This window comes from Hirundo rustica, chromosome 3 (assembly GCF_015227805.2).
Source record: "Hirundo rustica isolate bHirRus1 chromosome 3, bHirRus1.pri.v3, whole genome shotgun sequence".
NCBI lineage: Eukaryota > Metazoa > Chordata > Aves > Passeriformes > Hirundinidae > Hirundo > Hirundo rustica.
Window position 1 is genome coordinate 42,985,025 of NC_053452.1, and position 135,455 is coordinate 43,120,479.

The window sequence follows — 135,455 nt, forward strand, 5'->3', positions numbered from 1 at the left end:
AGGGGCGGGAAGAGCCCTTTCCAGCAAATAAAGTGGTCGCTCTCTCTACGGCTGGGAAAGGCTAAAACATTTTTTTAAAGGATCTCTACACGGCGATGTCTTCATATCTTTAAATAAAGCCATTGTTTGGGTAGCGGATTGAACGCGGGCGGGGTTTCGTTACCTCCGGTAGCCCTCTGAGCTCCCGTCCCCGAATTAAAGGAGGATGCTCACCAACGAGCTAAGCCCATGCCTCTCCTTCACGCGGCTCTCACCAGGCTGGAGCACGAGCAAGAGGCACAAAATGTCAGGCACTGACAGAGGCAGGGATGAGAAAGGGGTTAAAAGGGAAGCGCGAACCCCAGCTACGAACACTGTGGCTGGCAGGGGCGGCCGAGCGCAGCGAGCGGGGGACGTGCCACATCGCCCCAGCTCCAAGCTCCGTGACCCCGACGGGAATCTGCTGCGAAGATAAATCAGGGATGACAGCTGAGAGTTTATGAACTGAAAATAACCATCCTTAGAAGAGAGGAACCAGCAGTGGGAAATCCCTCGTCTGTTTTGTTTACATACACTAAGCGTGGATGTAGCGGCGGTTTATTTCACAGTGAAGAGATTATATGTAAGAGTGATTTCACTGATTTGTATTATTGTTATTCGTCTATCTTGTTTAGCAGCCACTACCATATTAAGCTCAATTCCATAAACAGATCCTGATTTTTTTGTTGGTTTTAAAATGCAAACTGGTCTTTTCAGAACAGCTATTTTAAAAAATGAGGAACTAAGTGGTATTGAATGAAAATAAAAAAAGAAAAAAGACAAGAAGAGATAATGTACTAAAACCACTGAGTCTCACCATAACATTTCTCAGTAAATGACAAGGGTTTTTGTGACACTGGTTAGGAAAGGGTTTTCTAGTTTCAGGGTTTGCTTTTGCTAGATTATTAAAACTGTTGATGCACAGAAAAGGAGGAATGGGGTCAGAGAGTAGTAGGAATATATTAAAGCTTCAATTTTTTTCAGTCTTTCCTCTCTGCAGTTCCTTTTTTTATCTCGCCCGGCCGCTCTCATGACAAGCTGAGGGGGAAAAATCCGCCAGGGGTTTAAAGCTTTACAGCTCCCCATTCCAGGGTGAAGTGCAGCAGGTTTGGCCTCTGGCACATAGCAGAAACAGCCGTGACCCACATAAACCTGCCTGTCATCTGGCTAGGTATCTTCTACTTTCATGTGACCTCTGTGTTGAGATTGAGGGTTTCTAGACTGATTGTGTGTTTGGGCTACCTCCAGCCAGAAACCTCTGTAGCACAAGAAGTGTTCTGAAACACCACCGATTTCACAGCTACCTTATGCTACTACATAGTAAGAAAAACCCGTGGGTGCAATAGTGTTATCTTCATAGTCGCTATTCTCTGCTCCACCATCTGTCAGCAGCGGGAGTGGATGTACTCTAAAGATTTCCTGCAGACCTACAGGGGAATCCTATAGGGAAATTTCAAGCCTATGTTGGAAGTCATAATCCTAAATGCAACTATGAAGGCATGGTAGCTTTTTCATGAACTTTAGCCTTCTTTCTTTTACCTGTCCTGTGTGGAAGGTGACAGTGATCATAACATGCATAATAGTAGCATCAGTCTGAGACATCAGAGAAAAAAATGAACAGACAGGTAAATGGTGGAAATGTGAAGGTATGAACACCAAACCTGGCCAAGTACCTTTTACAGCCGCTTTTTAGCTGGGGCTTGCAACTCTCAGAGTTCTAATACACTGAATTTTACATGTCCATTTCCAATCCTCCTCTAGAGTTTATGTAAAATCCTAGAATTGTTGGCACTTCACATGGGAAATGGCAAGAAAGAAACCATCTGAGAAGCACATTCTCTTCCAAACAAAACTTTTCTTCTCTCAGCAAACCTGATTTGACCTGAGAACATACCACTATAGTAGATGACAATTGAAATGGAGATTTAAAAGGCGGTCTGTTCTTCTCTGTTCTGTGGTGTGACTTTTACATCACTCAGGGTCTTTTTTAACCTGCTGAGTGAGTCTGAAATGTTAATGCCCAAGAGGCTTTGAGAGCAGGGAGAAGAAATACTTGTTTACCTGTCCCACTGGCCCCAGAACAGCCCTTGCTGCTAAGGAGTTGTAGCATTTCAATGCAGAAATCTTCACCCCCATGGCACCAGAGACTGCTGCTGGAATTAGCACCTACTTTAACAATATTCAATGCTCTGATGAGTTTAGGTTGCAGGGCACAGATTCCTCTTATGAAAAGTATTCCTCTATATAACTGCGCTGCTGCTGATGGAAGTGAACAGTCAAAACATCACTATAGCTCTTACTACTCCAGGGGTCAGAGTGGAAATTGGTCTAAGAGTTGAAAAATGTCACTGAGTTTGAGCAGATCGACCTTGGAAAATCTTACTCTTGATGAGGAACAGATGATTCCATTAATTTTAATGGGACTATCCATAAAGAACAATTTGGTCTGAGCCTGAAAGGAAGGTTTATTTATATATTTACATTAAAAAAAAACATAAGGCAAGTTGTGGTACAACCCTGCAGTAAGGAGAGATTTGACTTATCTTTTTGCCTCTCTTGCTTTATTGCTTATGCCTTCTCATTCTGCTTGTTGTGACATTTTTGTTGACTTCTCATTCCTTTTCTTGCACTTTTTTTATATTTTATACTCATTAACCCATTTCCAGATAGTTTTCCTTCTTTCCCTCTTTCTTTTCTTATTTTTTTTTTTTTCCTTCAGTGGCCATCCTTCACTTCACTTTATTCAGTTTTCTCCTTTTACCACTGCTGTTTCTCCATGGGGAATGTTCTGATTCCAGCATTCCAACATCACTTTCGCTAATGGGCATCACTCCAAGCGCACATCCTCTCATCTGAAGGGCAACAGGGAAGAAAAAGGATCTTATCTCCACAGGTTCTTTTTCCATTGCTAGAAGGAGAACAGAGGAATAGTTCACAAGAGCAGAGAAGATAAAATGCGCTTGGGCTAAAGCCAGCAGCTTGTGTGGTGGTGTGAGCTGGAGAGTTGCACTGCCTCGTTAAACGTGCAGGGTGCTCAGTTATTAGCAGAGGATGCCCTCAGCAATCACAGTGGACAACACAGCTGCACCTGCTGCTCATCTCTGAATCTGAGGCTGGATTCTAACCAGGGTCTGCACACCCCACACACCTCGGCATTGCTCCTGTGCATGATAAAAAAAAACACAACACAGTGTAATCTCTCCTGTCCACTTATTCTTCATCACGTTCTTTACCCAGAGTCGTCTCACTGGCTCCAGTTGAAGCTGGCACTGCATGTTCTGTTTGAGGGGTGATGTGGCAAAGAGGCATAGGAAGGTAGGCTTCCACTGTGGCTTAGAGGAAAAGCTGATATATATGGTCCATGGGAGCTTTGGAAGTGGCAGCTGCCCTCTTTGGTTTTGCAGATTTGCATTAAGTACATTATGTAGGTGTAAGAGTTTTGAAATTGATTTTGTTTTGTGCTGTTTTGGTTGGGGTTTTGGGGTTTTTTTTCTTCGAGCATGCATTCAAGTAGCTATTAAGCTATTATATTATTTAGGGTTTTCAAATATTTGCACATTGATCTGCCCATGAAAGGAAGGACAGCAAAGCTTGGCAGCAGCCCAGAAGAGTGGCCCAGAAGCATGGCTGCTGATAAAAAGCTTATCTGTTGGCTAACAGAAGACTGTATCTGTAATAGAAATGCAGCTACACATTGAATTTTCTCTGTCAGAGGAGTAAATCTGCCGTGAAAAATATAATTCACAGCTGAGGACAGTTCCATACAATGGAATTTTATTCAGAATGTCTGCTGAGTATATGCTTGTTGTGATGGTTAAACAGCAAAAAAACAATGCTTGATCCTAAATGTTGCTCAACAAATACTCACAGTTCTAAATCTATTTCAGCCACCTAAGAATAAAATTCAATACAGAGAAAAATAGTGCTTTAAACACATATGCCAACAAAAAGTGATAGGTTGGCACAGATGAATTTCAGTAAGAGGTCAGTTTCAATACTTCTTAACAAATTCATATCTAAAAGAAAGCGCAAAGGAAGCACAAAAGGCACTAACCTATAATCAGGACTCTTGAAAAATAAGATCTCATGTTTCTGTGGTGCTGTAAAAATACATCAGCCTGCAAGACTTTGGAATTACTCCAGGGACATCTTGGTTTTCCCGCTGCGCCAGGAATCTTCTCTTTCTTGCTGTTTTTGTGCAGCGGAGTGAGATACTTTTCCTTCAGTGCTACAGTTCAACTTGCAAGCAGCATCCTCAGGGGTGCTTGCTCTTTTGAGAGGCGAGAGGATGAGAGTGCTGGACCCTGAGCAGCTGCATGTGAGGGACAGCAGGGAATGGGGCCCGGCTTTGGACACATTTCGAAGCACAAAGGGTTAACATCCTCACAGTATGATTGCTACAGAACACTTGTGTCATGTTTGCTGCCTTTTTTTAAAGTAATTCTGTAAACTTCTCATAGAGATGATTTGGTTTGGATGGTATGACAGCAGACACTGGGTTAGGGCTCCTCATTTGTTCCCTGGGCCAGCTCGAGGAGAGAGGGTCGTAGGAAGCTGTTCTGAGCACGGGCTTCCAGTCTGCCTCAACCTTCTGCACCTGTCCTGACATGGTTCCCTGCTTCCATTCATGCCTGTAAAGAAAAGTCTACATGGCTTTTTAAAGAAAGTAGTCAAGGATCACATAAAATCCAAACCTGTCCCAATATCTTCTTTTGGTAGGAAGACTGGATGGAGGAAGGAAAAAGCAACAGCATCCTAAGCTCCGTGGAGTGGGAGAGAAGAGACAAGAGGGACAAACACCCCCCCAAAACCAAACAAGGAGTGAGTAATCTCAACATTGAAGCACCAGTGTTTCCTATGAGCAAAGGAAGGGCTGAAGGAAAACATATTTGGGAAAAAATCCAGACTGGGTTAGGCACTTGTATATACAACTGTAAAGTGGAGGTAAATTGCCACCACGTGGCAATCTCTTCCCATGTAAAGAAAATACTTAAAGGGGGTAGTGAAGTTTTGTCCCTGAAAGGCTGGGCAGTGTTCTGTGAACAGGGCTAGGAGCTGATCCAAGGGTGACTCGCTGAGAGGGCCTCTCATCAAGAAGGGAGGCCCAAGGAGCTTTTCTACGTTCCTGTATGTAAGAAAAGACAAAAAGTGCAGTCCTGGCTTAGCAAGAGACAACTAGTGGGGAAATCTCCCTGAGCAATGAAGGATCTATAAATACCCTGAGAGATGGGCTTTGCTCTTCTCTTCTGCAAGTAGCTCAAGTGAGCCCTGAAGGTGTATTGGAAAGACCAAGAGACTCATGAAACTTGTCTTCACTGTAGGTACTGGGACAAAATTTACATGGAATTGTAGAGGGTTTGACCAAAGCCTCCTCTATGTACTGCAATGCTATACAGGATCATCAAAAATGAGGAGCTTTGGAAGCTGCATAGAGAAATAAGTGGTAGGAGCCAAGAAAAATGTAGGAGATTGTAACTGTGAGTGGGGCCAGATTGACAGGTTGCAGAAACAGAGGCTGCCTTGAGCTTCCCCTTCTCTTTTCAGCTTTGTTTCTGATAAGTAAACAAGAACTCCCACATTGCTATGCACCAGAGAATCAAGACAGGAGATTCCATCCTCTTATGTGGTGGAGAATCATGTCCTGCCAACTGTTGATGAGATGAGCACTGTAATCCGGCATAAATCTGTGTCACCGCTGTACAGGAAGGTTCTTTCCGACACCACCCCCAGCTGCCCATTCTCATCACGTCCCCTGCACTTACAGCGGCTTTCAGACAGCCACAAGCACTAATCCACACCGGGACAATCAGCTTTCAGCATCAGCATCTCGATTCGGAGATGCCCATGCCTACACGAGGACAGGAGTGGGGAGGAATGGCCCCTTGCAGCATCACTGAGAATTTGTACAAGATCCAAAAAGCGATGTCTGTGGTCTGAGACATCAGCATCAGTCAAGTGCAGAGGCAAGTCTGCAAGGTGCCAAGCTTTTTTCATCAACACACCTCACCTACAGGAGATTTATGCATCCTTCTCTTCAGCAGCCCATTTAACTGCCCAGGAGGAGGGAGCAAACAGACGTCAGCCAAATCAATCACACTCACACCAGCAAGGTATTCTTTTGCTTCATTTAGTATTACATTTCCTGACCTGAAAAACACCTTCATTCTTCTTTTGTCCTCTCTTTCTCTTTGTTACATTTTCATCTATGACAACATCTTTTAACATTCTTATATAAGTACAGAGATTCTGCTTCCCTCTTCCTTATGTTGCTTTCCCTTGCTGCTCTTCACTCCTCCTTGATGCAAACTCCCCTGATTTTTACCTTCCCCTCCTGACTCTTTTTCAGCCTTTCTACTTTTCTCCCACTACTCAGCTCAAAAACAGAGGCCTCTTCCTTCCAAAGCTCTGCTTTTTCCCCACCTCATACCGAATCCAGCTCTAGGTGTACCTTTGTCAGCCCCATGGACAAGAGGGAAGTGTTCTGAAGAACATGAATCCTACAAAGAGGTGAGGTTTACCCCATCAGTCCTCTGTACTGGCTATGACAAGGAGCCCTTATTCAAGAGAAGGAAGATGTGCCTATCTTTCCCTTGGGCACAAAGGATTGTCCTTTTCCTGCCCTCACTGTAGGAGGACAGCCTGCTGATGGGGTATGATGGCTGCTGACCATGAGGTTTTCTTTGTCACGTCACTGTGATATAAGAGGCAGAGGATCCTCCCTGGGGAGAACCCCTTACGTAAGAGATTTTATTTGTCAGTGTGCATTGCCAAGTGCCAGCCCACAACAGAAGCACAGCAGAGAGGTTTGCATAAGGATAAAGAAAGCAGCATCACTCGACTCCTGTGCAGCTCCAGCAATCTGGGTCATGGAGGGATGTAGGAAGCTGTCACCATTTAGCCTGCTGAGAAATACTAATGTAGAAGAAATGCAAGGCCCTCTCTGGTCTGGAATCAAAAAGTACAAAGAGGACTATGAATCCCACAGACACGCCAGCAGTCTGGCCCATCATATTCTAATTCTTATTTACATCAAACTTTGCGCCACTGCAACGACTGATTTCAAGTGCTTGAGCTTCTTTTTCATCGTAGCCTGTACATAACATGAGGCATGCACAGAATCAAGTATAAACACTGCCTAGTTCCTCTATATGCTTCTGCTATGTCCTGAAGAAATGGCTAATTCACTTTCAGGCCTCCTGTTCATTCCTCAGGCTTCATAATTTCCCAGTACACATCACACTGGAAAACAGAATTCCATGAATCACACTCCTCAAAAAAACTCCAGACCATCACCAATCTGATTTCAATTTTCTTCTTGTACTTGCCTTGATACCCACTAAGATAAATAAAATGGCAGTATTTGTGAAATATCCAATCTACTGCATGTGTATTTAAAATCAAATCTGTCAGCACATTACCCCAGCTGTAGAGAGATTAGTCAGAATCTCCCTCCTCAACTTTTCCCTCCTAAGTCTCTTGCTGGGCTCTTGCTTCCTATGAGTTGATTCCACTTTTAATTTTATGTTTCCATCAATAGCAGAGGAGTTAAACAGCTGAAGGGAACAGATAAGGGACTTAGTCCACTCCTGCCACCATCCAACTCCAAATTGGATTGACTGGCTGAGTGCCCCCAAATCCTCCATGGATATGCAATTTAATAGAAAGAAAAAGACTCCACACACAAAGAAAAATATGCAGAAAATAATAAGACCACTTTATGAAACATAACAGTTTCAGCAATGTGCATACGATTAGATCCTTAATTCAAATGAAATGCAACAGACATCCTTTTATGTTACCCACGGAAAAAAAGAACCCCAGCTGATGATTTAATTTGTCCTTTTAATAAATGATTTAATTTTAGCAAGCTGTTATCCAAGGAAGAACATTAAAAAGAGCCATATCGCATCAGCCTAACAATGAACCTGGCCCACCTTATCTTTGACAGCAGCCAATAAAGGGAGCAGGGGGAAGGGCAAAATGGAAGTGCAAAAAAACAGATGGGGAAAAGAATGCTAAGGAGAATTTGAGGAAGATGAAAAATAGGTTAAAGCAGGTGGAGAACTAAAATAATTCCCTTCGTTAGAGTGAGGCTTTATTCCCATGGATGAGCACACATGGATTTCTAGAGGGGCAGCTCCAAGCGGGATCAGTGCTCACAGGGAGCAGCGCTCTGGGCTGTGCATGAGTGCTCCCTTACCTGATGGCAGCAGTGGAGATCAGCTGTCCTGCCTGCACAGGCAGAGCCACAGGGATTTGGCCAAACATTCATTTTTAATTTGTTTTTCCTTTTAACCTGAGATAGTGCCCCTAAGATTCAACCAGTGTTAACTTCAAGCTGAAATTATACATTTTCAAAGTATGTGTTGGTGTCTTCTGTAATTGCTTGGTTAATGGGAAAATTAAGATTATAATAGTCCTACAAACTCCTTTGTCCCAAACCAGGCAGATCTCTGCCCTAGTGGTACCTTGTGCTGTCCTAGTCTCTCCCTCTCACTAGCCTCCTTTAAATTATTCCATTTGGCTTCACGACTTGCCTACCCTTGATCTCTTAATAGGATGGTGAACCCCTGACCTCTTTCCAGGAGCTCTGCCTGAAACCTAACCTTTCCAGACTGCCAAACTTCCATTTGCTCCTCATTTCCCTCCTGCGGTGCCACCAGTCTCCTCTTTCTAGAACTTGGGATTTCAATTTTCTTTCATTATTTTTCTGCTAGGAAAACTCAGCCTATTCACTGCTCAACCACCACAGTAGTTGCTGAGTAACAAAGAATCAGTGGAACATTACAGCGTTTGCAGCGGCTCATTTAACAGCACCACAAATGTTTTGTACAAGGAGAGCGCCGTGATTTCTGCTTGTTACTGACATTTGGAATATCTCCAGCACAAATGTTACAGTGTGGGGTTTGTTTTTGTTTTTGTGGGGTTTTTTGGGGGTTTTTTGGTGTGTTTTTTTTGTTTGTTTGGGGTTTTTTTTGTTTTTGGTTTTTTGGGGTTTTTTTTGTTTTGGTTTGGTTTGGTTTTGTTTTTGGGGGGCTTTTTTTTTTTTTGTTTGGTTGGGGTTTTTTGTTTGTTTTTTTGTTGTTGTTTTTTTGTTTGGTTGGTGGGTTTTTTGTTTGTTTTTGTGGGTTTGTGGTTTTTTTTTTTTCTTCTGATTTGGTAAAAACGGAGTCTCTGTTCATGATCTGTGCACAGCACAGGTCCACAAGCAAGAAATGGAAGGTGGGATTAATTCCACCTGGAGAGCGTGGCTCATCCCTCCACGGGACAGGTGCCTTGGTGGCAGAGGTGTGCTGCCCGCTGCCCTGCTGTGCCAGAGCCCCTCCGGGCAGCTGGCAAGGTTACACCTGACAGCCGCCCCTCAGGTGAGCCGAGCTGGCTTCAGGTGGGAAGCGCTGCCTGCAGGGACTTTGCCTCCTCAGGTGACAGCAGCACCCGTGGTGAGGGGCTGGAGAGGTACTGCAGACGTCAACACTGGAGGAGATGGGGTGGGGGCATCACTCTTCTGGCAAAAGGCCAGGTTGCACAACAGGCCCCCAGCCCCACTTACCGCCCTACCTGCTTCTGGGGGTCGGGTTATTTCCGGCCCTGCTGACGGCCCTGTGCGTCCGTACGACGACTGCGGTAGCGATGTCAGCTCTGACATTCGGTCGTGATTGACCCTCACCCCTCAAGGACACAGGGCAGAACGAAGGATGGCTACGCTATCAATGCACCAAAATAGGCCACACACCCTCGTCTGCAGAGCCCTTCATCTCCCCTGCCACTGTCCTGCCCAGGGGCTCACTGAGGCTGCAGGTTCTCCATGGCGCCTGTCCCGGGCACACGGCCAGGAGCAGCCTTCCCCCTGCACACAGAGGTGCTCCAGCACCGGCCCCCTTGCAGGCACCGGTCCTCTCTGCTGCCTCTTGCACGCTGAGGAACATTCCCCTGGTCTTCCTCATCTTCTCAGTAACTCACTAATACCGGATGGATCACCTTGTGGATTGTTGTGCAGGGCAGGGTGTTCATTTCTTCAGCGGAAGCCACAATTACCAGTATTCCAATCTGAAATTAGAAGTGCCTGTGACAAACATCCCATGCTCAGGCAAAAGACTGGACATTCTAAGCTTAAAATTGGGTGATACACAGATTTGCCTGTATTACTACCTGTGGGAAGCGATGTCATCAGTGAAATCATTATTTGAGACAACAGAGGTCTCAAACTAGGAGTAGAATTTTTTTTATACACATAAATTTCTTGTGTGGGTGTATATACATAAGACATACCTGTTGATCAGCTCTGAGTAATTACAGCCTGCTTTTCTGTATTTCCATCACAACCCAGAGAGGGTGTATGGGATTTAGGGGTGAATGATGTCTGCAGGAATTCTGGAAGAGGCTTCTGAGATGACCTCAGTGAGATGAGAAAGCACTCACTCTCTGCTTGCCTCTTCTTCTTTAATATTAAAAATTTCAAATATTTTTACTAAGCCATTTGTCAATCCACTAATAATAATTACAATGGCAAACACAAGATCATTGTAAGCCTTAAACTGTGGCTTTGTGATCTTCTAAGACACTGCATTAGTTAAATGGTATTATGAAATAAGAAGTTAATTTTTTTTCTGCATTTTTTTAAAAAATTACATCTCTGTGTAAAGAGTAAAGACAGTATGCCTTGAATCTGTAATATAAAAAAGCAGCTGCCTTCACCTTCCAGCAATACAAATACAGCACAACAAACTATATATATACATATATACATATATATATATATATACACACACACACACACACACACACCACACCTTCTGTCTGCACAGATGTTAACAAATATGCATTTTACATTTAGCCAGTAACTGCTGTTCAAGGTTTCTCTCTAGGTGCTCAGGGATGAGCTAAACATCACTTTGATTAGTGAGCGGTGCAGTCCCCATATCAAAAGCTAGCAAAAGTAGTTCCTTTGATAGCAAAAGAAACAGCCAACGGTGATTAAAACAAGCAAATGTCCTGGGGACGTGTTTGAAGTGAACATTAGGCCCTGATCAAAGCACAGGTAACGTAAGCACACAAGGCTAGCAGGAAGAAATCCGGCATTTTATGAGACCAGCACACACTACTGGAGAAAATGGGCAACTTTTCATACAAAAGCTTTTCTTCAGCTCTGTCATTTGGTATAAGAAAAGCTGTTGTGTCCCCCTACCTATGTTGCCTCCCTTCTGTCCACAGACCGCTGCTGAGCCAACACTCCTGCTGCTACAGCAGAGGAAAGTCTTGCTGACAGACATGATTGATGCCACATGGTCCCACACTTTAGGGGCATAATCTCAGAGTTTAATTATTCCAGTGCAGAAATGCAAAGAGAATTTATCTGAAATATTGAAAAAGAGCTCTGTCAGAGGAAGAAGAAACAAGCAGTTGAAAAGCCTATTTATCAAAACCCAACAGTTCCATTGCAACAATAGCAAAAAACTGTTTCTCGACATGATTCAGGTTACCACAGAGCACAGCTATCTAAAGTCTCTGTCTTTTACAAACGCTCTCTGGCTTTGTTCAGCTTTATTCCAGTGCCTTCAGATACTTGTTTTTTCCATCTGTGGCTATGCACCCCTCTGCCCTACCTGACCGTCAGTTTGTCAAACTGAGACAAAAAGAGCTCTTCTGTCAAGAGCTTTCTCTCAAGAGCTGTGAGATTGACAAGAAGCACATCTGAGAGAGAGTAGAAAGCTGAGAAGAGCCCTCTCCAGCCCACATTTGAAAGGGGTTCACTGCTTCTCAGCTCTTCCTCATCTCCCAGCAGTGGCTTTCTCCATCCTGAGCCCTTGTAATCTCTGCAGGGAAGGAGGCTGAGCTGTTGGTAAGAGCCTGAGCCTCATGTGGCACGGCAGAGACACAACAGTGAGACAGGAAGGAAGAAGGGAAAGGTGATTTACCGGGGTGAGAATTTCTGCAAAGGCAGCGTTTGACATCGAGGTGGGCAACAACTTGAAGAAGGACATGCCTCAAGTTCATGTTTTGGCTACAGGAGGACATAAACCAGATTTTGGGATTGGAATTAATTAATCTTGAATGGATAGTTGGATGCCGGGAGAACTGTGGGATGGAGCTAACAGGGGGGAGGCAGGTACTAGTCCTGGGAGGGGTGTGGCTCTTTAGGAAGTAGCTTGTTGAAACTACCTCCCCTTCAGTGGGGTGTGTGTGAGGTTCATCCAGGAGAAAAAGCAAGACAAGGCCAAGAAGGACAAAACGTAAACCCAAGTCTTTATTTTTTGTGCCACTAAACTGAAGTTTTTAGTGAAAGATTTTCATTGAAGGTAATGCTGATACACTCTCCAGCTGTAGATCTGCCGGTTTGCTTCCAAGCCATCTGTGATCAGAGAAACAGTTTCCCCAGCCAGCTCTGCTGCCAAACAGGCAGGCAAGCAGGAGTGGGACAGGGTGGCTGACTAATTTCCAAATGTCAAAGTTTGCCTTTAACTGTCTCCCTCCCCCCCCACAATTTCAGAGAGGTAGAACTACCTGTTTGTGATGGCAGTGCCTTAGGCAAATAGACTGTTATTGCTCTTGGGACACTGGCTACCAGTGCCGACCACTGTTCCTGAAGTCTCATCACACAGTAATCCCCGAGGAATGCATCTTCATCTGTTTCTTCAGGGGATGTTTTTTCCCAGTCCGTGTAATATTTTGTGAGCAGCTACTGTGAAGTCCTGAGTAAATGTCCCTTGTACTTTCCTTGTCAATGAAGAGTGGAGTTCCTACTACAGATTGTGGCTTTGTAGTGTGTATTCCGCTTTATTCCTCTTACAGACAAACACAGCACCTTGCGTACAAGACTCTCTCCAGAGAGCATGTAAATAGTTTAACAATAACACATCAGCAAATGTACTCCCCCTCAGCCCAGAGGCAGAAGAGACACTATTTCCCCAAATAAACACAGCACCCATCTCTCCGATCCTTCCACATTCCTGCAGACAAACACCCGGGGAAAGAGATGAAATTGTAACCTTTCCCCGAAAGCCACTGAAAATCCTTGCCTGTCTAGGACATGGCACAGTGGAGGTCTTCACTGGAAATGTTGCACACCTGCGGCACATTTACATGGTCTGTAAATCCCCAAAAGTTCTTAATGAAAGATTTGACTCTGCAGCAGTCAAAAATGAAATGCTGAGGTAAGTGCTGAAGAAAACAAGAAACCTCTCCAGCAGCTGAGAATCAGAGTGGCAGCAATGCCCATCATCAGCTGACACTGCAAACCGTGAGATGTGTGAGATGCAATGGCATTCTGCTGAGGCTGTGGCTTCTCTGGAAGCTCTCAGAGTGATGTCAAATGGGATAACCCCATCTGTAAGTCACACTACTATATGAGAAATATATTAAGCTATTAGAGAGCATCCAAAGGAAGGCTACAAAGACGGTGAAGGGCCATGAGGGGAAGCCATATGAGGTCACTTGGTCTGTTCTGCCTGGAAGAGAGATCTCATTGCAGTTACAACTTCCTCAGGAGGGGAAGAGGAGGGGCAGGCACTGATCTCTTCTCTGTGGTGACCAGGGACAGGACCTGAGGAAATGGCCTGAAGCTGTGTCAGGTGATGTTTAGGTTGGATATTAGAAAAGATTCACCCAGAGAGTGGTTGGGCACTGGAACAGGCTCCCCAGGGAACTGATCACGGCAGCAGCCTGACAGAGTTCAAGAAGCATTTGGACAATGCTCTCAAGCACATGGTGTGACTCTTGAGGATGCCCTGTGCAGGGCTGGGAGTTAGACTCAATCATCCTCGTGGGTTCCTTCCAACATGGTGTATTCTGTGATATATATCCATAAACACAGAAAAGTTGTGTGGAAAGGTGAAAAGAAACATGTCAATGGAAAAATAAGAGCTCTTCACTACATACATTAATAGATGCTTAAGAAAAAAAAAAAAACAGAGGAAGCAGAGCCCCCTCTCTTCTACATGCATTCCACCATAGATGTTCTTGGTTTTCTCTTTTCCCATTTCGTTTGGCTTCTCCTTTTCACAGTGCTGACAATTTTACTGATTTAAGGGTGTTATTTTTCTCAGCACTGTATCCAGGAAACATTTATTTCCTTTTGCCACATTTTTCTTTTATTTCTTTCTTTATTGTCTCACTGATTACACCCCTCACTATACCACTGGGGCTGTGTCCCCCACAAATTTGACTATTTCTCCTCATTATTTTTGCTCCAGCAAAAGCCCCAATGACCTTTAAACCAAGCCCCTCCTCCCCTGCTGAGAACCTAACCTCAAAAGAGGCTTTTCTTCTCTCTTTATTTTTTTCTCATTTCACTGCTTCTTTTTCAATGTCATTATCTCTCTTTTCCACAACCAAAACAACCCCCTCAAAACCTTCCTCTGCATTTATTGTCTTCCAACATCTCTGACTCTCCTCATTGAACTTCCCATAAGGAACCCTTCAATAATCACAAGACCCATAGAAACCCCTGCCACAGCGATGAAAAATGCATTGGCTCTACCTGTGCTGAGAGTGGGAGCACAATTGAGCCTCTCACGTCAATTGTGAACTCTGCTGCTCACGTGGTCTCCTGCAAAGACAGCAAACTAAGCACAGACTCCTGCAGAGAAAATAAAAGCTGGAAGGGCTCCCCTGGTGCTTCACATTGCACTGAAGCTTCAAAAAGGTAGGGAAAAAAACATTCAACTTTTGCAAGCCAAGGAAGCACAGCAAAATGTTGCAGAATGACTCATTTAAAAGAGTTTGAGAAATGTGAAGGAAATGGACAAGACTGGATTAAGATGCAAGTTTGATACAGAGCGGAGTGGTATAAAACTTAGGAAATTCCAAGGAAAAAAAGGGGAACTGGGAGGAATTGGAGCTGGTGAATTCAAAGTTAACCCAACGGTTGCATATATGGAAAATCAGGACCAAGCTGGCTCAGAAAGGCTTAAATCTGCCTCAGCACCTTGCTGCTCCAGGTTCTCTAACAGTGTTTGTCCCTGGACTATAAAGAATTTGACAACCTAAACTCTCTGCAGCTTTATCAGTTCTTTGGCCCATTTTGATGTCATCCTAAACTAGGTCTAGCACAATTTAAGTTGCAGAGGACGTACATAAGGGAATTCTTGCACACAGGGCTGTAGTCTTTTTGAAAATTGTAAAAGCTTAAAGTAGTTAGCAATTTCCCAGCTACTGACATCAATAAATTATATGAGGAAAGAAGGCTGAAGTGAACTGAATCCTTGGATGAAGTACAAGAAAAAGAGGACAGGCACTTCTGTTGGCTTATCAGAGCAAGGGCAGGAGAAAAGTCTGATCTTTGAGCAGGTTCTGAGGTACAGCTGTGGCTTGCACTTGGGCAGGGTGCTAAACTAAAGATCTGTGCTCTTCCTGCTGCTTGTTCATCAGGCACCATGAATAAGCAGCACCTCTGGTCAGATCATGGGTGTGTCCCTCCCTCGCTGAATAGCTGACCTGGTACTTAAAAACCTGTGACACCACCACTGACATGTATGTATGTAATTAATTTCACATTAACAAATCTTCCAGGTGAAGCTTTTGTTCAAGTTCAAAACCAGTGGATTCTGTTACAACTGTCTTAACAAGGAGCCTATTTTCTCTAATGGTTCATTGAAACAGTCCGTTCTAACTTGATTTTTGCATTGTTTTTTTATAACCATTTGATTCTACACCAGAGAACAGATGATGCCAGCTAAATAAATTCATCACCTCAGTGATTACAGTGAGGTTGAATTAAGTGATCCATTTAGCCTTGCTTAGTAGTGTTCCATTCCTTCTGTTTTTGATAAATTAACCAGTGATGATCATGGAGTTTTAATAAACGGACAAGGTTTACTTTCTTCATAAAGCTGTGAGCTTCCTACCTGATAAGCATTAAAAAAGACTTATTAATACCACTATTTTTAATCACCTTCTAACCTATGTTGTTCTTGCTTATATCTCCCTTATTTTTTTATCTTCTCCCTTTTTTTTTTTTTGCCTAAATACCATTAGAAATGAAGCAATGTGTGATGGCTGAGAAAAATTACCATACAAGAAATATTTAAAAGAGCGTAGTTGTACAGTGCTCCCAGTGTAAACTGGGAGGAGAGGAAGAGCCAGGGGGAATAATTCTTTGTTCAGGCTAGGCTGCCTCTGTCATTCAAGAGGACAAAATCAAGACAGTAGGGCATTGCCAGGCTGCACTTCCACCACCATCTGAAAAGTGCCCAGGGGGAGTTGTGCTATGCTAGCTCAAGATACTTTCCTTCCCATCTGCTCAAGTTGATTTAGAGAAGTGCATTATGCAACCTAACTGCTATACTGAGGTTCAAATGAGTGTGGCAGTGCACTTAACACTTCTAGGAGATGTTTTGAGGAAAAGGAGTGATTACATAAAACCAGGCCTTTAAGTCTGCTATGGTAAAGATATTGCTATATGGCTTTCAGAAGGAAAAAACCAAAAACCTAGCAGGAAACCCCCACAAAACAAATCAGAAAGCCAAAACCAACCCAAAACAAACTCCTGAGAAGATGAAGTTCAAAACTGAGAAAGGCTGAACCACGCTCAAATGAATCAGCAAGATGGAGGAATAGCATAAAAACCAGTGTGGACAAGAGTAAAACCACTTTACCTGCACAACTTGGGCATTTGGCAGGGAAACACTGATGTTATCGTACATCAGTAACCCAGGACACGCCCACCTGCAGTTCCTCAGATCGTCTCATATCACTGCCAGTATCAAAAGTAGCATTTGTCAATCACACATTAAGTTCTTGCCCTCAGCAAAAAAACAAACCAAACCAAAACAACAAACCCACACATTTAGTGTTTGTGAAATGTGATAAAACTTCGCTATTAATACTGCTTAATGAAAGCCTTCTTCAAGTCCCTTACATTTTCTCTTCTAAAACCGATTGTGTCCTTTACACTGGCCGGTATTACAAATAACACCATCTTTCTTCATCCTTGTTTATGTGACTATTATGCACCTCCCAGGTCTATTTGGTAAATCAGTATTGCTCTGAAGACCGAGGTCCCCTGAGGAAAAGTTTGACAGCAAGATTGTTTGTCAGCTCTTCTCTGAAAAACCCAACATTCAAACACCACAGGCCTCCCGTTGTTTCAGACACAGGCTCTAACCTAATTCTCTCCAAGGCTGAAGCCAGTGGGACTGACTGATGCTGAATTCCATGAGATTTGGATCGAGACTCGTGGGGTTATTCTACGAATGCCAGAGATTTCCAGAACATACTAGGAAGCATCTTCTTATGAAAATTTCGGAAAATATCTTAAATTGCACACTTCTTGCAGTTTCAGCTAGCTAAGGCTTTGTTGATATTGCATTAAATGAATGAGAATTAAAAGTAATTCATATTCAGAATCAAGTCTAGAGCAAAGACAGCAAGATATTTCAGTTCTGAAATTATTAAAAAAACATGGTATTTATGAGTTACTGTTTATCTCCTGATCTATGATAGTTCACCAAAGTGATATCAAATTATCATTTTACCTCCTTCTCTCTCAACCTCAAAGCAGTATCAGAGAAAAGCATGACTTGACAAAAATAAAGTTGGTAAATATAAATATCTTCATCAAAAGAGTGAGTAACCTATTTTCAAAGCACTGACAAAATTATGTTCATTCTATTTCAAAAGTTTTCACAATCATTAAAAAATAAAAGAGATGGTTCTTGATATTTTTCTCTTAGAGTTGAAAATCGAAAATAATTGTGAGATATCTAGAAGTTATTCCAGGTCACTGGTATTCCAAAAAGTTCTGAAAACTCATAATTAATTAAAGAGAAATTGCACTCTGAAGGTGATATAAAAACAGTAAGTTGAACTCAAAGCATGCATTCCTTGCACTCCACATCTTATTTCCCATAGTCCAGGGGTTGGTGACCTTGCATAAATTACATTTCGTTCATCCTGTCACAGTTTTTAAAAAGAAGATAAGAGAGAAAGGAGACTAAGAAGGTTGAAGTTGCTTTTGCCTGTCCAACCTGTAATCTCAAAAAGATCTCCACCACTTCAACTCCTTAGCATTCTTTAGAGATGCGAGTGGAAATAAAATGATTGATGCGCCTTAAAACTGACTTTTACTTTCACAGCAAGTGTTGGACTTGATAACAACCCTATTTTTGATGGTGTCTATTCAGGCAGTCTTTGTAGGCTTCCATCTTCCCTGGGCAACTCAACAGAGAAAAGTGAAGAAGACTTGAGATTGCATTTGCCAAATGGAGTAACTCTTATTTTTCCAGACTTGCTAAAAATAGTTCATAAACCCTTGTTTTTCCCTCCAACTCATTTGTTTATCTGTTTGTTCCTGTCAGTGACTGATTAGGGATCAGCTTGATCTGATCTCATTTCCAGCACTGATGTTTGGACTTAGCAGCTTCCCCTCTTTGCGGATATTTGCTGTCGCATTTCCCCCCGCAGGGGTTTTAATCTTTGTTTTACTTTAAGTCTTCGTTTCCTTTTGCATCCTCAACATTTACTGTATATTGCCTTTTTGGGTTAGGCTCTCTCTGTGCCATGCTCCAGATGGCACCAAGTCGTAAAATGACAAAGAATTGACTGGATTATTATATGGTTTGATCCTGTCACATGTGAGTTGTCTCCGGTGTTGCAGCAGGCGCCTAAGGTGTGTGCAGGAATTGTTGCACTGTAGCTCAGTTCCCACCTGGCAATGACAGCTGTTGGCATTACAGTTGTTCCTCAATGTCTCTGCCAATGAAGGTGAGCTGGATGGGTTTCTCTCAGTCCACACGTCAGCCTGGGACAATTATTTCTGTCTGCAATGAACTGAAAAGCAGGATTGTGTTGAGAGGCACATGAGCTCAACACATGCTGATAAGGATCATCCTCCCTCCTGGCAGGCACACAGATTTCTTGGGCAGGAGATAGAGAAACAAACACACAGTTCGCACTGCTTGAGAGGGGCTTTTCTAATGGAGAAGAAGGGGAAAAAAGAGGGCTGGATTGTTTTCACGCCATTTGAAATGTAATCTGCTCTGATACAATTTCTTTGCCAGGTTCACGCCAGGTAAAAATCTGGTATCATGTACTTACACCAAAAAGTTATTTTCAAGCATTATGTTTGCTGCCTAGAATGTATTTAATTTTTAAATACTGACGGTATTTCAAAGATATTCCTTTGTACCATAACAAAAGTAGGTTGCCCATATGAAATAAGGCCCAAACTTGTTGCTGTTCGGGTGCTACATATAAAATGCTACAAGAAGCAATGATCGTAGTTCAGCCAGTGGAACATCTGCCTCTGGGTCAGTAATTGCTGAGTGTCCCTGCACTGAATTTAGGGGTCACTGGGGCTGCTGAATGGGCTGTTCTTGTATGAAATACGAAACAAAAATTCTGGTCACTTGTTGGCCATTAAACAATAGATGACAGCTTTCATCAGAGGCTCATAATAGCTTTGCTCCTCTAACTGTGCCAGGTAATTACAATCTCTCTACCTAAATGAACTTTCAATCACACAGAGTACCTTTCTCCTCTCAACTGTTTAGAAATAATGTCATGCACCGTTAAATGGTTTCCCCTGTTCCACCTCAGCGGTGGCTCCATTTCAGCGCAAGACAAGGAGCTCCAGGTGCACCCCAGGATGCTCCCCTCAAGCGCTGGCCTGGCCCCAGTTCGGCCGGCTGCTGCGCTCTCAGGCATCGCCGTAGCCTCACCCGCCCTGTGCAAGCCCAGCTGCTGCAAGGAGGAGGCCCTGCCGAAATCTGCTCCTCACTCTCCCTTCCGAGAGCCTGCAGAGCAGCGGCAGGCAGAGCTCCAGGCAGGCGGAGAGCAGCGCGGGGCAGCGGCTGGACTGAAGGGTAGGTATGAACTCGGGCTGACGGCGGCCTCAGCTTGGAACTTCAGTATTCAGCGACTCAGTGCAGGCTCAGATCTGTCTGCTCACATTGCAGGAGAGGAAAGGTCATTTTACAAGAACACAGGTACATCTGAATATAAAAGAATGCCCCTCCAGCCAGCATTATAGCCATTTCCAGCTGAAGAGGAAAGTTTATCTCCTGAGAAGTGTAATCTACATCTAGTGAAAACGTTATCTTACAGATTTCCGTATTCAGACGGGAAAAAAAATCTCATATACACATTTGCTAAGGGAGAACACAGAGGAAAGAAGCAAGAAATATGATCTCTTTACTAACATCAGCTGACATAATAGTGCATGGAAACTTCCATGTTTGTTCCAAACGACCATTTTGCAGAGAAATAAAGAATTCTTTTTTAAAAATTACCAATGACCATTCCTCACTCAAAAAAGGCTTTGAGGGAGATACAAACTGCTAGAGAATCTGCAATATACTGGACTCTGCAAGCACAAGTCCTTCCCACTTCTGTGCACCCGCAGCCATTCCTGCTCGGCAGCGTGCTTCCCACTGTGCCATTTCGCCTGCAGATTTAGAACTCCCATCATTTTTACCTCACATGACCTCAGCCCAGCTTAGACAGCATCCTCCAGATCTGACCCCAATGTAGATCTCAATAAAAGAAAGGGTTTGCTCAGTGTCACTGGGATAATAAGACAAATATCCTTAAAGCCCGCCGCTCTGATCCCCTGGCAATTTGCTTTCAGTAATCAGATTCTGGAAAGCTGTTATTGTAAGTCAAGGAGGACTGTTGAGAGCAAGAAGTGAGTTGTTGTGAGGCTAACAAACTGAACCAACCACACAGACTGGTAACAAATGCCCCCTGAAACCATCTTTTGGAAGAGGCAAATGCTTATCAGAACTATACTGAACTCATGGGAAAGAGGAGACACTGCAAAAGGAGATGCAGGGAAGATGTTCAGAGCCACTAAGAGCTTTGGGCATGAGCTTGGTTTATTACACAGTTACCTCACAAACACTGCTGAATTCTTTCATGGCTATAAATTTTCATATAATACTGAAATTATAAATTCCTACAGCCTATCATTATTTCTCATTTCATTTTGGGGGATTTCCTTTTACCAGATGATAAGAATATTAAAGTGGCTTGCTTTCTTAATTACAACAGAAATCCTGAAAACAGGGATAGATTATAGGGTTATGAATTTGGAGTGGTCTAAATTATAACTCTTATTTTTCTAGAGTTCACATAATGGGGAAGAATCTATGAGGCTGAAGGGATAGGGGAAAAAAAAAAAAAAAAAAAAAAAAAGGCTGATACCACTACATATAATTTAATAAAGTGAGAGGACAAAAAAGGAAATTTTAAAACCAATGTTGCAGTGCACTTAGTGCTGTACTGGGGAGAAGATTTATAGCTTGATCTAAGGTTAAACAGAGGTATGAACAAACCATATTTAGGTATCATCAGGAAATCAAACAGTTAGATACCTCAGCTGGAGGTCCCGTCAACTTGACTTTCATATCCAGTCCTTATTTCTCCTTAGCATGATCCTTCCTATGACCTGAACCAGAATTTTTGATATGAAAGCACAGACTTCGAGACTTTTTTCCCCTTCACAACAAAAAACCAGCAGCACTTGGAACTGAATGCAGTGTAAAAAAAATACAGTGAGAGAGAGGTATTAGACCACTCTTCATTGCAGAAATGTAACTATTTGCCATGTGCACGTGCTATTCAGATTTCCATACTGCTTCCCACTGCTTTAACTGGTGGGCATCAATTAGTTCAAAAATCCACACCATCCTCCTTGTGAAAAGGAGAGAGGAAAGAGAGCTCTGCTTTGAGTTGCTGCCACTTAAAAATACCAAACCAAACCCCCAGCAACAACAAACCAAACCTCACAAGGAAAACAAAACCCTACACGTGCATTACTGCTGGCTGGGAGTTGCCATCAGCGATGAAACAGTTACTAACACACACTATTAGATCTCTACAGATCACTCCCTGGAGCCTCTGATTCCTGCTGAATCTACTGCCCTTGCTTTGCCCAGTCCTAACCACCTTTCTGTCACACCTACCCCTCACGCCCTAGACACATTCTCTCTCCTGTTGTCAAAACTTTCTTCTTTTCTTTTGTTTCTCCATGAAAAAGGAAGAATTAGCAGTCTGACTTACTGCAGCAGGCTAAAGGGTAGCATCAGATGTGGCAGAGAAGCGGAGGAAGGCAGCAGCAAGAGTGCTGAAGAATAAAACAAGTTTTCTTATAGAATATTAGAAATGATTTGTGTAAGCATAAGTTTAACTGTAACTTGCTTACAGCTTAGCATGAGTTGGTCCTGCTCAAAAATTAGCATAGGTGAACTCTAAATGGGCTCTGTTTGTTAACATGAATGGCTAAGCAGAGGACGAACAAAGACTGGTTATCTTCAGATAAGGACTGAGACCCTGGAGGGCCCCAAGGCTGGCCCAAGATGTAAGATAAGAGCTGCCCACTTGGGCATGGAGAAAGACTTCAATGAGGTGTTGGTGGACCCCATAAATTGCCAGTGGACCTAGAGGAGCAGGGCAGGTGAAGATCTGGTGCACAGACTGTGAGGGTATAAAGGGCCAGGGATTTCTTGGTCCAAGATCCCTTTCCAGAGACACAGAGATCGAGCATCCATGTGTGACAGCTGAAGCAAGAAAAGACAGAGATAGGAATGATGACACTGGAGACCATAGCTAGGAGACGTTGCTTTGGGAAAAAAAATTCAAAATTAGGACCCAACCACTTTCATTTAAAACTGATGAAAAATGATGCCTAAGAATTGAATGATCTTTAGCTGAAAATCTAATTTCTGTTTGTATAAACCACTATATGGCATCGTATATCAGGTTCCAAATATACCCAGCATATTCTAAATTCTCTTCTGCCAAGTGACTGAGATTTGCATCATTCCCAAAGCACCACAGAACAGTTTGATCTCTGTTCCTCCATATCAGTAATAAAAGCTATAGGCTTCATGAGAAACAGAGTGTGTTCAGGCACTTTAACCGCAGGGGTGAATGGAAGAGTAAAGCATGTGTAACTAATTATTAATTTGTCTTGCTTATGCCCCGTTTGTGGTATCTGGATCCTGACTGGCTCCTGACAAGTAATTCTGACTGCAAGTTAACGCAATGAGAGACATCTTCCCAACACAAAAAGGATACAGACAGATGAGCTCCGGTGCTCCTTGTTTAGCAAGTTTTAAGATATCCCTGATGCACAGCTGACAAACGTGACACGTGCCACATTGCTGCAAACTCTGGAGTATTGCTTTAAATTTCTAATGAAGGTAGCTTTAAGCAAAGGTGCTGCTCTGTGCAGGGTAGCTTGAAGCAGAGGCACATGTCCTTTTGTCAGTTCTGCTGGATGGAAAAACATTCCTGGGAATCACAAACCAGGTATTTAAAATTAGTTGATGCTTTTTTACTACAACCTATTTTCAGCCCCCCATGTCCTCATTCCAGTGTGGATAACAATACTAACTTCTAACATGGGGCTGTCATAATGAGGAATTCCATTAACATCTGTGGATAGCTCAGTTATTAGAGGGGAAAGCATCAGAGAAAAGGCTGTAGGGAACAGTTTTAATGTATCAATTCAAGGTATGCTATAGTGCATATAGATCAAACATCTGGGGAGAGGGTTGTTAGTAAATGATGCACAATGACACACAGGCATTGTGTATCCTCCTAATGAATTGGAAAAGGAAAAACATCACATATAATATGTAAATTAAACCCAGGCTGTAACACATTTCCGTAAGAGATGCTATGGGATACCACTCTTCTGGAACTTCCTAATTCTTTATGACATAGCAACATGTATTTTTAATGTGGGGTTTTTTGAGGTAATGTCCTCAGTTACAGTTACAATCAGTTTTGACAAGTTACATGTTTCTGTAGTTCAGTTCTGGGAACCAACAAAGACCAAGACGTCTATACAGCTAACAAAAGCTTGCTTCATAACCAAAAGACATTAACTGCAAATGACTCCAGCTCCCATTATCACCCTGTTATAACTAGGTCAGAATAAATGAAGCAGTAGATTTAGATTTTAAAGGATAATTATGAATTTAGTATGAATGAAGGCTAGATAAGGTTGCCAGTTGAGAGAAGGGTCACTGAAAATCCAGAATGTGGGGGGTTTATTTCTTTTTTCAGATTAAAAAGCTGAGCAGTAAGACAGCATAAAGATCGCATCATGGCAACAAGGTGCCTAAAGGACACAAACATGAAGAAAATGCACTCAGAATTTACTGAGATCCGGTAAACCAAAAAAATAAAATTAATATAAGGTGGTCTAGATAAAATAATACAAGCTTTTTCAAATAGCTGTCATCTGGGAGAAAAAAAGGGGGGCGGGCAGTGTTTAATGGAGAACAAATAAATGTATTTGCTAATAAGCAGAAAAATAGCACAGTGTGTACTCCCTTAGGAAACCAAAACAAAGTTTTTGTAGTCAGGCACCCTTAGTTGACACTTTTAATCTAAAATACGGATGGTTTATAATGCCTTTAGTTTCATAAAAGCTATGAGCACAATTTTATTTTTCACAATCAACTTAGTCAGAAGCAGCATCAAGCCTAACGGGAAAAAAAAAATAATAATAAAAAAAATCTTCCTCATTCCGGGGCAAAAAGCATCGAAAAGCACATCAAGCTGTGTGAGAAATCAATCCCTAAAGTGGCATGTAAACATGAACAAAGATTGGAAAAATCTTTCTCAATTGTAAGCAGTTTGAAAACAATTGTCACAGAGTCTGATGACATTTAAACTATGAAAAAGCCATGCAAGTCTGGGAACAAAACTGAAAGTATCTAGAGGCTTAACTCAAAATCACCATATCTGGGTATTTTTTGAAGAGAAAACCCCACAAACAAAACAGGGTCATGGGAATAGGAATGCACTTTTGAACAATCTTGCTTTGCAATGGCAGCATATTCCCAGAACTCCAATTTTATACCCTGCTTTGGTCTGGATTTTGAATAATCCAAAACTGCCCAAATTTTCTTCTTCCAAGAGACTCCAGTGATGCAAACGTGTAAAGGAGGAAGGGGGAAAACATAAAAGCACAAAATCAGAGTTGGCACATTGAGGTTGTATTGCTGTGGTACCAGAGCTGTGGTCGTACTGGCAATTTTGGGGGTTCCCGTGCCACATCCCCAGTCCTGGCGCACGGCTCGCTCTGCACAGCCTTCTCAGGAAAGCGCCTGGGTATTTCTGTAAAGTAGAGCAATAACCCTCTCCGTGAATAACGCTGGAAGACAGACAGCGAGCTAACTCAGATTGAGACATTTGACTCACAAAGCAGATACACCTAGATTTGTGTAGTTGCAATGCTTGGAGATTAAACACTTTTGGTACAAAAACTTGTCTGTGGTGATATGAAAGCGTCGTGGATTAAGCCCAGCTGGAAATTAAGCACAACAGCTGCTCAGCCACGCCCCACTCCATCCTCCCCCCCAGTGGAATGGGAAGGAGAATCAAAAGTAAAACGTGTAGGTTGAGATAAGAACAGTTCAATAATTGAAAACAAAGTACAAATAAAAAAGGTGAATAACCCTTTGGCCAGTTTGGGCCACCTGTCACGGCTATGCTCCCTCCCGGTTTCTTCTGTGTACCTTTTCCCCGGTTGAGCTGAGACAGACACAGAGACAAAAAAGAGCCGTTAGGATAAACACGATTTAGCAAAAACCAAAGCATTCGGTATATTATCAACATTATTCTCAATCTGAATCAAAAACACGGCTACTGAAAAAACATTTATCCCAGCCCGGGGTAGAAAGAAACATCTTTATGGAAAGGGAGAGCAGTTGTCGCGTTAACAGGCGACTGATGTAACACCACCGCCACAGAAGATGCGGTCACCCTCCGCCTGTAGCACTTAATCTGCTTTCACGCCTGCTTTCACTGGGCTCCATCCCTCCCCCAGTCCCTGGGCCGAGCCCGGAGGCTCAGCCCCGCTGCCGCAGGGTCCTTCTGCCTGCCGGTGCGCGGTGACCGAGCGCTGCTGCCGCGGGCCGTTCCTGCGGGGCACGGGCTGAGGCCGCGCCCGCGGGCACTCGCACCGGCTCACGCAGAGCGGCCGAGCGGGGACCCCGGGCCTGACCGCGGCACCTGCGGCACGGCCCCTCGGCCGCCCCCGCCCCGCTGCCTCCCTTCCCTCCCTTCCCTCCGCCGGCCCCGCACGGCTCTCCCGCCCCCGCCCGGCCCGGAGGCGGGGCGGGCTCCGGGCGGCGCCTCCCGCGGCGGGGCCGAGGCGGCTCCTTCCGCCGGTGGCCGCGGCTGCAGCATGAGCGGGCCGGGGCTGCCGGGGCCCGGCGGCGGCGCGGGGCTGCCGCCGCTGCCCAAGAGCCTGAGCGGGCTGCTGAACTCCTCGTCCTCGGGCGGCGGCGGCGGCCAGGGCGGGCGCTGGCGGGACCTGGAGCGGCTCTACGCGCAGAAGTCCCGCATCCAAGACGAGCTGAGCGGCGGCGGCCGGGGCTCGCCGCGCCCGCCCAAGCCTCCCAACCTGGACGCGGCGCTGGCCCTGCTCCGCAAGGAGATGGTGAGCGGGGCGGGCCGGGGCGCGGCGGGGGCGGCGGACGTGGCGAGCGGCGGCGCCGCCGCCTCCCGGGGCCGGAACGGCGCCCCGGCTCCGACCCCGGTGGGCGCGGGCGGCCCGGGGCGGTGCGGCCCCCTCGCCCGGCCCAGCCGTCCGTGCCGGCGGCGGGGGAAGGCCGGGGCCGTGGTGGCGGGGCGGATGGGGAGCGGATGGGGAGCCGCTCTCCGCGCCCGGCGGCACCCGCCGGGAGCCGGCACCGAAAGGCTGGCGTTAGACAATGCCGCCGGTGTCGGCACCGAGCCGTGCAGCACAAGTGGCGGTGGTTCGGCGTCGTTTTTTCTCCAGGACTCTGTTTTGATCCTGTAGCGCGGCGTTATTATAGCGAAATTGTTCCGGGCGACCTGGCGCACCTCTTGATTAAACACTAATTGGGTGTTGGTGCTTTGCTGGTGCAAGCTGCGGCTGTAATGACTAATAATAGCCTAAGCCTTGCGCGCTGGGGATTCTGTGGAATCAGTACAAGAAAGACAAGGGGCTGCTGGAGATGGTCCAGCGGAGGGCCACAAAGATAATTGGGGGTCTGGAGCATCTTTCTTATGAAGAGAGGCTGCAGGAGATGGACCTGTTTAGTCTAGAGAAGACTGGGAGGGCATCTCATTTATGTATATAAATATCTGAAAGGTGAGTCTCAAGAGACGGTGCCAGACTCTTTCCGGTGGTGCCCAGCAACAGCATATGAGGAGCTGTGGCCATAAACTGAACCACAAGGAGTTCCACCTCAACATAAAGAAGAACTTCTTTACATTGAGGGTGGTAGAGCGCTGGAACAGGCTGCCCAGGGTGCTCGTGGAGTCTGCCTGGCTACAGACATTCAGAACCCCCCAGGACACATTCATGTGTCACCTGCTCGAGGTGACCCTGCTTTAGCAGGAGGGCTGGACTGGGTGATCTCCAGAGACGTCTTCCAGCTCTAATAACTCTGTGAAGCATATAAAATATGATATTGCTGAAAATCTGCAATCAACACTGTTTTTCTTAGGCTAAAAAGGACAAGAAGCTCCTTTGAAAGGTCCTTCTGTGGATTCAGAAGGACACTATAACGTGCTGAAATCTTAGTCTGCCACCAGTGTTTCAACAGTTAGAGATAACTCTTAAAACTGTGTATTCGAATTGCCAGTTTGCATTAAAGCTCAGGAAGGATGGGTGTCTCTCAACTGCCAGGAGTTTCTTCTGCAATGCTGTACAAGGAAACAAGGACATATGGTCTTAGTCTTCTTAAGCCTTTCCAAAAAAGCAAAGATAACTCATTAGACAAACCTAATCTATTTTTTTCCTAATGAGATACTTCTCAAAGTTTGATAACTAGACTTCCCCTTTAAACTTTCCTTTAATACTTGATGATAATTTGATAAAATACTTCTGAAGAAAAAGATAATTCTAAACACATCAAAGACTTTGAAGCAACAGGCTCCTTGATTCCATATGTACTTTTCTGTGGCCTGTACAAATTAGAGACACTCCTGTGTACTAATAGGCTGCCTTTCATCAAGAAGATAAAAGGACTTTATTACTGATACTGAACACTCTTTCTTGCAGCAAAGATATTTTTATTGAGTAATGGGTTTGCTTTAAATTTTCCATAGTGAGTGAGGAAGAAATGCCCAGAGCATCCTCCCCTGCATGATCAAGCAAAGCACTGTGTATGTAAGTTTTTAAAGCTGAGAAAGTGATGAACTTGGATGCTTTGGAGAGGGAAGGTGGAAAGGAGAGGCCATTTCAGAACTGCGATCTGAGGAATGGAGTTATTACATGGAATTGCGCACTATAGGTTGTCTTATCAAGAGTCAAATGCAGAAATCAGATCTTGGCTGGCATTAAAATCTGCTAATGCTATCAGGGTTGGACATTTCTTCAGGTTTTTCTTACCTCAGGCATCATACTTGAAAGTTTTGAAGCAGCTGCATTTTTCTCAGTAGACTTCCTGTTTGATCATTTGAAATTAGTGGCACCAACAGAAGAATAAGATATTAAATGTTACTATTTGGTTTAAAGACCTGTTACATTAATTCTGCTGAGCAATTTTTCCCTTGAAGTTTGTGCTTGGCAGTCAGTAGAATTGAGCTTCACAGGAAGTACTGAAGTCCTTTATGGAGCTCAAAGAGGAGAGCTGCTGGTGAAAATGCTCCCACTTTCCTTGGGAGACAAAGTTTACCTGTCCCTGTGTTGACTTTTTTTGGCTCAACTCAGTCCTGATTGCTTTTTTGGACAGTTTTGGACTGCAGTCCTTTCCCTCAAACATTAAGCTCTCATGCAGGTCTGCCAGGTGGATCTTATGTTTGTGTGTCATGATGTTAGGTCCAACTTCACAGCATCCTTTCTTACCTGAAGTGAGCAGTTTGTTTAGGTTATAAAGGAAAATGGGTGAGAAAAGGTGGTGGAAAGACTTATCTGTAATATCCTGGTAGCTAACACAGTGTTCTGTGTCTTGTCCTGAAGTCTTCACTTTTAGCCTGTGTATGACCTTATGTTTGGACTTCATGATGTCACCAAGTAATTTGTGTTGTTCTTGAAAGATACTGTATCCTGTTTTTCTCAGTAGCATTCTGGTGTATGATTTTTTTTTCTCTTCACTTTTAGAAAGAGCTGTTGTTAGGATAGCTCAGCAGTGTCAAAGTAAGATCTTCATGCTAGCTTCCTGTGGTTTTCTTGTGTGCTGAGTGTATTGTCCTGAGAATTTACAAGCATAAGGAGAAGTAAGAGTTGTTATTCTGAGTAAAACATAGCCTGGTGTTCAGGTTGCAGTAAAGGTTTTATTTATTTATTTATTTATTTGACATGATGTGGCAAAACCTTTTTATTTGATGAAACTGAGGCTCACTAGGAACAGTCAGTCAGCTTAATGCTTCCTTGAAAATAAGGCTGAAATGGCTGTTTCTCTAAAACCTCTTCGTGGGTAGTGGTTTAAATTTGCTGCAAGACAAAACCTAGTTTTAATTTGATCTGACTTGGATAGGTGACAATGTCAAGTGAACTCTCCATTTTGTTGCCAGAAGGGAGGCTGAATTGAGTTAAATGAGCGCTTTATTTCACTTTGCAGCGCTACATACTGGTTTTGTACCTGACATAAAGATGCAGTCTTTTTTTTTTTTTTTAAACGGTTCTTCAAATCTTTAATTTACTGTGGAACTAGTATTTGAGAAGGACCAAATTATTAGGTGCTTAATTATAATCAAGCCTATACTTGAGTGACACATGAAAATACTCTGAAGATTTGCAAGACAGGACATTTGTCCTTGTGTCACTTCTGCTTTAGTTTTGCTGCCTGAAAGTAGTCTGCTGTATTGTGCTAGACAATCTGGCTTTGTCAGATGCCCACATACATCAATATACAAAAGAAAATTAGAGTAGAAATATACTTAGCTGGGAAGTGGGAAAACCAGAGTCCCATTTGAAATTTTTACTGTTTCAAACAAAAACAGAGCGTGTTGTGATGGTGTGAGAGAAAGATGTGGGAAAGACACACATTGTTTCTGGAAAAATAGCTCCCTTGCATAATGAGGAATATAGACTTTATGGATTTATTCGCCATGGTTCCCATAGCAGTGAACTGCTTATTGAAAGTTAAGCACACCATTGTAATACAGCATTTTGAAGAACACTTTGCATTTGTTCTGTATTATTGCATCACATTGTTCCTTGTTCTTTTGTCCACCTGTCACCTTAGAAAATGAATTTTGCTTCCACATTTCATAACTGTTCAAGGTGGAAAGAAGCTTGAACCTCATGTTTAGCAGCAAAGGATTCATACTGCCATAGAAAGACAATTGTAACAATGATTGTTTGAATTGTTCCCCCTTCAGGTTGGCCTTCGGCAGCTGGATATGTCATTGCTGTGTCAGCTCTACTCCCTGTACGAATCCATTCAAGAATACAAAGGTGCCTGCCAAGCTGACTCTAACGCAGACTGCTCGTACGCCCTGGAAAATGGATTTTTTGATGAAGAGGAGGAATACTTCTAGAAGCAGGAAGATTACCCTCGAGGCTGACTGAACTGAGGTTCTTTTCTCCTTCTCTCCCCGTAACACACCTCAACAAGAACGACTGGAATTTGTATGGATCCCTCTTCCTGGGGAGGAACACCCAGCTACCCCGAGTTGTGTTAAATTCTCTTATTTTAACAGGCTGTCAGTACAAGTTACTCATGCAAATACCACTTGAGCAAAGTGCTGTACTTTAACTTTTGAAGAGTCCTCAGACATGCTTGACAAGAGTTTTCAATTTAATTTGGAAGGTGGGTGTTTTCATCTTACAAACATTGGTAGCTTATAACTGGAATTTTAATAGCAGAAGATGGCAGCGACTTCCTGAGTTGTAATAACTTCATAAGGGGGGAGGGAAGCCTCCGCTGTGGTGTAAATAGCTCTAGGAAATTTTTGGGGAGGGGTCAGTGGCATTGGTAAATGCATTTTGAACAGGCATCTGGATGCACACACATCCTCAGCACTACTAAGCTAGCTCCGCTCTTACCGGCTGCATCCAGTTTTGTACTGGATGAATTGTTTACACAGTTAATTTTTTTTTTCTCCTTAAGCTAATTTATTCCTAGCTTACAAGCTGTACATGTGATAGTGAATATTATCAGCAGGGTTTTTTTTTCTGTTGATCTAATTCACTTTCTTGGTACTGCCACTTGGCATTAACTTTTATACTCTTCTCTGGATTTCTTGCATCGACGTAGCTCTTTGACCTGCTAAACGCTGCTCTGAGATGGTTTGCTTAGCTTTTACTGCACTGCATAGTAAAAGCACATTCTCAAACATTGTCTGTCTGCCACTATGTGGCTTGGAATAACATGAACTCTTGTGCAAGTGTTCTTGGTCGTATGAAGAATAAGGAAACCTCTCATATGACACAATGGGACAAATTGCAATATTTTATACTGGGTGAACTTTGTTGCTGTAAGGTAGATGACAGCTCTTTTTAAAAATGCAAAATAAGTATTTTGAGCACATACTTTGCATATGTTAAAACTTTTTATACTAACTTGCTCTTTGAAATATAACTTATTTTTGTTTTCAGAACTTACTAAAGCACTTGGTTAAGTTTTTATTAATTCATAGTGTGAAATGCTTAATCAGCTGAGAGTTGCCAACTATCTGAGTTTTCACCCTTTCTCTATTTGAAGTAAAATCAACTCCCAATGCGATATTTGTTTCCAAAATTTAATTCTGAAGATTGCTGTAAAGCACAGTGCCTGAATATTGACACAAGGTAATAATTAAGGGCTTAAACCTCAAAGGGTTTTTGCATGGTTCATGTCTGGCATGCATGCAGTTTGCAGGAAGAATTGGAGATCACATTCTGGGGTAGCTCCTCTGTCAGTTTTTAGCAAAGGCTAGGATATTTCAGTGACAGAAGCCAGAAGAGACTTCCAGGGTGCATTCCCTCTAAAACTGGCTTATTTTAGTGGAATTCAAAGGCCACAAGAGTAAAGACTGTGCTGTAATTGTGTATGTGTGTAACTTCTTAATCTAGTCTGTGGCAGTGGTTGGATTTTTTTAAATGTTAATTCTGGTCTAATTGATTCACTCACCCCAAACTAAACTGAATGATAAGGAAAACACAGATAATTCAGATAGCTACATATGTACTTGAAAGTTGTGTGCCTATGTGTGTATACATGTATAAATATATATACACACACATATTTACATGCAACTTTATGCTTTGACTTATGAATGTATAAGCTTTTAGTATAATTTGCTGTGCTTTTAGTATTTACAGGAAGCTTTTTCTAGTCTGTTGAAGTACTGCTATTTTCTTGCTCTTTCCCCCAAAATAAAAAGCATGGTGTTTAGCGTAACTTTTGAATGTTGTGTGTATTTTAATTTACCTTCTCAGTGAATACAAACCCTACCCCCCTTCCCAACGCTCCCATAAGAAAACTAGGACTAGTCGTCACCCTGGACTGAAGAAAGCCATTTTTAAATTACGCTGGAAAAAGTTCCACCTGCCTCTATTTGGAATGGAATTTCCTCCTTCTCTGTCTTAATTGGATTTTACTGTGTTTTGAATTCAGGAGAAAATCCTGTTTCTACTACTAAAACTAATGATTCTGTTTTACAGATCTTTAGACAGTGCCATTTCTTAATAGTCTAGGTGGTGAGAATGGACTTCAGCAAAATTCACAGTACTTCTCTTGCATAAATTAAAAAGCAAAAAGGTTTATGCTTGTAATCATGCTCATGATTTGGGCAACATGGAACGTTTGGCTGGTATTCCCTGTACCAAGGAAAGAGTAAAAGTCCTAAAGCATCACTCCACAAAATTTGGACTGAATACCAGGATGGATTATAAGGACTTGCTAAGTTTTCAGCACCCTGTCCCTTTTAATAACATCATCTTGCTAGGGACAGAAGTTACAGTCTGTATTCCTAGGGAAAACTCAAATGCCATAAGGGCTGGCTAGCTAGATGATGGTTTTAAAACAAGAAGAAATTTGTTATTATGTCAATAAGCAGCTGTTCCAGAGGCTGATTTCTATGCCTGGTGTTGCAGTTGTGAGCTGTATCTCTTTACCACATTACGACAGCATGAAGCAGGGGAATTGCTCCGAAAGAGAGGTGCTTGGTAGCAGAGTGTAACTTAAATGCTGAGTGGTTGCTGCAGGCAGCTTCAAGTCCGAGTTTGGTGTGTGCACAACGGAACGGAGTCACGTTACTACAAAACTTCCTACCCATGGTCCAAACCACATCCCAACACAGCTTTCCCATTTTGACTCCATAACCCCAGGTCATCTTAACTCCCAAGTTTTTAAGGGTATTTTTTAAGGATATCATGAAAGAAACTCTTGGAAAATTCTCTACCCAGTGAACAGTGCGGAACTTCTCCAGTCCCACATAGCACGTGCAATAATGAGCAGGCCCAGGAAAAGACAAGGTTTACAAGGGGAAAAAGAACAGTCAGGCTCCTGCTGCCCAGAGGTGGAAAACTGAGTGCAGCAATTCAGAGGGCAGTCTACCCTGGGTAACTTCACTGACCTTTCTCCAAAGGGCCTATAAATGCGGTAAAGCAGTTAGAAATATTTGATATTTCTCCACTAGCTGTACTTGAAGCTTTATTTTTACTTCAACAGCATATCACCCTCATTCCATTGCTATGACAACTGCAGAGTCATACTGTCATAATTACATTACAGTTTAGTTCTCTGGAAATTTCCTTAGTCTACAAAAGGAGAAGAGTCTGGAAGGAGTGTTCGACTTTGGGGAGAGTGGGTGCCAAAAAGTAATGAGTGGCTGATACCATGGCTAATGTAACAGATGAGCATTTAGGTTCAGCTTCAGCTCCTGGTGAAGTTGCTGTCAGTGCTATTGACTTTAGTGAGGATTGATTTCGAGCAGGGATCTTTTCCTAAAATCAGAATTGCTGTTTGTTATTTCCAAGACTGTGGAGCTATATACTAAGATACAGGACATACTCAAATACACGCTACAAAAGTATTACTAAAAGGTACTGCTTTAAGGCACTGAAATGCAGTAGGCAATTATTAGAATAACTTGTGAGAAACATGAATGTTGCTTCAAAGAAAGAGTTTACCAATAAAGGTGGGGAAAATTGCACTCAGTTTATGCATAGTTTAGATGCTTGCTGAAGTTGAGACTATAGTACTGTATTTGGTGTCATGAAATTGGAATACTAGAAGAATTAGGCAAAAAATATTATAGTATTGTAATTAATTTAGCTCTTAATCATAGATAACCAGATCATTTTTATATGGCTTCTAAAGTAAGTTGATTTTAAAAAATTATGTTTACAATTTCTTGTAAGACAGTTTGCAAAATTTTAAATGCAATGGAGAGAATAGCAAAGCCTCCACAGTGCTTATAATTGATCCACTTAGTACTTATTTACAAGCCTAAGGTTTTGTGTCACATTTAGCCTTCATCCTACGGAAACAAAGCATATGCAGTAAATCTGTCCAGGCATTTTCCATCAGTCTGCTTGCCATAAACTAGATCTGATAGGACAGAAGTTGGAAAATTGCTCTCTCCTTAGAAACCTTGTAGGAATTTGGAGCTGGAGGGAGGAGAGAGACTTAGCTGCTCCTTCCTTAGGCAGGATCACGGGTATAAGTCCCCTTTTGGTTTCTGTTTGGTCACTCTGGCTGCCAGAAAGCAAAAGCTGAGTGGTCATGCAGCTGCTGGCAGCTCTGCAATAGCCGGGACACTGCCAGGGAGGCATGTGTGATGTAGGTGAATCTCAGCACATCTTTTGGAGAGAGGATGAAAACTGCAGATACATCAAGGGGCCCTGGGAAACCCTCAGGTGCTGCCTTCAGCATCAGTGGGATGCTAGAAGGGAAGAGCAGGGGGAGGAATTACAGTTTCTGGAGGTGGGAGCTTGCCATAGTTCGGCAGGAGATGCTGAAGTCCTGGGACACGAGTTCTTTAAAATCCTATATTTCATTAGTTCTGCTGCTGACATCTTGGGGGAGTTTTCATGTCCTTTTTTGACCTGTTTTAGAGAGTGGGGTTACGCTACTTGTTATGTATTTTTAACGTGAGAGTCATTTGTTGCAGGTACATGCTTTTGCTTAACTGGAAAGAACATGTTTTCTTTGACTTTATTTAGCTGCCTAGCTAAAATCATCCATTTTCCTTGAGGAATTAGATTGCTCTGAGGGCAAAGGAAAGTAATTCTCCCACTCTGCTGTTCAGCTGGCTGCTGGGGAGGAATGTGAAATGGAAGGATTAATCAGGTGCATGCCAAAGGGAACCCTAACAACAGGTCTTTTCTCCAACATACAGCTCTGTGACCTTCAGACTCTCTGAAAGAATTTACTGTTTTTGTGATGCCTGCCTGTACAGGATACATTAACACAGCAGTTTGAGGTTCATTTTCCTTTTCATATCTGCATGCATTTTCCCAGAAAACAACTCCACAGAAGTACATTTTTCCATCTATTATCTTTGGTTTATTTGAAGTTACATTTAACTCTGCGCAACGCTGCATGACCTAAGGGAATAATTTGTTCTCTTAGCAAAGTGTTAAAAAGATTTCTCTTATTTGCAAAGTCATCTTCTATTGATTTTAACATTTTCTGTGAGTTTCCAAGCTCCCTATGTGCTCTAAAGCCTCTTAACTGCTTATTCTGTCACCCTGGCTACTCCAACCCTGCAGGTAGCTTTCCAAACAGCCAGGTCTGCTGTGAGGGCTAGGTTCTGCCCTGGCTGAAAGAGCCTGTGGGATCTGTGCACAGGAACACTCTGCTGGGCTGAGGTGGCCCCACAGAACCCAGATGTGCTCTAGGGATTAAAGCCTAGGTGAAGCTGGATGTGTGCCGGATTGGCACCTGCAGTTTGTGGGGCAATTGCCTCTCTAAGGGATGAAGGGGATTAGCAAGGGGTCCTCGCTGAGGTGACTCACTCAGCAGTGAGTTTGGCTATTTGGTTTTAAATGACAGAGGAAATTTGGAGGGGATGAATATTCACTGCAACAGTCTCTTCCCCTTAGTTTTTTGTCCTCCTCTCTTTCATCTGTTCTAGTCACAAAACTTAATTAAATGAATGTGGAAACAACCACCCCTAAATAATGAAGCCCACATCTGATTTCAGAGGAATGTGCTTTTAGCAGTAGAATTTACATTTTTCAGATAAGGTTGGTATGCAAGTTAAAAAGACAAAGCCATCTGCTGCTGAAATACACAGACTTTGTGACTATTTTGGCTCTTTTTAAACTTTTGCCACAGATTTTAAATGCACTTATGCTAAGACTTTATTAAGATAATGTCTTCAAGAGAATGTAATCTTTAGAATCCCTCAGATGGATATGAAAGGAGACATCCCATGCAAATAATGGGTTGTTAGAATTTAGTGGCCGAAGCAGACTGTTTGGAATTGTTAGCGCATAGAGAGTTCAGTTCTGTGTCAAGCCACTGCCTTAAATTCATGCTAGCAGTTCAATCCTCCTTGCAGTGCTAACTGCTCACTTTCAGGAATCACAAGCATTTCTTCCACAGGTCAGAAACGTCCCTGTGATTATCTGGCTAGACACATGAGTTAGAGTTTGTGAGCTCCTTCTGGCTCAGGATACCAGGCGCTGTCACAAACAATAAAGTTGCCTGTCTGAGCCCTACCAGCTCTTGCTTAAACTCTTCTGACTCGTCAAACAGCAGAACCTTTTAAATCATTTACAAGCAGGCAGTGTAATAAGGTTGTTACTTCAGTTATGAAAGCACCTGCATGACAGGGACAGTACATTTTGGTGTGGTTTTTTTTTTCTTTTTTCTCTCAATCTTTTACTGTATCTTTGGTTACCTGAGTCTTGATTTTAACAAAGCACTAATTATTTGTACTGAAAGGCTTATGGGTATTGGAAAATTCAAACATTGCGTGCAGAGGTGAGCTAACAAGCGAAGTTTTGAACAGGTAAAGCACAACCTTAAACAGAACCACATTTTAACCTGTTCCATTTCTCCTAAACAACATCAAAGGCTGTTTGTATTGTGGAATAAAATTACTTCTTATATGCTATGTTGCACTAAAGGTAAACGACTGAAATATTAAAATAGTTTGTTATAGGGGAAAGACATCAAAATCAGCTGAAAAAATTAGTATATCAAATCAGAGAGAAAATTAATTTCTCATAGCATTAGAATATCAAAGTTCTGTTACCATTTGGTTTTTGTCCTGTATGAACACAGCATGTCTACATCCTTTCCAAGGGTCTTGCTATTCCTTTTTCTTCTGTTAGCATTGTACAAATCATACACAATCTTGACTTGTATCTTTAAAATAACCTTGCTCTTTCTGACTGATACTTAGTCATGATGCTCAAACTGGAGAAGCATTTCCTTAATACCTTGCATCATACATGTAACCGGTAGAGAGAATGGAATATATAGCATCTATTCAATGTACAATTTGCGTTCATTTTTAGAAGCAGAAAGACATTTATGAACAGAGTTCTAATGTATTTTTGGAGACCATCATTGCACAGTTGCTTGCATACAGGATTAACCCTTAAGGATAAATAGAGAAGTAGAAATTTGAAGCAATCTCTGTGACGAGGAAAGAATTCTGGGTTTTGCATATCTTTTATCCTGTCTCATGTCCTTTCTTACAGGATTTGCTTGAGGTCTGAGTTCTCATATGTAAATAGGTTTGTCTTGTCTTCAGTGCTTTGTGTGGTTACACAATAGGACTTTTTTTCACTTATCACTAGCCAGTCATTCAAAAAGTCCTTTCTGTTTCTGTTGCAAATGCAGGACTGTTTGAGGCTTTCAATGTTCCTTCTTCTCATAAAGAATAATACTCTTTTCTGTGCTTTCAAATGCAGGTGTGTACAGGCAGAATACATCCGTCAGTGAGAGAAGCCTAGCATACCTCGTTATTACCACACACATTTATTTGTATAAGCATACGCTAAAAAGTATGCCCACTAATGAAAATTTACACTACAATTTCTTTTGCAAATTAGGACGGAGTTTGTGGGATGTATTTATTCTCCAGGAACAGAGATCGCAATGCACCATGCCCATTCTCCCGTTCTCCGAATTACTTTCATTTGTAGGCACTGACTGTATTTTTGTTTCAGATTAATGGTGTGTTACCCAGTGCCCATGTCCTTACAAAAAAGTCTGTAATAGATCTGAAGAGGTGCAGGCTGCCTTGTTCATTTAAAATTAAATCTTTAACGCTTTATGGTCCTGCAGCCAAGGAATTCGATGGATTCTTGTGTCACTGGTCTGGCAAGGCTAAGCAGGGGGTAGCAGAATAGGAAGCATACAACCTAGAGAATAAAACTGAAGGACAGAAACTTTCTAAAAGATCAAGCCACCATCTTCACAATGGATTCCTCAAGTAAAATATTGTATTTTCACAAAATCGTATTGCTTGTATAAATGGTCATAGTTGAAAAACAACTGGGCATCAAACTGCCAGTACACACAGGAGGAGCTGATAGGTCTCCTGATTTAGGAAAGGCAGCTTAGGTTTGGTCTCTGAGAGCCAGAATCTCTGCCTGCCAGGGAGAGTATCTGTCAGGAGTGCCTATCCATCCCAGCGTCTGGCGGAAGGACCAGATGACCTCTGAGATCACTTCTAGCCCTGTCTGGTTCTGTGAAAACAAAACCGTTCCCAAGGGGGAGGCAGAGGCAGCTGCCTGCTCAGGACAAAGAGCTGAGCCTTCAGGAGCAGCTGCTGCAAGGAGTTCAGAGGAGACAGCACTTTCCAATATAATGGCATGAAATGACAGATGGCACCTTCCACCCTGCCATTAGAGTGCGGAAGGATCTGCACACGAGGGCTTCCTGTTTTGCCATCCTCTATTAGGTCTTGCTGGAGAGGATTAAAAACACCTCTCTGAACTTTCAGTCAAAGTGCTTGTGCAGCTGAATTAGATCAGAATCACTGTGCTGGCATTTTGTTACATAAAAGTAGCTGACTAACAATGAGAGGAGGGAGGCGTGATCTTTAACATGCTTCTGATACTGTTTTATCAGAGACATGACTTGACTTTTTTTTTTTTTTTTTTTTTTAACTGATACAATCTGTTCTGTTGCACAACACTCAACCTATTGTGGGAGGAAGGTGCCTTTCTTGCTGGTGGCCTTTTCTTTCAGTGTAGAACCTTTAAACAGACAGAAGCTGCACCGTTTCATACACAGATAAGTCAGAAAACGCACAGGCTGTAGGAACAGGATTGAGTTTCCTTCTATTTACACACACACACACATATCATTTACATAAAACAATTTTAGGGGAAAATCCACTTAAAAAAGTGCAAAATACATTTGAAAAGATGCAATTTTTAGCACAAACTAAGTCTTGTCATGTGGTTGTGGAAAGAAATGAATACCTGCCATTCTGTTTGTCCACAGCAAAGTCAATTTGCTTCTCTAAAGAAAAGGGTTCAAATAATACCCAGCATTCCTGGAAAAAATTCTTCATGAATCATCAGTGTTTTATTTTCATTTTGCTCTCTCCCAGGACAAAATAAGTAAGAGATGGATTGTGCTTTCCTTGCTGTGCATCTGCCATTTTCACACTACTAAGTACAATAAATGTCCTCAGAGTGAAAGAGATTCCCGCTTTGGATAAATCTATAAGGTGTATGCTCAGTGTGATACATTGGTCACTTTCGGTCCCTATCCTGCAAAATCCTTTCTGGTGCTGGTATGTGGCACGTTATTATCCAGTGGAAGTTCTCAATGGGAAGTGCTTTCTTCCTAGTTATTACAACACTTCTGTTGGCTTTTGATTTTCAGTGACCAAAAGAACTCTGTAGCCCTACTGAAAGAAAGACTATCTCTACTGTAGCCAAGACATGATACATATGTGGCTTTGATGGTTATAACCAAAGCTTTATTCTGGAAGTGAAGTGAGAGACCAAAGAAAGGATCAAAGTTAAGGAGTGAAGCATCTATGACAGCATCAGATGGGCTGCAGCTTGCCTGGCAGGGAATCAGTATAAAGGTAACACCCACAGATGCTTACAGAGTGAATAAGCAGTCCTGAGGAAGGAGTGCAAGGTGAGTAGAAGTGCTTCTGTGTTGTTGAGGTTTTGTTTTCTTGTTTAAGTCTGTGCGATGTTATTGAATTTGCTTACTGAAAATGTATCAATGGTTTATAGTATTTTTAAAGAAATACTTTTCTGCAAAATGTACCAGTGCTTTCTACCTCAAAGTCTCCAACTGTCAAATAAACTACCTTAATTTTTATTTTAGATAGGTGAAAGTAAGATCAGCTAATATGCCAGTTCCCTTTGCTCCAAGTTTGTTAACTAATTTCAGATTTATTTTGGCACACAACAGCTGCAATAACTTCAAAATCATAATAAGAGATTAGTGATTTGCTGTATATACCCCTAAACGTCTTCAGATGTGTACATTCCAGAACTGCTTGCCAGCGAGGGTCAGAATTAAAGCTCCCCTTAGTATAACAAAGACTTTAAACATGTCACCTTTAATATTCACATTCTCTGGCTCCTGGCATGTCTGTTTCATATCTGACATTCACGGTGTTGACTGACTCCTAACAACCTGCAGCTGAAAGGACTTAATGCTTTTCATCTTTCTAAGCAGACATGAACAAATTAATCCTCCCCCAATCCTGTGATGTTGGAGATACAATCATTTATGGAGCCACATATATGACTTGCTCAAGGTCACAGCACAGATCAGTCTTAGAGCCAGGATTAGGACGCAGGTCTTAATTCAGGACCCCAGTCCTGTGCTCAGAGATCCATGGCACACACTTCTGTGCAGCAAAACAGTTCTTCTGCCTAAAAAATGTCCTTAGAATTACAGTTAGAGATTGCAAGAAATCAAGGGGATCATCTGAATTTATTTCAGCAGCACCCAGCACATGTGAAAAGTCTTAAATTCACACTCTAATGCTTCTATGTAAAGGAATTTAAACCACATTTTTACCCAGGGTAAAAAACCCAAACAAACCCAAACAATATCTATTATTCTAATGAATAGTGATTAAAACATCATTAACAGTATTCCTTAGTTGCTGCAGACCTGTCATTTGTCTACACAGAGCTCAAAAAAAACTCTACAAATTTAGGACAGCAGATCATGTTATGAAGCTCCTTATGTTCATATCTTCTTTTTTTGCCACCTCAGTAATATAATAAGCGTTACTGGAAAGACTAAGAAGGTCAGAATAGCTAAGAGGCAGGAGAGAAAATGAGAATCTTGTTATATACAGCTTCCTGCAAATTTTAACTGCAGAAGCCTGAGTTTCAAATTAATTCATAAACAAAAATCCTATTGATTTTTAGCAGTGGAGGAATGCATTCATTCTCTCTTGCCACATGAATTTTTGCAGAGCTCGACAAGACTCAGAATAACCCCAGCTTGTGGGACTATTTAGGTTTTTAAGAGATGTCATCCTGGAATAATTTGCATTTTATAGCTTTTGTGGTTGTATCTTGAATTGACCTTGGTACCAAGTCACCAAAACAAATATTTTATGACCTGTTTTTCATCACTAATTTCATTCTCACATTTCTCCAAACTGAAGATGGATGTTCATTCTTAAAAGCTGGGATTTGTCATTTAAAAAAAAAAAAACAAAATTAATCCAAGAACACACATGTGAGAGTGTCTGTGTGTTCCTTCCAGTTTTGAAATCAACAGAGGTTTCCTTATCAAGAGAGGTTTCCTTATCAACTCCAGATGGCACTGCAGTGCTTAACACCACCGGGCTGGGGAGGCTCAAGGAATGCAAAAGCAGGCGAGCCCCTGAGAAACAAGGGCCTGCTTGTTTTATCAGAAATCAGCTAATAGTTTTCCAGTACAGATGTCCTACTTTACTTTCAGTTTGGTGAAGACTGGGGTAACAAATGGCAGCTTATATGCCTCTGAGATAGGACTCAGTGTGGAAGAAAGGGCTCCCTTGTCTGTACGTACAGGAGGTCACAAGGGTAGTAGCCCTTGCACCAGCAAAGCTTAATGCAGCACACACTGAAGCAGAATAAAGGGAGAAGCTAGCTCTGCTGTTGCACAGCTCTTCCTATTTAGTGACTAATTCTATCAGTGTACACTTGGTAATTCTGCCTTATAAAAGTGTATTTTCAAGGCTGTAGTGCAAACCATTGAAGTAATGTGGTTACTGGTATTTTTTCTAGGGAATCTCATAGACTTTACTGGTTGGAAGTCATCTTTTGGTATGTCATGTTGTCACTTAGACTATTACAAAAATGTCTGCAATAAATACTACTCTTTTTTTCATGTTCATAATTTGTAAAATTGGGAGTAGGGTGTTTTTATATTTGCTTGATGATATACAGTATTGATGTTTATGAGTGTATTTTCTAACATATTTTTTCCTTGAGATGCTATCTCCTTTGTTTTTATTGCCACCTTAATTTTGTAGAAGTCTGCCAGACTCCTGCCTTCTCTTTTAACTCTCCTTAGTTTTTATGGTAATTCTCTGATTTTGCATACACTGATTTCTAAATACTTGCTACGTGGCCCATGGACCCACAGAAGTTCCCAGCTCCCCCTGCTCAATCACTGAGCCATTGCTCAATCCATGTCTCAATAACACCCCTGCTTCTCCTGTGTGTTTCATGCAATGGAGCTGTGAATTTGCTCCATAGGCCACAATACCCCGTCTGATTCCAAGCAAAACTCAAAGAGTTTCTAGAGGTTCATGTCCAGGCTGCTGTATTTTAACTCAAATAAATCCTCTCCTGTAAGTTAATGAAACAAATGATGATACATAGAAAGGGCTATTTGCCATCCATCTTCCAGCACAGGTAACTGTTACATTATAGAAAGCTTATGGAAAAAAGATGAGTTCAAAAGACCAAAAGGAGTAAAAGCAAGACAGATGTGACGGTTTTAAACAGGCAGAGCTTTGGTTCTCTCTGCAGAGGTTCTCTCTTTCAAAAGCGTAAAAAATGCACTCATCTGCCCTCCCCCAGTGGGTGTCCTTAAGCTCCCCCTAGATTTATGATATATTAAGTGTATTTGTCAGGTCAGTTTTGGTAAATGAGTAGCTTTAACACCAAACAATGCTGAATGCTCTACATTACTAATAATGCCTCTGAAGACTGAGAACCTGTACCACACCTGCTTTTGTTCCACAGCTCTGGAGCTTTTAATTGTCTTCTCTTGCTTCAGAATTGTGTAAGGGCAGTGGTGACTCCTGGCAGCATTACAGAGTGCATAACTAATACATTATCAGCGTATGTGGCACACCAGGTAAACACTGCTTCTTTCAGAATGTGTTTGTGTTCATTCTCGGTGTTCTGAAAAAAACCTCAAAAAATACCTGAAATCAGTTTTTAAAAATTCAAAATAATGTTTAATTTAAGAAGACTGTCCTCAAATAAAACTAATATACATTGTATTTACAATTTTGCTGTTGACATCATGTTTACATATAAAAACCTGCATCAGTTACACCTAAATGGGCTCCACTCAGCCTCTAGACTGAAACCTGTGCCAGACCAAATATCTGAAAAAAAACCAAACAAAAATTCCCTTTTGTGGGGTGTATAGATAACCATGACACATATGATAAATATAAAAAAAAACCGCCAACAACTATAAGCTAAGAAGAATAAACCAAAGCACTGTTGTGACATTGTTAGACAATCAAAATTGGCATTAGAAATTGTGCACATTTTTCAGAAGAGACATCCAGAGTTGTGGTGGATTGACCCAGTCCAGATGTCAGATGCTCATAAAGCTGCTCTGTCACTCCCCAGGTAGGCGCTGGAGAGAAAATAAAAGGAAAGGCTCACGGGTCGAGATAAGGATGGGGAGAGTTAAGTTACCAGTTACTGTCACGGACAAAACAGACTCAGCTTGGGGAAATTAATTCACTACCAATCAAATAAAGAATCTCACATACTTAAAAATGTTGCAATTTGGGGTTTTTTGCTTTATCTGACATGCTCAGGAAGTTGCAAAGTGTAACACAAACAACAAAAGGGCTGTCAGCCTTTGATTTCATAAAAGAGAATCAGCAACCATTTGCTTTTCTGATCAAGTAACTTGCATTTAGCATGGGCAGTTCCATCAGACAAACAAGTTTGATGTCTTCTGTGGTCATAATCTAGACTTACTCAAAGCCTGTTGGGAATTAACTTGAAGATGTTGCAAAATGCTTTTTGATTCATTCTGGAAAACACAGACATGAGACGACATCTGAGGAAAACAAAGAATGGAAGTAATCCCTATGGACAGTACAGTGTTCCAGCACTCAAGCAGGAGAGTTAAATATTGGATGGGATGAACAGAAACTGGTCTGCGCAAAAGTGGGTTTGTGTCCTTATTACTGTCTTGAGGAAACTGATTCTGTCAGTTCCTTTGCGGGCCACTTAGCTCTCCTTTTGTCTGCTGAGGTGCAGAACTTCTATCAATGTCTCTTCATTAATTTAGGCCTAAACATTTTTGTTTGTTTGTTTTAAAAGTACCGTTCTATTGCTGAATGGCCTCACGTTTCAGTTTTTGCTTCCACTGGATGTACAGCCAGATGAGGACTGGGTGGGGGGGATGTGACTTAAATGCAGGAGAAGCGGTATCCCGAACAACCCTGGAAGTTGGGGACCAGTCCTTTCACTCTCTCTTCAGCTTTCAGAACAAAGCAGCGTTTATGAGATCACATAAAACTTCAAGTATTTATGAGATCACATAAAACTTCAAGTATTTATGACATCACCTAAGATTTCAAGCCAGTATAAACCTATCATTCCTAGAGATTACTCTAGAACTAGATATTTTATTATTTTGGATTGTTATACAAACATTCCAGAGAATGCAGTTTGGTTTTCCCATTGTAGTTTCACTCTGGAATACTTGTCTTTTCCCTAATAAACTATTTGCAAATGTTCACTTCTCTCTTTGAAAATCTGGTTTAGCAGAAATATAAATTTGGGCTTTTACATTTTTGCACTGACTCCCTTCCTCTTAAGGGAACAATTTATCCTCCTCTCTCTGCCAAAATGCACTGATTGGTAGCAGGTTTTTTCTTCTTATAGCCACAGCTATGCAGCCAGATTTATAAAACTGTTAGGATATGAGACATTCGTATTTTTAATGGGAAAATAAACAACCTAAGGCTGAAGTTTTATGGCTCAGAACAGTAAATAGCCAAACTTCTAATTTTTTTTTTTTGTTATCTATTGCCTTCTTTATCCCTACTAAAAGAGTGGTTTTGGAGCCTGCTGGCGGAGATCATTCTTAGAAAATTATCATCATATTGTTGGTATCTCTTCACTGGGCTGACATTTCAAACATCCCATCCCATTTTCTGGAACAAACAGACCACACCATTCTCCAAAATTAATCCAAAGAAGATGGCAAACCAAGGGAGTATTCGGTTCAAGTTCAAGGTAACTGCAAAAGAAAACAGAACAAATTTATCATGTACCATCGAAGAGGATTGAAAAAATCATGTGAGAATTCATATTAATTTGTGTGTGTAAGTAATCACACAAATTTGTTAAAAGTCTGTATTCCAAAGACATGAATGAAATTAATATGAAATTTTCATTTTTCAGAAACTCAAAAGAAGTCTGTTTTATGTTTTGATGATCCATGAGTTGTCCCAGATTGTAACAGATGTATCTGGTGGATATAATACCGTATATACAAAGAGATAATGATAAGAGGCACGTTTTTCCTTCCTTTTTAATTTTTTTATTTGAATCACTTTCTATTCAAGTTTTCCTTTTTAATATTTTATTTCAATCACTTTCTATTAAAGTTTAAAGACCACAGTTTTAAACGAGAGCTATTTCAGTCATGTATCTGATATAGATTAAAAAGATAATAATAATTACTTCTGTAACATCAGCAGTCTCTCACACATATTCTATACACATAATGCAGTAACAAAAAATGCAGAAATGTACCTCTAATTGCCTGAGAGTTTGATATCAAGACAAACACTTTTATAAACGCAAGGCACAGAGGCGTGTAGTCGTGCTCCCAAATAACAGCTGGAATTAGCAGAAGCTTTCCATAGGTGGACAACAGCAGTGCTTTGAGAAGTAAAATGAAGTCAGACTTTCTTTTCAGCATCTCAGGTGTCATCCACCACAAAGTAATAAAAATGCCAATGAAAAATGAAGTTTGTTCTAAAAAGAAATAAGAGGCATTGGAAAGAGAGAATGAAATGCCAAAAATCAAGTCCAGTTCTGAATGAATTTCAGTAAAATGACATCCCAAATGCAACGGAGTCACTTTTTAAAAGCCATAGGCAAATACAAATGTTCTCTATTTCCCTGTGTTCATTTTAATAGCCAAATATTCCTTAAACCAATTCAGTATCATGACATTCAGAATAATTCTATCACAGGATTCTATCTGTAGGATTATCGTATTTATGATTTCTGACTCCACAGAGCAGAGGAAATTAAGCACAAGAACCTTTTCACTTTTACTTTATAGCAACAAGAGAGAGGTTTTTTTCAACTCTCTGTAAGGCTGTAAAACAAAATCAATCCTTGTCCTCTTTGCAAAAGGTCACCAGCAATGAACTCTTTTCATTTAGCATGAGAAAGAACGCCAAGGTGAAAATACCATTGAGCTACCAGACTGTTTTTGACACCACTCCGGTGATATGCTGGCATATGTCAAAGAAACTCCCACAATAACTGTAATAGATGAGTCACTACTGAAAAAGAAGTTCAATATTTTTACTGACATATTATAAAAATCTACTTAAAACAACATTAGACAATAAAGGATTTAAATTAAGCTCTGCAGGTGTAAGAAAAATACTATTAGTGGGCAAGTTTGATTTAAGCACTATCATCTTAGTCTTACAGCACAAAAGTATTTACTCTTTATTATTGATGATACTGATCTGTATTTTTGTGTATTTATTTTAAAAACCAACTCCAAACAGATACAGCTTTTCCCAGTTGTTTACTTTAGTAAGGTGGTATCACCTTAATGAATAATAAACATTGAAGTCAACATGAAACATGGAATAAGGCTGAGCTCACTGATCTTCAAACGATGTCAGTAGGTATCAGGCAAAGATTTCTGAATATTGCCACTTTTCAGTCTCTTCATATCTAATGCTGATCATATCAGTCTGAACTGTAATCAGGATAAATAGGCATTTGCACTAAATGCAGGCAAATTAGAGAATATGTGTGTAATTGTGTAACCATACTGGATTGGACACCACATCCATTCTGTATCAATTTTTGCAGTATGGCCTTGAAGTTCTTCAGTGCCTGAAGAGTATACAATGCATATCACCAATCTTACCTAAAGAAGCTATGCCAAACATTCGATAAAAATCCCATTCTTTGGCATATCTGATTAAGTCATCAGGATCTGTATTTTGGCTTGAATCCTGTAGTTGCAACCACCGGATATAAGCTTCACAGAGCAAACAAAATATGCAGAGCTTCCCATGAATCTGGAAAATGAAAGAATAATGAAAAGATTAGTATTAAATCAGCATAAATCAAAACATTAGTATGAAATCAGTACTTAAAATAGATTTCAACACCTCTACACAAACTCTGTAGGTGTATTTTTTTTTTTAGAATATAAGCAAAATTACTTCTGTTGAGCCACTGGTTTAGCACATCATCTGTTAACATGATAGTCAAATTATAACATGTACAAAACTACATGAACAGTTCTGTACAGAAGAAGGTATCTAACTGTTTTCTAAGCCTCCATACTATTTTAAATTTGGGAAGGCTGTTCACATAGGAAGGAAAAACCAAAATTTGTCCCATAGCTAGTAGAATTATACTATCTAAAATTTCAGTTTAAGGGCAACCACTCCATTCAGAAAACTGGTTTAAGTACACTGATTTCTCTTTTTCCCTGGGACAATCTCTATTAGAAGAAACTGGTAGTGTAGCTATACCGGAATATTTCTTAGTTCATATAAGGGTGAGATGCTAACATTAAAGGGAGCAATATAACCAAACAAAACTATTAAAAATATCTTCTGAAGTAACTGCAAAAATTATGTTGTGAGGGCCAACAGTTAGCATGTTTCCACATTAAGCAGTCTATAAGCTAGTGCATATATGATCACAATATATAAGGTGATTTCTGGTTTTATACAGATTTAAACAAGCCATAACAATTTCTGTGCATGGATTCTACTTTCTCCATTGGAGGCAAGTTATGCCAACTGCACATACATGCACAGCCTTTGCCAGTTTAAAATTCAACTCAATTTATTTGAAGATATGAACTTTTCACAGCCCTTCCAGAAGCTGCACAGAAAACATCATTACCAGTCTCCAGAAGCACAGAATTAATTAAAATGTTTAATGAGATTTATGCTTGAAAGATGAGGCAAGTGTATTTATCTACACTGTTTAAACTGGCTAAGAGGTACCAACATGAACAAAGCATACACTTTTGCTTAGAGATTTTGTTCTAGATTAGCTTCCCTCTCCTGGGAAATCAGACCTTACAGTAAAAATATGCAATACTAAAAAGCTACACCTCTGCACTCCAGCCTGGCCATCCCAACGATGCAATTCTGCATCAACCACGTTTCAAGTGAAAGCCACCATCTTTTGCTCTGTTTTGAGGGCATAGTTAATTACACAGGAAGAAACCTGTGAGAAATTAGTACAGTAGGTTTCACTGGCATAGTATTGATAATTTGGTACGCTATACTCCTATTGCTCATTTCAAAAAGAACTGTTTCCAACAGAAATTTAGTTTGGAAAGTAATCTGCAATTAGATACTTCTCTTACTGTGTAATTTAGCACATCATGCTTTTAGCATCAATTGATGTGATAGGCAGATTAGAGGGTGTAGAAAACTGCATGAACAGTTCTTTGCAGTTCTTTCTCTTTAACATGTAAGATATTTTGCATTTGCTGGTACTGCAGCATCACTTCTGCGAAGACAGAAGCTGTCTTAGTAACATTGGGATTTTGAGATTCCATGCCTTCTAGTCATGATGTAACTGGTTCAGCTTGCTGAAATCTGTGGAAGGGCAGGACACGAAAAATCTTTAAAGTTTTACAACTATTACAATTGACTTACCAGGCCTATATGTATTTTTAACAAAAAAAAGGTAGGGGCATAGCAACTTACATTTATCTTTGTATTGAAAAGAATGTGCCTGTATGCTTGTGCTTTGCATAAAACTGCATTAATCAAGATGATAACAGGATCATACTCAATGTATTTATCCACAGGTTTCTGGCAGGATTTCTGAAAATCACAAAATAAGAAGAATTAGGGGAAAAAAAAAAAAGAGAGGAAGAGTTTATAACATTTTCCTCTAATCTTAGTACAACTGGATAAATACAAACTAGTGATTTAATTATTATAAGTCTTTCCCTAATGTCATCTTCATTTTCAATACAGTTTTAATCCATCCAGAAAAATTGCTTCTTCTCCCTTGACACTACAGTATACATACAGATTTCCCTTATAAAATAGAAAGATATATTATTGATTTTCAGAGGCTTCAGATTAAGATCCATAATGAACATTGCAGGAATGGACTTAATTATAATTTTGTGCTCCACAGATGCAAAAAACCAAACTACTTTCTTGAGACTCAACAAATGCACCACTATAATGTAAAGCTTAACTGATCATGGCTCATCTACTGGGTATTTTATTTGTGTTATTTTGGGTATTTTTTAGAAAGAAAATTAATTTCTTCTATCACTTCCTTATTTTCAGAGATGCTTAACCCTCCTAAGCTATCGTTTTCTTCCTTTCAAGGAGAGAGTAAATGGTTTTTTTGCTGTTGCATTGTTCTTCCATACTGTTAAATTGTCTGGATGTTTCAACCACTTTTCTTTCCATCATTGAGCAAACACCAACACATGCAGAATACTGATAATGCTGTTTTCACACAGATCTGCAGCCAAAGGGTCAGTTGCCACTAAACAGTGGTAGGACACTAGACCATCACTTCTCCAACACATCTGCTGGTTCCTGCTGTGTCTGCTTGAGAGGTTAATTCACTCACACCACTGGGAACTGCTTGTCATCAATGCCCTCCAGCTTTATTGACTTACCTGCCTGGCTGATCACTCCTTGATTTAAGTTAGAGCTAATAAAAGGCTGTTATACTGTGAGCAGGAGGGTTAAATAATCTTACAAAAGGCTCATCTAGCAGACCTGAGGGGGAAGTAACTTCTAGCAGAGAGCCTAGGAGCAGCAGGCACCACTTCAGCTCAAACAAGTGCATTGCAGAAGACTGCTCTCCTGCAGGCCAGCTTTCTGCTGCTAATCTTCCAGTCTGGCTACTTGTTTCCTCCAAGCTGTCCTCAGCTAATCTTGGTGCCACAGGCCTTCATGTTCGCTGCCACGCTGAGAACACAACAGTCACAGAAATTATCTCTATTTCCATTTCAATGAGTGCATGGCGTGGCACTGCCAGAAGACAAATGTTGACACACCACTTTCTGAAATGCTGGAACAGTCAAGAATGCAGCATCAGACAACGCACACCTACAGACAAACTCCCAGGACAGAACGCAAAGGTTTTTCAATTTTACAGAGATTCATTTTTCCGTCATACAAAGACCAACTCATTACAACGCTGCCACTCACTCATCCTGCGATAGGATGAGAAGACTCAGAAGAAGGTAAAACTCATGGGTGGTGAGAAGAATAGTCTCATAATTGAAATAAAGTAAGTAATAATAATAATAATAATGATTATGATGATGAAAATATAGTAAGAGAGAGATAGTGCCCAAGAGAAACAAGAGCTGTACAACACAATTTCTCACCACTCACTGACCAATGCCCATTCAGTCCCTGAGCAGTGACCATCCCCTCCTGGCCAACTCCCCCCACTTCATTTACCAGGCATGACACTCTATGGAGTATGGAATATCCCTCTGGCCAGCTGGGATCAGCTGTCATGCTGTGCTTCCTCCCAGCTCCTTGGGCACCTGCTGGCTGGCAGAGCATGGGAAATTATAAAGTCCTTGACTTGGGGTGAGCACTACTAGCAACAACTAAAACTCATCAGTGTGTTATCAACATTATTTTCATTCTGAATCCAAAACAGCACTCTACCAGTTACTAGGCATAAAATTAAACCAGCCAAAACTAAGATGGTGTCCAAAGTTAACAGTGCATTTCTATTTAACAGAATTATTTTTGTAGAATCTGAGAACGCAGAATTTCACCAGCAAATTTACTCAGAAATCCAACATCAATGTAAAGAAAAACATCTGAACAAACGCATAAACTGAATAGAGCATCTAAGGAATGCTGCAGCCTCTAATCAGTGTTTCTTGGTCCAGCTTAAGGAAAAACTCAACTCATTTCAATAAGACAACACCGTGTATGATAGTACACAAGTCAGAGGCAACGAATTTAAAAACTCCCTCAATTAACCAAGAGTTCAATAAGTCTAAAAATAAAGCAAACGAAATGGGAAAAGGACATAATTAACACTAGACCACAGTTATGAGATTTAATAGCGGGAAAAAGAAATTGATACTTTAATTAGAGGCAGTGTCTTGCCTAATTTCTTTCTACTGGGAAATCATGAACAGATGTTCTTATGGGTGATGATATGCATATGTCAAATCTCTGGGTTGATGTAGCATCGGACAAGTGCAATTTTTTTTAACAGGTTCATTCGCACAAGCACTGGACAAGTCCATATAAAATAAGATTATTCAACACAATGGGTGTCATAAAGGTTAGATGAAGGGTATCCCACATACACCCAGTTTTATTATGCTCTCAAATTCTCCAACAACAGAACATTTTTTGACCAGGACCAAAAATCTTTCTGAGTAAAGAATGGTATTTTCAATCGGAGGAGGATGCCAAACAAACACTGATCAAAAAAAATTTGCAGTTAAGAGGTATTGAAAGATTTTCACTGACAGCTGACAAGAATTTTAGGTGGTGAAAATTTATCAGACCAACCATCCAGGCAAAACCAACAACACAGAAATTTACTGCAGATATATATGGAGACTGTTACAAATGAATACACAAATAGTGGTGTCTTTTGCCCCACAGCTTCTGGCAGCCAAATACCAAACCTTCTCTGCAGTTGTGAAAATTATTTTAAATTTAGTACTTCTGTCTTCTAGAGCTAGATGAGAGCCCTATTCTTAATATATTTTATATTCCTAATAACTTTATTTCTATCTGAGTCCCTGTTGCAGAAGGAAAAGTCCTCTGTGCTTACCCAGCCAATGACCCAGCCAGCGTGAGTTCATCCAGGGATTTGTGAGACATACAAACCACCTCTGCTGCAAAAGACTTGTGTGTGCACTGCTAACAGACTAATTGGATGATGGCTGCTATACCGTTTGTATACTACAGAGCTAACATGCCCTCTAGGAAGGATTTTTTCCATACCTGTTTTTTCATTATTTTTTCTACCTATACAACTAAAACACCTGACTCCAACCTTAAATGCCAAGGAAGGAAACCTGTGACTAAAGCCTGACTTCAGCAAAATCAGTGCAAGCAAGAATTGATGCCATTTAGGTACACATATGTTTCACTAGCTTCAGCTAGTTAAAGAGATGTAACTTTGTGGACACTGATAATCACTTACACTTTGAGAGAAGATTGGTATGAGCAGCTCAGCTATGGAGAACTGCTTGCACACTTACTTTTAAGATTTTAGTCAGGCAGTTCAGCATGAGCTACAATCCTGGTGCTCATATCTCGTTCCCCACTGCTGTTCACAGCTGTAGTCAGTGGACTGGGCAGCATGAGTGAAGAAGGCACATTTTAACATACCTGAGCTTTTTCATCTTCTTTGGACTTTCTCACAGAAGTGCCTCAGTTACCACAAAAGCAGTAAACAGAGGTAACTGGATTTCTCTATGCTTTTAGCCATTTTTTCAACTTCTGCCTTAAATAGGTAATTTGCGTCAGAAACAAGTAACTGGTATTTTTTTCTTGAAAAAATAGACACTACTTTGATTAAAAGGTACTTTCAGATTACGTTGCAGAAAGTCCAACTTCAAACCATTAATTCTGTTTACACATCTTCTTGAATTAAATTTAAGGAACATTACAAGTGTTTGATACTGATGCACAAAAATCCAACAGATACTGTGTTCCCCTAAAAAAGGATGTTAAAAGTATATCAATATTCTAGCAAATTTAAATGGATAATACTTTGACTAATCAAATATTTAGGAAGAACTGTTTGACTAATCAAATATTGAGGAAGATTTGACTATGCTTCTCTGTTGTTTTAAAAAAAAACTCTTACATTTTCAAAACTTAGAAGTTTGCTTAGTTATCTTAAAAAATTTTAAAACCAATCAGCAAAGGCAAATTAAAGAAAAAAGAAATCTTCAAAAGCTAGTACAACCATCTTCTTCATAGTGTAGTATATGAGATTATTTTTGATCAAAGCAATCCAAAACATTTAAAGAAAGTAAGATACATTTTAACATCTCAGTTGTATTAAACATGACCAAAAAAAGTACTCATATGTTAATTCAAACTGCATGTTTATCAGCCTTTTATAAAACACTGCTCAAAAGACATAACTCTTACTTTCTTCATCAAAGACACTCAGCTTGCAAACAGTGTTCACAAATGTGTGCCCAATACAATACAGTATACAAATATTCGAAAAAACACCTTCTGTCCCTGAAGCATAAAGTTTCTAAAGTATATGAACATGACTTTTTTTTGAGTAATCTCGCTAATATTAAAGCATTACTTATTTTTAAATAAAAATATTTTGGGATGGGGTTTGTGGAAAGTAAAAGAATTCTTGAAGCCACAGGACACGACAGAAAATAAAAATACACACTGAAGAACAAAGCTTCATCCTGATCTAAAACTACCATGAAAGCCACATCAAGAATACATTTGCAAATCTCTGGGTATTAGAAATATCAACAAAACAGTCCCATTATAGTATTCTTTTCTCCAGGGTCTGGAGTCTGGCAAAATGAAGCTACAATTTTCTGCTGGACTACATATACAGCAAATTGTAACAACATTTACATTGCTTCCACATGAACACGGGTCCATTTGCATAGGTTCATAGGCAAATTAAAGACTCTTGTGAGAGTGACCTTAACCCCAATTGCACCCTTGTATAATAAAACACATTAGCTGTGCTGCTTTCAGGAATAGATTCTTTATTAGGGATGCAGCCAAGTGTCATAGTAGACTGAAAAACAAAACAGCCTAGTAACAGATGCACTCCATTTCAGAAAACAAATTAAAAATATTGTTTTATAATTTTTTTTCATGTATAGTACATTTTCCAGTAGTGAGTTGGTCTGTAAACAGAGTTACGTAAAATTAGCATATGTTGTTTTTCAGGATGATCCTTGTACTTTTGACAGATTCTTTACCATACCACATAAACGCTTTACATTCAAAGCATTTGGTCTCTCTGCCTTGCTGCAATAAAAGAGCTTTTCAATTATTTTTTAATTGCAGAAAAGCTAAATGAAGTGTGCACTGCTCAGGCAATTTGGCTTTCTTATTACAAAACACAAGGGGGATCCTGACTGCGCTCTATATATTGCAATGAGTAATTTCCTTTGTTATGATCTGGGAAAATTTTAACATTTTATTTCTAAAGAAAACAACATATATGAAATTGAAAACAAATTTTTTAAAAATGTTTGCATGCTTTTCCTTCTATTTCTGAGTAAGTGAAGTTTGCTAGTTTTCTTTCTGTATCCATTGCAATTTGCAGAATTTATTTCAGGTTAGCCAAATGCGATCCCACCCCCTGCCGCAGCATTATTACTGTAGCAGAAGTGTTATTTGAACAGTATTTTTCCTTACTGTTCTTAATTGGTTGGCTTATAATATATTCAGTGAAGATTTGCTGTATTGTTTACAGATCAATTAAATTTTAAGGGTCTCAAAATAATTACCAAAAACCTTCTCCAGAAGGAGCCACCTAGGCTTGCTTTCATCATCGCTTCTCTCTTGGAAGAGGGAACACATCAGTCCAGTCACAGATTAGGATTAAACCCAGACCCATGAGATGCAAAGTGAGTGCCAAACATCACCTCCATTGGAGGCAATCCTAACATGCCCATGCATTCCACACCCTCCCCTGTGGCTCCTCAGTTATCACACTGAACAAAAAGCATACTGAAGAGGTCCATCCACAGCAAAGTATATACAGGATGAGAAAATGGTTCCTCCACTAAATGTCAATCTCTAGCAAGAAAGAATGTGCAATGCCAGAGGTCTGGGCTAGGCTTCAGCTGAAAATGGTCTTAATTAAACAAAACAGATTTAAAAAGAAGTTACAGAACTTGAGGAATTTGTGGCAGTTAGCCACCTTGCAGAGTTATTAAAAAAAGACATGACCTTTCCAATCCAAGTGTACTGTGTGGACTTCGATGTCTAATAGAAGAAAGTTTCTTTAGTTCCTTCTGCATCCATTGCAAATTTATTCCCAGAGTGGATAATAACACTTGTGAGGTCTTTAATGCTTGCCCACATTAAAATTACAATATGGAGTTCAAAGAAACTTTTAATTATATTAAGAGCAGTAACAAATGCTGCGGGAACTAAATTAAAGCAACATTAGAATGATTTTCCAAAACTGTGCTCTAATATTGTGGGCTGGAAACACATGTTCCTTAATAGAAGCTTTTAGTGTTTGCCTCTGGAAGAAAATCATTCTTCTCTTCAACAAATTAATAACAGAATACAAAATCATGGTATTTTGCTTAGGCATTCAAATTTAAATCTTCCACCTCAAAATCATGCCCAGATCTGGTTAAACACATCCTAAAATAAATGTAGGGCTAGACAAAAGTTGCTGTTGGGAAAACGTAGCTTCTTCAACCTTGAGATAATGTTCCATAAAGTGCTGAATGACGGGGTTGTCATTCAGCAATAAGAATGGCAAAGACCTTTTAGATGCAGATTTATTAATGTATCAAAGATAACTTTAAAATAGTTTGGGGGAAAGTCAGTAGTCAGTATGAAACAGTGATGATCTTGACAACGTACTGCTTGTTCCCAATTTTCCAGGGCCCTCTATTTTACTTTCCATATGGAAAAAAAGTTGGGTTGTTGCCTGCTTTTTTCCTTAAGGTATCAGTATTTCCAGATACTACTTGAAAATGGGAATGAAACACAAGTGCTTTTTAGGAAAAAAAAAAAAAAAAAATCTAGATGATGCCCATTGGCCTCACTTTGACTATCAATATACAATCTTTCTATGAATTTTTCACTTCTTTCTTAATGCTACAGTGGAGTAGCAGTATTCAGTGCTCTCACTCCACAAAGATAGATGAAAAATCTTCTCAGGCTGAGTGAACACACCTTCTAATCTCACCTCCGACCATCAATTTTTCTTAAATACCTTCAGCTTTTCTTAAGTTTTTAGAGGCCTACACTCTAAGTTTTATACATAACTCATATAAATGATGTTTTGCTCTGATAAGTGTGATCTTCATATATTTTTAAGTGAAGACTTCTAAGCTATCATTGTTTTCAGGTTTGATCATCAAGAAGACTCATAACATTGACACACTCATATCACTACTCGTGAAATCCTGTCAAGTGTATCAAATGATATTCAGTACTTGACTATTTTTTGTGGTCAGCAGCATGATGTAGAACAACTTTCCAGGTCTCTGGCCAGAGCACAGCCTTGCCTGCATGGTACAGAATGCCTACAGAGACAAAGCTATCCGTGCAGATTAAAAAGAAAAAGTAAATCAGGCATTGCTCTATTGGAAATCATGAAGCCTTGATAGCTGGAGACAACAGGAGGGCTTTCCTGCTGTATGCAGATAAACCCAAAGTCACATCAGTTCAACTGAAAGAATCTTTTGATCTTGGCAATCTTTCAGCATTCTCATCTCCACTTTATATACCATGAGCTAACATGTCTCCTGCTCTCAGCACTGCCTGGGTGGCCAGAAATTGAGAGAAAGTTTTGAGATGATATGACATGCGCCACAAAGGAGCAACTAGAACTGAAACTGAACCATGATGACCCACAACATAACCAGAGGAAACAGACTGGTATGCATCAGTGAAAGATTGTACAGATCCGGGGCTGCATGGAGAAAGCTGAACAGAATTACAAATTGTTAGGAATGTGTGATTCTTTCCTCTTTCTTTTACTCAGTTCTTTACTCTTTTTATATGAGTTTAGCATTTGTGACAAATACAGCAACTGGGACTTAAGTCTTTGATTCTAGGTGGCATGCCACAGCTCCAACAGAGCAGGATCTTTGGTCTGCAAATGGTTAAATGCCACGGGGAATGAGTGCCATCTACTGGCTCCCAGGTTGCCTTAAATCTGCTTATCACCACCAGTAATAATCAAGAGGAAGTTGTAGACTTCAATGAGGTTTCCCCTCAGCCTCCTCTTCTCCAGGCTGGCTATGCCAAGTGACCTCAGCTGCTCCTCATACAGCTTCCCTTCTACATCCTTCATCAGCTCTGTAGTCCTCCTTTATATGCTCTCCAATAGCTTTACTTCTTTCTTACGGTGTTTTGCCCAAAACTGCCCCCAGCACTGAGGTGAGGCCACCCCAGCTCAGAGCAGAGGGGACAATCCCCTCCTTTGCCCGGCTGGTGACGCTGTCCCTGATGGCCCCCAGGACGGGGCTGGCCCTCCCGGCTGCCAGGGTGCTGCTGGCTCACGTTCAACTTGCCACTGACAAGGACCCCCCGGTCCCTTTAAATAAAAATCACTCAGACCCTGACTTTCAGGTCCAGTGGCACGGGAGCTGTGTTCAACCACGGAGCCTCGCTCAGATCTGCCCTTCAGCAAGAGCCAGTCCCAGCCCACGCAGCAGCAGACGCACGGCAGTGCCCTGTACAAAAGCATGCAGTCAGGACAGTTCTACCACACAGGCACACTCGAGGAGCAGGAAGAAATGACACTGGGAAACAGAACAGACAGAAAACCTACAGAATTACAGAATGGGTCAGGCTGAAAAAGACCACAGGGAGTCAGTCATGTGGTCCAACCTCAAGCAGGGCCATCCCAGAGCACCTGGCACAGGATGGTGAACATCTCCAGTAAGGGGAATACCACAACATCTCAGCACAATCTGTTCCAGTGCTCAGTCACCCGCACAGTGGAGTTTTCCTCATACCCAGGTAGAACTTCCTGTGCACCAGTTTCTGTCTGTTGCCTCGTCTTATTGCTTGGCACCACCGAGAAGAGCCTGGCTCGATCCTCATGACACCCTCCCTTTAGATATTTATTCACATTGCTCAGTCGTCTCTCCTCGACCAGGCCCAGGCCCCTCAGCCTTTCCTCCGAAGACACCTGGACTTAGGGAAAGCGCCACAGCGAGCGGGCACGACCCGAGCCCGGCAGCAGGGGGCGCTCCAAGGGGCGCCGGCACCCGCGTGCCACCGGGCCCACCACCACGTGCCGCGGGCCGCCGCCCGCTGACGTCAGAGTCCCCGCGTGCATTCCTGGCCTCCCCCATCCACTGCCCGCCGCCCCGACTCACGCAGATGGAGATACGGAGCACCCCGCGCTGGTAGTCCCGGTACAGCTCCGCCGCCTCCCGGCTGCACTCGATGCAGCGGTAGGCGCCGACCGCAGCCATGGGGCGCGGGAGCACGCCCAGCCCTGTCACGCTTCCACACCGCCTCCACGTTTCCGCGTTCGGGAGCGTAACTGAGCCAGACCGCGCCGAGCTGCATCCCGGGAGTTGTTGTTTTCCTGCTGCTGCCGTACGCCCGACTGCGCCGGCGGAGAACTCCACGTCCCAGGGGGCAGTGCGGCAGCGGCCCCGTGGGCGGGGCGGCTGGGGCACCCCGTGTTCCCGGCCGCGGCGGCACGCATGCGCGCTGTGAAGATGGCACCTGCCGGCGGGCTGGCGCGGGGTGCGTGGGTGCCGCTGGCCGTGCTGGCCCTGCTGGCCCGGACTGCGCTCGCCCTCACCGAGCGCTACCCGGCGCTGTCCCTCCTCCAGCAGGAGCGGCACCGGCAGCGCCACGGCCCGGCCGGGGAGTGGGCGGAGCAGTACTCGGCCGAGTGCGGTGAGTCGGGGGCGTCGCCGCGGTGCCCGCCCGCAGCCCCAGTGCGGCGGTGCCGAGGCCGCTGGAGCGGCGGCCGGGGGCGGTCGAGGTCGCGGGCCCGGGGTGGTGCGGGGTGCCGCGGCCCCTCGCCTGTGCGCGCCGCTGCCGCTCGGCTGACTCATAGCGAGGCGTGTGCGGGTGAGCCCGCCGTGCCGTTGTGTGGCGCGGAGCCACAGCGGCTGTGGCAGCGAGCCGCGGAAAACTTCTCACCCCTGGGGCGGCAAACCTTAGGTAGCACCCCTGCTGCCCCACTCACCTCCCGAGCCCAGCAGCTGGACTCTGCCTGCTTTTTAATTCCTGCGCTCAGTAGTATGGGGATGTGCCAGCACCCCGTGCTCATATTGTTGAGTTTCTCAGTACAAGATAAGGAGCTGCTGGAGAGGATCCAGGAGCCTGGAACATCTCTCACGAATAGACTGTGGGAGCTGGGCCTGTTTAGTCTAAAGGAAAGAAGACTGAGAGGGAATCTCATTGAGGTATATAAATACCTAAAGGCAGGTGTCAAGAGGATCTTGCCAGACTTTTTAGTGATGCCCAGAGACAGGATGAGGAGCAATGCCCACAAACTAAAATATGACAAATTCCACTTCAGCTTGAGGAAGAACCACTTTGTATGAGGGTTTCAGAGCACTTGGAAAAGGCTGCCCAGGGAGCTTGTGGATTTTCCTTATCTGGAGATATTCAGAACCCTCCTGGATGTGCTCGTGTGTCACCTGCTCGAGGCGACCCTGCAGGAGGCTTGGACTGGATGATCTCCATAGATGGTCTCTTCCAAGCATATCAGTTCCATGTTTCAGTGAGTGAGATGTGGCTTGATTTAATTTCAGCTACAGGTAAATGTATTTTTCTGGTAAACTGGATGCTTTTCTTTATGAGTGCCAAGTTTGGGTTCCCGAGCATCTGCTATTTTTCAGGTCAATTGATGTCTTGTAATAGAGCATAGTTAGAACTATTTTTATGTGCTCGAGTATCTTTTGTATGTGGATTACGTGGCTTAATGTGTTACAATTGTTGATCTTGAGCATGGTGTGAATGGGCCATACAAAAATGCCAGTCTGAATCACAATGTGCGCATAATACAGATGAAGAAAAAAGCTTATCAGTTGCTTGAAATGTGATACTAAATTATGTATAAGAGAATAAACAGTGATGTATCATGACTTCTTAGCTGTCAGCATGGCTTTGTGATTTTTTTTCCTGCCCTTTGTTTCATAAAGCCTGTGCTCACATCAACAATTCCCATGGTCCCTAATAGCTAATATAAAATGAGTATAATCCACTTGAATATAGTGCGTAAATGTGAAATCAGTTTGTGAAAGTTATCTCAGGTAACTGTTGCTACAAATTATTCAAACTTAAGCATAAAACAAGAAGACTTTCACCCAGTGTTGAGATAAAAGTCTGTATACCCTACAAGTTAATAAATGGCAAAGCACTTGATTACATCTGTTACTAGACCTGACATGAATGATTAACTCAAGGTGCTCCTTCAGAGGTGGATTTGGAAGATTAGATCCTGATTTAACAGTGGATGTTGTTTTAAAGAAACTAGTGTAACTAGGATCGATACAAAGAATTCTGCTTGAACCATCAGGTATCTCAGGTACCTTGCATGCACTGATAATAAGATTGCCCCTAGTTAGAGAACAACATACTTACCTTCAAATGTGTATGATGTATACCAGTTCACTCCTTGCTGTTTAAGTGTTAGGACTCAATGAATTGCCAATTGAAAAAATCCCTTAAGCTCTTGGTCTTTTTTTTTAATACAACTTGCACAGAAGCTAAGATTTTTTTTGGTCTCAGAAAATGACCTCCGGAGGTCTTTTCCCTGGAGCCTACTACAAGGTCCAAAGTGCTTTCTCTGGTTGGTGTTTCTAGTTTTTCATGAAGTTGTTAATGTGGTTCAGTTTTGATTGTGTCTGACTTGCAGACAAAGGCAGATCCATTTTTCCCTATGAGTAAAGCAGTTTGTTGCCCCAAGAACTGCAAGATTTGAAGGGGCCTTTCCCTGCTCTAGCTTTTATCAAACTTGTGGCTTGGCTGTCTTATTCCCTTCCACCTTCCAAAAAATTCCTTCACTAATCCTTGCTGTTGTGAAGAAAATTATTCCAGAGGTAGGCCATGCCTGCACCTCTTTGTTTTGATGTCTGAAGTGAAAGTTTTTCGGTGAGCCTACAGCCAAAAGTTACTGAATCACAAGCACCAACAGGAACAAGTAGTTAATGACGCTGGCACAGCGCAGGAGTGTTTGGCCAATGTGAAGAACAAAGGGCAGTGATGAAGCTTTATGCTGGTAGTGCTCTTTTTGGAAACTCTGAGTGGCTGGCCACAGTTCTCACAGGACTGACTTTAAACTTTGACCTTCTGCTTTTTATCACCCTTGCTTTTGTTGTAAAACTTCTCCCACTGGTTATCATTTATGGCTCAACGTAGATCCAAGTTCCTGTTTTCAGGGAATGATTTTAGATACCACTTTGACTTCTCTTTAGAAGAAGACTGTTTCTTTCTCTCTTTTAGCTCTGTGCTTATGAGAGATATGGAATTAACTAACTGCAATCCTTAAGAAGTAAAAATATCAGAGCACACCCTGCCCTCCAGCCTTTCGAACTTAGCATCAAGCTTAGATTTACAAACACTAAGGGAGATGATAACATTTGGTATTTGTGATGTGGATTCAAGGAGATAATACTGTATATTTGTTTTTTTCTTGTTTAGTCTTGAAATGTTTAAAGATGATAGAAGCTGTAGGATCCAAAGATTGGAAAGTCAACAATTCTATTGGAATAGCAATTAAAAGCATAATGTGGGGGAAGTAGTGGCTTCTGTAGTCTATCAGAGAGGGTGTTGTTGATTATTATTATTATATCTTTATTTGTCTGTTATCTTGAACTTTTTCTCTGCCATGCCAACAAGCTGTTTGACTTTTTAAAGAAATAGTCAGTCTTACACTTTGTGTAATGACATTCTTAGTAGCTTACCTTTGTATGTGTTCAGTCAGTTACAGTTCATTATTGTGGTTGCTTTTTACAGTCTTTATACCTCTGTTTCCTGCAGCCTTTTCCCTGCCTATTCATAGTCAATTCAATTTATTTTCCCCTCTGGGGTTGTAATAATAATTTCATCTGTTATTTTTTGGGTGAGAGAGTGGAATCATAATGCTGAAAGGGGACATATCTACCCCAAGTTATTTGCTTCCAGCTTCCTCTTTTTTTATCTCTGCCCCATTTTTTTAGCGCCTCTTTTTATTAATCTCTTAAACCAAAAGCATAAGCATAAGTAGGGATAAAACTAATTATGTAAAAGCTGTCATGTCAGCTATTGCTTCCTTGGTTGTGCGGGTGTAGTGCTATGGGCAGAAAGTGCTTCATGAAAGTTCTGCCCTGTGGGATGCCCAGTGGGGAAGCTGTTCAGCCAAACATGAGGAAATGTGAGCTGTAATAATAGAATATATATGTAACTCTGTGAGTTTCTAAAGGTATTTTCTCTCTTTTCTTCCAGATTCGTCATTTTTGCACTTCCATGAATCGGATTGTGACATAGGATCATCGTCTTGTGAATCTATGCTTTCCCTGAATACAGAAAAAATTCTGGTATGTTATCAAGCATATAATGTACAAAATAATTTTAATAGATTCTTGAAGTTGCAGATCACTTCAGCTGCATGGCCAGTTAGAATGAAGTTCAGGGAAATAAATTCAAATAGATTCTATTAATCAGTAGGCATAGCTGCCCAAAAGGCTTAAGTACGAATAAACTCAAGTTGCTCATAAAAGTATTACTTTGTAGTAATCTGAGTGTTTAGGGCTGTCAACTAGTTGAAGCAGATGTTGTCACTGAGAGCTAACCTTCACCTCAGTTAATCAACCAATTAATTATTTTGGTTTTGGGGGTGCAGGGGCTATGCCTATAAAAGGGGTAGGTGCATTCGTTTCTACCCAGAGTAACTTCCTGAGGTTTACCATAAAACACATGTGAAAGTTAGTGTAATGATTTCTTGTCTCTACACTGTGCAAAGATGAGATTTAGAAGCTCCAGACCATATTTCATTGATACTGACCTGGCCTGTGAAAAATATTCTAACAAAAGAAGAGTATTTTTTGGTAGAGAGATCTCAAGAGCATTATTTTGGAATTTGGGTTTTCTTCTAGCACTAATTTTAGCCTTTTGAGAATACGGGTTTGATGTTACAGCTTCAGTTCAGTAGAGTACAGGTGTTGAAAATCTTCAAATGATTTCCATGTGAACATACTAAGCAACCTTTGCAAATATTTTAGAAATTATTGGCTATGAGGGAGTGTGTAAAAATAAGTTCTGCAAAGGTGGCACTTGGAATTAAAACTACTATACTGCAAATCCACTAAGCCAATTTTTTAACTTGAATATTCTCCTTAGACTTCATCATATATAGGTCAGAAGATCTTTCTAGTCTAATCCAATGGTGCTGGCAATTCTTATTAACACACTTAAATGAAGATTTGTTGGTAAGAAATTTCCCTGTTTAAAAAACCCAAAATGGTTGTTTTAAAGAGAGCAAGAATTAAACCTGTTGGGATATGGTGCTATGATGAAGATTCTGCTGTTTCTTGAAGACAGAGTGACTGACAATTCTTTTTGCGTGTAGAGTTGTAGGATGTTTAACCTGTGCCTGAATTCAGAGTTTGTTGAGGAAGTGTGAAACCACTTTCTCTGCCACCCCAATGATTCTGTTACTCTGTAATGACAAAACAGATGAGGTAGTGGCTCTTCTCTTGCTGTCACATGCAGCTCAGTAATTCGTAGGAAATTATTCTAATGTATTGTGAAATTTTTCTGCTGATGGCTTATTTTCCAGTACCAGTGTGGAATCTTGATATGTCTTATCTTTATGTGCAAAGATGTGTAGATCTGTTTTTGTAAATCCACCAAGGAAGATGTTGTCCTTCAGTCAAAATGTTGTAGTGTTTTTCCTAGTATTAAAACAATTATAGAAGAATAATGTTTTGCAAAATGAAGTGTTAAAGGTCATTTTCTGAATATTACACTGAGGCCGTCGGTGATATAAAAATGTTGTGTTTGTAGATCCATATGGATTGCAACGTAGATTTAGTTTCCTTATTGTTATATCTGTTGAACCCTGCTCATTTTTGTGCTGTATTTTTAATGGCTTTGCTCTATAAGGGAAATAACTGCAACATTGTCACTGTAGAGGTGCAGAAATAGGTGAAGTAACAATTTTCAGTATTACAGTGTAATGTAGAGCTAACACATCACCTTTAACTGCAGTAAGAAAGAAAGGTTTGTAAAATCCATTTGCTAATCATTTATGCTTTCCAAAATACTCAAGTTCTTAGAGCAGACCAAACGTTCTCCTCATCATTAGACACTCAGGGCAAAAACTGTGCAGTGGGATTTGACCATTCAACTTTTGTACTTTGTAGATAAAATATCTGGGTTGTGGACACAAGTAATTGACTGCTTTTGATTGGACAGGCAAAACAACCTTAAAGAACTGTAGTGAAAATGAGCTGTTTAGTTGAATTGAAAGAAGAGAACTGAATGGAGAGAGATGTTATTTTTCTCCCTTGTTTCCTAAAACAGTTTGAAAGACCTATTAATTTAAATGAACATCTTGTCTTTTTCTAACGTAAACTACTCTGGTAGGCTTACAGCTGTCTATGGAAAGTACTTGTGGAAATAAACAGAGCTGAGTATTTTTACATTTCTGAGGGGCTTGTCATTCTCAGTATTGGTTTCTATAGGTACGTTATTTAGGGAACAGACATCCTAGATAAGGCTACCATTTGAACAAAGTGTAGAGCTGATAGAATGTCATTATTGAAAGGAAAGGCTCTTTAGTATGGCATTGTGAAGTTAAACTTTTGTATCTTAATGGAGTGATATTCTTTCAAGTGTTTATTTTCAGTGTTTTACTCTTCCGCAGTTCTCTTCCTTTTGCAGGAGTGAAGGAATAATTATAGGGTAAACAGTATAAACTTTCATACAAAATAAGGTGTCTTAAAAAGGCCTGAAAACTTCACCTTGAGCAAATATAATACAGAAACATCAGTCCCTGGTAAAATGCTGACAGTGTTCTTCCTGAGGTTTGGTTACCCTTATATGAGAGCAGGAAACAGCAGCATCTGACTGAAGAGGAGCTTTTCTCCCTGTGGAAGACTAGGAATGAACTTGATTTCAGTTACCTTAGTGAAATCACATTAGTTTTTACTTTGTATTTTAAGGCATTCTCTTAAGGATTTAAGACATGGATTTTCTGTTCAATTTTGTGTGTGCTGAACACTTAAAAACATGATGTTTTACAGAGTCAGGCGAAGTTGCTTGCAGAGCAAAAACGATTTCCATTTGCTACTGATAATGACAACACAAATGAAGAACTGGGTAAGATGTTTTATATATAAAAAGGTGAATGATGTGCTAATTATTAGCACTGAATGTTTTGAAAATTGATGATTAGTGATGCATTAACTTCAAATTGATCTTAATAAGTCTGGAAATACAGCAAGTTATTTCTGGTCCTATTAAGCAAGTACTTACCTCTGTTGCTAAAAACCTGTCCTGCTTTCTTTACTAGAATTCTTCACCATGTCTGCTTAAGCAGATGTTCAAAAAGGATTCTGATTAAGTCCTTTTTAACAGGCTCAATTACTTCCTGTTCCCATTTTTCTGTGATGATTGATGACTGAAGCTGTTCAAACATCCAGAAAATTTTACCAATGCAATATGCTGTCTATGAAGCTTAGATCTTGGATCTGTTTTCTGTCTCCACACTCCTCCCATCAAATCTTACACGCAGCAGGAAGACTTTCTGAATTGTGTCTTAGGCTGCTACTTAAAGTTTGTTCAAAGCACAGTCAATACAAAAAAATGGGAGCATTTCAAATAAATAAACAGGAAATACTTTTCTCAAAGGACTCAAAAATAGAGTTGCACTGTTTCTTCAAATGCAGAGGTATTACAAGGCACCAAAGAGGTTGTTGAGGATGGGTGTCAAGGAAGGCAGCAGACCATCTTTTTAAGACCAAAGGGAGATTTCATTGCCCTGTAATGAACTTAAAACAGTTAAGAAGGGGGTTTTTTGACATAGTTTCTACCTTCATGGATTTATCCAGGAAAATTTGGGGCCTTAATCTTTATTTCATGTTTCTAGACTACCTAGCTATGTTCATAGAATCCTGCAAAGAATACCAAACTTCTATTCAGATGAAAATATCTGATACTTTTAGTATCTGTGCTGGAGACTTGGAACACTCTGCTAGAATGTCCTTGTGTTTGGCATGTAGGCTGGCACCTATCTACCCACTTTAGTCCAAGGACATTGTGGCGTGAGGAGCCTGGTTTGGTTCATCTTGTTTGTGCATGCTACTTTTCTGAGGAAAAGCAACACAAAATGTATGAGGCCTTCTGAAGGAATTTTGGGACTGAAATACTTTGGCTAATGGGCCATTGTTAACCATTAATTTTTTTCATAATGAAGTACTTGGTTTTTTGTAATACGAAAGATGAAAAAATCAAAAAGGTACCATTTAAAAATAAGCTGATACTGTATCAGCTACTAGCTGTCAAGCACTTGCCATAGTTTTACAAACAGTTCCCAGTTCAGTTTGGCATTTTGCCAAGTGTCTTGTATAAACTAAATACAGTCCTTATCAGCAAAACAACTGAGTGACAATATAAGTCTTGATTATCTTGCACCCTCCACATTTTTTCTTAGCACTGGAATGGTTGAGTTGACTTTATTTTACGTCCCAGCTTTTCTGTGTTCTGGGATTTGAACCCTAAAGATGATACTAATAACTGTATTGTCTTGAAGAAGAATGAAATAATGAAAATTCAAGAGCTCTTCATCCTGTCCTCCACCCTGCCTATTTTTTCCCTTTTTTGGCAATACTATGTATTTGTGCCAAGTGTTGCACACAGTATTTCCTTCTTCGTAATAGAAGTGCTCTGAGTATGAGACAAGCTCTGGATTAAATACATGTCTTATTTCTCTTTCATTTAACTCTTCTCCTTTTTTAATGAACTGTGCTTAGCAACACCGCCAAAACAATGTGGCTCTGCCTGCCTGAAAGATAAGTGTCTGCATCCTACTAATAATGCCTTTGCTTTAACTGACTTATTTGTCTCTTCCCATGTTTGAATAAATAATTAAGCTAAGGGGTGCCTCTTCCATTCTCTTTAGATAACTGCTAAATTCATTGTAAGTGGGGAAAGGTGAAATGCTGCTTGTAGTTCCGCTGCCAGCTGTTTGATCAAACTGCTTGGGGAAAAGTTTTCCCTAACTTTCACAGTTGTGGTCTTCAAGATACTGGGTTTTGTTGACAGTGTAGACAGAGCTTAGTTCAGAGTTAAGAACTGTGAGAGATTCTCATGCAAAATGAGACAATCTTGAGATATCCAGCTGTCAGAATTGAACTTCAGTCATGCAAGCACAACTACAGTTTTCCAGTCTTGTGATTTGACTGTATTTTTATCTCTTGTGGAGATTACAGGAATGTATTTCTAAGGGTCTGTTTCTTTTTCAAACACTTGGCTTCTACTTCAAGATGGGGGCATGTGCAAGAACTTGAAAGCTTTTCATAATAATAACATAGGTAAAGACTCAGTTATTTTTCAGTTTCAATTTTAAAAATAATGAAATCAGTTTAGTTGAGGTATTTCTAGGTAATTCGAATTAAGGAAAACCTTACTGTGAACTAATAAAGTTTAGCAATATGTGTATAAACAAATAGAAGTTCCCTAATCAAATTGTCAAAAATAGTGATAGCCAGATGGCACTTTTAATTGAGAAAGCATCCAGGGCTATTGTATTGGAATCATAGTACCTTTTCTGATCCTAAGTATTTTAGAAGCAACCATGGGCCCTTTTCTGAACAACTTGTAAAAACGAGAAAAAAACCCCACAAAAAAGTCACAAAACCCCAAAACGCCTCTGAAGAACACAGTATGAATTGAGTAATTAATGAATGCTAGGTGGTAGCTGAGGGAAGTAATGTCATTTTGGTGGCTGTTCAGGAATCCTCTGAATATTTCAATCTTCAATGCAATGTAGGAACTTAAACATTTTACAGTTTGGTAGTGTTTAATATTTTTAAAAAGTCAATTTTTTTTTTCTGTGTTATTTACATTTTAATGTTTTCTTAGCAATTGCTTACGTGTTGATTGGCAACGGCTTGTATGATGAAGCTATACGACATTTTTCAACAATGCTGCAGGTAAGTTTTCTACGTGGATCCTGAAAAATAACTTAATGAAAATATCCATTGCCACATATGGCTTTTAATAAAACAAATATTAAATTAAGGCTTTTTAAATGAGAGTAATTATTCTATTGTTTGTTCATTTTCTTTTCCATCCAAACATAAGCATACTCTTAGAACTGAGTGATCAGTATCTTGGTTATTTGGTGAGTATTTTTCTCATCTGTAGGCATAAAATTTTTATGGCATTTTGACCAAAATTGCACGTGTTTTCAGAAACCTGACCTCTGCAGAGCTGAAGTTCCTTAGATTGTCTGCTTATTGTGTAGGCTGAGATATTTTAAAGTAGACTTTTTTGGGTGACAGCATGTTGCCAGTGATATGAAGAAAAAAACTCTGACAGAGATAATTTATTGCTAGTGGCAAGTAACACATTGCTTTCACAATGATAAATGATTTTGTATGCTGGCTTTATCCTTTTTCATTGGTAAGAATTTTATTAGTTAAATATATAAATAAATCATAACTAATACTTACATTGTGGATGTTTTTCCTGACCAAAATAAAGAATTCAGAATTTTCTGCAGTTAAGTAAGAGGTCATTATGTTTAAAACAAAACCAGCCCCAACAATTTATAAGATTCAACTAAAGATGATTATAAAATACTGCATTTTTGTGGCTAAAAACTTGGAACATCCAGAAGCATGGACATACTGTTTAAAATACACAAATGCAAGCTGAAGGCAATACTGCAAATAATAGCATGTATCTTTTCTTAAGTGTCATATGGCTTGCTCTTAAATTGAGTGGAAGTGTGGCAATTTAATGGAATTATTCCAGGGAATTTATCTGAGGACAAGAATATTTGGGGTTTTTGCGTGCTTTTATTTTTATTTGGTGGTTATAGGTGTGATATAGGTAGCGATATCTGTCTTCGATTTTTTTTAATGTGAGGGTTTTTTTTTACCCTAATGAGAAATTCTGTTTCCAAAACCACTGGATTTACGTATTGTTTCCTGTCTTTATTCAGAAGGAAACTTAAAACAAGTGAAGGTAAGCAAGATACACCAACTGTAGAAAGATACTTGGAGAAGTGTTTACATAATAGAGTACTTCTGCAGTGCCCACATCTCAGTTTAAAGTATGCTTTAATGTCATGCTTATAGTATGCCTGAAAGCTGTAAAGTGATCATGATTGTTCACTCTGTTTTCCATATAAAGTGATCTTTAAAACATTTAACTGAATAAAATAGCCTTGCTTAGCCATGATATTGAAAGTAGGAAGTTACCTACTGTTGATGTTGCCAAATGTAAACTTGGCTTCTGCTCAAGTCCGGCAAGTTGCCAGCCTTGATATGCCACGTATTCTATTGTTTTGTCCACGGCAGAGCTTGTTTCTTGGGAAACTGTTTCTTTCTTGGCAGATGTCGCAATTAAATAAGACCAGGCTTGTGCTACAAACTTCTGTAGCACAGCTGTGTTCCTTGCAGGTGTGAAGATGGCGTGATTCCTGACCGGTTTTCAGGGAAACTGGCTCCATAGGCATTGTTGTGTTGACAAAACAGTTTTGCTATGTAGTTCTTGAAATTTGTATGGGGAAATGTGGTTGGAGTAAATGACATCAAACAAGAAGTAGATTTACTCTGCAGGGTGCATCCTCCCTAAGTTCCCAAGTAGGAAAGTCACAAAATCAAATCTAACTCAAGGAAAGTTGCTGTCTGAATATAAATTTCATCAGGATGCCACAATATCTTGCTTCCAAATTTTAAATCTCAAATTTAAATTGCATACAAAGTAAGCTTTGAGTGACCAAATTGTACGTTTCTTATCTCAGGAACCTGAGACAGAAGAAGTTACATAATTACCAGTGGGGTTACAGCTAATGAAGTTGGGTAACAGAGTATTCTAATGATTACTGTGTATTTTAATCTACTCTAATGTACACTGTGTAATAACTTCTGGTAGGTGGTCACTGGCACTATAACTGTGCTCTGTTTGGCTTTTTTTACCAGACAAATACTCCAGAACAATTCCATTAAATTGAATTGAAATTTGTGAGCATATGATACTATGGACTGTAATACAATAAATTTCTTTGCCTGGCAACTGTGATTGTTCATTGCTTACTACTTTAGATCAGCTAAAATTAGATACGTATCAAAGAAACCAAAAAACCCACACCACAAATTAATATTTTATTTGTTTAACAGGAAGAACCAGAGCTGGTTAGTGCAATTTATGGACGAGGAATAGCATACGGAAAAAAAGGACTGCATGTGAGTAGATAATTTTTTTAATTAATACCCAGCTGAATTATTTGAATCTCATTTATAAGAGAGCCTGTAACAGGAATGACTAGACTCGTTAGAATGTGTTAATGACACCCCAAAGTCTTTGTGCTGTCCACCTTTCATGAGGAGTCTGTCCCTTGGTCGATGCACTGTATTACACAGAGGGGTTTAGCAGATCAGAATGCTCACGCCGTGGGTATGTTTGCTTTGTGACACTGTGGAAGTAAAGCTGCATGACATAAGTGTGCCAAAGGAGAAGACAAGGCAGTGTTGTGAGTGGTAGACAGGCTGGGAGCCACAGCTTCTTGAAAGAATTGCCTGTTAAGATAACAGGCAGTGTCTTACCTCTGAGAGACAGGTTTATGAAGTCTCACTGAACTCACCTCCACATCTAAGGTGTGTTTGGATATGAAAAAGTCTTTTGTTGCAGCTTGGGAACATTGTTCAGCTCTTCCAATGCAGCTGATTTCACATTGTTTTTTGAATGCTTATGCCTCTCAATAAGTATACTACCTTGAATTTGTTAAAAAAAATCAAAGTTAAATTACTTGGTTGCAATACTTACTGCACAAATAATTTCATGAGCAGAAAGAAATTTATGAGTAGACTGTGGTCCTTGTAGGAGTTTTGGTGGCCAGTTGAATCATGATTGAATGATTGCTAGAGCTCTGGAAGAATGAATAATTGAATAACTCCTTGAAAATTTTCTTTGTACAGAATGTTTAATTTTCTAGGAGTGCTGACAAGAGCTTGAAGTCCCTCATATTTGCTTGTTTTTAACATTAGCTTAGGTTTGTTTTCTCAGTTTAGCTAGGTATTGGTGCATCTTCACTTCATAAAAGTTTTTGGGTGGTACCTTCAAGATACAAAGGTGATATTTTACACAAAATTGCTTTGAGAAAGAAGAAAAAGATCTATGAAATCTAATACAGAACTTGTTATATAATTTCTTTGAATTTTTTTTCAAATTAAGTAACTATTCCATCCTGTTAATTAGGTAACTACTTCATTGAGGACAGTTTAAAATTATAGCTAGGCAGGATGCTGCTGGCGTCACCCCATTTATCAGTGCCACTTGGCTTAAGTTGCAGACAGTGCTGCTGACAGCACTGGTGGGTGTGAATGTGCCTGTGTGTTGGAGTTCATGTGGGAGCTTGAACCAGCTTTGCTGCCAAGCAAGGTACCTTTGGAGCTGTAAATCTAATTTATTCACAGAGTTAAATTAATAAATTATTAGAGGTACAACACAAAGATGATGTTTGTACAAAGTTTAGTTTTGTTGTTTGTAGCAGACAGGTGCTTTTTTCCAGCTGTTTGCAGAATAATGCCTCTTGATGTTTTTAGCAAAGATGTGAAGGGCTTTTAATATAAGCTGGTACACTTTCAGAAACTCAGCCAATCTAGTCGTCTTTCATCTTGAGTACAGTAGTCCAAGTATGCAGAGTTTTTCACCTTGTTTGTTTTTCTCCTTTTCAGGATATGAAAAATGCTGAACTTGCTCTGTTTGAGCTCAGTAGGGTGATTAGTCTAGAACCAGATCATCCTGAAGTATTTGAACAGCGAGCAGAAGTGAGCATTTTTAATGTCTTTTCAGACTTTTAGAGGTGCTGGAATTATACAGTGTTTCCAATTGTATCTTAACTGATTTAATGACTAAAGCTTGGTGTACTGTGAATGTTCCTCCTTTCTTTTAAAATATACACATTTCCTCTCAAACAATGTAATTTGTGGAATATTTAGTTTTAAAATAAGACGTAGACCATATAGAGTTACTCTAGCCAATGGAATGGCATATATTATGTTTAAGTGTTCTGTTTCTGACATACTAGATAACAAGATCATTTGTGCTGAGGGGTTTTTCTAATAAAATAAATCAAAATATCACTTGAACCTTAGTGTTTGCACCTTTTGTCACCTTAGTAAATCTACTATGAGTACTAGTTGTTAAAATACCAAATATTTTAAAAATTCAATGTTTTGGGTTTATATTTGTGCATGTAATTTAAAAATCATTCCAACCCACATATATTTTTTATTTTGAAAATCAAGTTTTGTTTTGCTAACTAAATTAGACAATGAATGTCAAGAAGCAGTTTTGTAGGCAAACCAAAAATATAAATATTAGTCAGCCTACTGTATAACAACAGCTGTCTAATATTCACAGTTTTAATGTTTTTAGTGGTCTCTTAGTACATTTGTGAACCTTGATCTAAAAATGTGAAAGCTATTTTAAAAATTGGAATTAAACTACTTTCCATTGGTGGAATGTTTTTTTTTTTTCAAATAAGGAGAATTTAGGAGAATTAGGAGAATACTTTAATTACATTTTCATTTGAATATGTTGAAATAGCTTGAAATTGAGTATTTTGCTTTGATCAACTTGTTTTTAATTTGTAATACAGGGTCTGCAAATGTGGTGATGTTCATGTACACTGATAGTTTTGAGAAAAATTCTTTCAGATTTGCTCTTTCATAGGGGTTTAAAAGCCATAATTACTGAAATTCATAGTGGAACTTTTCAGCCTATTCTAGCAAATGCAATTACTCTGTTACAGCTGAACATGGAAAAGAATAATCTTCATATTTCTAAAACAAATCTATTCTGTCTGTCTGCTCTAAACCGGTTTTGTTTTATACTCTTAGATATTGTCACCACTAGGACGAATCAGTGAAGCATTATCAGATCTCACCAAAGCTATTCAGCTACAGCCATCAGCAAGGCTCTACAGGCACAGAGGTACCCTTTACTTCATATCTGAGGTTAGTGGATTTGGGGGATTCTCTGGCTTTGGTTGTGGGGCTGTTGTTCATTATTTTGTTGACTTCTGTGCTAGTTGTTACTTTTGGTCTAGAACTTCTTTCCTATTTAGTTAAAAAAAACCCCAAACCAATATAAATAACAAAAGCCCTGATTCTCCTGTAGCTGGCTTTCTGACAGTTCAGAGGTATTCTCTAAGTATTTCACTTGCAAATCTATTTAATGCAGAGTATCAGAGGACAAGTATCTTGCATGCACACCTCAGATTCTTTTGTGTTTGAGGAGTAGGACGTGGATAAAGATTTTGACTTGATTTATAACCTGTGGCTGCATTTAATTAGTATTGATAAACACTAGTCTAAAAAGGAAAACAGATGTGGCCAAGGCAGTAAGTTTTAAGAAAAAACACTCCCCACAATAAACAAAAAAGCCCTACAAAAATGCTAACATCCCATTTTGCTATGTGATCTGTGTATGTTGTTCTTGAAGCTTTGATGTAGGACAAGTAGCTTTATCTTTGAAGATTGTGTGAATACTAGATAGCTGATTTCCTACTTGAGTCTTCAGATTTCACTGTTTGCTTCCAGCTATTTTTCCATTTACTTTACTGTTTTATACAACACTTCCTGTAGAAGTTGGAAGTGTGTTGTGCATTTGTTGATGTTCTGATTTGTAGTTGATAATCATGGCTGCTTAGCCCTGAGACTGACATCATATATTAAATAAAATTCTGTAGTTTCCTTTTATGAAAATAAAAGTATGTATTCCTCTTTATCTGTGTGGTGTTTTCTGTGTCATCTGAAATCTTCTTTATCATAGGATTATGCGACAGCCCATGAAGATTTTCAGCGCTCACTGGAACTGAACAAAAATCAGCCTATAGCTATGCTTTATAAAGGCTTAACCTTCTTTCACAGAGGACTTTTGAAGGTAAAGCTATATTAAGCAATAGTTCATTTAGAACAGTACCCTTTATTTGAAGTTATTTACAAAAAATGGTGGAAATATCATTGGTTTTGACATATGTATTTTCTCTCACCGAAGGAAGATTTTTAAGGTAAAAGAGTGCCAGCGAAATAAAAAGATTCCATGATACGACATGTAAATACTGCAGGCCTTGTTGAATCTCAGTAGATTGGTGATAACAGACATGTTAAAGGAGTGCTTTGAAAGATATTTGCATTTATCACCTCTGCTAGTATTTGTATGGTTATGTTCAAAAATTTCAGAATGAAGTAGAGATTTCGTAGGTTTTGGGAGCGGAAGAGGGATGAGGAGGAAAATAATTTTAAACCCCTCCTCGAATGGGCTAGGGAGTAATCAAAGAAAGTGCTGGTAGCGCCTTGCATTTATGTGTGTTTATTTCTGTTATAAGTTGTTTCTGGAAGACTGATATCTAACTTGAGGGAATATATTGCTCCTTCAGTTTCTAAAATTAGCAGGGAAGTAAGTTCTTCCCATATCTTCTTTAAGTTTTCACCATTTTTTGACTCAAAACTTCTCCCTGTTTTAGGTGTAGTAATATTGCCCCTGTTTCTTCTTTGTAAAGTCTTTAGAGGTACTGCTGCTGTTTTTCAGAGGGGAGGGTAATCAGACAAGTTGTCTGAAATCCTCAGTGTGAAAAATGGAAATGCAGTGTTGTAATTCTTGAATTCCAACAGTGGAAGCTGTCTTTTTTTTTTAACCTCTGATAACAGCTTGAGGTTCATTTATGGTTGTATGCAGAATCTGGAGACAACCCAGGACTCCTGAGTTTCAGCCCACTATCTTTCATAGGCAATCACTTTTTTTTAATTTTTTTTTTTTTTTTTTTTTTAAGTCTACTTCCTTGCTTTTTTAGTACCCAAGCAGGTGTTTTTTTCCACAATCACACTGTATGCTGTCAGAACATCAGACTGTCATTGAACTTTTATAGTAGGTATCTTCTTGCAGTAAGATGAGATACTTGCAAATAATAGTTTGGATTTCTGATTTTTGATGTAGGTAGCAGAGACTCCAAAAAGTGATGGTGAAAATTACAGCTGAGAAAAATAAGTGCTGTCTCAGTTTGCAGAATAGAAGCAAATGTCTTCTTTCTGATGCACAGGTCAACACATTTCTGCATTACCACCTCCTTCCCCCAGTTTCTTTTCTCAAAGGAAGCGTCTTCCCACTCTGATATTCATGTTCGGAGAGATTGTCACTGAGTGGTTTTTCATCCCTATGTATACCTTAGCTTCCAGTCAGATTCAGGCTGCCTTTTAAAGGAAAGCTGTACATGCCATCTGTTGGGTTTTATTAGGCTTGCTGAAAATTAAAGATTTGGGTTGATGGCAGCTGTGTTCATTTTTGAGTGAAAACAGATTTATTTGAATCACTGCTTTTGGGAATAATAATCTTGATTTTAAAACTTGCCTATAGGCTATGAGCCTACACACAGTTGTAGGTGATTGTCCTACATTTTTGTTCAATGGGTATTTTTATGCACATTGTAGTGCTCAGAATAGATTTGATAGTTTTTCTAAATAAGAATTTCTAAATTGACTAAAGATACCAGTAATTCTTTCCTTATGGCATCTAATTTATTGCACTGAAGACTTCAAGATACTTTTCAGGCATTCCTTAGTAATTTAAAGTAGTTGATTATTCCACCCTTAATTTTAAGTCTCAGTATTGAATATTCCAGTTTGTGTAGCCACTCTAGTTTGAAAAGCTGAGTTCTTAATCAAATTCTTTGAGGAGGAATATTTCTTTAACCACATGCTTATTTTGTTAGCTTTTTCTTATTACATTGTATTCCTCACAACAATAATAGCAGTAATAGCAACAGTACATGCTGTTGTGTGAAGATGATGCCTTACTCTGTAATTCCTCAAGAGAATGTTTCCAACTGAGGAAATACCAAAGAACACAGTAAGACAATTAAAGTCAGAGTGCAGATTTGAAGGAGTCTTTTGGCCTCCAAAACTTAGGAGGTGTATTATGAATGAAGAAGGAAGACTGTAAGAAGAGACTGCTTTGCCTTAGGGACCAGACTGAGCTTTGAAAGCAAACTCTGAAGGGATTTCATCTCTGAACTCTATTAAAACACTAAAAGAATTGCTCATTCCTGCTGAATATTAGACGAAAGAATTCCAGCTAAATCTGTCAGTACTGTAAAGAATGTTTTTGGTATTTCATTTATTATGTAATAATCTTGACTCTATAGATTTCATAATAAATCTATGCCTTGTTTGTTCCTTCCAAAGCTTTTGATATATAACTGTAAATTCCATAGCTAGTAACTACTAAGGTTGCTGAAAGGTAATGAGTGTAGTAAATTACAAACTTTTCTGTTGGTGCCTTTCTGTAGGAAGCCATTGAATCCTTCAAAGAAGCTCTGAAGCAGAAAGCAGACTTCATAGATGCATATAAAAGTCTGGGACAAGCCTACAGGTACTTATATTCAGAAGTAGTTTTAAAGTAATTTTTTCATCTGGTTGTGTTCTTTAAAATGCACTCTAAGTTTTACACATTTGTTACAAGATAGTGCAAAATCAAATGTGATATTTGGTACCTCCAGCAGCTGGTATGGCTATGTCAGGATATGTTCAATATAAATAATTTCTATGTTTGCTTTGTATTTTTAGTTTAGTCTCTTGTATCTCTTTGAATCTCCCAGACTCAAAGGTTAGTTAAATGGCATCTTCCAGTAAGATGTGTTTTAGGTATGCTAAATGATTTTTAAATGATGGAAAGGGTTAATACAACATGAGATGTCGCTGATTAAATCCTGCCTCAAATGTAGTGGCTTTGCTGTTCACTGTTCTGCTAAAAATTCTTTTTGGCAAATGTCTTTAACTAGTAAATCTTGTTTGTTTTCCTAGAGTTGCTCTTGTTTGAATTAATTTTGTCTTATATAATAATCTTAAATCAGTGTACTGAATTTGAAAACTATGATGAATTAAATTGTATACTATTTCTATATTAATTTTCTCATGACAGTTTCTCTGTGACTGTTTTTGCTGCCTGCGTACATGTACAGCTGTCCTGCACATGGAGTAATTCCAGTCAATACATTTTTAGTTAGTTTCAGTTTTCAAACACCATATGCTTTCTTCTTACTCACCATTTAAGTAGTTGGTAAATTTTTAAAAGCATGTTTGTACTTAAAACTTAAAAAGACCTCTCAAAGATAATTTTTTCCAAGAATGCTTTGTGCGGAGGTTTTATTTACTTTAGTTTCTGAAGAAATACCTTAGGTATGTGTTTCTACAGTTTTAATGTCTGCTGAGGATTGTGAAGATTTGTGGTCTTGTGGGGTTGTATTTCAGAGTACATATTTCTGGGAGTGACAAACTCTGTGCAGCTGTTCTGTTATTTACCACAGAAGAATAGTTGCAAAATTCCTGCTTTTGTTATAGAAATTTTCCATTAGTATTGTGTTTCTCTTTAGTGATAACCCCTTTGGACACCTTAAAGTCCCCTTTAACAAGTAATTTTTTTGTCACTGTTCCCTTCTGTATTTTTCACTTTCCACGTTCTGGAATCACCTAGAGAGCTTGGCAACTTTGATGCTGCTACAGAGAGCTTCCAGAAGGCTTTACTGCTGAATCAAAATCATGTTCAGACATTACAGCTCAAAGGAATGATGCTTTATCATCATGGTAGCTTAGATGAAGCACTAAAGAATTTTAAGGTAAGCAGGCCCTAAGTAAACACAAAATTTAAATGTTTTAACGAGGTCTTGCATTCAACAGATGCAATAAAATGGACAAATTTCAAAGCTTTTCATTCTAAGTGTGTGTGCATTTGAACTAGAAGTATTTTTTTTCTGAAGTCTGTCTTAGAAGATAAAACTTAACGGTTTGTAATTTAAAATGTAATTTTGCTAAAACTAAGGTGATTTCTTTAACTATTTTGTGTGTTTGTAAACCCAAGCTCTGGCTGAAATGTTTGTTTGTTTCTTTATTTTTAAACTGGTAGTTGTGTTCCTGCTGATATTTTGACTTGAAACTTAAAGTTTTTTCATATCGGATGGAAGGTAAAATGTACTAATCTGTAATTTTCAGCTGAAAATAAGTTACAATGTTTATCTAATTATTCTAGAGTATTTTCTTCTGAAAAAGTCAGGATATGTTGTGATTCTTTGCACTTGCAAAAATTTTCATGTTGCCAAAATCTTGCCTATCTCTGCTGGCATTAAATAGTTGCCTTGTTTTGCAGACAGATCAAAAAAGGCAGATTGTTATTTGTATGCCCATATTCTTAAAACAAGGAATGAAATAAGATCCCTTTCCAAATGAGTCTGTGCTTATCCTGAGGAGAACACTTTATGTGCGTTATTACATATTCACCTTCTATAACCCAATTTGTAGATACTGGTGTAATTGAAAAGATACTTCAGCTTCTGAGATGGAGATGCTCTTCTAAAGACATGTAATTTCTGGAAGAATTGGAGCATTCATTTCTGAATCATGAACAGGAATTTGCTGTGTGTTTAACATACAGTAAATAGCTGACTAACATGGAAGTGTACTAATGCATGAAGTAGTGAAGAGATGAATGGGGGAAATGACAGAAAAGATACATATCTATATAACTAATCCAAAATGAATTGTTATATTGTCAGGAGTATATTTTGCCTAATTTCACATTGAGCTAACATTGAGCTAATATTGTTAGAGCAAAGTGTGCAAAGCATATTTTCATAGGCAAGGCTTTGGTTTTCAGTTTTTTCCCCTTTGATAAAGCTGTAAATATTTTTTCTTATATTTGCTAGCAGTTTAAGTGCTCAGCAGGATTTGAAAGAAAATTATGATGGAAGTGGATCCTAGTAATCAGTAAATCTTTTCACATGTCTTCTGACCAGACAGGTTGGATTATTTGAAGGTACTCTTTCTGTCTCTTGATTTATGGGTTGTTTGTTCCTTTAATCTCCTAGAGATGCCTACAGCTAGAGCCATACAATGAAGTGTGCCAGTACATGAAGGGTCTCAGCCATGTTGCAATGGGACAGTTTTATGAAGGCATAAAAGCTCAGACCAAAGTTATGTTAAATGATCCTCTACCAGGACAGAAGGCCAGTCCAGAATATCTGAAAGTTAAATACCTCAGAGGTAAGTTGGAATTGTTGGTTTTGGTTTGTTTTTGGTTTTTTTTTTTAATTTTCTTAAATGCTTCAAGGACCCTAAAAGTGCGAGCTTGCTTGTAGTTATGGTCATTTTAGAGAAACCAGTGTACATTCTTATGAGCACTGTTGAGTATTTATGTTAAGAAAAAAGTACACTGATTCTTACTGTTCGTGCAGTTAAAAGCTGGGTCCAAAAACGGAATATGCATTTTCTATATAAATGTAGACTGTTGTGATACTTAGTTGAAAAAGACTTATTTCTAACTTGGAAATTGGCTAATAGCAAAATTATATTATCTGAAAATAACTACTTACTAAAGTCATGTTGTTTAACTGACAAGCATATGACATGGTTACTGTTTTTGTGTAATGGCATAAGTAAACTGATTATTCAAACAGTATTTAACTTTATTTCTTTCCTCCAGAGTATTCTAGATATTTGCATGCACATTTGGATACGCCTCTTACAGAGTATAATACTGATGTAGATCTTCCTGGAAATTTCAAGGATCACTGGGCCAAAAATCTTCCTTTTCTTATAGAAAACTATGAAGAACAGCCAGGGTTACAGCCACATATAAAGTGAGAATTTTGTTTTTTAAAGCATATTTGAAAGGGAGGGGTCTTGCCATTGAATTCAGTAACACTGAATTAATTTGAGATATTGGGTGTAACTGCAACATACTGTGTATGTTCAGTGGGCTGGGAGGAGGAATGAGTGTTCTTTATCCTATGTTTAAGTGTTTCTCACACCAATGGTATTGATTTGTAAAACACAGATTTGTTTGTAAAATGCTTTCAGGACTTTCATAGCCAAGCTATGTCTGATGCATGCTTTTCTCCTCTGTAAGAGATGTGTTATTTCAGAATTTTGAAAGCTATAAGCCTGATGTGCAAGAACTCATATGTGTAGCTGATCATCTGGGTTCCATGATGCAGTATGAGACACCAGGATTTCTTCCAAATAAAAGGATACATAGAGGTATACTGAAAATGCTCTGTAAATTTGAGGGGGGATGGGGGGAAGTCAGTGTAGTGATAATTGAGTGCTGTATCTTTTCTATCTGCAAATTAGTTTTATGCTGTGTTTCTTTCAAATCAGATAGAAAGTTTAAAATAATCATAAGCATATTCTGAACCTATCTGGGCCCTGGAAATTAGGATCTCCCTGACTTTTTGATGTTGTCCATTATTTTCCTGTAAAGACATTGTTTTCCTGCTTCAGTTTTCCTGTCTGTGCAAAACTGAGTATTTGGCTCTAATTGGTTTTCTGTTTCTGTTGTTGGTACCTCTGTCCTCCTGCCTCACCTCAGCAATGGGATTGGCCACTCTAGAAGTAATGCAAGCTGTGCAGCGGACTTGGGCAAACTCCAAAGTTCGGATGAACGGGAAAACCAGACTGATGCAATGGAGAGATATGTTTGATATTGCTGTGAAGTGGCGAAGGTAATGGTCACAGAGGACAGACAGCAAGCCTGGATTGGTTGTCATGATGAGTGCTCCAGCTAACCAAAGAGCTGCACTCATGGACAGGAAAATGAGCACTTGCTGCCATTCTGTAACTAGAAAGGTTCTGATAAAAGAAAAGGATGGTGTAGGTACAATGAGTGCACTTACAAAAATGCTCCATTTTTCTTCTATAAAGGAGGCGAAAAATCAGAATAGCATCTTCCAGTTGAAGCAAAGCTGTGAGAGGCTATAGGATCCATTGCAGCTAAGGCAAATATAAACTTAACAGTTTCAAGTCCAGAAATATCAAATGTTTGAGTTGTAAGGTTTTTGTAAGAAAAACCCCTGGGTTTCAGGAAAAGTTAATATCTGAATTCTAGTTTTTGCCTAAAATTGATCTGTTGGTGAATAAAGCTCTATTAGAAATATTACATGGATTGAAACGTGTGCCAATGTTGATATCCTTTGTCTTCATAGGATAGCTGACCCTGACCAGCCTGTGCTTTGGTTGGACCAAATGCCTGCCCGGAGCCTTAGCAGGGGTTTCAATAATCACATTAACTTAATCAGGTATGAGAGTTTTACCAAACAGCATTCCCACACACACTAAGGGATTGTACCAGAAATTACCAGCTCCTTGTGAAACAGCATTTTGCAGTATTGAATGTATATGTGCTTGTTGTTTTACTCTGATATTTATTTTAGGTTTCCTGATGGAACATTTGGGATTTTGCACAATTTTCCCTTACGATATTTCCTCTTTTTCCTGAATTTCAATTGTACAACTGAGTTGTAGCAGCTTCTAACAAGGATCCAGAATATGCATATTTTCACATGCTGTTTTTGTTTCCCCAATAACCTTAAATGTAAAAATTTTATTGAGTTCATCATAGTTGTAATTTTTGCAAATGCTGCCCCTCAAAGGCAGTGGCATCAAAATTGAAACAGTGCTGTTCTATTTGCTTTAATACAAATTTACAGTGAAGAGGAAAAACATAGTTCTCGTAGTTGTTTTCAAGGCAGGCCAGAGTAAAGCAAAAATGACAAAATAAGTAACCTGTGGAAGATAACAGTTACACTTGCAAATAAAGGTAAAATTTAAATGATTCAACCACTGTTGTACGTTCCATCTTCTCCCATGCTGCAAAACTATATTTGTAGTCATGACAGTGCTACTTCCCTTGAAGTGGTACAAGTGTGATAGACTCGATGTGGCAACATCACTGTCAATCACAGGAGCAGAGTGTGTTTGTGTAAGTAAATATGTAGCCAGCTTTCATCTTATTCCACCCCCTCATGGGAAACACTCAATCTTTGATCTGTTATTGTGCTTTTATATATGTCTATCTCTTTATTCTTTGAGAAGCTGTACTGAAAAAGGAGAATAAGGGAAACAAAGCCTTCTTAAGAATTATTTCAGGCAGAGAAAAGTAATGATGTTCTGATGTTCGTATGCAGAGGCTAATGAGGATTTGTCCTGATTCTTCCTTTCAGTGGACTGGACCCTAGCCGCCTCTCTGTTACGTTATGGAGTGATTAATTCAGCATTAAACTGCAGTGCAGATCATTTACTTTGCAAGATGTATTGCTTTTTGAACAGGCTTGTGCTCAGGCTTCTCTCTTCACTCAAGCCAAGTGTTTGGGCTCCAAGCTGTTTCCATCTTTGCTGTTGCTGCATTTCTCTCTTGTATTTAAAATGCAGCAGAAACCACAATCATCTGTACTTGGAGACAGAGATGCATTCCATACTTCACCTGTTTCTTCATGGTTTTATTTCTAAATGTGAGAGTAAAAGCTAACTTCTCGGTGATCAATGTTGGCAGAAAGGCATTCATGTAACAACACTAATTAATGTCCTGAAACTAACACTAAATGTTTAATCTGCAGAGATATGTGCTTGTACAGACAGAACCTCTTTGTCAGAAACTCTTGGTTTGCAGTAGCCAAAGTACTTTTTCACTTCTTTTCATTTTGTCAGGGAATGCTGGCCAAACTGACAATGTACTGTTACAGCTGTTTTGGTCATTTTATAGAAGTCTGAAATAAGCTTCATGAACATTCAGAATTGTAGGCCCGCAGTGGAACTAATTCTAACCTTTTCAGTTTGGCTCAGCCATGGCTTTTGGGGATCTCATCAGCATCTTGGTTGTGCTTATTTGATAGCTAAGTAATGGTTCTCTGAAAAATACTGGTTTGGTGCCTTTTTTGAAGAAACAATAGATATGAAGCAGCCTAAATACCACTGCCTTAGAAGTTACTTATGCTTTAGTACTGGATGGTGATTGCATTCTTTTTGACTCTGGAAACCTTTTCTGGTTTGGTCGTTCTCCAGCCTTAAATTCTTCATCTACTTTCTTTGATAACCTTTCTGTTGTGATTTGTTTCTGCTTTTGGCTCCATCCTCATGATTTCACATGATATGAGGGATAAAATAAATGAACACATTAAGTGGTAATGGTTGTGTTTTTTTCAATTTATTTTAGTTTTGAAGCATGTTCTAGTTCACTATGATTTCTAAATGACAATTTCTTCTTAAAGAATTATGCAGATTAGTATAATTTTCTTTTTACATTACTCAGCTTGTAAAATGACTGCTGATTGAAGAGACTAATAGGGCACAGAACTAATACCCTTTTCTTGCTAACTGAGAGGGCTTTATAGTCTTTTGGCTGTCCTTCAGGAAGATGTACTTTGTTTTATAGTTTCATAGTTGTTTTATAGTTCGGTTGTGGTTTGAAAGTTATTCTCATACCCATATGACTAACACTGAATTTTTTCTATAATAGCATGGCTACCTGACAGCCAGGTGTAACAGTAGATGTAGGCTGACAAATAGCAGTTTGCATGGTTATTTTGTGTATTAAGATAAAAGCTGTACAGTCAAACAAGAAGTGTAGCCAACAGCAGTTGGGCGTTCTTCTAACGTTCGTAAAAGACCTAGTCATGCTGAGCTCAAGCTGTCTCTAGGTTTTATTTCATCTGAATTGTACACCAGGAATTTCTGTGGGCAGAAATACTTGAATTACTTGTCCGTTAGCACAACCTTTTTCTTTACTCAAAATGTTTCCACTGGGAATCCAGTATTGTTCAGTGATTCCTGTCAAATGAGTCTTGTCATGGAGGCACTAGCATTCAGTGTCTGCTGAATTTTAATTTTTTTTTCTTTTTCAGAATGCCAAGATGTTTGGAGTGTGTCAGAAAACAAACTCCTTTTTTGTTTTGTGTCAATTTAGGGACCTTTTTTAAAAGAGGTATAAGAAACATCTTGCATTCACAACTTCTGGTAGGCTTTCAGATGTTAATGTTCTCAAGATGCAGGTGTGTCAGCTGTCTCTTTGTTGGTCTATAGACAAGGGTGAATGTGGCTTCTCTCCTTTCTGGCTTAAATGATCCAAGCTAGTAAGTCTGAGTTAAAGTATAGAAAATGTTTTGGAAAGCTTTAGTTGATTTCATAGACAAAGCAAGGACTTGTGATCAGCTAAACATTAGTGGTGTGCTTAATGTTCATATTTAAAAAAACAAGACACTATGGAACACTGCAACTTCTGAGTTCTTGGCGGTAGTGTTTACTAAACAAGAAGAAAGGGTGGGAATAAGCACAAATTGCTTTTGATCACCCACCAAAAGTCTGTCTCGGTACAATAGCTTCTAGATGGCCTTATAGAATGATAGGCCTGCTTTGGATGTATCTTCCAAGATGACACTAAAGGAGAATCCACTTCCTTATACTGACACGCTACTGCCTGTTGTACAGATATTTTTTTAATACAGATGGAAAACGATGGGACGTACAACAAGGGCAAATTCTGTATATTAGGTTTGTCTTCATCCTTCCGCTTTTCCTGCCTCCCTTTCCTATGTGCAGATATGTGTATGTGTTCTAAATCTGTTCAGCTTTTGAGGACTGTTTCTGCTGGTTTTCTGAGACTAGGCCTCCTTAGTTGAGAGACTGTCAAGTGAGACATTAGACAGGGACTTGAGCTGCCAAAAGTCCCTTAAAGTGGAAAGAAAAAGTTAGGTGTACACAGCTTCCTGTGATTGACAGTGGTTTTGCTTCCTCAGAGGGCGATAACGCTTGCTTTATAAAATCTTGTTTTGTAGACTGGGAGAAGAGGGAGGACTTCTACAAATGCAGTAATGGTATGTAATTTCTCCTCTAAGAGTGATAAGAGTGATTATAATCCTAACAGGTCTCTACCACATTTTAATATTGATTTTTTTTTTTTTTTTTTACTTAGTAGTCCAAGGGAAAAAGCAACACCTTTTAAATGTTTTTATTTTTCAGTTTCTTCTTGTAGCTGTTGGGATTAAAAGCAAAATTATTTCAATATAGAGGGACATAGGTGAATAAAAAAAATATATATGGACAGTCAGAGCAGATCAACATCTATATTGCCAAATACGTAAACTGGGAAGTGTTGGTTCTCTAGATGTGCAGATTGAGAATTCTTTTCTAGTTGTGTTGTATCTATGAGTCTAGGGAAGATTTTATCTTTTACAACTTGATAATTATCATATAGATAAGATTTGCTAGCATCAGGCACACTAAAAATGGGGAAATGTGCATGGAAAGCAGTTTATCAGGGAACAGTTCTAATGAGACTTGAGTTTGAGCAAGTTCACAATGTAATCTGTTTTAAAAATGGGGGATTGGCAATTCATCGTGTAGATACACCCTATGTGGTTCATTCCTTTAATTTACAGAGCTACTGTGAATAAAATTGTGTCAAATATTAATGAGTAATATTTTTGTCCTGGAATGTTGGGTTGAAAAACAAGACTTCAAAAAACCCTTTCTTTTCTTTGTAGGGGACAGGTCATTAACATGCGGTACCTGGAATACTTTGAGAAAATTCTTCATTTTATCAAAGACAGGATCCTTGTTTATCATGGGTAAATTACAACTTTTTTCCCCCCTGCTTTGTTCACCTGGTAATAGTGATCTGAAATTTACATAATACTCATTTCACATAGTCTGAGAGATTTTTTTTTTCTTAGTTTAGTAAGTTCTGGTTTCCTTAGTATATATAATTGGTTTAATTCCTACTGGAAATGGAAAACTCTGTTCATTGCCACATAAAGAAACTTAAGCTAATAGGGAAAAAAAACCTCTGTGAATTACAGTGTACCTAGAAACTAATAACTGTTTTGAATTTGTAGCCGTAGTTCTGTCATGATTGGATCTCTATTCTTTCTAAGCATATGATTTATTAAGGATGTTGGGTTTCCTTCTGGTAGAATCAAGTCCAGTTACTCTGACTATTGAGATTAGTTTATTAAGAAGTGAGGAAAAGAAGAAAAAAGAAGAAAAAAGAAGCTATGGGAGGTAATTTTCATTGAAACAGGTGTTTGACAAGTAGTTTTGAATTAACTGGAATTGAAGAGAGTTGTAGACTCCTGAATGAAATAATACAACTAAAGGTAATACGAAAATTGATGTTGGCATCTGTACTGAATACTGTGGCTCAGTATTCTGATAACATAAAAACCTAAAAAATTCTTTTAGCTTTAAACCCTCTAGTTTTCCTTTGACCTGGTGACTTTTCTTAAATACTGAGTTCTGTTTTTCAATCTCATTATGCTACTTAAATATCAAAACCTGAAAGCTAAGAAATTCCTTATAATAGTTGAAAATGTTTAAGTTTTAGAAATTTGATAGTTGCTAAAACTATGTAAGTTCTTTAGTAACTGGCAGTCTGTCCTCTGTTGCTAGGAAGTTTGTTCAGAGTAAGCCCAGTAGCATTTGACCTTGAACCAGACCATTTTGTACTGTGATTTCTACAATAATTCTGTTCTTAAAATCTGGTATCATGTAATTAATAATTATTACAGCAATAATTCAGCAGGTTTCTTCATGATCCAGCTGTGCCTGTGTCTGAAGTATTTACTTGCCTTTGAGGCTACACAGATGTGTGTATTTTGTGCAGAATATTTCTAATTTTAACTGTCTTCTTCAGTCTTTCCTCACCTAGAACCCCCTTCCCACACACACTCATGCCACCGCTGTTTGATGCTTTTGAGAGGCCAATAGCAGGAGTCAGGTAGAGTAATTGATTAGAGTAAGATAAATCTGAATACTGAAATTGAGGTTTGGAGCTGAAAAAAATAAGCTGAGCTGATATAGGAGAAATTTGCTTTTTGAAATATAAGGAGAGCATGTGGACAAGTATAAAGGAAGTAATTTTCAGAAAATAAATAATTAACTTCTAATAACTTACTTCACTATGGCTGATTAGGTTAAAGGTATGTGAATTTCCAGAAATGCTACATGTGTTCAACTGTTGTATTTCATATTTAATTTTTTTCCAGTGCTAATAATCCAAAAGGACTGCTAGAGGTTCGAGAAGCTTTGGAAAAGGTACATAAAGTAGAAGATCTTCTTCCCATCATGAAGGTAAATTACAGAAAAACTTTAATATATGGTAAAAATCATAAAATGTGTTCTGGGGCATATTGAGTTCCTCAAAATAAAACCATAGTATATAAACTTAAAATGAGTAACTGGAAATACTAGCTCAGGTTACTCCAAATCTTCATACATAGGGTGGGACCTTTCCTTTTGATATGTTCAAATGGGTGATGTATATTTGAAATCCTTGGCCTAACTGTGAATTGGTAACAAAATTATAGGGAACCAGAATGTTAAATGTAATTCTTTTCTTTGAAGCCAGCCTTCTCAGCAGAGAGGGTTTGTGGTTGGATCTGCCATAGTGGGCTCACTCTGTGCCTGTATAATAGGAAGGAGAAAATTGATTGATGTGCCTGAAAGATTAGGAATATGGAAGCTCTTTTGACTTTTAGGTTCCTTGGTGCAGCTCAGTATGTGGTGGGGCTGGCACAGGAAAGTGGGGGAATAGCTGTGCTTTGTGACTGACAGCTAAAATGAAATCCTGGATAACAGTTTTGAGCTTAGGAAGACTTGGCGAATAAGGAGTGGGAAACTTGTAGGTTTTCTTCCTGCTGCTGGTGGTCTTTGTAGAAAAGTTGACCTGCAAATGATTTATACCCTTATCTCAACTTGAGTAGTAAGGCTTGAGCTGGGTTTAAGTAAAAGTTGTTCCCCTTTCCCCTCCGTTCCTCCAAATTAATGTAGGGTGGGCAGCATGGAAGGATTTGGGGTTGCAGAAACAAAGTTACAAAGTATGTCTTTTTAAAGGAGCGTACAGAGCTTTAATCAGAGCAGAATAAATTTTGGGAAGAAACAGTTATGCTTAATAGAGACAAATTCTTTACTTTCTTATCTCGTGTGTCCACATTGGAATTTTGTATCTAAGCAAAGCAGCTGGGTTGCCACAGAGCAGAGATCTCTGAAGCTGCCTTGCTGCTACTCCTGACAGACTGTCTGGGTTTGGATGTGTTCTGGGTACTAGTGCTCAATCATGCATTACAGTTATCTTTACAGGAACTATGTGGCTAAGCACTACATTTTTCTATGGGTTTTTATAATATATTGTGAATATATGTTCTTTGAAGACACCTTCATTTCAGATGTCCTTTTGATATTACTGTCCTTGGCTTTGAAAGATGAAACCAAGTGGATACAAACTGAACCTAAGCAAAAGCTTTTGCTAAAGAGGTAGTAGATATTGGGGTGGATGGACAACTACGTGTTCCATACTGGCACACAAACGTGTGCATCTAGTGTGGTTACTTAGAAATCTGAGGCCAGAAAAAATGCTACTGGTGGAATTAAAAATACAGGTTGCTCCAAGAGGATAATGAAAATATATAAGCATAGTGGACTTTACATTATTATTTCAAAGCAAACGTCTCAAGTGGCAACAAATATTCTTCCCAGTTTCCATACCTGTATATTTGGGTCTGGTTTGAGTCTCCTGGATCCCATTCCAAACTTATCGAAGTGGAATGCTGTCTCACCAGAGGCTTTTTGTTCCTACAAAATAAATGCAGATTCTCCTGGAACAAAACACTTTGAATCACAGGTTTTGGGTTAATACAAATAACTGCCTGAGTAAATACTAGTGCATATTAGTCATTATTAGTGCCTATATAAAATAAATCTTTCTAATAGTGATGTAATTGGGTGATTTGGGTAGCTGGAAAATGCTGTATGTGGAAAGTTGGGCTTTTGGCTTTGCTTAAATGCAGTCCTGTCTGGTTTAGACTCTCTGGCTACAGTGTTACTCTTAGATAACGTAGCTTTGTAAAATTCTTAAACCTAGAGATATTTTCCTTCCTATGTGGATAAACATCAATTGAAACTGGATCACAGTTAAGAAACTGTTTCTTTGAGTTGTATTCTGGAATTCACACTTGGACGAATACAGCCACTTCTTAGTGTAAACACAAAATGGGATCTCAAATTCCTGCTTTTCCATTTACATCATTGCGCCAAAAGATTACCATCAATATGCAACTTGGGGAGGAATCTATACAACTTGAACAGCTTTGTACAGTTGCTTTTCATAAACAGCACATTTTATTCACTATTTCGTTATAAAGTTGAGTGCCACTATGCCTCATTCAGTGTTTATGGTTTCCATTCTGCAGGAAATAAAGGATGAATGAAATAGTGGCGCTAAGAGTAACTTTGTTCTGTTCGCTAAGATTGTCCGTGTTCGTTTCTACTCCATGTACTTTGTGCTTCAAAGCAACAGGTAGGCAGTCTCTGTCTCTGCTACCTCTAATATCACTTTTTTTTTTTTTTTTTTTTTTTAACTTTTGAAAGCAGTTTAACAGTAAAACCAGAGATGGATTCACTGTGAACACAAAAGTTCCCAGCCTGAAGGATCAAGGGAAAGAATATGATGGATTCTCAATTACAATAACTGGAGATAAGTATGTTCACTGTTTTCAGGGGTTAAGGGACATTAAGTAATGGTGAACTATTAGCCATTAATTGTCTGAAATGCCGTTTCTGCTCACATGAAGTGGGGTTTGTTTTTCACTAGTGACATTTGTAAATAACTAAAGTTTATTCATTTGAGGACTTGATTCCTGTTGTGTTTTCAAGAAAAAGGGAATATGGATACACTGATGGAACTGAGTTGATTCTCTTAACATATAGCACAAAAGTAAAAAGAGACCTTGTTTTTCAGCTTAGACTATAAAATGCCTAAAGGGGAAAAATATCAAATACCTCTTTATACATATCAAAATACATTTCTTCTTGTGAGACCTTGTCTTTTTTGTTGACTGAGAAGCCCTGAAGAGAATGGAAATTTCTGTGATCTAAGAATAGGAGACAATCTCTTCTATTTGAGATTTTGGTCTTTTTTATATTTGAGGTGTTTGTAGACCTATCTGCAGGGGAAAATTTAAAAATTACTCGAATGTATGAGAGAACAATCAGAAGCCTTTAGGTCACTCTCTGAGTGAGATAGTTAATGTCTCACTTTTTGGACTCTGATTCCGTGTGTTTCTGACAAATGAGCAAGTCTGAAGCTCAGAAGTGATGTCATACTAATAAATACATTTCTTTACAAAATAAAATTCTGTGCATTGGGATTTTTCCCAGATGTGTACTTTCAATTAGTGGCATAGAATCCAAACTTCCTTGCTAAAATGTTAATGTATCTCTTGGGTTTTTATTTTACATTCTAAATCACAGGCTTATAAATGGTGAAAGAGCATTAAATATATGGCCTCACTATTTTGAGGAGAATATTTTGGTGTCAGTAAATAGCCTAACTTTGTTCTAGACAAACTTTGTTCAGTATCATTCATTCTGTTTTGATCCATAGTTTGTAACTGCTTTATACCAAAACAATCCTGTTTTGGTAGTTTAGAAATGAAGAAAACTGCACTCTGTGTTCTATACAAAAATCCTAAGTCTGTGAAGATATTTTAAAATTTCATATTTCTTATTTTTTATCCACAGTTTAAATGAAACAATAATGCTTGTCAGGTATTTTTCAATGGAAATACTTCATCTTCGATTAGGTGGCAGTCTTTATATATTCTTTCAAACTTAGAATGTGATGTAGAATTTTTAATTCAGTGATTTTTGGGGTTTTTCAGTTAAATGGGAAGTAATGCACATAATCTCCTGCCTAAGGAAGATGATAGGAAAAAGGTGATGTGTAACTGTAGTAGATTTGTAATTTACCCTGGATATGCATCAAGTTCTGTTCAAAAATTTCTTACCTCCTTTTCTTTTTCATCTGCTTAACAGAGTGGGGAACATACTGTTTTCAGTAGAAACTCAGACGACAGAAGAGAGAACACAGCTGTATCATGCAGAAATAGATGCACTATATAAGGATCTAACAGCTAAAGGAAAAATTCTAATTCTGTCTGCAGAGCTGGGGGTAAGGCTGTTCAAGGAATTATTAATTCCTTGAAAAAGCCTTTTATATTTTTCTACTCTCTGTTTAATAGTCCCTGTTCTAATACTTGTTGACAGAGTTCTTAGGTAATGAAGTTACTTAAACCCAATTATGACAAATACCATATGAAGTTGCTATAATTCTGTCTGTTACTTTAAGATTTGCTGTGCTTTGCCTGCAGTACTAGAGAGTGTCCAGGCAAGGTCTCAATGTCACAGTGTGTTCTGGTCTTTTCTTATTTTCCTCCTGGGTCTGAGATAGCCTTTGTTGTCAGCCCTAGAAGTACTGCTTAGGATTTGGCTCATGGTGGGTACATATAAGATGAGTAACACGAATTTGTGAGAAGCACTAGAATTGTGTTCGTCAGTTTGATATGCTAGGCCAATCTGACTACATTTGAGCTTGTGCTTTTTCATCCTTTGATAGGTGTGTAGGTAAACTATGTTTCACATAAATGTTAAAAATACAACAAAGTAGTTTGTTTAAATATCTGTTAATCAGACTTCAAACTTCACCGTTTGACATTTTCACATTCAAAATGGTTCTTAAAAAATAATTGTGGTAACATAAGACTTTCCAATGTGTATCTTTATAAGATATTACCTGGCTATTAAATGATATTTAATTCACACTTTTTTTTTCTCTCTCTCTTAGGAAGTAGATGCTGTTTGTAACTTGATCCTGTCTCTAGTTTACTACTTCTATAATTTAATGCCACTTTCAAGAGGATCTAGGTTAGTGTTGGTATTCATCATGTCTGTTACCTTGAATGCCTGATGTACAGTGTCCATGTCTTGCAGTATCTTAATGTATTTTTTGATATTAATATTTTTTAACAGAGCTGTGTGCCCTGCACAGGCTCTCCTTTTGTGCTGTTGTGACAATGGGAACTGACTTGGTACTGTTTTAAAAGCTAGTTTGTAATTGCTAATGGTAACTATCAATAGCTGCTTGTATATTTAAAATGACAAGTAGTCCATGTTTATAGACATAAGCTCACACATTGAGAAGTGTCATTTTTAAATTGTAATGCTTGGTTTTCTCATCCATATTGTCTTTCACCACTGTAATTTCACTTAGGAAGTTTTTCTGAAATGTGTATTTAAGATGAAATATACTTTGACATAATTTAATGCAATACACTAAAATATTGTTTTAGTAAACTGTTGCAACTGTTAGGGTCGCCAAATGAAACTGTTGGATAAAGTCCCATATGTCACAGAACTCTTCAACTGGAATTCTAGTTTAATGCAAACCTGCTTACATCTAAGACTATTCTGAATCTGTTCTATAAAGCACTTAGCATCTTTAATCTTATTCTTAGATGCAGTTCAGTATGAAAAAACCACTTGAGATTTTGGGAGTTTATAATCAGATTTTGCATTTATCTTATATAATGTAAAAATTAAGAGAAATGCTGTCTGAGATTCACAGTTAAAAAAAAAAAAAAGGCTAAAAATTAAATAACTGAACAGCTTTACAGTGTCTCTAGCTCTGTTGCAGTTCATAAACTCTTCTGGGCTACAGCTGATAGTCTTGAGAGCAGGAGTCTGCTTTGTTTTCAGCCCTGTCAAGTCTAAAGAACTTCAAAGTCTGAAAATATGGTTCTGACTAATGTAGAAATATTAATAAAATTCCATAGGTTCGTAACTTTATTCTAGTGATTTTGGGTAGTTACAGTGACTTCACTTTTTACGCTTTTTGGTGCTTGTTTTTTTTTCTTCTAAAATAACTAGCACAGTAATATTTACTAGCCTTCTATGAAACAATACTATGTTCCATTTCTTTTGTAGTCTAAAATAACATTATGGAAAGACTTCTACTCAATTTGTTGCTTTTAATTTTATTCTTTTAGTGTGATAGCTTATTCAGTGATCATGGGAGCACTAATGGCAAGTGGAAAAGAAGTATCAGGAAAAATCCCTAAAGGAAAGGCAAGTATCAAAGTACATTAGCTCAGTCTTGATGGAGGAAGTAATACTTGTAAATGCGGGGAAAGAGCTGTGAGAATGAATGGAAGTTTCATGTTTATTTGCTGGAGATGGGTCAGCTGTATGCTATGATGACTTGCAGCCTGAGAGAGTGTTGAAAATTCCATTGCTAATCTGACAGCTGGTGAATTTGGAGTTGGTATGTGCAATAATTTGGATTAGTCAGATTGCATCAGTTTCATCCCACAGGAATTACAGATCTGTTACTGAAGCATTTCCAGTGTGCTGAGCTGCTCTTTTGAGCTTGCTTTGAGAAGGGTTCTGAGAGCACTGGGGCAGAATTAGTGACTTTTCTGGTGCACAGCAGAAATTTTCTGCCTGTACTCTCAGTGTATTATAGAGCTTTTAGGGCTTGGTTAGTAGAAATGGATTTGCAACTTCTCTTGATTCCTCCTTCCCCTCTGTGTTCTGCTGAAGTTAAACTAAGTCCTAGTTTTTAAGTGACTGCATTTGAATATTATACCTCCTTGCTCAATAGAGTATTTGAGTATTATATCACCTTGTTTAATAAAGGATTACCTTTTCTTCCACAGTCGGGGGTTGTTAGCTGCATTACCTTTTTAGCATGAAAGGAGTGAGAACATCTGTCTCTTTAATTGTATTGTCAAAAGAATCAGTAAAATTCCAGTGAGAATCCAAGCTGTTGAAGAAAATACCCTGCGTGTGTATAACTGAAGAAAGGGTGATTTTTCTCTTTTGTTCTAGAAAGCTCTGAAAACAATGTACTCCTTTGAGTACAATGAACTCTAGTAGCTTTTAAGAGCATGCAGCATTTGCTTAGCAGCAAGAAAGCTTCTTTCCAGTGCACCATAAGCTGGTGTCTTCTCCATTCTGTGGGAGTTCAAGCTAAGGTAAAACACTTCTGTGGCGCTTCTTAAGTATTTTCTTAGGACTTGATAGAGAAGTATTTTGCTGACTGATTTTATGCAGGCAAGCAGAGTTTCAGGATTACTACTAAGCAGAATTTCTGACTTACATGAACATTGGGGGACGCCTTTACCTTTGAGAGTTTTTCCTGAAACAGAGTGCCTGAATACAAATAAGCCTTTTTCTAAAAAAGCTTTCATGACGTGGAAGAAACTGGTGATTGAAATTGGAGTTTGTTTTTTGCTGGAGTTGTTGGAAGGGCTAAGCTGGTCCCAGACTTAAGACAACACGTGTTTTCAGGCTGCTCTGAAGTCAAAGGTGCACAGTAGCCAAGAGTCCTGTTGCTGCCTGGCGAGTCATTCAGTAACCATGGCCAGTGTAGCTTCCAGTATTGGTGGTGTTGGGGTGTGCAAACCCCACACAGAATTTTAGTGCCTGGCTTGAATGCTGACTTCACATGGATAGTGAAGGACAACGTAGTCAGGGCACAGACTGGATGGTAAGCTTATTCCTGTCTTACCAAGAACATAAGTAACAAAGCCCTCAAAGCCTTTCCTGGAGCTGAGAAATTTAAAATTTTGTAATTTCTTAATATCTCTTTTGTTTCCTTGTGTTTTCAGCTGGTTGATTTTGAAGCCATGACAGCACCAGGGTCTGAAGCTTTTAGCAAAATAGCAAGGAGCTGGATGAATCTAAAAAGGTAAATCCTTTAGTTCAGATGGGGAATGGGGACATAAAATGTGAAACACTATATGTAAAATTCAAGCCTACACTAAGAAATGTTACTTAGAAATTATGAGTTTAGTAAAGGATTCAGTATATTTTTTAACACTGTTTAGGAACTGATGAGACAAGATTTGCATTTACACACACAGTAGTATATTTCTAGTCTAACAGAGTAGTTAGTAGTCTAGACATTCAGTTATGTGAGTATTGTCCTCTGAGGAAATTATTTGGATTAATATCCTCTTCAGTTTATCCAGTGGGTCAAATTTGTCTTCTTATATTATGGCTTATCATTAGTAGACGTGGCAACGAGTGAACAAAGCAAGGGGAAATTTTGACCCATTTTAAAAATTCCTATGGGTCTCTTCAAACTATATATCCAAAGGAATTTGCTTATCCTTTAGTTCTATTTTGATTTGGAGAATAAGTGTTTTCAAAGTAGGTGGACATTTTGAGTATGGAGAATTACATTACTTAGTATAGGTGCATGACTTTTGTGCAATGCTTCAAATTTTTGATTTTCATACGAATTTATAATTTAATACTGCATACACTGACAAGGAGTTATGATTAATCAGGTGCATTTGATTGGTCCCCTAGTTGTTATTCTCTGTACAAAATCTAAAAATCTAAAAATCGGGCCTGATATGACACCAGTTCTAGTATGCATCAAGTCAGGGTCAAGACAGCTAAAGGGTTCTGAGAGAATTGGCCAAGGTCCTTAGGGGGCCATCTGTAACCTTGGAAGCATCAGGGGATATTGCTGGTTACTGTAAGAAAGGAAATCTTGAGTTCCTCTTCAGAAAGGCCAAAAGGAAACCCAGAGAAACTGTTGGCTGGTCAGCCTCATTTTGATCCCTAGATGGAGTCCTCTAGGAAAGCATTTCAGTTGAAATGAAGGAAAAAGTCACAGAAAACAATCAACATGAACTTACCTAACGTTCTGTGACCCAGTGATGCTTCTCCAGTAAAAACTGACTTTTCGGGGTGACGAGAGCAATTAATGTTTATTTTTCCTTCAGCGAGGGTCCCACAGTACTCTCATATCAAGATAGCACATTATGGTCTGGACAAAAGGACAACTAGATGGATTAAGTTGATGTTTGGATAACCAGATTTAGGCGGTACTCATCACTTTGGACCACACTTGAAATTCTGCATTCAGCTACAGTAAAGACAAATAAACAAGAACAAATTCGGTAGAGAGCCACCAATATAGCCAATGGTCTGGAGTAATGCCTTAACAGGAGAGAGCTGGGCTTGTTCAGCCTGGAGAAGGTAATGCTTTGATGTAAGAGTAGCTCTGCAGGACCTGTGAGTGTTTGGTGGGAAGACAAAAAGCGATGTGCATGAGTTGAAACAACGTTTAGACTTGGCATAATCTTTTCATCAGCAGACTGCCCAAAGAGGCTGTGCAGTCTCCACCCCTGGAGATTTTCAAGACTTGTCAGGATAAAGCCTTGACACTCTGATTTGACTTCTCAGTTGACCTTGCTTTGAACAGGATCTTAGAGGTCTGGTCCAACTTCTTAGAGACTGTGGAACTCTGCAGCTGCTCTTAGTGCCAAACGCCTCATACTGATTAGTGTTGTTTAACTTTATTATCAGGGGTTCTGAGCCTGGTGAATTTCAGTAGACTATAAAATCCCTTCCTAAGTGAAGAGGGCTAATAAGATTCAAGGACATCTTTGTTAAACTTAGGCTAAAATTCTACTTGTAAATGAGTCAAATTCAGCATTCATTAAGGAGTGACATTTCTAAACTACAGGTGTAGCAAGTTGTGGTTTCTGTTAAAAGTAGTCTGCACAAATACTGAGACATGCTTGTCTTGGAAATAAAAAATATTTATGTTTCCCACATTTTTTTTCTGTAATTCTCACAATTATCTTCTTTATTAACTCTCTATTTATGCTGGTTTTGGTTTTGTGGGTTTGTTGCTTTTTTTTTTTTTAGACATATCTTTACCAATGAGAAACTTCCTTCTTGGGAGTCAAGTCAGCTTAAGACGTTTCAGTGCTACCTACGTGTTTCTGACTCCCTCAGCTGTACTGTTGAAACTTAAGGGAATCCCTGTCAAACCAGATCAGGGAAGTCATTCATGTTAAAAATAACCCTGCCGAAACAATTTATTTTCAATCAATATCACTTTGTAGTATAGTAGAACCTAGAGAATTGTTGGGTCAAATTAGAGATGTATAATAGGTGAGGAAATGAGACAGAGTGGAGAAAATGCTAAAGCTGTCTTTGCTGAGGAAAAAAATCTGAAGAACTACAGTCCAACGGACTGTAATATATGTAATAATATGAAGGTAATTAGCCTGAGTGGCTAATTTGTCTGTGGTAGACAAATAATAGTGGATATGGTAAATATCTGCTGGAAGACTTAAAGCAATACATTTTTTTTCTTTAACTTCTGCAGCTTTTGAAAGCTCTTCTATGTAGACATTGTTTTCATTTTGTATGGTGAAGGAGTAGTCATGAAATGCAAGAGCTGTTTGTGAAGAGCAGATTTTGAGAATCGTTGAATCGTTATGGCTGGGAAAAAAACTTTAAGATCATTGAGTCCAGCCGCTAATCCAGCACCACTGTGTTCACCACTAAACCATGGCCCCAAGTGCTGCGTTCACACACTTTGGATGACTTCCAGGGATGGTGATTGCACTATTTCCCTGGGCAGCTTATTCCAATGTCTTCACCCTTCACATGAAGAAATATTTCCTAATATCCAATCCAAACCTTCCCTGGCGCAGCTTAAACCAATTTCCTCTGGTCTTGTCCCTTGTTAACCTAAGAGAAGAGACCAACCCCCACCTGGCTACACCCTCCTTTCAGGTGGTTGTAGAGAGCAATAAGGTCACTCCTAAGCCTCCTTTTCCCCAGGCTAAACAACCCCACTCCCCTCAGCTGCTTCTCCTAAGACTTGTGCTCCAGACCCTTCACCAGCTCCACTACCCTTCTCTGGACTCACTCCAGCACCTCAGTGTCTAAAACTGGATACAGGACTTGAGGTGTGGCCTCACCAGAGCCAAGTACAGGAGGACAATCACTGCCCTGGTCCTGTTGGCCACACTATTGCTGACAGAGGCCAGGGTGCCACCGGCCTTGTTGGCCACGCTGCGGCCTCATGTTCAGCTGCTGTCAACCAGCACCTGCAGTTCCTTCTCTGCCCAGCAGCCTTCAGCCAATCTGCCCCAAGCCTGATCCTCTTGACATGGGTCCCAGGTTTGTTGGAGAAGGGGATGAAGAGAAGTCTAAGTTTAACGTGTTAACTTGCATGTAAATTATAAAACTCATCAAAAAATGACTTCTTTTTTTTTTTCTCTTTCAGTATTTCACCTTCTTACAAGAGCCTACCCTCAGTATCAGAGACTTTTCCAACCCTGAGAACGATGATTGAAGTACTAAATACAGACTCATCTCATTGTCTAAAAAAAACGATAGTTGTTGTATAATTTATAAAAAATAAAAGGCCAAGAGGTACTGCTTCATAAATTATTTCAAACGGCAAATCATGGTCAAAATGGTTTGATTTTGTTTGGGTTTTTTTTAATAGAACAAACTTACTTGACTATGTATCACCAGTAAAAGAAATCTTTCTGTGACCAATAATATTGAAAAGAAAAAAAGAAGTAGAACAACTGCTTTTTCATATTAAGACACACTAACAGAAATAGTTATTCAGGGGCCAAACTGAAGAGCAGTAAGAAACTTGATCACAGTTACAAACTGAACATTCTGCAGGTGAAAATTTATTAAAAGAAAAAAGAAAAGCAATCTGTGTTGGAAATAACTCTATACTACTTCTCATTGTTTTTTTTCAAAGCCTCTGACTTCTGCACAGAAAGCTTAGAGCTCTACCATGTGTGAGTAACTGGAGAATACACAAGCATTTAATGTAGTGCAGTCCAGTGAAGGAAGAGATGTCAGCTTAGAAGAATGGAGTTCAGGGAAACATCATTTGGAAATGAACCAAACCAATTACTTATTTGGAGCTAGGCTCTCGCTGAGTAAATGTTAGAAGCACAACACTCTCCAAGTACCCATTGATGGTGGTGGTTGGCAAAAGTTATTAACAGATTGACAGGATTAAAGTATATTGGGAGCACTGGCTAGTGTTCCTTGAGTTATTTTTGTTGGACAGACTTGGCAGCATTCTGGAAAGTCAAGTTTCCTTAACCAATCCATAAGAAAGGCAAATTTGACCACCTGTCTGTTTAGTACTAATGAACATGAATTCTAAACTTTTCTTGATCAGAATTTCTGTCAAGGGCAAAAGTAAGTATTTCTTTGCAAGTAAGGATAAAGGAGGCTTGTAAGTCTTCATTGACAGAATGGGATGCTGCCCATTTGTGACACAGGTATTCCCAACATTCTATTCTTGAGTACCTTCTTCTGTCACACTAGAAATAAGCATTATTTGCTTCTGTTTAAAAATCCAGAAGTTTAAGAAACCTCTACTACATTTCATTAAAGAGGAGAGGAATCGTTATTTTCGTGGAAAAAAACAGCAGCCTGGAAACTGTGCCTAACTTTATACCTTGATTGTGTTCTAAGGTGATCTTCTAAGCCTGTAAGTTTTGTTATGCCTTGTAGTATTCATTGAGAAAGGGAAGTTACGTTGGTACTTGACTAGAGAGTCTTGGGAACTATAAAAAGGAGGGGTTTTGTTTTGGGGATTAGACAAGAGGGAGTGGAGAAGGCGTGGTGCTGAAGAAAAAAACTGCCTGGGCAAACAAACTGTGTACAATTGTCTGGGTTTCCTTGTCCTCATTTCTTACTGCTGTGACTGACTTCATTTCCAGCCCTGTGGCAGGCACAAGAGATTAATGGGAGATCACGGGAGGGTTCAGGGTAATGTGTATTGCACCTCTTATGAGTGTGTGTGTGCCTACAAACGTGTTTCAAAAGCTGCTTTCTCTGGGTGTGATGCAGATGACTAAGAAAGAAAGCGAGCTCAAGTCAAGTGCTCTCAAACAAGTTTAACAAACAAAACAGGATTATATAACTGGGCTGGTATGTGATGACTTGGGGAACTGTAATTACCTCCTAAGAACCAAGTACGTGGAGAAATCTAATTATCATTTTCCATCCTCTTCTGTGTCACCGTAGCTGGTCTAGCAATACCATTTGAATTCTTAAGTGGGAACATTATTGTATTGCAGCCCCAGTCATTTATCTATTAAGAATGATACTAAAGAAAGCAGAATGAGGAAAAAAAACTAGACTAAGCAATGAAAAATCATTAATCTGAACCTCAATATTTGTGCTATTTTGTAATACACTTTGAAGGTAATAAAAACTCCCCTGCTACTACCTAGGCCAAAAGTCAAAATAGATTTAATCTCACATAAATCTTGAGACTGGTCATCTTTGGGGAGTTTGTGTGTGGGACCTTGGTGAATCCTTTGCCAAAATAAGGACTTGTTACAGGAAACGAGCATTTGTACAGCAAAGGAAGAGACCAGAACACCGAATTATTTCAGCCTTTAGGAATCTATTTTACCAATGTAACCAATGCCTATTGCATAGACTTGTTACGCTTAGGCTGCAACTTCACTATCAAATTAATACAGAGGCTTCAGACCATCTTGCACCCTAATTGTTGGAGTTGGACAAAAGCGCCTGTGCCAGGCATCCTGTCTCTTGTGATACCAGCTGCTGGACCTTCTACCGTGTTAAACACGAGTGAAGAAAGACAGGTTCTTGGGCACGGTGCTCCTCTGCCAGCCGAGGCAAGTCCTTTCCTGGTGCTCCTGGCCCGGCAGCGTGGGAATACTACAGTTTACCTCCTCGGGAAAGAAGGGGAAGGGCTGTGGGAGATGAGCGCTATGGCCAGGAGCGCTTGAGGGCCGCGGGGCCCGCTCAGCCCCACTCTATCGACGGCTCCGAGACCGAAGCAAGGCCGGGAGGCGGTGTCCCCGCTTCGCTCCCTGCCCCCGGCCCGAGGCGGCGGAGAAAGGCCGGCTCCCCGCGGGCGGGGCGGGCGGGGGGCGGGCGGCGCGGGGAGGCGGCCGCCCGGCTTTATAGGGACCGAGGGAGGCGGCGTCTGCGGGCGGGGAGCGGAGGAGGCGGTTCTCTTCCCGTTCCCATCCCCAATCCCGGCGTGCGAGCGCGGGGCTGGCGGCGGCGGGGTGGCCATGGCCTCCATGGCGGCGGCGATCGCCGCGTCCCGCACGGCGGTGATGAACGGGAACCGGCCGCTGGACGAGCGGGAGCGCAAGCGGTTCAGCTACTTCTCCTCGCTGAGCCCCATGGCGCGCAAGATCATGGCGGAGAAGGAGCGGATCCGCGAGCGCTACGGGCCCGAGTGGGAGCGGCTGCCGCCCCGCCAGCAGGACGAGATCATCGACAAGTGCCTGGTGGAGCCGCACGTCCAGGCCCGCTACGCCGCGCACCGCGGCACCGCCCGCCCGCCCGCGCCGCCCGCCTCCTACCCCAGCCTGCGCCTCAACACCGGGCAGAAGGTGGTGCGCTTCGGAGACGAGGTACCGGGCGAGGGCGAGGGGCGAGGGCAGGGGCAGGGGCGCCGGCGGGGTCCGGGCGGCTGCGGCGCTCCCCAGCCCCGGCACCGCCGCACGGGCGGGGCGCGGCGGCCGCGACCTCCCCCGGGCTGCGGTGCCGCCGGCGCCGGGCTCCCGGCATCGCGGGCGTGCCGCGCCGTGGGCAGCGGGGCGAGTTGCCCCGGTGATGAGCTCGGCTCCTTTCCCCGCTCCCTGGCTGTGCGGGAGGGAGGGATGTTCACCGCGCGAGAGGCGCTGGGTCACACCGTAAAAGCGGGGAAGGCGCCGGAGTGGATTTTGCAGAAAGGAGGCTTGGAGAAAGGGATGGTCTCAGTTCCCTCGACGCCCGGGGCACGACCGTGGCTGGCGCTGGACGCGGTCCCTTGCTGAAAATGGGCTGCAGGGAATGTTTACACTGAATTAAATCTCTTCCTTTTCGTTTCTAGTTTTAGACACGGTTAAAAATACGACACTGAAAACATTCCAGCTCTTGGCATGTTTGACACCTTAAAAAAATGCAGCCTGTTCCATGTCACATGCCAGGAAAAACAGGGGTGTGGAAAGATAGATGGCAAAAAGTATGGATTTTGAAACTTCTGAGAGCCATCTAGCCAACGGTGAAGCGTGGCAGCCCTGGAAATCCACAGTAAAAAAGTACCCGATCTGGAGCAGTGGGTCGTGTTACCGAGTGTGAGCTCTTGAAGAGGAAGGTCTAACAATGCTTGAAGAGATTTGACAGTACTGTTCAGATACCGTGTCTCTTATTCAGTGTATTGATTCCCTTTTTTTTTTTCCTATTCTTTTACACTTCTATTGTGTTCTTTTATTCTCATGTGATTACAGAGCTGGTTTCTTTCACTCTGTCCATATAATTACTTTAAGTGACCTATTGTTCATTAAGTTATGTGGCTTCTACCAGAAAAAAAAAATAAATAAAAAAAAATATATATATATATATTCTTCTGCATTTGTAATCATCAATCCAATTTAAAGAGAGCAGTGCTACTTTTAGCCTCCTTTCTAATATCCCTTGCAGTGGGATTTCTAAGAAGCATGTGGGGCACACTGAGGCTGTGCACCATAGTTCCTGACTGGCTTTGTGCTGGGAGACTCCTGCCTGTGCTTCCCTTGTCAGGAAGGTGTGATGCTGTGCTGCACAACACACGGTATCTAAAGCCAGAGAGCATGGGATGTAGGTCACTTTTGTCTAGTTCACGATACCCAAAATTCTAGATAAATGTTTGATAGTAATGGCCAAAAAGAGGTGTAGAAGGACACAAGACAACAAATTTGGTTGTGCAAACAACCTTTGAAAAGAAACTTAAAAAATATGAAGTTAGTTGTGAAAGGATTTAAAGAATAAGGGAAATAAATATGTTCAGTTTTCCCGGCCACGGAGAGCTCTGCTGTGCTTTCTGCTTTGAATTATGTGGATCTGGAGGGAAAGCAAACGCTGTTGGCTGTTGTGCTGCACTGTATGGAAATAATACTTTCCTAAAGCATCTAGAGAGTCCGTCTGAAACTGGGCAAATAGTTTTCTTTCCCCTCTCCTCCCTAAATACAGTTACAATATGCATAATATTAGCGTTTCTGTAGCCATTAACCAAAGAAGGCATGGTTCATCCAAATGCTTGGTACAAAGTGTTTAATTTTGGAAGCATCTGCCTCAACTGACTTCCTCTTTGACTTCTAAGCAGAAGTTAATATAAATTGTTTCTCCGAAGAAAAGAGATTCCACTCATTTTGGCATTCGCCATTTCCATTTTAGTTCTTCCAGCTGAGCCTTGGAGCCTTTCCTGGCTCTTCATCTGATAGCTTCCTCTCCCCTGGCTCCCTTGCTGGCATCCGACCTGATTGCTGGACATTTGCCCTGCCTGACAGATCGTTCCCCCTTGTCTTGCTGGAGCAGAGCCGCTGGTGCCGGTCTCTTGCCAGTCGGGTTCGAGGTCCCGGGCTTGCGAGCGCTCGTCCTGCAGAGCTCTGTTCCCTCTGTGTCCCGCTCAGGGAGCCGTGCCCCTGCTGCCTCGGTGACACTCAGCTGCTGCACGCGCCGCGCTCGCCCGGCCCTCGCTCAGGACACTTGGATTGGCCCTGGCTGCTCTCCCTGCCTACTGGTGTGTGGTATCCTAAGGCAAGGAAACGGAGAGCGGCCCACGTGCCTCAGAATCGCTTGTGGATGTTGCAGTGCTTTCCGTGAGGGTGTTTTGGTCTGATGATGTTCTTGCTGATACACCTGCTCCAGAAGTTTCGTGTTTCCAGCCACAGCTCATCTTCCCTGTTAACTGATGTTGAAATCTGTAGTGATCTACCTGTGCTTGCTTAAGCATGGAAATTCGATCTCTTTCACCTCATGTTCTTTGGAGGACTTGGTAGAAAGCAAAACCAAGGATGAATACTGAAGATACTGATTTACTGGTCTGGGCCTCTCACTGTTTCAGTCCCGTTTTCATGCATATAACCATTATAATAAGGTGGTCCAGAGGATATATGTAGTGGTCTTGGCTCTCTGGACAGCTGCTTCCCTCTTTCTCGCCCCCACCATTTCCTGTATATCTCTTCTAGCACCAAATTTATCTCCTGAACTCATAGCCCAGGACTGTAAGTTCCCAAACTATAAACATCTCTTACATTTTGAAAACACCTTTGAGTATGTTGGCTGTGTGGGAAGGGTGTTCCAGAAAATAGACATGCGGTAACAGGACCGTGACATCCTGTAGCCGTGATCCAGTCATTTTATGGTGCTACATCGCTGCAGCATCATGTGTGACTCTTAGCAAATGCCTAGAGTCACTGCTCCTTCTCTTCCATCTTATCCTCATTGCAGCATCACCAGTCACGGAGTTGGTAGCGGAAGCCCTGCAGGCAGGGCTGTGAATGCAGTTTGAAATGAGAATTAAGCTAACAAGGTCATTTCATACCCCAATGAAATGAGTTTGGTCCTGTTTGCTGATGATTGACTTGCTGTCATGGCACATGAGCCCAGCACAGGAGACTTTGTTGCTTCACCGTAATTTTCTGTGTCTAGACAGCCCAGTCCTCCTGACCGAGGGCTTTTGGATGCTGCAACTGTTTCCTCTTTCCAAGGAGCCTCCAGTTGCTGGTATTTCTCAGTTCATAATTTCTTCATTCCAGTGCTCATAGCGGTGGAAATGGAGGTTAACTGAGCAGAGAGAAGTCTGGAAATACAAGCTGAGATTGAGCATGAATGTAATATAGATGGATTCTTTTTGAAATATGCCATAAACCATGAGGGTAATAGGTGGAAAACCAGCAGTATGTGAGAGGCTACCACCCTTTGCCCGCTATAGTGGCCAGCCTTTGATAATGCAGCTGATTTGGTGTCAGTTGATGCCACTGGGAGTCACCAGAATCTCTCTGGTTCAGTGAAAGATAGTTCAGATATTCAGTTTACAGCAAGTTCTCACTGTTCTCTTAATGCCATCCCTCTTTATCCATAAGCAAGTGACATGTGTGGAGTCAAGGTCTGATTTTTCCTTTGTTTTTTTTTTTTAGTTATTTTTTTTCCTTTGAATGCATGTTCAGTATTTGAGCAGTAAAAGAGTTTGAAGTGAAGTAACTAAACTTTTTGTTGGAAAAAATGCCATATGCTTTAGGAAGTGGTAAACATTTTATGTGGAGTAAAGACAGGTAAGAGAGTTTGGTTAGCTTCATTCATTGTGTTTCAAGAGGGAAGCTCGACATACTTGCCTTTGTTTTGCTTAGCCTTAAGAACTTTGGCACCAAGCAAAGGATCGGCCCTTTTACCTCTCTACTTAAAATTGCTTTAAAGCAACAAATAATCAATATAGCAAAAACTTTTTAGTTGGGCCTCTTAGAGATTTGTGCTTTTTAAATACCCCAAAATTAAAGGCAACTTTTGAGTGCAGTAAAACCTCAATAACCAGCAAGTCCTGTTGTAATAACACTTCTGAGAAGCATTTATTGGTGAGTTTGTGTCTTGCCCAGCTACTGTCAGCTGTGCTGAACAATGCTCATGTCAGACACACAGGCACGCTTCTTCCATTTTGAAATTCAGATGTTGTTTTGCAGAAAGCTGCCTACATATAGCAAATGTAATTTGTGATTCTTTTTTATATATTTTGCAGCTGGTTATTGAAGTCAAGTGTATGACCAGATTTTTGCCTCTCTTTCTCACTCGTCTTTTTCAGCTTTGAAATATGTTGCATGAGGCCCCATTTCTCACAAATAGGTTATTTTTTTTAACCTTGGTGAACAAAAGTTTATTTATTTGCCTTCTTTCTGGAAGAAGGCATTGTTGTGTGCTGAAAACAAAAGCTGATCAGATATGGATTTTTTCTAATCTATGTTGATGACAAATAGCCTTGAAGTCTTTTTCGCTAGGATTTCCAGTCATAATTCACTTTTGTTATTATTGAAATAGTTGATTCTTTTGCTCCCAGTTTCCTCAAGCATGTAAGAAGTTGTTTATTCTACAAAAAACAAAGTTACTTCTCATATTTTGTTGGTGACAAACATAAATCGGGCAGTTTAGATAGCACAACACAGTTCAGCAGTATCCTATCTTTTCACTTGGTCTTCTGCATGTTCTCTGTGTGAAAACACATGAGGTGGAGGCCACAAACTTCCTTCCCTCCCCTGACAATGGGCAGAACTTGTCAACTGTCTCCTTCATCCTAGCCCCAAGTACACTTCAAATAACCACAGACATCAATTGCTTGAAGGTTTGTATCCTCCAACCATGTCTTATCCTATTTTACTCTTTGCTAGATCCCGTGGAAGATCTTTTGAATGTGGACGGAGCTCCTCGGAGTTACTGGCTCTGAGGTGTGCTGGGCTGTACTGCCCGAAATAAAATCAGCCATCTTTTTAAGTTTATAAAAAAAAAAAAAAAACAACAAAAAAAACCCCTTTTCTTTTAAGGAGCTGCTGCCTAACTACTTCCATCTTATATAATCTGTGAAACTCTTCGATTCTATCTCTGGCCAGAACTTTTAACAACTGTTACCAGAATTAGTTCATTCCAGGAGCATTTTCTTGCCTATGCTGGAGGTCGAGGTTACGAGTTGCAGTGCCAGCATTGGATGGCTGAGAAGACACCAGCTTCTATGAAGTGGGAGGCTGTCTTGCTCTGTCCTGCAGGGAATGATGTATCCTGCTGCATGACAGCCTCATGCCTTCACTCTGCCTTCCCCATGCTGCTTTTTTATCCTTCTGTGGTCGGCCTTTTGTCGTCAGGGCTGGCTCACAGCAGCGGTGTCATCGCTGAGTTGAGGGTGTGCAGGGAGCGTGGGGTAGAGGTGTCCCTCCCAGTGCTGTCTTCTCTTGCCTCAAAAACAGCAAAATAAAGAACTGGATGTCTTGGATCCAGGACGAGGATGAACTTGGCTCACTTTCAAGTTTAAAATTGGTTCTCAGCTGGCTTGCTTCTCCTGTAAATGGCAAGAAGAAAGAACTTCCTTTAAACTCTTTAGATAAAACCCACTGGCATCTATGGCTACACATCTGGGGCTTTAAGGTGCTTTGGCTGCACATTGCAGTGTTCTCTGGACTTCACTTCTGTCCTTTACTGCTGTGGCTGAAGTCAAGCCCTGATTTATCCTGACCCCATGCAGACAGAAGCATTATAGTCCTGCCTTGAGTGTGAGACTCAATCCAATGCTTAGGGTCTTCCATCTCTCTTCCCTTCTGGGCTGTGAGTCCTCTCTCCTGCATGCTTCCGAAGTGAAGTGCCAACTCCATTTCAGAGGCAAAAGGATATTGTCCTAGGAGTTTGAAATAATTCGACACACCTGCTGTGAGGCATCACAAATTGAGTGGCGTGGCATTCCCATGCAGACAGCGGCACGCCAGTGCAAATGCTGATAGATACTAAAATGCAGACTTTTGCTCCCTTTTTTCCTTTAAATGTCATCTGAGAATCTGTTTCCTGGATTGAGAGAACCTGTATTACATTTGTGTTCTTGGCAAAAACTTCCTGTACCAAATTTCCTTTTGGCCACAATACGTGACCAAGCAGAGCCCAGGCCTTTCCTCTTAGATGAGCTCTGTCAGGCCAGTTCTTTTTAAGAGCACGGGATCACCCTCAGGTGTACCACCAATACCTTGCTGCTAGAAACCCTGTGTTCCACAGATGAGTGGTAGTTTGAGTATAACATGTTTTTATGTTTAGGACATGGTTTTAGACACTTCTAATCATGTTCTCATAGCTCTTGGCCATAAAAATCTGCCTGCAGTGAAATAAGAGAGAGTAGATCAGGAGAATGTTACCAGATGTCTGAGAAATATATTTCTAGAAAGGCAGAGACCAGAAATAAGAAAAAAGCAGCCACAGTGAAACTTGGGGTTTCTGTGTTATGTTAAAACATGGTTGAGTTCTGTTATTCTTTGAACAGCAGGAGTGTGAAAATCTTGCATGGTTGCTCCTGGCCTTTCCCTTTCCATACAATGTTCCCACTCCTGCTCCTTCCCTGGCGTGCTGCGGTGTCCCCAGGCAGTGACCTGCTCAGGATGGAGGCTACAGCTCACCACCTCTACCTTTGGGACCAGCCAATGTGCCAATGAGTCCCAGCCACTACTAGGAATAGAAATGCAATCATGTTGTTCTAATTTTTTAACAAATACGTTCAAATTATTTTCCACCCTTTCATTTTTCAGTGTGGGCCGCATGTATTTCTGGGGGGCGTGCCTAGTGTGAAGAGATTGCTTAAATTTCTCAGTTTGGGATTGTTTTCAGAAACGCAGCTTCTCAGAAGAATGGATTTCAGATTTTGTGCTGTGGATGCCGTGTGGCTCCTCCAACCCCGGTGAATATTTCTTTCAGAGCAGCCATCCCTGCTGTGGTACAATGGTGTGTCCTGTTGGGGCTGGATCCAGCTGTGGCTTGGCCCAGTGGGCACACAGCTGCTCCACTGCCCCACGACTGCCTGGGTGTGCAGGTGCTCTTTGGTCTGCCAACGGGAGGAGATGGGGCTTGATTCCCCCGAGGCCCCTTCTCCTTTCGTTGTTTCTGTCCCCGTGTGTTGCTAGTGGCTACCAAAGAATGCCTGGTAGAAAACCGGAAATATGGTACCTTTTAAAGCTATTTGTGGGGAAACCATTTCAGGAGATTTAGACCAGGTTAAATCTTCATATATTTTGTTGATTAAATTGATACGGTATTGATAACCTTTAACCATAATTAAATTGGTACAGTATTGATAACCTTCCCCTCAGAGGAGCTGCTTTCAGTCGGTCTTAAGATGTAAGCAGTGCTTTCACTTTATAGTCAGTTCTGTAGCAGTGGTTGTTATGGTTCCAGCAGTGTAACTGTGATGCTTCTGAGAAGATGAAGCTGCTCTTCTGATTTTCAGTCATTCTTGAATTTTATTTCAGGACATAACTTGGCAAGATGAACACTCAGCTCCGTTCTCCTGGGAAACGAAGGTAAATAAACAACTATTTTTTAAAAATGTTGGTTTGTCATATGACACTGTTCCTTCTGCATTTGTCTTCAGTTTGATACTTGATTGATTAATGTTGACTTTATTTTATGCAAGCTATATAAAGTGACCATCCTGGAAATGAAGCAGGACTGGTATGCTTTGATTTACATCTTCATGAACTTCTTGTACTTCATGAACTTCAATGTACTTCATGAACTAATGTTCTGGCTTTGAGTGCAGATGTAAAGCCAATTCGTTACAAATGGTTTGATTTTTTTTTGTTGCACACTTTTTAATCAACTTTCCATGTTTAGTAAGACCCTTATCTCAGATACTGTATAAACAGCTGCATTTCACTTTTGAAGTTAGGAGTAAAGTAGCTAGAAAGTGGTGTGAGAAGTGTGCAGGTATCTCATAACTTCACTGGATCCTTTCTGAAAGCTTGTCTAGTACTTCATCTTTTTATTATGAACTAGAATGTTGTCTTAGAACAAATGTACTGAAACTTGTTAACCTAGCACCATGCTGGAAGCATTATATTGTTTCCTCTCCAAAAGACTCCTTAAAAAACAACATATTTTTCAGTGGTGGGTTGGTTTGGGGTTTCTTTTACACCTCATTTTACCTCTGGTATTTCATCAAAGCGTTATTTATAATGGGATTCTCATATGGCTGACACAGAGCCAGAGTTCTCTGTCTTTCTGAACCTGCAGTGCGAGGAAACACAGTTGTGCCATATGTGTGGTGGGAAATCAAGTTTAGTTCTTCTTGTTGGAGAAAAACTCTGGGAGCAAAACCACAGCTCATTGTCTTTCTCAACTGGATATGGCCAGCATGTTAATTTAATCACACATTTCAGACTTTGTGGGTTTTGCCTTTATCTGCCAGAGAAAGCTTCTACTGCCCTGTTCCCCATTTCTTTTTTTTCTTTTTTTTGTTTTTTTTGCCCTTGAACTATGTAGATAATCACATATGACCTTATGAATATAATCTTAGCCTAATGCAGAGTAATTATTTGGAAATGCCGGTGAATACTAAATTAATCCAGTTGACCTGAGATTTAGCCCTCCCTGCTCAAGGTCACTGCCTGTAGCTGCACCCCATCTGTGCTTTGCAGAAGCTGATTAACCTAAAACTTGATGTGACTCCTGGGTCCTGGCAGCCTGCAGTGCTGCGGTTTAAGAAAAACCAGTGGCAGTCTTCACTTGCCTTAAAACTCCTTTAAAAGCTGTGATGGTTCAGGAACCAGTGGAGGATTTCCTGCAGTGGAAACCTGGTCGCTCAGGCAAGCCCTCCTGTCTTACAGGACCCTTAGAAGAAGCAGCCACTGGCTTTTGGTATAATATTGAAGAGGTTTTTGACATGGATATACTTGAGTGAAGCTCCCAAGAAACGAAAAAATGCCAGAAAAGTGTTGACCTCATTGACAGTAAGGTGAAGTAAATCATATGTTGGAGACAGCAGTGTTGTCTTTCTCACCAGTCCAAACACAAAACCTCAGGTTTGGGAATGTGGTGGCCATAATCATATTTTAAGCTCTGTCTTGGTAAGATTTTTGTAAGTTCTGAATACTTGAACTTCCTAGAGATGCTGCTTCATATAATGCACTGACTAGTGATGCAGGATGAGATACATCTGCAACTTGAATACATCTGCAACTTGAATGATTTCCTCTTTAACTGATAGTCTTCTTTTCTTTTTAATGCTTGTGTGCCTACCGAAGTGTTTTTAAACCCAGCCTGTGGTTTATTGCTTGCTGATGAAGGGTATTTGTTGCCCTGAGATTTTTGGCCTTCTGACTGTTTGCATTTTTGTAGTGGAGTCTCTCACGGATTGTAACATAAACAAAGTGATTGTTTTCGCATTCCTCTCTGAGGAGGGACAATTGATGGACTTTTAGTTTGGCCAGTGGGGTCGGAGAGGTGGCAACCTCATTCTCCAATCCCTGGTCATTGTCCAGAAGCTATATAAATCGAAGTCAAGAAATAAACTTCCCTTCTTTGTGCTCTGACTACAGACTGCGTGAGGTCGTTCTTTTCATGTCCTCTAGCGACAGGTATTCCTACCGTCCTCCTGGTGTCTCAAAATGAGGGACCAGGTGGATAAATGCACTAGTTTCATTCTTTACTGTAATGAATCGAGGAACACAGAATGATAGGGGAGCACTTGCGTGGTCACTGAAGAGAAGTGAGGAGGGGAGAAGGTTATTTTAGAACTAATTGTTGTGGCTGATCAAGCTGTGTTTCCCTCCTTCCCCTCTCCCTCCTTGCTGACCAGAAATAAAAGCTGTGCCAGAGCTGTAAGGTGAAAAGTTGCACAGCCTTTTTCTCTGGCAAAAGTCTAGAGAATCCATTTTGTCTGGATTTACAGGGTATGGGTTGGTCAGTTCCTGAGGATTCTTCCTTACGGTTTTTCCCCAGTGCCTCATATTGTATCAATGTTTCAACCAAATCCTTCCACTGCTGAGTCTTCCTTTTCAAAAGTGGAGATCTTGCTGTGTCCTTACTCTTTGATCTCCCCTAAGCAGTACTTTTATGAGGTAATACTGGAAGGCAATTTTAATGAGGTAGCAGCTGAGCGAAAAGTAGCCTGACTCAAGTGGCCCCATGTGAGGAAACCTGAATGAGCTGTTCAAGAAGGTTGGTGTGTTGTAATGCATTGTTCAACATCCTGTGAGCCAGACCTGTTCCCACTGTTGTTTAAGGCAGTAGTCTTTCCACAATATTCTTCTCCCTGATCTCCCTTTAATGCAGAGCTTTTTGTTTGGTTTGGGTTTTTAGCGTGTTATTGCCTGAATGTGCATGAATATGCTCTGGCTTACCCAAGGAAGGGAACGTGGCTTTTGCAGAGCAGGAGAAAGTAGAGATGTAAATAATTAATACCAGTAGGCTTTTTTTTTTTTTTTTTAAACACTGAGACACAGAAAATATTCATTTTTCTAGTTTATTTTTCTGTAACTAACGTGAAGGGAAATGAGACAGTAGTAAGAAATGTGGAGAAGAGGGGAGGGCATGTATTCTCCCAGGCTCTCAGCTGCAACAGTGATGCCAATGAGGATTCTAGCTGGTAAGTTATGGACACGTTTTTCTCACTGTAGCTAGTTCCATGGATTCCCTACATCATGGCAGTCAAACTTACCCAGAGAACAGTGTATTGAGTTGCTGTCATTTTGTGCAGAACGTTGTTGAGGGGCTTGGTAAGTTCACTTGTGTCACAAGTAAACTTTCTGTGTTCTCACTTTAAACACAAATGTGTGATATGGCTGCAGTCGTTCATATCACAACAAACACTTGCATGAATATCTCCACTATTTTTAGATGAGTATTTCTTGTCTCTTCTTTTTATTTTTAAATCCTCAAACGAGGCAAACGAAGTAGAGCTACAATGTAAATTGCCGAGTTAGCTGTTAGACAGCGTTTTAAATAATATTTTTAGTAGACAGCAATAACACTTCTCAGAAGGAGAACTTGGGAAGTGGCGAGCTCTCTTGGCACTGGAAATAGGCTGACATTTTAAAACTAAAGATTGAATTGGAGGGAGCAGTTTGGTTCATGGGTGGAGCCCTCATGGACATAGCATGCCTTGAAATGTGGGTTACACTTTTAACTGGAGCTCTAGCCAGGTTTATGAATTCAGGGCATTCTATTTATGGCTTCAGGTTTACGTGAGATGAAAGATGACATTTTGGCGGAGTTTAGCCTTTGAGGTTTCTTGGTTTGTTTGAAGTAAAAATTCAGTGAAACTCACCACGGACCTCAAGATATAAATGGAAAACAAGAATCATGCCTGAACTTGGAAGTAAAATTTCTTTGCAACTCTTCCTGTACTCAGAACTTTATGGGTTTTGTGGTTTTAGATTTGGGGAGGAGGTGGGGTTAATTAATCTATTAATGGGCAGAAAATATTTGTTTGCCACCTCAGTTAACACACAGAATGCACTGGGAATAAATTGCAATTTATTTCTAATTTCTGCTATTAACAAAAATAGGTTTCATTCCAAATGCTTTAAACTGACCCATGAATATCTAAAGACTTACTTTTCTTGATACAGGTAGAATAGTTGCCAACTCTCTTCTACTTTCAACAGGCCCTCAGGTATTTGTTGAAAAGAGAAGCCTCTAAGGTGTGTTTAAAATGAACAAACAAACAAAAAAAAGCAAAATGAGTAAGTGATGAGCTTCAGTCCTTTCAATAATCTCCCTGTCTGAATTCTCTAATTATATTGCTGCAGAAGTGATCTAATCCCAGCAATGATTGAGGAAGTAAACAACTATGTTCCACTTGTAATAAACATGCTTTACCAACTGTTTCCTTTATATAAAATTGAGGCAGTCTTTGGTATCCTTCTTTGTACAAGCCCTAATTGATGTTTTGTTTTAAATAGGAAAACAGTGGCAGAAGAGAATTTTTTTCCTTCCTTCCTTCCTTCCTTAGCAGCATGATATTATAATGTTTGTTACAAGCTGTAATTTGGTGTGATTATTTTTACCAAGCTGGCATAAATGGCAGTGCTTCCTTGGAAGGAGAGTCATCCCTGAGCCTTTGAGATTAGCCTTCCCTTTTTGATTTAGACTACGTATGTTTAAAACACAGTGCTGTAAAACTTCTGTCGACTATTAGTTCTTGAGCAAAAAAACCCACCAGATCCAACTTGTGATAATAGAAGCTTTGTTCAAGGTTTATTTTATTCTGTATGGTCAAGTCTAAGGATTCAGTTTCCTGCATCAATCTTTGTTGGTTTTCAGCATAAAATCAGGCACTGTCAGTACAAGCTTGCTCAAGCTAGCCAGGAGCAGTGGCAGACTGGATTGAGTTCATATCAGCAGAGTATAGAATGGAATTTCCTCCCAAAGTCCATACTATAGAACTCTGGCATTATCTTTCTGTATAGACTAAAATTACTTAGATTACTTTCCATCTCTGTGAAATTATCTTAGATTGGTTTTGAGTGCTTTGCTCTATTTTTTGCCCTCGCGATTTGCCACTGCTGACCTAAGGATTTCTTTCTGACTCTGCAAAGATCCTGAAAACACCCACGGTGTGCATGGGAAACAAAGCAAAAACTGCGGCTACTTTGGGCCCTTTATTTATTTTGGTTTTGTCCATTCAGCAGAGCAAAGTCATCTTCTAAATCTTTTAAAGTTGGCTTTCTCTACCTCTGCATTTATCAGGCTTAAAACAAGTTACTTTTGACAGTGTTTCTGTAGTCTTTGTCTCAACAATTTGGATTTTTCAGCCTGCCAAGCAAAACAATTTGTTTTGGCTGTATTTGCCTGACTGCTTAGTAAAATACTACACATTCCTGATGAGTGAATAAGATGCTTTAAAAGTTCCTGGGTTCTTTGTGGTCATCTTGTTTTTAATATGTACTTATGAACTGAGACCTGATTTCATCCAGTATTATTAAATCATGACATTCTCAGTATCTGGTGCCTCTCTTTCAGCATACATTGTTTCCCATGAGCATATACAGCCACTGCTACAATTTAGTGGATTACTGCTGCCTTGAGACTGAAGTTTGGTCTAAAATTTTAATCCAGTAAACAAAATTCCTAAATACCTTCATATGGTCTTTTTTGGGAAAGATGGACATGCAACCTCCTAAAACCTACAATTTATAGTATTATTTATATTTACAACAGAGAAAAATGATCAAGACAGAATATCCTTTCTTTAAATCCTTGCAGTGGTTTGGGACCAGAGGGATAGACCACAGACTTCTACATTTGCTTTACCTCAAAATACTTCTTTGTGCATGCTTTCACATGCACTCTCTCCCCCCTCCCTCTTAATGTGTTGAGAAAGACTTGCTCATGCAATATCTTGAAAATACTACTGATGTTAATAGCTTTTATTTGAATTCCAATATTTCTAGAAATTACAGTTGGGACTGTACTAGTCTGTCTGTAAACTCTTGAGACTTTCAGGGCGGAACAATTCCCAGAAATAACCATTTGGACAGACGGTAGGAAAAAGAAAATATTTTTATTTTATTCCTCAGATGGGGAATTATACGTACAGGAACTGCAGCTCGTGTAAAGTAATACAAAATCAATGAAAGCAGCAGGGAACTGAAACCTTCTCTCTCGAATCCCAAACTGTGCCTGGAAGACAATTCACTTTTGACCATGAAATCACACCCTGCCTTTCAGTGTTTGCCTCCCCAGGGTGGCAGCTGGTGCAGTGCCACAAGTGCAGTTCTACTTCTGAGTGCTGCATGGGCAGGTGCAGCTCACAGCAACTCTGCCCCAGCCTGGGGAAGGCAGACCTTTACAGGTGAACTGCTACCCTAAGTTTGGCTGGGGCCAGGAGAGATGTGCACTAAGATATTCCCATGGCTGGCAAACCTAAAGGAAAAGGACATTTTTTGGGGGGTGGGAGGGGGAGGTTGCTGTCTTTTAAATATCGTTTCCTTCCTTCTCCTGCTGACGCAACCGGTTGCCAATTTGCAATCTGATGTAAGAAATTGAGAGCAGAACTCTAATTAAAATCGCATTTGTAGTGTCTAGTGACTCATTAGAGTGTACAGTACTACTCATTACTTAGATGTCAGCATAGGGTGTTTCACACATGGGCCTTTTCCATCTCTGTGAAATTATCTTCCTACTTAGGCTGCTGCTTTGTTGTTTGGTTTGTTTTTTCCTTGCGGGGGAGGGTGTTTTATTGCCAATTTTTTGACTGGAAAGATATTGCCTATTAATAATTTTCTTCCGTCAGCTACATTTCTTTCGGGGTTTAGATGTGTTAAATAACCTCAGAAGTCAAATAGAAGCGTTATATATTTCAGGGAAAACAGAATATCTTGTGACTGGTCCACAGAAGTTCTTGGCTTCTGGAATTAAATGCTAGAGGCAGAATTATCCGTGTGACCTCTCGGAGCTGTATTTACATCATGCTGAGACACAGTGCCTTCAGAACCTGTCGGGGTAGTCTTGTCTTCTTTGCCTTCCTTGTGGGAGAACGGAAACTCCTGAAGAAGTATTTTCATTTGGACTATTCCGTGTCAGGCTATGAACTGTTTGATCTCCAAAGCATACCGTGAGACAGATGTGTGATCTCAAGTGTCAGGCGGTCCTGTCTTCTGAAATGGGTGCACCCCGTGGTCTCTGCACAGAGGGCAAAGAGGACATCCTCTCCGGAGCCACATACCTCCACGAGCAGGTTGGAAAGGTACAACTGCCTGAAGTGCTGCTGCAGTGCCGCGCTCTTCTCTACGCTAGGAGCGACGTGCCACTTCCAAACCACAGCTGGTATTTTGACCCATAAAAAAGAACATAAAATATCGCCACAGTCAGTGGCTTTAGCTCCACAGCCTAAGAAGTTCTCAGAAGGCCTGGCTTTGCTTGTCTGGCAGGCTGCTGTTAAGATGCAGAGCCATCTTGTTGGTTTACTTTTTCTAACGTTTGTTTTAACAGACCCATACTTCCCTTCCCTTGGTGTTTGTCCTGAATTTTATTTCCGACACTGTCCTGGTGGACCTGGGGGCTGTGATGGCCGCTCTGCACTCTGGGCACTGATCTTCCCTCTTCCTTGGGCTGGGGGGTGAAGGAATCATTCTGCTGAAAGTGACTGCTGCTGTGATGGCCTACAGCTACTGTCATCCCTAGTGTGAGCCCCAGGACAGGCTATTCAGAAGACAGCAGACTGCTGCAGGACAAAAAGTAGCACTGTTTTAATGCCTACATGAGGAGTTTTACATGACTTAAGTCTTCCAAGATGGAGATTTTTTTTTTTTAAACCTGACTTTGATTTTTAGAATCTGTCTTTTGTTTTTCCTCTTGGCTGCTGGGGAATTGCAGGTCTGTTTTATATTGTGTTGTGTTTTTAAGCTGGGATTTTATCATTTCTAAAGTCTTAAAGCATCTTAACTTCAGGGTGGTAAATCACTATTCAGTAGTACTGCCAAATGAGCTTAGGGAAATAAATCCCTATATTTTAATATAGGGAATGGCAGTCCCTGTAAATAATCCTCAACACCACTGCATCTATGGTTTGTTTATGCAAAATTTATCTACGGATAAATATCCTGCTCTTAATTTTATGCCATGACTTGTTTAAAAAAATAAATCAGAGCCCTAAGGTTTTTCCTGACAGTTTTTTTGCAGGCAGGGTGGGGTGTTGAGTTGTTTGGTAAGACTTGTGTGTATCCTTGCACTCACCTTATTCTAGCTGAGCTATAATTACTTGCAGCTTGTTTATGTTCTGCATCTTTTGGTAGCACAGTAAGTATATTCTCCATGAAAACACGGAGCTCGGTGCTTTCTTGCCTACAGCCTTGGAAAAACGACACATCTAATTCTTTGGAAAGGTCAGATCTAAGTCCATGAATCAAATTATGTGTAGTCAGCTGCTGACTGTTTAAAAAAATTGTTTTATAAATAATCAGTTGCTGGGTTAACGGTTGTTCTTTGATGAGAAGTTTCTGAATATTAACTACTAGGCGTGTGAGTCCTGCTAGATCTAGAGTCCCTTTGAACTTAACACGCACAGTAATGTAGGACTCAAGATCAAACACTTCAGTGAAAATGATATGCAACTAGGACTTGTTTTAGACTGAGACCCATAGGTTCTATTGCTGTTTTATTCAGGAAAGGCTGGGCAATAAAGTAGAATGGTGAAAAAACATCACAAATTTGTAATGATCTTTCAAAGTACCTTTTAACCATTTGTAGCAAAAGCTACAAGTTCTCTGAGTTTTTTTCAAATCCAGTCAGGCCCATGATGATGACAGCATAGCTTTAACAGTAGAGGCAATTTATTTTTTCCTTGCATCATTTATTCCTTTTTAGAAACACAACGCTGTGTATTATGTTGTTCTTTCCTGGCACATATGCTTATACGTTTCTCAGAGGGTAATAACGCTTAACTTTTATTAGCTTGAAGAGTGTCTAGCTAGTTGAGAGTCGTTTTACTGAAGTGGTGGTAAGTAAAACAAATATTTTGAAGTACTGTTCACTTTTCTGAGACTTGTAAGATTTTTTCATGCACTAAATGTGATCACTTGCTTCCTTGGCCCAGTGTTATCACTCAGAAATGGGTACAGCTATCTCTGCAAATAAAAACAAACCAGGGCTCTGGAACTGGTCCTGCTGGAGTCATTTCTCTTCCTTCAGAGGGGCATTAGAATTATAAAACGACTTACCTACACATACCCATTACATCTGATCCTTTGTCTTGGAAGCAGGTGGACCTGTAGCCAACTGTTTCAAAGACTATAATGAAATATTGCCTTTTGAACTACACTCTAAAGCTTTTTTTGCTTAAAATTTTCATGCAAAATGTCTCTGACTTTCAAAATGCATCTGCAGCTGTTGTAATGTTTTAGGGCCTCTATTCTAATGTTTCAGTGCTGTGCATGCTGTGCACTGCTGCCTTAGATGGCACTGAGCGACTCCAGTACAATTGTCTCCTCTGCAGCAGGTCGGGGACTTTTATGTTTGCTTGCAGTTCAGACTTTTAAAAATCATTATTTTTATGAAACTACAAAGATAGACATTTATGGGGAAATTAGGTTAGCTTTGCTGCAGTATCTGTTGTCTGAGAGCCGTCTCACGGTGGGCTGAGGTGCTGCCTGTGTGCACCAGGGTCAGAAAGTCAAAACTGCGTCTGTGTGAAGGGCTTTGAAATACTGTTCTTCTGTCCCTGAACAGAGTCAGATGGAGTTCAGCGTTGCATCTCTCTCCATACAAGAGCAAGGTGGTGCCCAGCTGCAGAACGAACAGAGGCAGCCTGTTAAAGCAGCACCTGGTGTCCAAGTCCCTAAATCTTCTCAGGCCAGTAAGACCCCTGGCTCTGATGGGTTGATAGCATCCAGGAAGGAAGAGGAGTCGTCCTTCTGGAAGATAAACGCAGAGCGCTCCAAGTTTGAAGGAGACAAATCTGAGTTCCAGTCCCTGACCCCCAGCCAGATCAAGTCCATGGAGAAAGGAGAGAAGCCCCTTCCCTCTTTTTACAGACAAGAGTCTGCTCCAAAGGAGATGACCAAAGCTGAGAAGCCCAGCATAAGTAAACCAGAGAAGTCTGTCGCCCCCAGCCTACCGTCTGTATCTCTCGAATGGGAGAAACCTCGACCTACTCAACTCCCCACCACTTCTCTAGATGACTTCTTTCTTCCTGATCCACCGCAGGATCTGGCATCTTCTAGGACAAACAAGGAAGATACTGATGGCACTATACTCACAGACCCACAAATGCCTGGACAGGTGAGTACTGCTCTCCCCACTATCCTTACGTTTAAAAACTGTAGAGCACATTAAAATCTGGCAGGGCCGCTCTGGAAGATTAGGGACTCCAAAGAGCACTAAGCCATAGCTCAGCTTGATGGCTTTTTGTCTTTCAAATGTGAAGAAGACTATTTAACCTGTTATTTAACAGTCTGTTTAACATGTTAACTTCAATTAAGTGCTTTTTAACACATAGCATAGCGGTACAATTTAAATCTAACACCAGAAATGCTGACAAGGCGCCAAGCAGCTAACTGACAGCAAGCTACCTAGCAAGTTGCTGTATTAAATAAAAGAGGTTGTGGGGTTTTGTTTTTTGGGTTTCTTTGGGGTTTTTTTTAAGTAAAACACTTAATGGAAAGAATAAGCTTTTTAACTTGAAAAGTAGGTGAGCTAGGGTGTAGGATACTTGACTGGTACACACAGCGTAGTGGTGAATGTTGAACTAGTTCTCAGCTGTTCCAAGCAGTAGCCTGACAGCCACTTCCCAGTGCTTTGTCCCAGGCAGCTGTGCTGCTTTCAAATGTGTTTTCTCTTAAAGTCCAAAATAGAAATAGAATGAGCTTCCAGAATTAGCCTTCTCAATGTTTTTTTTTTTTTTTAATGAAAAAACCCAAACAACCCAACAACAAAAAATAACCTTAAGCAGCTCAATAGCCAGTTGAAGCTATTTTAAAAAGCAGATGCTGATCTGTGAGAAAAGAAAGGGAACAGCAGGATATGATACAGCGAGGGAAAAAAAGGAAAGAGATCAAAAGCTTGAAAACTGTGAAGTAGAGAAGAGGAGTGGTACTTCAAGCAGAGCTGTGCAGATCTGTTTGAAATCTGTGGCATCACTCTGGCAATAGCCTGACACATTACTGTACACCTTCAGCACTTCATACAGCTTTTTCTCTATTTTCCCAACTGTGATTGTTTGAATTCCAGACAAGATGATGCAAAGTCAGAAGGATGCCGGGTGAGGTAACTGGTTGCAAGTGGCAGCACTTAGGAGAGAACAATGCTTAAGCCACTCCAGTATTTGATGCCCTATCTTTAGTTACCATTTTCTGAAGCTGAGGGATAATGCTTCCAGAGCTAGTTTGTGAACATGGTAGTCCTTTAATTTTAGTTAAAGGCTTTGTCATGTTTTCTTACGAATAGCCAGTTTCAATTCCTTTGTGAATGTTTTCAAGATAACTGAAAAAGTTTGAAAAGCCAGTTTTTTCTCTCTATGGAGAAACCACCCTCCCATGTGAAAATGGGAACAGAGGAACAGAGAAGAACTTCATGTATGATAAGAATTCTCTTCCTTTCTTCTTTTCTGGATTATTTTTCCTGTTCTGGGAAGCCAGGCTGTAGGAAGAGATTCCAGAGATTCAGCTGTGCCTCTTGAATACGCTTCCTAAACACTAAAATCACCCTAAATGTCATGGCTAACACTGCAGGAGTGAGCATGTTCTGGATAGGCTAGTAAATAACTTGTCATCAAAGTTTAATCTGTGTCATTTTGTGGAAACAACTAGCTCTAATTGCAACAGACAGTCTGTTGAATTAATGATGCTTGCCTTCTGTGTTTGTTTCGCTCTCTGCAATTCTCACTGTAGTCTAAAAAATTGATCTTCATGAATTTTTTTACATGAGGAAAAAACACAAAACATTTTGCCTGAAGACCTCAAGAATAATTTTGGTTTTATCTGGAATTGCCTTTTTGGGCAATTTTGAGTATTTTTGCATGTCATATCCAGCATTTTATGGTGTAGGTACTTAGATATTCTAGAGTATGGTGAAGACCTTGAAATATTGTCAGGCAACATTTTAAACTTTATTTTTAGACAGAAAGTCAAATACTGAGTTTGTAATAACCATCATTAACTACATCTTAATTCCTTTTTTTTTTTTTTTTTTTTTTTTTTTTTTTTACCTTGCAGACTAGTACAAGCAATGTTATCTTGAAGACTGGCTTTGATTTTCTAGACAACTGGTAAAAGATACTTCAAAACAGATCAAACCAATTTTGGGGAAGGAGTGGAATACTTTTCTCCTTGTATGTTAATTTACTAGCATTTGTGTCTTTTTCTAGAAGTAACTTTCAAACTCTTAAATGTTGCCTTTGTATAAACTTTTGTAATACCGTATGCGTTTTTGTTTTTTAAACAGTGATAGAAGTGTGGTTTCATTTGAATATTTTTTTAATATCTGTTAAAATTTTTAGTAGCTACTGTGTTGAGAGGACGGGAGAAGTTACTGTGCACATGTTAAAGAAACACAAATGAGAGTCTCTGTATCCTAGAAATGGAACCTACAGGACCAGATTGCTGTTTTCAGTGGAAACCTTGCCAGCATGGCTTGTAAGAAATAGCGTTGCACGTGCAGTGGTTGAGACCATACTTCAGATAGCTAGCAAAAAATAGTATGAAAAGCAAGCATCCAGCATTGCATTGATTTGTAGATTTGGTTTCATTTCGAAGTATCTTTTGTACCACTTACTGAAGACACTTTTCTTCTGAAGAAGGCAAAAACATTGCCAAAATGATGGATCCAAAAAAGCACTGTGTTTGTACCCTACAAATCTGCTAAAATAACTTAAGAGTGTTAGAAAAATGACCTGGGGAAATGGTGTTTCTGGTCTTTGGATTCAAGACTTGGGGGTAGATAGAAGGAAGTGGGACAACACCTAATGAATTGGAGAAATCCTTCAGGGAACACAATTCACTGCCTCCTTACGAGAGTGTAACTCTTCACAATACTAGTGCTGGAACTACAGCACCGAGAATTCCTGGAGTGTAGATTACCTTTGTGTCAGTAAACCACTATGTTTATGGGAGGTCACAGCAGAGTGAGGCTTTTTTGGTTTTTAAGCAGCTTTTTGTCTCAAGGACTCATCAACTTTGGTGCTTTTTCCTCCTTGTGGGTTCATCCTCTTTAGTGTTCAACATCGGGGTTGCATTTATTCCTAAGGTGCAGAGAGGCATCTCAAGGTGGCCCTTGGCAGTGTTGCCTCCAGTTCTGCTTTTGAATGATCTTTGGTGTTTAAAATGTAGAGAACAAGAGTAGCTGTCGTTTGGATCTGTTGTCTCTGAAATGCAGCATGATTTACACACTGATTCTCACTGTGTTTACCTCACCTTGAAGCCTTAATTCCCCTACGCACAGCCAGTGACTGGTCTGCTCCAATGCCAAAGGTTTGACTTTTCCCTTTACCTCAGCAATAGTCCCATAGCATTTGTTTGGGGTAGAAGGCAAAACACAGGGCTCTAATGGGTCCCAGCCAAGGCTGTAAGAAGGTCACCATCTCCTAAGCCATAGTTGTGCTAGGCTTCTCATGGATTAGTGCTTGGTTCAGCGCCAGGGGCAGTTAAATGTGCAGAATTGGATGCGGCAGGATTTTTTCTGCTTGTTACAGGAAGAGTTCGCAATGTCCTGGAGGAAGCCTTGCCTCTAATTGGTGTGCTGCTTGCTCCCAACAAGCAGAGTATGCTGATAGAACATTAAAATTTACTTGTTGGGCAAGGAAAATGCTGTAAGTATATCCTCCCCTCTTGCCCCACACCCCACCAAAAAAAAAGAACCCCCAAGGCCAAACCCTCCACTTTTTCTAGCGTTTTCTTAAAAGGTTCCTTAGCTAAACTGTAAGATTGCTACAAAGTAGAAGTCATTGCATAGCATACTCTTATTTATAGAAAGATATTTTCTTTCTGAAAAGAAGCTTTTATAGCTTCTGAAAGCTTCTCTCCATTCTTCCTGAGATGGACAAACTCCTGTAGTTTGTGGATATTATTATTCAGCAGTTCAGAAAATATTTGTTGTTACCATCCCGGACTTTACCGCTGTTTTTTTTCTTTTGTAGCATTTGCTACAAGCATCCAGAATTAATACAGCTTATAACAACTTTAACACAAATTCTTTAGATGTGTGATTAATGTTGCACCTTCCTTTTAAAGCTAATAAATGTTAATCTTGGGGTTTACAGTTACCAGTGAATCTGATTTTCTGTACATTCAGCTGCTGAAAAGTAGTAAATCCAGAATGAGGATGCACATTCTAATCTTATTCTGATTTGGGGAGATCTGAAAACAAAGTCTCCTACCATCAAGGAGCATTACTAAAAATCTCTGGTAATATCTTAAAGCTTCTTAGGGAAGAACCTGGGCTGCCTGTCTCTTCCATCGGCTATCTCGACCCTAATACACATTGGGACCAGCTGGTAGAACATGCTGCAGAACTTTTTACTTATCCTGGTAGGTTTTTCCTGTGCTTTGATGAGAGTTGATGCTCCTCCTTTCTTGAATATGTTTTTATTAAACATTCTTACAAAAACAAAATTGTATTTGGTCACATTTTATATTAACGATGTTTTAATAAAGTCACTTTAAATAGAACTGTCAAGGTTTTTGTGTTGCTTTGTATGTTGTCCTTAATACTCTGCTTTCCTCGGTGCCGTTGGAGTTGTTTGGGGCATCTTGAATCTGTCTGAGAGAAAGCCAAGAATAATTTGATCCAGAATTTGGAAACCGAATTTTTTAGATCGGGGAAAAAAAAATCGACACACTTCAGCTGTTCTTTCAAGCCTTTAAGTGAATCGGTTTGGGGAGGTATCCTTGCTTTTTAATTTCATCTGACACCTGGGGACAGGATGAGATTTGGGAAAGGCTAAAACCTATTTGTACTTCACTGTAATAGACTTAAACGTAACGCACACACTCTCCCACCAGTATCTCCAGGTAATCCAGAGCAGTATCTGGATCATGATTGCAGAAGCAATTTGAAAACTGCATGTTGTGGTTTAGCCCCAGCTATCAATTTAACACCACACAGCTGTTCCTTCACTTCACCCAAGCAGGATGGGGGAGGGAATGGGTTATGTGTGGGCTTTAAAACCATCTCACATAGAGGAAGGTGCTGACTTCCTGCCTTTTGTCATACGCAGCACGTTCCCAAAATGTAAGAGAATCAGATGTGCAGCTACAAGGGTAGTTTTTCTTCTGCATGCTCACATCTACTTCTTCCAGAAATGTATTTGGAAAAACAATTTGGTTTATACTCAAGCTGAATTTCCAACAGCTAAAAAGGCATTTGGAGAAGAATTTGGTTTGGAAAGACTCCACAGCCAAGTAAGGGTGGTATTCCAACTATATTTAGGATCTGGCCTACACATAATTTGCTTCAATCTTGTCTAAGCTCCCTCTCAGCTTTTAAAAGTTCTCTCTACTAAAGGAAAATCCACAGCATCTCGGCATTGCCTCATTACGAGGAGCCAGCAGGTCTGATGTATGAGTGAAGATTTGTAAGGGCAGAGTAGAAAAAATGCTTGTGGCTGAAGAATAGTGACTGATTGATTGATTGATTTGGTGGTGACTTTAGTGGTATTTGTTGAGATTGGGACAGCCTTTGAAGTCGTGGTTGTGGGTGCTGGTGCAGCACCCAGCAGGCAGAGTCCTGCTGATCACTCAGCAACAGCATCCCCAAAGAGCTTGCAAATCACGTCCCTGGGATACAAACCCACCTTTTTAGGTGTTATTTACAGACAGACCCCTGGGCTTTGCTGTCCAGTTTGCCCATCACCCACTTGAAGCAGTGTTACTGTATATTACTCTGAGATCAAAAACATAATGTGGTGACCAGTGACAGGACCTGAGGGAATGGCCTGAAGTTGTGTCATGGGAGGTTTAGGTTGGATATTAGAAAAAACTTCTTCACCCGGAGGGTGGCTGGGAACATGACTGTGAAACTTGGACCTTATGCAGTATCAAGATACAGGGCTAAATGCCCTTGGCAAGTCAGGATTCGATTGGGGACCCAACAAATCGAAAAGCATATAGCTGCCCTGAAAATAGCTTACTGTAGTTTTCCTATAATGCTTGTCTCCAAAATGAACAAAGGAATGAAAAAGAAAATAAAATGCATGGGGGAAGGAAAGAGTCTTCTGTGATTTTTGGATGATTTGACTTCAGTGACCAAACCGAGGTTTGCACAAGGGCCTGACCTGAGCCCTAGCTTCTCTTGTTACCAAAAGTGTCGAGTGCCAATGACCCTGAAGTTCAATGGGTCATTTGTCTCCTGAGTTTCTTCTCTGAAGTCCAATAACCAGAGCTGAAGGCAGTCTTTGAAAATCTCCCACTTGCAGTAGGTGCAAATTATCTCAGGAGAAGTGTTTCTGTTGCTGTGAAATGCCGCCTGCCATGAGAAGATGCAGTGGCATCCCAGTGGAGATGGGAGAAGAAGAAAAGGTGATGGAAGAAAAAACAAAGGTCACCTGGGAGGAGAAAATTCACCACATGGGTCCTCTGCACCCTGACATTTCCAAGCTATGTGAGCTGGAGCGCTGGCTCCACTTAGCTTGGTGGCAAAATTTATTTTGACTGGCAGGAAGCTTTTTTACTTGTAGGCTTTTTTACAGCTGTTTGTTATTAAAGTTCTAACTGAACATCCTGCTCTCCTTGACACATTTTTCAGACCTTACAACTGCCAAGAAAGAAACTTCTGGTGTGTGCCTGTAAGCTTATGTTCAAGAAACCCTGCTCTGGCCTGAGTGTCGTACTGATCCCTTTGGGTTCCACCCATTTGGCTGCAGCTCCGTTGCTCCAAGGCAAGAGTACTGCAAATGTTTGTGGCCAGTAATTAAAGGTTTTTTTCATAAATTCTCCATCCTGGAGAAACTGAGCTGATGGCAATGGTTCAGAGCACGTAGGAGGGCACCTTTGAGCTCCCACCAGGCTGGCAGCAGTGCAGGCAGCGGTGGCTGCAGGGACTGAGGTGCTGGAGCTGCTGCCCGGGGCTGTGCCACTGCCTCTAAGCCCTCAGCACATCCACAGCCTGCAGCCTGAGACACACTGAGCCGCCTCCAGAAACTGACTCTGGCCAAAGTCACTGCAAAAGTACCAAGAGATGAGAGCTTCTTGGCCCACTGTCCTGCCAACACAGGAGTACTGCTTCTTTCTTGTCCTCTGTTTCATCCTCTCTGGCTCCCATCTCACCGAGAGAATGGTTTAGCAGTCACTAAGAGCCATGCAGTGCTGTACTAGTGAGAAAATGTAAAGTTGCAAGACATTTCAATAACACAGCGAGGCATCAGGGACCTGCTTTCAGTGGGGCACACCTGGCATGTTAAATTCCATGCAGATCTTAACTGCTTTTCCTCCAGAAACCACTAAAAGAAGTTGAGAAAGGGAAAAAAATATCCCAGATTTTATAATTCTGAATGCTCAGTCTTAGGGCAAGTCTCTACCAATAGCCTTGACCCAAGCTTTGAGTCCACCAGCTAACTTTGACATCAAATTATCTGACTGTGGAAGTCCTACAAAAGTCCCAGGGAAGCTTCTCATCACTGAGGTTTCACAGGTAACATTTCAGGAACACTGGTGACGAAGAACAAGCTTAGCAAAAATCAAAGTACCCTCTTGGACGTTCTTTTCACCAGCTGGTTCAAAACCAGCTCTGGCTGGGAACAAGCAAATCTTGCTTATGACTTTGAACCAACTTCTCCCCTCCAGCACATGCAGTTCCTTGTCACTGGTGTGTCCATCACCTCTGCCAGGAATTACATTCACTCCCCTATTCCCAGCATGGCATGATCGTGCCGAAGCATGGGGCCAGGTCCCTCAGGCCTGCAGAGGAGACTTCTCCCTGCCCGTCACTGCTCTGGGTCACTCCTGGCAGACAGCTGTCCCTTTCGGGCTCTCAGGGCTCTCCAGGGCTCAGGGGGTGGGTTGGTGATGGATGGAGCAGGAACCAGGAGTTGGCAAGGTAGGCACTAGCTGAGAACCTTGTCAGCCACCACTCCAGCCTGCTTCCAGCACAGGGCTTGCCCTTTTAAAGGAAGCTCTCAGGCTCATTCCCCAGCAGCAGGGATTGTTGTAGCTTAGCAAAGGGCCCCGTGCCAGGATGGGACACTTGCCTTTCGAGGCATTTGGCCACCAGTAGCTCATGAGCCAGGCACCAGAGCCCACCTGCAGCCCCTCGGTCCTCGTGACCCTCAGCACAGAAAAACCTTTCATCTTGAGCTGTTATTCACTCTCCAGTTTTCTGCCTTCCTGCCAAAGCCCCCACCCCTGCAGCAAGCACCTCGGTGGAGTGGCCACAGGAAGGCTTCACCAGTTACAGCAGAGTCTCCTAAAACACCCAGTTTAAAAACCCCTGGACAAGCTTCTACACATGCCTGGAAAATCAGGCACAGAAGTATTTGCAAAGCACGGCCATTAAGAGACCACTGGATTTTTGTGGGCATTCTTTAAATATGTTATTTTTTGTCTCTATCAACTGTATCAACTTTTTCAACTTTTTTTTTTTTTTTTTTTGGGTGGGGGTGCGGTGGTGTGTTTGTGTGTGTGTCCTGAAGAGTGTAGAGCCCTGAGATGTACAGAGCCAGCCTTTGGTCCCTCTGCTGGCATCGGCCCAACCACCAGGTCACCAGCCTCGCCCCCTGCCCATGCCCTTTCCTCACGCTGGAGCCCAGCTCTTTTCTCACTCCAACACTCCTCCCTGAAGCCAAATGACTTTCACCAATGCAGAGCCAAAGAGCAGATGGAAAAACTGGGTTGTAATGGTGATGTCCTGGTAAGGGAAGTTACATGATAATAAAAAACAGACTCAGGGGTGGTTTCTCAGCCTGGTCTCACAGGTTTTATCCAGCAGTAAGTGACCACAGTTACAGAGGATTTCAACTGACATGAAAAAATCCAACTCCTGACTCCTTTTAACTGTACAGATTCAGTTGAAATCCACAGAAGCAACATCACTGAGTTCTTCTTAGTTAATTTGCAATGAGTCCCCCAGGGTATGACTTCTGCTAGAAATGCCATTAGCATTTACAATTAAGTTCACTGTGAGGCACTTCTGGTTTTAATTATATAGCATCTACAATGCTTCTTCTGGCACTCTCTTAGCATGGAAAAAATGAACCTAGGATGTAGAAAGATAAAAAAGCTATTAATTTCAGGGCTAGAAATGCCAGATCGGTATAGTTACAAACAGATTGCTCTCTGTAACCCAGCCCAAAGAGCTGGCTTTCAGTGTTCGGGTAGGAATGCACCAAATATGACAAAAATGTCTTTATCTGGGAAAGCTAATTTTAGGCACTTTTATTTTGGCCAGGCACTAGAAATACTTAGAGAAGAAATCATTAAACTTCCAATGAAAAAGCTGAAGAAGCTGTTTTAGTAGGATACATTGCACGTAGTGTTCCCGCAGCAGCCTCCCTGTGTGTCCATCACAGGGAGACTCTGGAGCAGCTGCTCAGCTCAACCTGACCAACACCCAGCTGAAACACAAGGGCTCCAGGGAAGTTACATTTGCCAGCGGCTCCCACAGGTCTGTGAGAGGTGATTCCCAGCATCTGTGGAGTCTCAGCTCCCAGACCAGCACACACCCCGCATCCTCACTCACCCTGGAGAGACGAAGGTCAGGCACTGCAACCGGTGGGGGAGCAAAACAGGTTCCTGCCCCATGAAAGGGGAAAATCCAACATTTCAGAGCTTCCCACTGCCACAAGATAGGGCTGAGGTTCTTCACAGTTTAAATTAAAAAAAGAACCAACAGCTCCAGCATCGTCCTGGCACACAGGTGACGTGGCTCAGTCTCTTCTCTGCTCTTGCAGCTGTTCAGGGCTGAGAGACTCCAAATCCACCTTGGTGAGGCAGTGACCCTCCTGAGATGAGAGGACCAAATGCCAGCTGTCAGACTGGCCCAAAAAGAGCAGGCAAGCCATACAAGTGCATGCACTGCATATAGCTTTGTAAAGAGAGTGATTATAACCCAGTTACATAGAGAGGGAAAGCACATGCCACATAAACAAGTTGTTACTGGAGAGGTGTACTGAAAGATTTTTAATTGATCCAGAGCTCGGCTGTTTAAAAATTCATAGGCTTCAAGTTACTCTTGCCACATTTACAATGGGTTTAACTCTAGCTTTTGAGTTTAACAGCCTCAGCACTTGCAACCAGCTACCTCCAAAATGTGGTCAGTTCACGACCTCTCGCAAAGAGCTCATCCGTTGTTGTGCAGCACGTGTTCTCTTTCCATGCCCAGGTCATTGCAGGAGACAGCACGACTCAAAACCAGCAGTGGTTGTAGGGACGGGGCATTCACAGTCCTGAAGGACACCGAGTGTCCACAGGATACAAACAAGGATATACATATATTTTTAAACTCAAGAAACTGGGGCTTAGAAATGCTCACTCTTCGTAACAGCAACTGAAACACTGAAAATCTGCCAGCGGTTCTGCTCTCAGCAAAACTCCAAGGATCAGAGTCATCTCCATCTGTCATGTTGTTTCCAGAACAGATTGTGGCACAGCCCAGCTCTTTGCTGTCCCTTTTGGCAACAGTGCTGGGCCTCCACCCGAAAGCGCCTCCTCTTGCTGCGGTGCCGAAGGGATGGCCTGGGATGGAGGCCATGGACAGCCAAGCTGCAGCGATGGAGGCATTACTGCAGGACACCACCAAAGTCTTTGCCTGCAAACTTGGAGTGACCTCAGATCTCTCACTTCACCTAGAGATGCCCTTACAGGCTGTCCTGCAGGGATGCTGGTCCTGTGTGTGTTAAAGCACATCCAAGGACAGTAACACTGACATTTGTCATCATCTTTTGAGGACCGGTGAGATGAAGGCGATGAGAGCCCGTGAATTGGGCTTTTTACACATGAAATAGAAAATGGAGATAGAAATAGAATATGAAAACCTCCTGGCTAGAGCAGTTGCTAATAACCATGGTGAAGACGAGGTGCTCATGGCCCTCCTGGCCTGTCTGAGCCTCAGTGACACCAGTGATGGATGGCAGTGCTCCCCTTCCCGAATTACTCACAGCCCACAGTTCTTCTCTGTGAAGAGCCAAAGAGGACGCCCCTGCCTCAGCTGACTGCATGAGGTGTAGCCCAAAGAATAAACATGCCAATTTTGTTATTACAGGACATCATTTTTTCCAGTGCTGAAGTTATTCCAAAGAACTTTCCTGCACTGAAATCCTTTGGATGGTCTCTTGACGATGCAAAGTACACCAAGACTCCTGTTCAGAGACTTGCAGTGAAATCAGTGGGCTCTGGCTGAATGCCAGCACACAGCTCAAAGCATCATTTTAAACTCTGAAAAGCTGCAGAAACATCAGCTGAAGTCACTTGGAAGCAGCCTCATGGTGGGAAGGACAAGAAATAGACCTTTGTAAGTCACTTGAGATGGCAGCAAAATTCTGCTTGGCCCTGCCACTTGGACAATATTTAGAGTTTTGAAGTCTGGCTCCTGTTTAGAGGCAAAACAAGATTGATTGATAGGCCTCTGCCATGACATGGTTTGTTGCACTGGCCCCGGGGGGCTCTTCCTTACAGCACCACAGCCCGGTTCCCACATGGATACACATGCACATTCCTATGTCTTTCCCTTCAGAGGTCCGTGAAACACAAGGGAGATTTTTTTGCCTTCCACATGAATGAGTAACTGGAGAAACTGAATTTTGCCCTTGGGACAGAGGTAACTCCACGATTACAGGCAATTTTCTGTACAGGGCAAAGGGGCTTTGGTACCCTTTCCCAGTTAATTATGGAACTGGATAACCCATGCATGGTGAACCAAAAGTTAGCTGTCACCACCCTCAGGGGAACAGCTGCTTCACTACTGGCCATCGTGACTGAAGCCTTGTACACAAGCTGTGTTACGTGTACCTAAAACACATATATATTTCTACACAAATTCAACCAGTTATATTACATATTTTATATAATGTATATAAGCCTACCTTTTCATATATATTAATATGCTTCTGGAACAGCAGATTTCCATATCTCCCTTCCGTATCTCCCTTCCCTATCTCCCCATCTGAGAGATGCCTGAGAGCAAAGAGGCTATGAAGAGAAAAAGAATACTGCTCAAACCATGCAGCATTAAAAAACTCACGTTAGGTCTTCATAGGTCTAAACCAGAACTTTCCACTCTTGGGGTAGTTTAGTGTTAATGCTTTTCAAAAACTGGTTGTTAATGAGCAGGAAAGTACTAAATTAACGACTCTGGAGAGTTAATTGACTGAACACTTTCAATCATTTATTAGGGAAGGAAATCCTTGCCTGTAAACAAAGCTAGTGCAGGGTTATTTCATGTCAGGAGTGGTAACAACACATGAAGATATATACAAACCGTGATTTAGGGCCACTGAAATTATCAACAGTGTTTAGACTTCAAAAATAATAAATTTGGATTGATCTTTATTTGTATTCAGTTTTCTGAAGCTTTAAAACTTGCTCTAATGCCATTTTATAGATATTCTCAGTAATCATAGAAGCTGAAACTTCCAGTAAAAATCCTGACAATTTTTACTTTTTCAGAGGCTTCTGGAGGAAATTAAATTCTATGGCACTGACAGTGCAACTGCAAAGGCTGCCAGCAAGGAAGGCGCCTTTCTAATCCAGACTGAAATTCTGAGCAGCAGTGGAATGATTTCCACCCCTCATGAGGCAAAGAGCATCTTTTCAGTTAGCCCAAATCATGGGTCGTGTCTTTCTGCCACGAGCAGGGCAAAGGAACCATGTCTGGTGTCTCTCAGGTCATCTTAGGTCCCAGGTGTGGAGTGGTGATGGAGAAATGTGCTGTGGTCTGTGGAGGGACGTCAGGACAGGGCTGCATTTGCCTTCTGCAGGAGCACTGTTCCTGTGCTTTGGGTGCTGTGGGAACATCCCTGCGCCCGGCCACAGCAGCAGGCTCCAGCTGCTGCCTGCCTAGCCCCTCACACCATCCTCATCAGGGTGTCTGGGGTGCTGTGTGGCTGCATCCCAGCAGCAAAGCTGCTCTGTGCATGCGGCTCTTCAAATGGGCTTTGGCACTGTGGGAGATCTTTATACTCAAAAATAAGCACCTTTGTTTAGGAAATGCAGAAGTTAGGTGGCTGTCCTCGAGGATATGCCTTGAAGAGCGTGAGAGCAGTTTAAATGCACAATCTGTGCACGGTTGGGAAAGTTTCTTTCCAGTGCTGTCTATAGGTGTTTGATTAATCAGATTGCATGGTTTTACCGGAGGCCTCTCTAGGCTGAAATAATGAAGTTTCCTGTCCCCAAAAACTGCATACAGGCAGTCTTCTTCACTGAGAATGATTTGTCCCACACATCATTCCACATCACTAGTGAGCCCTGTGAGACACTCCACCCCCTGACATATGGGTCTCTTCTCCTCAGAACTTTTGGGGTGGTGATGGAGTCTTTGCTTCTGGTTCCCAAGACTTAAACCCATGATAATTGTAGTTGTTTATGTCTTACACTCTTTCATCATCCTGGAAGAAGGGAGCAGCACATTTGCTCCCTAGTGGGCCAGGCAAGCTGTAATGCCACCCAGTTAAGCCAGACTTGCCGTGAGATGTTTGCAGACTGCAGTGCAAGCTGCTGAGGGAGCCATCACTCTCCAGCTCCTTTCAGATTCCCCATCCCACGCTCAGCCCAGAGCTCATTTTCTTTTCCTGACACTGAGTTACATATCTTTTCCTCAGGGGCTGTGCAAACTGCACAGTGACTCTTTTCAGCATCCCAGCCAGCTGTGAACCTGGCTTTGGTCAAAATTTTTCTACTGTAGCTCTTGTTGGCTCAGAAAAGTGCTTTGACAAGCTTGAAACTTCCTGCCTCAGGAAGGAATAACAACTCTCTGAAAGAGTGCTGTGGGTTCTGTTGGAGAGGTATTACCCATGAGGTGCAGAGAAAGCTGGACTTATTACAAGGATCAGAAACTGAAACAGCCTTTGTCATGGCAGGACTAAGGATGTCTCAGAGCTCCTGGCTCCAACAACGTAACCCACGACTTGGCCTCCTGCCATTGTGACATGGCACATTTACTAAGACACTTCTCAATCTCTGTTTCTTGTGCTCAAAAGTTTTCCCATCCCAGCTCAAGAAAATATATCATGTATGATGCCTCTGTAAGGAGCAAAGTCAGACAGTCTCCAACTGAACCTGGTAGGGCAGAAAGCTAAGCTGACGCTGCAGCTAATTTTGACTCATCCACTCCACTTTCCCCAGGGAAAAAAATCCGCCCTGAAATGGGAGAAATATTTATGCAAGTTTCAGTGCTGGAGGAGAAATCTATGAGGATGTCCGTGTCTGTACAACTGCCCCCTTGAGTTTTGTCTCCACTCTCCTTGACCCATATTCTGATAGAACTTTCTGTAAGCTATTTATCAGGTAAACAGATAAACCAGCCATCATCATATCAACATATGGTGACAGTCTCTGAGAGCTACCCTATTAATTGCTGACCCCGTTTCTATTTCAGTCACTTGGCATGTCCTCTAGGAAATGAATGGGATCAGTCGGGATAAATCCATTTTCCCTGGCACCAGATAATCTGCTTTCAAGCTGGAGCAGATGCTGAGACGCCCATGCTGGCAGCCTGCTGCTGAATGACCAAGGGGGCTGTAGTGCAATGTGATTGCATCCCTGAAGGCTTGTGTTGGCTCCCCTTTGTCCAATAAATGAGATATCGGAGAATGGGTCAGGTTGGAAGGGACCACAGGGGCTCATCTGGTCCAGCCTCCCTGCTCAAGCAGGGTCATCCCAGAGCACATGGCCCAGAATTGTGACCAGGCAGTTCTTAGACCTCTCCAATGAGGGAGACTCCACAAATTCTTTGAGAAATAAGGTCCCACAGGTTATTTCCTGAATGAATGACAGCCTTGAATTTGGGTGTTCGATGCAGAAAGGCTGAGTGTCTAACAATCAGAGGAAACTGGGGAGAAGTAAATGCTATTTGAATTACTCAAGGGTTTTGAACCCTGACCTCCTATTTCAGCTCTAATCACTGGGATATGAGACACCATCGTGCAGTGGTTGGGATCTTCGCAGCTCCCTGTGCTGGAGCTACTCTGCTTTGCAGTGAAACGGGGCAGTGATGCCTTAAGTTTCAGCTCTCATGTTTTTCAGATTCTGTGCTGCCTAGGTGTGCAGTTCTGAGCCTCAAATTAAGTGTTAGCTCTCTTCACAGAGTAGGTAGATAAAACAAATCCTTTTCCAGATGGAGACCAAGGACAACTGTTACAATATCTCAGGCCCAAAAGCACAAACAATGGTGGGCTGAAGAGAGAAAACAAGAAGGATGGGACTTCATCATCTGAAGCTGTAATTGGAGAACTAACCCCAATAAGCAAAGGGACCAAAACTTATAAAAGTGTGAGACCCTGTGACCAGTTGTCCATTTTGTGACCATTTTGGGTCCACCTTGGGTGTAGCCCTAGCCAAGCACTTGTCCCGCCCAAGGTGTATCCTTAAAGGCCTTTAATAAATACCTACTTTATTCTCTTAGCTCTGTCCAGTCTCTGTTCCAGGTCAGCCTTCCCAAGGCATCAACAGTTCTTTGAGAGATGGAGGGAGTAAGCAAGCATTGAAAGGTACGATTTGCTGGTGCTGCTGGCCAGACAAGGAGAGTGCTTGCCATAAAACACTTAACAGTCTAGAGGCACAGAAACGGCATCCCAGCAATGCGTGCCCTGAGTGCTGGGCTGAAGAGTTGGACACAGGTTTTCTCTCCGGCCCCAGCAGTGCCCAGTGCCCTGCACAGACACAGCTGGAGCTGGGGGGCTGGAAGAGCCAGGTGTGTGCCCTCAGCCCTCTGCAGGGAGGTGTGGGTTCCGACCCTCCTGAGAAGAGAAGCCAGCTCAGCCTGGACCCTGGCTGCCAGAGCCCCTTCCCAAAGCCTTGCAGTTGCCATCCCTCTCACTCAGTCCTGGCACAGCCCAACAAAACTGGGCATTTGAGCGAGGAGGGCAGAGGAAGCCATGGGGCTGAAGCTGGAGCGCCCTCCCAGAGCAACGCGGCTGCTTTCCCTCGGGACATTTTGTTTTCACTTTATTTGTGTCCCTGGGACCCAGCTGCTTAGCAACTGGATAAAATTGTCACAAAATGCTGGCATTGCCCCCCTCACCAGGGCAGAGGCTGGGCTGTGTCCTTGGGGGGTGCTGTCTGCCAGGCAAGGTGGCCACACAACACTCATGAGGGGACCCCCATGCCAGTCCTTGTTTTTCTGGGTGACCTCTCCCAAGGTGTGAGGGAGTTTGGCACTCATGCATGGCAAACACTGCACTGCAGGTAAGGCATGTAGCTCCACCGGTCCCTGGGGGCAAATAAAACATGGACACTTTTTGGATCCATGATAAAGGCTTTTACCTCTCTGAAGGACCAGGAAAAAAAGCACACTTCAAGTAGTCCAGTGAAGTACCTGGAAAGGAAAATATTCACCATTTCTGCTATACACTTTGGGGAGATGAATACACCACCTTACTTTGGTTCAGGGCTTTTTAACTTAAAAAAAAAAAAAAAAGGCAGTTAAGAGTTATAGCTATATATTCCTTGGGCCAGGGAAGAACAGGGATGTATCTAACAGCCTGCTGCTACCTTTGCCCTGTTTGATTCCTCTGCCTCTGTGGATAATACTCAAAGAGGTATCCGGCCTGCCCAGGAGGCCAAATCCTGCTCAGTGGAACTCACTTCCTTTGAGGAGTCATGCAAAGGACAAAGGATGAAAAGAAAAGATTTTAGGAGAGCAATTCATAACACACTTGCCCTTATAAGTGCCTGACGTGCAAAAGATAGTTGCTGGCAATTGCTGACATCTTGTGTGTTTACCTCAATCAGCAAGTATTTACAATTAATTTTTAAAACGTTGAAGTTCCAGCCTTGCTGGGAACATTGCAAGCTGCCCTCAGCACTCTGATGTGCTTCCAAAACATATGCTACCACAAGTCAAAAAGCACAAAGGCTCACATATTTCAGGGGAGAGGTGGAGAGATAATGCAGTTCAAATGAAAACTATTTAGATAACTCATCTCTATCCACAAATATTTAATTT

At 40.8% G+C, this 135,455-nt stretch overlaps 4 protein-coding genes across 6 annotated transcripts; 3 read left to right on the forward strand and 1 right to left on the reverse strand.

Moving 5' to 3' along the window:
- The first annotated feature begins 26,122 nt into the window (after positions 1 to 26,122).
- On the forward strand, positions 26,123 to 32,273 carry FAM89A (family with sequence similarity 89 member A). Its single transcript, XM_040058954.2, has 2 exons — positions 26,123 to 26,413; positions 30,271 to 32,273. The coding sequence occupies exons 1-2, from the start codon at positions 26,159 to 26,161 to the stop codon at positions 30,427 to 30,429; spliced, it is 414 nt and encodes a 137-aa protein (XP_039914888.1). The 5' UTR covers positions 26,123 to 26,158; the 3' UTR covers positions 30,430 to 32,273.
- Positions 32,274 to 40,735: 8,462 nt separating this feature from the next.
- On the reverse strand, positions 40,736 to 58,651 carry ARV1 (ARV1 homolog, fatty acid homeostasis modulator). The gene is given in 6 exon segments (XM_040058088.1): positions 40,736 to 45,272; positions 45,791 to 46,015; positions 47,160 to 47,313; positions 48,973 to 49,092; positions 58,314 to 58,441; positions 58,444 to 58,651. Coding segments are annotated over 6 exon segments (942 nt in total). The 3' UTR covers positions 40,736 to 45,165.
- On the forward strand, positions 58,650 to 98,049 carry TTC13 (tetratricopeptide repeat domain 13). Of its 3 annotated transcripts, none has more exons than XM_040058085.1 (23): positions 58,650 to 58,848; positions 62,389 to 62,480; positions 65,190 to 65,265; positions 68,029 to 68,099; positions 70,296 to 70,361; positions 71,853 to 71,945; positions 73,020 to 73,136; positions 73,954 to 74,064; positions 76,466 to 76,548; positions 77,650 to 77,791; positions 79,037 to 79,211; positions 79,651 to 79,807; positions 80,077 to 80,207; positions 80,539 to 80,671; positions 81,152 to 81,244; positions 85,484 to 85,567; positions 86,984 to 87,068; positions 89,364 to 89,473; positions 90,810 to 90,945; positions 91,618 to 91,697; positions 92,819 to 92,897; positions 94,442 to 94,521; positions 97,876 to 98,049. In XM_040058085.1, exons 1-23 carry the CDS (start codon positions 58,650 to 58,652, stop codon positions 97,997 to 97,999), a joined length of 2,517 nt encoding a protein of 838 aa, XP_039914019.1. In that variant the 3' UTR covers positions 98,000 to 98,049. The 3 variants fall into 3 exon arrangements, with proteins under 3 accessions (XP_039914019.1, XP_039914018.2, XP_058275670.1); XM_040058084.2 differs by lacking the exon at positions 58,650 to 58,848 and adding an exon at positions 59,591 to 59,720; XM_058419687.1 differs by lacking the exon at positions 58,650 to 58,848 and adding an exon at positions 59,604 to 59,720 and having other exon boundaries at positions 89,367 to 89,473.
- Positions 98,050 to 100,619: 2,570 nt separating this feature from the next.
- On the forward strand, positions 100,620 to 123,034 carry C3H1orf198 (chromosome 3 C1orf198 homolog). The gene is made up of 4 exons (XM_040060069.2): positions 100,620 to 101,032; positions 108,401 to 108,451; positions 118,101 to 118,652; positions 120,584 to 123,034. The coding sequence occupies exons 1-4, from the start codon at positions 100,685 to 100,687 to the stop codon at positions 120,638 to 120,640; spliced, it is 1,008 nt and encodes a 335-aa protein (XP_039916003.1). The 5' UTR covers positions 100,620 to 100,684; the 3' UTR covers positions 120,641 to 123,034.
- The last annotated feature ends 12,421 nt before the right edge of the window (positions 123,035 to 135,455 follow it).

Coding starts and splice junctions, on each gene's coding strand:
- FAM89A (XM_040058954.2), top strand. CDS start 26,159: ATGAGCGGGCCGGGGCTGCCGGGGCCCGGCGGCGGCGCGGGGCTGCCG. Junction 26,414..30,270: donor CCCTGCTCCGCAAGGAGATG/GTGAGCGGGGCG, acceptor TTCCCCCTTCAG/GTTGGCCTTCGGCAGCTGGA.
- TTC13 (XM_040058085.1), top strand. CDS start 58,650: ATGCGCGCTGTGAAGATGGCACCTGCCGGCGGGCTGGCGCGGGGTGCG. Junction 79,808..80,076: donor GGGTTACAGCCACATATAAA/GTGAGAATTTTG, acceptor CTCCTCTGTAAG/AGATGTGTTATTTCAGAATT. Junction 89,474..90,809: donor ATTACAATAACTGGAGATAA/GTATGTTCACTG, acceptor TCTGCTTAACAG/AGTGGGGAACATACTGTTTT.
- C3H1orf198 (XM_040060069.2), top strand. CDS start 100,685: ATGGCCTCCATGGCGGCGGCGATCGCCGCGTCCCGCACGGCGGTGATG. Junction 101,033..108,400: donor TGGTGCGCTTCGGAGACGAG/GTACCGGGCGAG, acceptor ATTTTATTTCAG/GACATAACTTGGCAAGATGA. Junction 108,452..118,100: donor CGTTCTCCTGGGAAACGAAG/GTAAATAAACAA, acceptor GTCCCTGAACAG/AGTCAGATGGAGTTCAGCGT.